The sequence below is a fragment of the Dama dama genome, chromosome 32 (assembly GCF_033118175.1).
Source record: "Dama dama isolate Ldn47 chromosome 32, ASM3311817v1, whole genome shotgun sequence".
Taxonomy (NCBI): Eukaryota; Metazoa; Chordata; class Mammalia; order Artiodactyla; family Cervidae; genus Dama; species Dama dama.
The window spans coordinates 30,631,327-30,775,505 of NC_083712.1; positions in this window are offsets into that span (position 1 = coordinate 30,631,327).

The window sequence follows — 144,179 nt, forward strand, 5'->3', positions numbered from 1 at the left end:
CCACAACCTTGCCACTTCCACCTCAAGACATCTCTAACTGTTTGAAATAGTGTCTTCTGCCCACTTCTAAGGAAGGAGTGGCTATTTCCATGGGAAGCAAAATTCCACAGCGGCAAGAGCACAAGGTCTAATCTGGTTCTAAAATTAGAACAGCACCAATAGAACAAAGATTTTTGTGTGTATGTTCTGGTCATCATCCGAAACACTCACACACAGTGCTCATATTGTTCAAAGCAAATTTCATTACCCACAGTCCCAGCCATGGGATGCTTTTTAAAAACCTTCTTTGTTTCAGATTTGCTGAGTTATTCAGACTGTTAAAAAGCTAAGTGCATGTAAGAGCTCTAAATCAAGTCATCTGTCTAGAATATTTCCTTTGAGGAAAGTTCCCTTTTTCATTCTATCTCTCACCCTGACTACCCACCCACCCAACCCCACCCCCCCATCCCCACTGCCTTTTTTTAGAATAAAAAGACTTCAAAGGGTAAATTGCTTTATTTTTCCTCTAATGGTATCCTGGAAAGAAGAGGCAGCCTTTTGAAATACATGTCTCTCTGTGAATGCCAGGAAAAAAAAAAAAAAAGTGTGTAGCTGTTATCAGCTCCTGCCATCAAAATTCTTTTAATTTAAAGAAGTATTCAGTTGTCTAAAATTAGGTTGCAGACTCTAGGGTTGCATATCTTGTGAATGGAATTTCTTGGTGATATAAAACAGCATTTAAGAACTGATATACAACTTGGGAAGAGAAAAGTATGGACGATGAAGAGTAGGAGACAAAATGAGTTGGGAGAGAAGGGAGGGTGTGTGCATGTATAGGTGACGTGGATTAGAAGGGGGAGGGAGTTGCCTACAGAGCAGAAATTCAGTGACTTCCATTTCAGACAGGTCAGAGAGTTGTTGCTGCTCCGTCCATAGGTTTTGCTAGCAGTGTCTGAAATGAACATGCCTTTAAGCTTTCTCAACCAAGAGATGAACTTCTGAAAAAATATTCACTCCTTCTACTCAGGCCATCATTCCAATTTTCTCTTGTCATCATTGTTTTATAAAAATCATGTCCTCCAACACAGGAGTCCTCCACCTTGGTGCTGCTGACATTTTGGACTGGGTAATTCTCTGCTGAGGGGGCTAGACTGTGCACCACAGAATATTTTTCTGTACCCCTAACCTCTCTCACGCAGATAGCACCTCCCCTCGCCCAGGGCAACCAGAAGTGTCTCCAGATCTACTGAGTATCTTTTTGGAGACAAAACTACCCCCAGCTGAGAATCCCAACTCTAACCCAATGAACTACAAACTGCTGAGAAAAACACAAATTGCTGAAAAAATCTAATCAGCAGAATAGAAACCATTGCCATTACTTTTTTAAAAACCTACCCTAGGAAGGAAAATGACCTCTAATTTTTAACTGGAAACAGATCATTCTTTCCACTTAAATACAAGGATGATAACAAGGCAGAGCTTAGCTCTGTACAAAGTGCTGTGAATTTTTTTTAATTAATTTATTTGGCTGGACCAGATCTTAGTGGCAGTATGTGGGATCTTCGATCTTGGGTGAACTCTTAGTTGTGGCATGTGGGATCTAGTTCCCACACCAGGATTTGAACCCTGGCCCCTGCACTGGGGGCATGGAGTCTTAACCACTGGACTACCAGGGAAGTCCCAGAAGTGCTGGGAATTTTATTTGTGATTTTTGATGTAGAATAAGTGAACACGAGTCAGTCACAACTGGTTATTTTTAGTTATTGTTCAGTTGCTCAGTGGTGTCCAACTTTTTGTGACCCCATGGATGGCAGCACACCAGGCCTCCCTGTCCTTCACTGTCTCCTGGAATTTGCACAAACTCATGTCCATTGAAGCAGTGATGCCATCCAACCATCTCATCCTCTGTCACCCTCTTCTCCTCCTGGCCTCAATCATTCCCAGCATCAGGGTCTTTTCCAATCAGTCGGCTCTTCACATGAGGTAGCCAAACTATTGGAGCTTCAGCTTCAGCATCAGTCCTTCCAATGAATAGTCAGGACTGATTTCCATTAGGATTGACTGGTCTGATCTCCTAGCTGTCCAAAGGACTCTCAAGAATCTTCTCCAGCATCACAGTTTGAAAGCTTCAATTCTTCAGTGCTCAGCCTTCTTTATGGTCCAACTCTCACATCCATACATGACTACTGGAAAAACCATAGCCTTGACTAGACGGACCTTTGTTGGCAAAGTAATGTCTCTGCTTTTTAATATACTGTCTGGGTTTGTCATAGCTTTTCTTCCAAGGAACAAGCATCTTTTAATTTCATGGCTGCAGACAACATCTGCTGCGATTTTGGAGCCCAAGAAAATAAAGTCTGTCACTGTTTCCTCTGTTTCCCCGTCTATTTGCCATGAAGTGATGGGACCGGATGCCATGATCTTAGTTTTCTGAATGTTGAGCTTTTAGTCAACTTTTTCACTCTTCTCTTTCACTTTCATCAAGAAGCTCTTTAGTTCTTCTTTGCTTTCTGCTATAAGGGTGGTATCATTTGCACGTCTGAGCTTATTGATATTTCTCCCAGTAGTCTTGATTCCAGCTTGTGCTTCATCCAGCCTGGTATTTTTCATGATGTGCTCTGCATAGAAGTTAAATAAGCAGGGTGACAACATACAGTCTTGACGTACTCCTTTCCCAGTTTGGACCCATTCTGTTGTTCCATGTCTGGTTCTAACTGTTGCTTCTTGATCTGCATGCAGGTTTCTCAAGAGGCAGGTCAGGTGGTCTGGTATTCCTATCTCTTTAAGAATTTTTCACAGTTTTTTGTGATCCACACAGTCAAAGGCTTTAGGGTAGTCAATGAAGCAGAAGTAGATATTTTCCAGGAATTTCCTTGCTTTTTCTATTATCCAACGGATGTTGTCAGTTTGATCTCTGGTTCTTCTGCCTTTCCTAAATCCATTTTGTATTTCTGGAATTTCTCAGTTCATGTATTGTTCAAGCCTAACTTGAAGGATTTTGAGCATTACCTTGCTAGCATGTGAAATGAGCACAATTATGCAGTAGTTTGAACATTCTTTGGCATTGCTCTTCTTTGAAATTGGAATGAAAACGACCTTTTCAAGTCCTGTGGTCACTGCTGACTTTTCCAAATTTGTTGGTATATTGAGTGCAGCACTTTAACAGTATCATTGTGTAGGATTTGAAATAGTCCAGCTGAAATTCCATCACCTCCACTTTGTTCTAAAGCCCACTTGACTTCACATTCCAGGATGTCTGGCTCTAGGTGAGTGATCACACCATTGTGGTTATATGGGTCATAAAGATCTTTTTTGTATGGTTCTTCTGTGTATTCTTGCCACCTCCTCTTAATATCTTCTGCTTCTGGTAGGTCCATACCATTTCTGTCCTTTATTGTGCCCATCTTTGCATGAAATATTCCCTCAGTATCTCTAATTTTCTTGAAAAGATCTCTAGTCTTTTCCATTCTACTGTTTTCCTCTATTTCTTTGCATTCTTTACTTAAGAAGGGTTTCTTATCTCTCCTTGCTATTTTTGGAACTCTGAATTCAGATGAGTGTATCTGAATTTGAGTGTATTTCCTTTTCTCCTTTGTCTTTCAGTTCTTTTCTTTTCTCAACTATTTGTAAGGCCTCCTCAGACAACCATTTTGCCTTGTTGCATTTCTTTTTCTTGGGGATAGTTTTTGTCACTGCCTCATTCATAGTGTCACAAACCTCCATCCACAGTTCTTCAGGCATTCTGTCTATCAGATATAATCCCTTGAATCTGTCACTTCTACTGTATAATCGTAAGGGATTTGATTTAGGTCATACCTGAATGGGAGAAGGAAATGGCAACCTACTCCAGTACTCTTGCCTGGAAAATCCCATGGACAGAGGAGCCTGGTAGGCTACAGTCCATGGGGTCGCGAAGAGTCGGAAATGACTTTCACTTTCACTTTTCACTTTCATGCATTGGAGAAGGAAATGGCAACCCACTCCAGTATTCTTGCCTGGAGAATCCCAGGGACAGAGGAGCCTGGTGGGCTGCCGTCTATGGGGTCACACAGAGTCGGACACGACTGAAGCGACTTAGCAGCAGCAGCATACCTGAATGGCCTAGTGGTTTTCCCTACTTCCTTCAACTTAAGTCATAATTTTGCAATAAGGAACTCATGATCTGAGCCACACTCAGCTCCAGGCCTTGTTTTTGTTGACTGTATAGAGCTTCTCCATCTTTGGCTGCAAAGAATATAATCAATCTGATTTCAGCATTGACCATCTGGTGATATCTATGTGTAGAGTAACTTTTAGGAAGAGACACAATGATGGGAAGAGAATCAGGGCAGCAGCTGGAACCCAGTTCACTCATTTAACTCCTAGCGTCACCATTCATTGTGTTACCCTTAAATTGTGGGTCATAATGTCACCTTGTGAGACCACACAAGAGATTCACCCATGGACACAGCATGAGAGAGAATCCCCCTTTTTCACATTCTTGTAGACTAAGCCACTGTCACCTCTGTGGCCCCACTGTGCATGGCCCTGGTGTCAATCTCTTGTCAGTAACTAAAGCAGGTTATTGCCACTACTCTGTCCTTTTGTAACACATACTGTTCATCTCCAAAAGCACAGTATCCTCAAAACCTAGAGATTGTGTCTTATTTCATTAGGACAATGCTGGGTAGGCTCTTAATAAATAATAGATTAAGCCTTTGCAAAATCAGTCTAGGTAAATTCAAAAGGCCGCAGAGTTTCATATTGTTTGATAAAATTACTTCCAACAGAAATTTAATACTCCAGAGCTGAAGTTCTCTAAAATTTGTTGGGACTTAAAGCACTGATAACATCTTTTCCTCTGTATATATTTTGTGAATAAACACAAAGCAAATAAAATGGCTTCCAAAATGTATCCATGTGCACACCTAAAATAATTACATAAATCACACATATATGTGTGATTTATGTGCCTACATATACACTGTGAATATATTTCATAGTTTGTGAGGGTAAGTTGTATTTGAGCATTATTCATTTGGGCTAATCAATATATATTGAAAGATATACTTATGAATAATGAGATGATAATTCACATATAACTATCTTTTTATGCAAGACATTGTTGAAGCATCAAATAAATGTTCTTTGTAAAAACACACATCTCCCCCTCATATCTTGCATTTACTGACATCTCAAATAAACCCAGAGAAATAAAGTACTAGACTCCTGGGAAATCCCTGTCACTTTTTTAGAAATTTCAGTAGAAAAAACTCTGGTAAACTGTAGATATGACAGCAAATTTCAACAGAGACTGTCAAGTACTACACATGTTTCATTAACACAAGAAGCTGAATTGGGAATCCGCAAGACTGTGACTGAATTAATAAGCCCAGCTTCCTTTTGTGTTGCTAGTTCCTTCAGGGCATGCTAATAATGGGCCTCCCTGTTCTACTCCAGATAGGGACTATCAGAGCAACAGTTATAATAAGACGTGAGATGGGAAGTGGGCTCTGCACTTTTAGGTTTTTCAGCACGCTGTTAAGGATTTCATGGGCTGCATGGTCGGAGTGACCCTTTCTACTAAGGCATGCTTTCTGCCCCTCCAGGGGAGCTATGTACCCCACCCAAGTGACTAGGTGGAAAAGTGATAAAATTACCTCCGAAAGTAAATCATGTTTGTAAAATATTTCTTTTGGAGAGTGGATTTAAAGCATGATGGCAGGAAATCTCGGTTTGGTACTGGACTGGTATCTCATGATCTGCACTCAACCGTGAGAGCTTCCATCATCCAGGTGGATATGGTGAGTCAAGCACAGGACAGGGGTCCTCCTGCCCCACAGTGTGAAGCTGAAACAAAAATGACTAGTTGTTATGTGATGTATCACATTTCTTGATTTGTGGATACTGAAAAATCCTTGCATCCTTGACATAATGATCATAGTGCATGGTCATCGTGTATGATCCTCTTAATGCACTGTTGGATTCAGTTTGCTAAAAAAAATAAATAAATAACAAAGCAAAACCCAACAACCAATCCCCCCACCACCACCTCTGTGCAAAAACCATACAGTTGCAGTTATGCCTAGAAAGAATACACTGACTCTAAATGTAACACACAGCAGTAGGGATAAGGCATAGCAAGGAAACTCTAGAAATGCTGACTGCATGGATGGATGAGGGTATATCAGGAAATACCCCTGAATCTTGTTTCAGAATAAATTTATTACAGGAAAAATCAAGCTGACAAATCAAGCATCCACATTACATGGAATTCATCTTTATGCTTTTTAAAACTTTTATGTTCCCCTAGGACATTAAAAATGCAGTTGATTAAACAGCACAAGAAATTTTCTTCCTTTCTCTGAATTTTTTATATTTTTCTGAAATAAGCACATATTTCTTGTTTAGCAGGAAAAACAATAAAAATTATTTTAGGAACCCAGTTTGATTTACAAAAGTGGCATTTCCATGTATACTCTTTGAAGTAAATTATTCTTAGAGTTTTAGAGCTAGTGCCAGCTCCACTTTTGGCACCAACTATGCTTTGCCTTGCCTGACTCTGCAACCTTTTTGCAGGACAAGAAAGCTGAGGTCCAGGGAAGGTAAGCAATGTACCCACAGGACAGATGTGACTAGAACAGGTGGACTCACAACCTCGGACTCCTTTACTGAGAAGGACACAGTTAAATGAAAGAGACAGTGGGTTTGAATAGACAGTTTATGCTAAACTGAGTTACTGGACTCTGGAGTGTGTCTATTGTTATCAAATAAAGTTATGTCCCTCTTTAATGTCTTTGGATGTCCAGACATATGTGTGACTTCAAGCGGTAAATAGCAGTACTGTCACCATCATATTCATTAGCGGGTACTTGACTTGAATGCCTAAAGAAGTTATAATTAAGCTTTTCCTTGGGAAAAATTTCAATACTGTGTTCAGCTTTCTGTATTGTGCTTGCCAAGCTGTGTCTGCAGCCATATTATGTGGTACAAATCAATTCACCAACACCTCCAGTCTGGAGTTTTCATGGGGAAGAAAGCAATTAAGATTTAGAGCAGGTGCTGCTTTGACTATTAATTATAAACCCTGTGGAACACATTGAAATGTGCAGTATAATTCTGAGAAATATCTCATTCTAAATTGGATTTTTTTTAATTTTTTAAGGAGATAGCCTTAGGCAAATTCAAGGTGTAAATATTTTATTGAATGCAATAAAAATTTGAGACTTTCCGAAACTTAGTTTATGGAAGGGCTCAATTCTATTAAATGACTCTGGGAATAGGTAGGAGGTTGTGATGGATTCTGATCCAGCAGAGTATTAAATATTAATATCAGCATTAAAAATTTTGTTAGTCATAATAAACTTGGGATAAAATAAATGTAGACCAAGGACACACAGAAGAGGTCTATTGTCCCTGGAGGGTGTAACTCTGGGGTGGTCACAGCCTTAGGGTTCAGGGAACAATAGAATGAGAGGTTGGGATACTACAGTGTGGCAGGTGGGACTGCTTCCTTTAATCCAATGTAGGAGTCATGAATTTGAGCACTCTGGCCCCAGGAAGCAGCTTATAGCTGGAGAAACATGAGAAGCCCAGGCCCAGAAGACCAGTTATTAATGAACACAGTACCTTGAGAATTTACTCTGCCTCTCCCCTACATCACTGGAAACAATTCTTGTTCAAAAGGCATAGTATTTACAAGGAAGTTAGGGAGTGTCTCAAACACAAATAAGAGTCCACACAAGAGTGATCCAACATGCTAGGTAAATAGACAAGCTGAGAGAGACAACCAAACTCATAAACAAAAGAACCAAAATAAGTGAAAACAAGAGTTGATGGAGGAAAGAGATGCAGGCATTAAAGGAAATGTTATTATGAATAGCATCTTCAGAGGGAATACAGAGATTGTGTGTATGCTAAGTTGCTTCAGCTGTGTCTGACTCTTTGTGACCCTATGAACTAAAAGCCCGCCAGGCTCCCCTGTCCATGGGGATTCTCCAGGCGAGAATGCTGGAGTAGGTTGCCATGTCCTCCTCCAGGGATCTTCCCGACACAGGGTTTGAACCCATGTCTCTTTACATCTCCTGCATTGGCAGATGGGTTCTTTACCACTAGCGCCACCTGGCAAGCCCCACAGAGATTACATGTCTGTAAAACAAAATCAGATTATATGAACAACCATCAGGAAAACTGAAAATAAAAATCACCATTAGTGAAAGAACCATTTCAGTAGATAGACTGAGAGTGAAAGACAAAGCTTAAAAGCAACACTGTGTGGAACTAAAAAAGTGAGAAGATCGTTCAAAGAACAAAAATATGAAAAATAGGAAAATGAATTAAAAGACTTAGAGAATATTTCTAAAATTATAGCCTCTATCTTTAGGAAGAGAATAGAAAGAAGAAAGGGAAGAAAATCATCTAAAAACTTTACAGGAATATTTCCCTGAGTAGAACTATAATACCACTTGGTTAGATTTTATTTCTACTCTATATATCTATATCAGTAATTACCATAAAATAATTCACTTGCTAAATACTCTCAGAATGGGTAAAAAACAAAACCAAGGTGATTCAACTATATGCTCTTACAAGAAATACAAACATGACATAGAAAGAAATCTTGGGGAAAAAAATCTTTGAAAAAGATTTATAAAGCAGATGGTAACAAAAAAACCTGCAGTGTGACAACATTATATTAGACAAAATGTAATTCAAAGCAAAAAAAAAGCTTCAAGAGAAACAAAGATGGTATATTTCATATTCTGAAGAGGTACAGTTGTCTAGGAAATTATAACATAGATCCTAATGGAGCCAACAAATTGCCTGAGTTACATAAAGCAAGAACTGGAACAAGTACAAAGAAAAATAAAATTCACAATGCTAAAGGGAGATTTTAAAATATTTCCCACTAAAATTGCATAAGAAACTTATGGGATTCAAATGACATAAGAAACTTAATTCAGTATGCATATATGACTGGTTTAAAAACATTTACAAAGACCCCCAAATTATACATGTCTATATATAAAATAGATAACATACTTTTAAAACATACGTAGAACATTCCTAAAACCGTCCATGTATTAACACAAAGAAACTCTTAACAAATTCTGAAATTCCTAATCTAGCAAACGTTATACAGACCACACTCATTGACTGTAATGCAATAAAATCAAAACATCAAAGAAACAGAAACAAAAAACAATCTAAAAGCAATCCAATAGGATTTTAAAATTTCTAAATCCTTTCAAGTGAAAGGAAAAATTTAAATAGAAATTGCTAGTTATCCAGAATGGAACCACAATAAGGAAAATATATCAAAACCTGCAGCATATTAACTTCTTATTGCTAAATTCAGACTTAAATTGAAGAAAGTAGGGAAAACCACTAGGCCATTCAAGTATGACCTAAGTCAAATCCCTTTTGATTATACAATGGAAGTGACAGATTCAAGGGATTAAGTCTGATAGAGTGCCTGAAGGACTATGGACGGAAGTTCAGAGGTTCGTAATATTATATAGGAGGCTGTGATCAAGACCATCCCTAAGAAAAAGAAATGCAACAAGGCAAAATGGTTGTCTGAGGAGGCTTTACAAATAGCTGAGAAAAGAAGAGAAGGGAAAGGCAAAGGAGAGAAGAAAAGATATATCCATCTGAATGCAGAGTTCCAAAGAATAGCAAGGAGAGATAAGAAGCCTTCCTCAGTGATCAATGCAAAGAAATAGAGGAGAACAATAGAATGGGAAAGACTAGAGATCTCTTCAAGAAAATTAGCAATACCAAGAGAACATTTCATACAAAGATGGGCATAGTAAAGGACAGAAACAGTATGGACCTAACAGAAACAGAAGATATTAAGAAGAGGTGGCAAGAATACATAGAAGAACTATACAAAAAAAGTCTTAATGATCCAGATAGCCATGATGGTGTGATCACTCACCTACAGCTAGAATCTTGGAGTGCAAAGGCAAGTGGGCTTTAGGAAGCCTCACTAGGAACAAGCTAGTGGAGGTGATGGAACTATAGATGAGCCATTTCAAATCCTAAAAGATGATGCCGTTAAATTACTGCACTCAATGTGCCAGCAAATTTGGAAAACTAAGCAGTGGCCACAGGCATGGAAAAGGTCAATTTTCATTCCAATCCCAAAGAAAGGCAGTGACAAATAATGTTCAGACTACCACACAGTTGCACTCATTTCACATGCTAGCAAGGTAATGCTCATAATTCTCCAAGCTAGGCTTCAATAGTACGTGAACTGAGAACTTCCAGATGTTCATGGATTTAGAAAAAGCAGAGGAACCAGAGATCAAATTGACAACATCCATTGAATCATAGAAAAAGCAAGAGAGTTCCAGAAAAACACCTACTTCTGCTTCATTGACCATGCTATAAAGCCGTTGACTGTGTGAATCACAGCAAACTGGAAAATTCTTAAAGAGTTAGGAATACCAGACCGCCTTACTTGCCTTCTGAGAAACCTGTATGCAAGTCAAGAAGCAACAGTTAGAACCAGACATGGAACAACAGACTGTCTCAAAATTGGGAAAGGAGTACATCACCCTGCTTATTAACTTCTATGCAGAGTACATCATGTGAAATGCCAGGCTGGATGAAGCACAAGCTGGAATCAAGATTGTGGGGAGAAATACCAATAACCTCAGATATGCAGATGATACCACCCTTATGGCAAAAAGCAAAGAGGAACTAAAGAGCCTCTTGATGAAGGTGAAAGAGGAGAGTGTAAAAGCTGGCTTTAAAACTCAGCATTCAAAAAATGAAGATCATGGCATCTGGTTCCATCACTTCGTGGCAAATAGATGGGGAAACAATGGAAACAGTGACAGACTTTATTTTCCTGGGCTCCCAAATCACTGCAGATGGTGGCTGCAGCCATGAAATTAAAAGACACTTGTTCCTTGGAAGAAAAAATGATCAACCTAGACAGGATATTAAAAAGCAGAGATATGGGACTTCCCTGGTGGTCCAGTGGCTAAGACTCCACACTCCCAATGCAGGGGGCCCAGGTTCGTTCCCTGGTCAGGGAACTAGATCCCACATGCCACAACCAAGACTCTTAGCAGCCAAATAAAATATATATATAAAAAAATAAATAAAATAAAAAGCAGAGATATTACTTTGCTGACAAAGGTCCTTCTAGTCAAAGCAAGCTATGGTTTTTCCAGTAGTCATGTATGAATGTGAGAGTTGGACCATAAAGAAAGCTGAGTACTGAAGAATTGATGCTTTTGAACTGTGGTGTTGGAGAGGACTCTTGAGAGTTTCTTGGACTGCAAGGAGATCAAACCAGTCAATCCTAAAGGAAATCAGTCCTGAATATTCACTGGAAGGACTGATGCTAGAGCTGAAGCTCCAATACTTTGGCCACCTGATGCAAAGAGCTGACTCATTAGAAAAGACCCTAATGCTGGGAAAGATTGAAGACAGGAGAAGAAGGGGACAACAGATGGTTGGATGGCATCACCAACTCACTGGACATGAGTCTGAGCAAGCTCCAGGAGATGGTGAAGGACAGGGAAGCCTGGTGTGCTGCAGTCCATGGGGTCACAAGGAGTTGGACATGACTGGGTGATTGAACAACAAAGGAAAATATACAGAATTCAGTACTCTTATTGAAAGATAGGGCAGGATTCCTTAATGTATAAAGGCCTGAAAGCCAACTAAACTGGCTTACGCAAATAGAAAAACCTAGTGGTTTATGTAATTAAAGAGTGCAGGGTAGGCTTCAGGTATGGTTAGATCCAGGTGCTCAAAAAAATATCATCATTTCACATTTCCTCAGGGTTGCTGTTTTATTCTCAGGTAAACTATCCCCATATGACTGCAAAATAATGGTCAACTGCAGGGCCTGGTACATATATTCTCAGTTCAGCAACCCCAAGAGGAAGAAAGCCTTTTGCCCAAGAGACAAGAGTCCTCAGACTCACTCCAATGTGTGATCACTTTGAATAAGGAGTGAATCTGCCCCACTCAAAACAGAAATACTAAGTAAGGATTGGTAAGAAAAAGAAACTAATTTTATAGGAAAGATTGAAAATAAACTAAGCTTGTACTCAGTTAAACAGATAAAGTAAATCCTGAGAAGTTAAAAAAAAGCAACTAAGCAAAATGTTATAAAAAGATGAAAAAGTAATGGAATTTATGAATAAAACAAAAACTTACTCCTTTAAAAAGTAGACAAATCTGACAAATCTGGTCAAGAACAAGGGTGGAAGCAAACACAAGCAAAATTAGGATCGAGAAGAATCAGAACTCAGGACATGGATTTCTAAAACTGTAAAAGAATACTTTTTATGACTTTGTTTTAAACATAATTTAAAAAAATAAGCGAAAAAATGATTTTCTATGAAAATAAAGTTAATCAAAATAAGATATACACCTGACATGAGAAAATACACTCTCCCCACCACACACCCACATCCTGAAAAGGGCAAAGGTATATTCCCAATAAGTGCCACTAGGTTTGAAGTTTTGAGAAGTATAGTCTACCAAACTTTGAAGAAAATATACCTCCAATATTGTATAAACTGTTTCAAAGTTTAGAAAAGTAGATAATACCTCCCAATTCATTTTATAATTTTAGCATAATTCTGATGGCAAAACTAGGCAAAGAAAGGATGAGGAAATGGTATGCAAATCTCACATATAAACAAAGGCACAAAAGCTCTAAATAAAATATCTACAAATAAGCTCCTATATTTAGTAAGAAAGTTCCTCAAGGTATATAGATTCAAGATTTCCATATAAATGTACATAACATTATATTCACTGATAATGACCATTGAATATTTCATTGAAAAATGCCTATTTCCAATAGAAACAAAAGATAAATTGTTTAGTAACATCCTAGTAAGAACTATGCAAGACCTCAATGGAAAATTCTATAACAGTTCCAGAAAGGCATGAATGGACAGCTGAATAAGCAGAGGTAGTCCAAGGTCCTGAAAGAGAAGAGGAAGTTCCATCATCTCCCATTAACCCTCTGAGCTTCTAAAATCAGATGAGGAAGTGGCCTTTGAACTTGAGGGGTGTCTTCTGCTGCCTCAGGCTCCTCTGGGTTCTTCTGGCAGGTTCTTGTTCAGCACATTGCCTCTTTTCTGTATCAAACTGCTTTTTTCTTCCCCAGAAAGTGAAGTCTGTCCTTTCTCCCCTCCTTTATTCAAGGCAGGTCTTATATAATAAAATTACCTTTCTCGGATTTTCTGCTTTCCAAAAGCTACATGCCCACTTAGGGGGAGGAGGGTATCCCAGAAGCTGCTTTCAGGGACAAAATGATTCTCCGTTCTTCACCCCGTCACTCGCTCACGCTTCTGAAGAGTAGGGGAGGGAAGAGGATGAGGCCTGCTTACCCCGCCAAGATCTGTGCGACACGGTTGAGGCCGCTTCTGGATCTCTCGGTCATCCTCTGTCAGCTCTGCCAGGCACTCTCTGTGGAAGGAAGCACTGACAAGCATCAGCCATCCCGTGGACCTTAAGTCCCGCCTGCCACCCTTTAGGTCTCAAACCCAATTCTAGCACTGACCCCACTGTAGATAGAAAGGATGTCATCAGGAGTGGAAGAAAAGGATCTGGGCTCTGTCTGTATTTAGGTAACAATTTCTCAGCAACTCCTCAACAACCTGGGAATGATACTTTGGAGAAACTCTATCCACTGGGGTAAAAGTTTGTATGTAATAGTCATTAATCGTCACCATAATAGTCACTCCTTGGCTGCCCTGACTAGCTGACCCTCGTTCCTCTAAGTTTTCATTCACTTTCTTACCTGCTTCTCCACTGCTTTCCTGAGCCTCTTTGACCCCAGCCACACACAATGCCCTTCCTGTTTTTTGTTTTCATTTTTGTTTGTGCTTAGGCTCCCACCCCCACCCTTTTATTCTGCATCACAGCCTAACTCAATTCACAATTTCTTGGCTTGGAGCCAGTAAAGATATTGGCATTGGAATCATCTATCCTCCTTTCCTCCTACCTAACTCTTTTCTCCAGTTCCTGCCCCACTTCAGACCCAGTATTTTCTGGGGTCAAAGAGCCAGCACAGGGAGAGAGTTCCAGGGGAGGCATAGGGGTGGCAACTCAGATCCCCCTAGGGTCCGGGCAGGTGATAGGAGCTTGTGGATGGGCCAGATGGCAAGCTGGCAAGCACATGTCCAGTGAAGGGGAGCAGCTGCTGCTCAGCTCCCCTGATTACTGCCAGGTGGGAGAGCGGGCCTAGAGCTGCCAGGGTTCTCATTTTTAAGAAGCAAGAAATGTCTTTGTTATCAGAAGCAAAGGCTGCCCAAATACTGTGTAATTCTTCAGTTAGACCTGGAAACCCTCTGTAGCACAAATGTATAGCTTACTGAAGATTGTTATCTTCTACCTGGGGAATGGTACCAAACAAAGCAGAGAGCAGATGGGTGTCCAACAGGAGGGCTGGCCCCGCCTCCCTTTTCTCTCTTGGGACAGACTAGTCCAACTGCTGATATCAACTATGCAGTTATGGTGCCTGTCAGGCCCTGTGTTAAACTTTTTACATGTGTCATCCCAGGGAATCTTTACAATAACCGTGGAAGCAGAGCTGCAGGATAGCAAATAAAACCACGGGACTCCATCACATTTGGAATTTTCATGGGACATACTTATACTGAACAGTTACTTGTTTTCCTGAAATTCAGATTGAACATCCTGCGTTTTATCTGGTGATCCTACAGGAGAGATGTGTGTTTGTGTGTGTGTGCTCAGTCATCTCCGACTCTTTTTTACCCCATGGACTGTAGCCCGTCAGGCTCATCTGTCCATGGAATTTTCCAGGCAAGAATACTGGAGCAGGTTGCTATTTTCTACTCCACAAGATCTTCCCGATCCAAGGATTGAACTGCATCTCTTGAGACTCCTACATTGGCAATCAGATTCTTTACCACTGGGCCACCTGGGGTTTGACTAAACTTTGTGCACCAAGTGTTTGTGAACACCAGTGTATCCTGCTGCATTTCTCAGACTTGTCAATTATATGTCAAAAATTATAACAGCAAATGCCCTTTTAAAAAGTATCCTACAAATAATTAGTATGAAGCCTATATACGAATAATTTATATACATACAAATACATATAGTAATAAGTATACATACAAAAACATTGTACTTAATATAAGTATATGTGTGTGTATACACACACAAAGTTGTTCATTATTGTTGTTGTTCAGTCACAAAGTTGTGTCCTACTCTTTTGAGATCCCATGGACTATAGCCCGCCAAACTCCTCTGTCCATGGGATTTCCCAGGCAAGAATACTGCAGTGGGTTGCCATTTCCTTCTCTAGGAGATCTTCCCAACCCAGGGACTGAACCCAAGTCTCATTACTGTGCGGTGCTTAGTCACTCAGTTGTGTCTGACTTTTTGTGACCCTGTGGACTGTAGCCGCTCAGGTTCCTCTGTCCATGGGATTCTCCAGGCAAGGATACTGGAGTGGGTTGCCTTGCCCTCCTCCAGGGGATCTTCCCAACCCAGGGATCAAACTCAGGTCTCCCACATTACAGGCATATTCTTTCTATCTGAGCCACCAGGGAAGCCTGAGTCTCATTAAGGTCTCTCTTAACATCATTTACAAAAGAGGCTGATCCCTTGTGAGTTGCTCAGGGTCACCCAGCTAGTAAAGAATGGAGTCAGAAATCAGGATTCAGACCCAGATTTGTTCATTTCCAAAGCCCACACTTACTCCCCATACTAGTATTTCAAACTTTGGTTCACCCATATAGTAAGCCCAGGGGTTATGGAGTAATTCCCAAATTAGTTAATTTAATTTCTTAAATTAATGACAATTTAAAATGCTAGTTATACAGATAAAAAGTTGGGTCCTGATTTGAATAACCAATTACAATAAAACATTTATGAGACATTCTGAAAAATTTAAACATGGACTAGATATTTAGTTATATTGAGAGGTTAAATGTAATAATAGAATTGTGATTTAGTTTTTATTAACAAGTAGTACTTCTTTTTAAGAAATACATGTTGATATATTTCCAACTGAAATGACATGGTGTCTGGGATTGGCTTTTAAATAATGTATGGAGAATAAATTAAAGGTAAAAACAAAACTGACCATAAATTGATGATTGTTGAAGCTGGGTGACAGGTGTATGTATGCACTACTTAACCACCTCTATCTCTGTCCTTTGGTATATGATTAAACATTTCCATTGTATAAAATAAAAATAAATTATAACCATTTTGTAACAATGATTGCAACCAAAAGCTGTGTTCATAAAATAGATTACTTTCTCAGGTCACCATTTGAAGGTCCAAATACTCTTTGGGATTCTTGGGAATTGTATTTTTTTTAAATAATTACATAGAGTTTTCAAATTTGAGAAATGCCAAATGTTATTTTATTGGTGTGTGCTGTGTTAAGTTGGAGAAGGAAATGGCACCCCACCCCAGTGCTCCTGCCTGGAGAATCCCAGGGACGGGGGAGCCTGGTGGGCTGCCGTCTGTGGGGTCGCACAGAGTCGGACACGACTGAGGTGACTCAGCAGCAGCAGCAGCAGTGTTAAGTTGCTTCGGTTGTGTCTGACTCTTTGCGACCCCATAGACCATAGCTTGCCAGGCTCCTCTGTCCACAGGATTCTCCATGTAAGAATACTGGAGTGGGTTGCCATGCCCTCCTCCAGGGGATCTTCCCAACCCAGGGATCAAACCCACATCTCTTATGTCTCCTGCATTGGCAGGAGGATTCTTTACCACTAGTGCCACCAATATATACAAATATAATAGATATACTCCCAGGATTTTAGGGGTTATGGAAATCTATTTTTTTGAAGTTAAAGAGAATTAAGTCTTTTTTTTTTTGGAATTTTCACTTCTGTGGGTGGGTGGTAACATCCACTCTGTGCAGTCATGTAGCTAGTTGTACACACCTCTCACATACGATGGAGCGAATTCCAAGACCACTCTCAGTTTTATAAACTATGTCCTGGAAGTATCCACTGAACCAGTGTGGCAGACTGGGACATCTCCTCATCACCCAAAAATGTTGGGCAAAGTGACAATGACTGTGATGGGCTCTGACTTGTGTGTAAGCTCCGAGGAGGTTACTTCTTTACCTCCTTTACCATGGATGGATTCTTTTCCATCTGAGCCACCAAGGAAGCCTGAGGGTAGGCTGTTATGTATGATTATAATAACAAAAGCAATGAAAAGCAAGTCAAAGAAACAGTTCCAATATGGAGTCAGAATTGGCTTTTCCCTGCAACAGAGAGACTGGGGAAATAGTTTTGTAGCTGAAGCATTTAAAAATATTCAGTGGGGGAAATATGTAGATTGGAGGTCTTAGTTTCTTTTTTTTTTTTTTTCCCCTTTAAAATTGTATGAACAATTTTTAAAAAGCCTAATCAGGTTGTTAAGAAGAAAAACATTTCAGTGCACAAACAGATAACCTGTAAATACCGTGAGGTGGGATGGCTGAAAGGAGAGGAAAAAATTATTTCAGTTGATCAGGGAAAGAAAGCTGGGCATGAGCCAGATAGCCTGAGATCCTATGTCTATAATATCGTGCTTCTTAGGGTTTATTTTTTGTTTTGTTTTTCTTTTGTTTGTTTTATTTTAAACACAGGGACTGTTGATGCTGAGTATAACAATAGCCTTCAGTAGCAAGAAGGAGGAGTTTGGAGGAGGGAGCTGGCCAGTGGCTGCTTGGCAAGGATTCAAGATCATGAGATTAGCAAATTTCCAAAAGGGATCTGTTGCAGTTAAACAAGTCTGCTTCACCACCACCAGTTTCGGTGCCATGATTGCATTTGGCAATGGGCTAAAGGCCCTAGGCATTCATTCTGCAACAATTCAGGGAGGTAGACAGTGAGTGGACTCCAAATGGAGCCAGGGAGTCCCCAGTAAGCAGGAAGAGAGGTGCATGGAAGACACAAGCTTCTGGGGACTTGAGGGGAGGGACAGACCAGAGTGTGACAAGGAGTCTGCCCCACAACAGCGCCAGCATCCTGACCTGAGCACGGAGGTGAGCTGCTTCTACCTCACTCCTTGCCTGGTATGGGGAACCTAGAGTTGGTAGGTGTGTGCTGACACTAAGAGAGGGACAGGGCTTATTGTGAAGACAGTGGGACAGAGCAGAGCTTGGGTCGCCAGGGAATAGAGGTGGTGTGTCTTTCAGCTGGAAGTTCCAAAGGACATATGGAGCCTTTCTTGCAAGATTCAGAGAGAAGCTTTCCTGTTAGAGCAGGACTAGATACCATCTACAGTGGTGCTTCTTAAATTTTAATATGTACATGAATCACTTGGGGATCTTGTTAAAATGTATTCTGGGGCAGGCCTGAGACTGCATTTCTAAAAAGTTCCCTGATGATGCTGGTGTTGCTGAAAAAAAAAACAAATGCTCTGACCAAATTGCCAAAATCTAGAATACGCCCAAGGAAGATTTTTGAACTGAGAAGAAGTCAAAGAAAATCAGTAAACTAGTTTTACTTGGGGCCTGAGTATGACCAGAATTGGGTTAAGCAACAATCTTTGATTAAGGTTGCAAAGGGTAACAAATTGGCCCTAGATGCTTATATTTCTTTAGCATTTGCTCTAATGGCAATCAATTTGTAAACATAATATATATATATATATTTTTTTCATTTATTTTTATTAGTTGGAGGCTAATTACTTCACAACATTGCAGTGGGTTTTGTCATACATTGACATGAATCAGCCATGGAGTTACATGTATTCCCCATCCCGATCCCCCTTCCCACCTCCCTCTCCATCCGATTCCTCTGGGTCTTCCCAGTGCATCAGGCCCGAGCACTTGTCTCCTGCATCCCACCTGATCTGGTGATCTGTTTCACTATAGATAATATACATGCTATTCTCTCGAAACATCCCACCCTTGCCTTCTCCCACAGAGTCCAAAAGTCTGTTCTGTACATCTGTGTCTCTTTTTCTGTTTTGCATATAGGGTTATCATTATCATCTTTCTAAATTCCATATAACATAATATATTTTTATGTCTGCATTTAGTTCATTTAGAAGAGTTAAGTTCTTTAAAAAAAACCCATGCATACACGCTATAAATATATATATTTACTGAAGAGACACAAACAAGTGAATAGGCATTGTACATTCTGACTTAGCCATTATAACGGGAAATACTTCATTTCAGGTTGAAATGCCATAACCTGTAGCTTCTCCTGGTTCCTCTCAGACTCTACATTCTATTGTGGAGCTACCCAACAATGAAGCAGTGAGAGGGTATCTAGCTCCTTTCTGGGTCAAGGCCTCTTGCCTACAGCCTCTTGCCAGGATTAGGGAGGGGCCTTTGCCTCTGGAGCTGCAGGCACAATGGTCATCCTCTGCGCCCCCTGCATCCTCAGCACCCCCTGCATCCTCAGCATCCTCTGCATCTCTGAACAGAGAAGCCAGGCTGAGCTCTTCATCCAGAGGGGCGGGTGCATCCTCACTCCCTTGAGGCCTTTTTCCCTTTCCCTCCTGCCAACTCCACTTTTCACCTTAACATTTACTCTCTCTGACTTTCTAAGAATTTACCTGATGATCTATTATCTACCTTCCCCTGTAGGTTGTGAGCACAGGGACTTCTCCCACTGCTGTATTGCCAGCTCTGAGAGGAACACCCAGCGTACAGTGGTGCTGGATAATTATTTGTCAAATGAATGATGAGTGAGAGAGAATGAAGGGGGCTCATTGTGAGGGTTTCACCTTCTCTTCCCTTCACATGGTTGTCTGAGATGACATCTCAGTACCCATTAAACACCCATTATCCACGCAGGCATCTCTCCCACCAGTACATTAGTCTTGCGCAGACTTTCTTCTGCTCCGGCTAGAACCTCCTCCTGGATCAAGCTGTTGTCTTCCACCCCCACCTTTTCACTCCACTTCTCACCTCTCCCACCCACCAAGCCTTCCCAGCTTTAGAGATGAGGATACCGTTTAGCTTAACCCTTTATCTGGCAAAAAAGAAATAAATAATAGTAACTTTGATTTCTAGTTTAATCTTTTGGAAAAAAATAAGGAAAAAGAATAAATGATCAGGGGAGAGCATTTTTCAAAATTTACTCTTCTCAGAGGAAACAGGATAGAAAAAAGTTGATGTGAAGGACACACAAGAAATGCAGTATTCATCTAAAGAAACCACTCTTTTATTTTCAAAGTAAATTATTATTTTATGACTTAAGTTTTAGAGCCTTCTCCTTAATTTTATTTCCTCAGCTGTGTTTGCTGAGTTGTTGTCTAGCTCAGTCTCCTCTTGGTCTCTGCAAGTGATGGTTTTCATGCCCCCATGCAGTGCATAAAGCCATCTGTGTCTTCCTACAGTTCCTAGCATGTATATCTCAAAAAATGGAAATGTTCCGTGTCTCTCTATAAAAGCCTCTGTCTTTATAAGTCAAAAGCTGGAAGTGGCTGATATATAATACAACCAGGAAGAGTGATTTGTTAAAAAAAAATTATAATTCCTGTAACATTTAATTACCCCTTTCATGCTGCTGTTTCCACCACATCCCTCTGTCCCAATAAATATTTAAATATGGAAATGTGCCTTCACAGATACCCTAGTTACATTTCCTCATAAATATGCATCTGTTAGCTTTGGGGATTTGGTTGGGGAAAGAGCATCTGTCTTGTGGAAGGAAAAAGTCTCCAAATGATTTCCCTAAATGAGCAAAAGTCATGATGAACTCTGTCACCTAGACCTCCTGCCCAACATCTCTACTTGCAGAGCTAACTTTTGCCTTGGTGTCTAAGAGCATGAGGAGATGCAGTGGGAGCAGGGGTTGGCCACTCTTGCAAAGAGGAAGCTCAAGTTCAAGGAGAGAACAGCTCTGCTCCCCCAGTGCCCGCATGAGGTGCTTCACATGTATTTATTTGCTGACTTCTTAGAGGTGCTCCGATCTGAGAGTTACTTTCTAGGGGAACCATCCCATCAGCAATATCTGTGTTTAAACATGATTTCTTACACATGTATCCCCCCCAGGAATTGCTGGAGCCTTAACAAAGACGGCCCACATCACCATGCTGCCATGGGTCCTCCATCAGCCACCACCTGCCTAATCCACAGATTTCAGTTAGACGAGTGAAAGCCTTCCACCACCAGCAGCCAAGCAGACCACCAAGTCAAAATTAGCAAGACTTGATGGAAATTCAACTAAGCCAAGGAGAAATTCCCTCTGTGATCCTCCACCATTACATTTTAATCAGTAATATAATCATGTTATTTTTAAAAAAGAAAGAAAAAGTCAAAACTTTGTAAAAGCTATCTTTGCTTTTGTAAGAGATGGTACTGTTTGCACCTTTCTCAGTGCTGAAAGCAGCCTAAGTGTTGACTATTCCTAAGGAATGGAAGCATTTGCATTAGAATCTTTTGGGAATAGAGTGCGAATACTCCAAAACGGTGGTCTAAGTGCACAGTCCTGGGTGTACGTCAAAGTCCCAGGTTCTACTGCAGCCTTACCATGGGATCTCAGGCTCAGACTGCCCTCCGCCAGTGGTCTCCAGAGGACAGGACAGGGGCTTCAGTAGATAATTCACTGCCGAGGAAATGAAAATGTTTAGAATTTCTATTTTTATTTGTTTCATCGCATCATCTAAAATAGTACTTATTATATTGTTGCTGTTCAGTTGCTCAGTTGTGTCCAACTCTTTGTGACCCCATGGACTGCAGCACGCCAGACTCCTCTCCTCCACTGTCTCCGAGTTTGCTCAAACTTGTGCCCATTGAGTCAATGATGCCATCCAATCATCTCATCCTCTGTTGCCCCCTTCTCCTCCTTCCCTCAGTCTTTCCCAACATCAGGGTCTTTTCCAATGAGTCGGCTCTTCGCATCAGGTGGCCTAAGTATTGGAGCTTTAGCATCAGTCCTTCCGATGAATATTCAAGACTGATTTCCTTTATGATGGACTGGTTTGATCTCCTTGTTAGTCCAAGGGACTCTCAAGAGTCTTCTCCAGCACCACAGTTTGAAAGCATCAACTCAGCCTTCTTTATGATCCAACTCTTACATCCGTATATGACTACTGGAAAAACTATAGGTTTGACTATGGTTTTTGACTATGGTCTCTGCTTTTTAATATGCTGTCTAGTTTTGTCATAGCTTTTCTTCCAAGGAGCAAGCGTCTTTTAATTTCATGGCTACAGTCACCATCTGCAACGATTTTGGAGCCCGAGAAAATAAAGTCTGTCACTGTTTCCGTTGTTTCCCCATCTATTCGCTTTGAAGTGATGGGGCCAGATGCCATGGTCTTAGTTTTTTGAATGTTGAGTTTTAAGCCAGCTTTTTCACTCTCCTCCTTCACCTTCATCAAGAAGCTGTTTAGTTTCTCTTCACTTTCTGTCATTAGGGTGGTGTCATCTGTTTATCTGAGGTTATTGATATTTCTCCCAGCAATCTTTATTCCAGCTTGTGATTTACTATATATGCTAAAAATATATGTAACATGTTTAAATATATATACATGTATTTGAAATATACATAAAATCCTTTATTTTATATGGTTAAAATATACACTTGACTCTATCATTTATAAATAAGTAAGTAGTCATGTTTTGGGGCCCATGCTCAAAAAATGTTAGACAGGGGTGTGTGATTAAAGTTTTGAAGGCCAGAGACCTAGCTCACAGGCAGAGCCTCTCAGTGGTCTGCTTCTGTCTGGCCTGTGTCAGTTAATTTCCTCTACTTGTCATCTGACTATATCACATGCTTCAGTGATTTCCCAGTTCCCTCGGGAAAACCACATGTCATGCACTCATCTTATATCTGCAAGATTTGTTTTTTTCTTCCAAGTTCCTTTCCCTCCAGCATCCTCACTCTACTCTACACCCCAGCCTCTCTTTCCCAAGGATTTATCAATTTCCCCAGGGATTCTCCAGGCCAGAATACTGGAATGGGTAGCCTTTCCTTTCTCCAGGGAATCTTCCCAACCCAGGGATCAAACCCAGGTCTCCCACATTGCAGGCGGATTCTTTACCAGCTGAGCCACCAGGGAAGCCCAAGAATACTGGGGTGGGCAGCCTATCCCTTCTCCAGCAGATCTTCCTAACCCAGGAACCAAACTGGGGTCTCCTGCATTGCGGGCAGATTCTTTAACCAACTGACCTATCAGGGAAGCCCCTCTTTCCCAAGGCTTTACACATGTTGCTTCTCCTGGGATGTCCTCTTCTCCCTCCTAATGTATAACCTGATCAGTCTCTATTCAATATGTAGGACTCAGTTTAGATGTCATGGCCTTGGACCCTAAAGGCTAGACTAGGTGTCCTACCCGGGTGCTGCCATAATGCATAACAACTCTTTTATCCAACTACACAGTAAACTCTTGGAGGACATGTTTATCTGGCTTATCATTGTAATGCTAATGACTAGCAGATGATAGATATGTCAAATATAAGTGGAAACCACTCCATTGTTATATTTCTAAACAATAAAAGTTAGTCCACTTTTAATGTTTAGTTCCCTTCTTCCCACCTTTTATGATTTCATAGGAAAAACAAAGGAATTCAGTTTCCATATTTTCAAATGCACAGTCCCAGCAAGGTAAATTGTATGATGGTGAGGGAATGTGTGAATGAATCTCTCATCCAGGCCACCACATCTCATCGAAGGACATTTTGACTATTGAAAGAAAAAGAAAAGGAGCAATGGAGGGACCACTTTCATCTACTTGGAAGTGAATCTTAGAACATGTTCTCTTCTCTCTTCAACCTCAAATACGAGACAGAAGTTATAATTGCTTGGTAACACTGAGTTGACCACTATTCACCGCATAGCCTTTAATAGAGAAAGGTCGTTTAAAAGGGGAACAATAGAGTCACTTCCCTGCCAACAACTTATAAGAACACAAGATAGACAGCCTCAGTGTCCACCCAGGGTGGAGACAGCTACTCTCATCCAAAGCATTGTCATGAGTTTCTAGTTTATATGGGAGAGTGGAGTAGAGGTTATCAAGTGCCACAAATAACATATCACGTATCAGTCCTAGTTAATTCTGAATGTTATTCCATCCATGGTTTCCTGACATTAGAAATATAAATCCAGATGGGTCAAAATTCTCCCAGATAAGTTCGCATGAGCTTAAAACCAGCCCACAATTTGAGACCAGCTCCAACCCAGGACTATTAGCTCTGCATTCCAACTCTATCACTGCCTGAGGGAGCAGAGGTTCTGGAATTTCCAAACCACTCTATGACATATTTGGAGTCACAACTAACATTGACTGTCCATCCATCTCCTCAAGGATATCATGCCTCACATTCCTCTTTAATTTAATCACTGCTGTAAATTTGAGTCTGGCTCCTTGCAGTCATTTTTAGTTCAGCCCTCATCCCCATACTGTCCCCTCATTCTGAACCAAAACTACATCCCTCCCTTCTCTCTAAACTTCCCCCATGTTCTCTGAAGTCCAGAAAGCTCCACAATATCTTCAGTCATATTGGTGAACTTGCCCTTCAGGTCATGGCCTTCGAAACCAGACTACCTTCATGGATTCTGCAAACACCACTTCCTCTGGTGGATCAGTCCATGTGGAGGTGATTCCGCCTCCCAGCCCCTTTTCTGCAGGTTAGGAGGGGGAGCTCACAATTTCCATCTTGAGCTGGCTGCTTCCAGACCACTGTTCACTGGTTTCTTAGCAGTTAACAGCAGGGGCAGGCGATGTCCACTCTGAATCCAGTGGAACCTCCCAGGAATCTCTCCTTCTGGGTATAGCTACCAAGCATAGGAAGGAAGTGTTTGCAGTGGGTCATTACATGTCCTAGTTGGGGGCATCATTTCTGCTCCTCAGCTCTGGTTCCCAGACTTATTCTGGCTCTGAGAGAAATAGCCCTGTATGTGTGAAGTGATCACATTTCCCAGGTTTTACGCCTGTCATACCGGAAAACTACTAATAGCACCCTTGTAACTCTGACACTGTTCTGTCCTTCAGCTGCTCAAACCTGAACTCTTGACACCCACCCTCTGCTCTCACCTCATATATGTTCTTTTCTCCATGTTGACCACCTCAACAACAGCCCTTCGTCCATCTGGTTACTCAAGCTTGAAACTGGGTATCATTCAGATCGTCTTCCTTGCTCCCATTCCCTATAATGTCAAAGTGTTAGCTGCTCAGTCATGTCCAACTCTCTGCAACCACATAGACTTAGGTCACCAGGCTCCTCTGTTCTTGGAATTCTCCAGGCAAGAATTCTGGAATGGGTTGCCATTCCCTTCTCCAGGGGATTTTCCTGACCCAAGGATTGAACCTGTGTCTGTCTCGTTGCAGGCAGATTTTTTTCCATCTGAGCCACCAGGAAGCCCAATATTCATCAATAACAAGTTATAACCCGCCCCCTCTCAAATCTCTCACAAAACCCCCTCTTCTTACCTCCCTGGCCACCTACCCAAGCTGTTTCTTTCACTGTATTACTGCAGTGACCCACTCTTAGCTCTCTCTAATCCCTACATACCATTCTTTTTAATTATCATCATCATTATCATTATTTCACATCCAAGTTATTTACTCTAGGCAACTGGAGAAATCTTCTTGAAAAGACCAATTGTATTGTTAGTCTAATGCCAAAAACTCTTCAAAGGCTCCTCACTGATTTTGAATAAAATCCATATTCCTACAAGAACCTGTAGATCTGGGCCCTGCCTGCCTCTCTGTCTCTCGCCAGTATCCTCGCATCAAACAAGCTCACTCCACACTGGTCTTCTTTCCATTCCTGAATCAGGGGATGTGAGTTCTCTCTAACCTCAGGGTCTCATCACAGATGGTTCCTTTTCTGCAAGTCTCTGGCTACTTGAGGCACCATAACACACTCCTTCAGGGCTTACTTAGAGAGAAGCCAGCATTCTCTTTGACTGTACAATTTTTTTTTTCCTTTTAGAGAAATAAGCACAATTTGTAATTTGTTTTTTTCAGAGTCTTACTATGATCTGTGTTCACATTTAAGGGCAAATTCCATGCCAGGGAATTTGTTTGTTGCACTCTCTAGTATTCCAATTATCTCCCCAGAGCCTGACACATAGTAAAGTTTTAATAAATGTCTTTTAAATTCATAAACACATTTAATAATTACATTAGTACTTGTTAAAAATATACTGTTCATTCAAAATCATCCCAGAAATGTCTACTGAAATCTGTTATGTGCGTAGTGCCATGTACTGTACTGGGTATTGGAGATGCAAGGAGACAAAAGCCTCAGAGGACTCTTGGTCAAAGAGGGCACTGGCCAGTGAGCTGGAAAGTCTCAGGAGAGGAAAAACTCAGGTTTTCAGCCAGCCCAGGGGAGCAGCCACCTCTCTCTTGGGGGCCCAGAAAAGGCTTCCCAGAAGAAAAAATATCTCAGGTTCATCCTCTCAGGCAGGAACAGGTACATGATTAGCAAGGTGCAGAGTTTCCCTGGTGGCTCAAATGGTAAAGAATCTGCCTGCAGTGCAGGAGATCTGAGGTTCAATCCCTGGGTTGGGAAGATCCCCTGGAGAAGGGAATGGCAACCCACCCCAGTATTCTTGCCTGGAGAATTCCGTGGACAGAGGAGCCTGGCGGGCCACAGTCCATGGGGTTGCAAAGAGTCAGACACGAATGAAGCGACTAACACTTTCACTTCAGTGTGAAATGAAGTGAGGCAACTTGTTGAAAAATTAAGAATTTCAAGATGGCGACTGAAGACTATTAAACTGACTGTGAGGGCTTTCTGAGCCCAGGCCCCATGTGACAGCACACATCAAATGCCCCTGAAGGTGGCCCGCTCAGCATCCTGAGGACAGGAGTGAGAATGCTTGTAAACAAGCTTCAAACAACAACACTGCCTAAGATTTTAGAGCAAGAAAGACCCTCATTGGTCCAACCTTTCATTTGAAAGAAGTAATACATTCCCTTCTCATTTTCAAGTTGTTTTCTGAAGCTCAGAGAAGGTAAAATTTCCACCGTCTCAAAAAAAGGCACTAACATCAGGGTATTAGAGGCAGGATTCCACCGGACAAAATATTTCTCAAGGGAAGGACAGATGGTACTCTCTCCATTTCTCGTTCAAAGCCAGCACCTCATGAACAGTCACCTCACCTGACTGCTTTCGGCTGGGGCCAGCCAGGTGAGCAAGCACCGGGGCGCTGCCTACCTGGTGGCTGCTAGGAGGCATTCCCGAGGGACCGGTGAGACTAGCAGAATTTGCCTCCAGCAAAAGCGTTGGCAGCTTTTGCCTTTGTTCACTTGATGTTCTCCCTCTATCTCGAGGACCCTCAGCAAGACCTTGGGTGGTAAGAGGCTCAGGGCCTTTGGTGAGGACCTTTGAGTGTTTTAAAGACCGAATGGAGCCTGTTATGGTGGACTGCAGGCATTTACAGGTTGGTGGAAAACACGTCTGGTTCCAGAAGTCTTCCAGCACCCGATCCCGCTGCAGAGGCAGCCTGCCACTGCCCACATCCCCAGGTGTACCTGCCTGCAGAGACCACACTGAGACCAACCCATCTCCTCAGAAGACTTGCCCTGAACTCTTTGGACACACCTGGACTCAGCTGAATAAGACCAACCAATGTGAACAAAACAAGCCAGTACACGTCCCTGGAAAGACAGAGCTGGAGCTTAACCGGATGCTGCCAGGCAACTCAGGCTACCTCTTCCTCTGTGGGAGCAACATATGACTCTCAGAGGAAAAGCAGCTGCGGCCTGATTGCTGAGACTCTGAGCAGATGCCTGTGTTTGTCAGGCAGCTTCAGGATTCTTTGGGGTGTCAAGCAGGATGAGAATACGCTGTGACTCTGGTTTAATTTAATGGAGACACAAGAGCTTTAAGCTTCAGGGATGTGTTAGGTATGTGTTTAAAGTTACTGTCACACCCAAAAGTTAGTGCCAGGAAGGAAGCTTCACATTTTCCATGCCCTGCAGCTTCTTTGCCTTACGATCATCCCTGACTCACTACTTCTTGCCAAGAAAAGCCAGCACCTTCTAAACTCATTTGTACAAGACAGAAGCTCACCTGTGACATGCTCAGTCATTCAGTTGTGTTTGACTCTTTGAGACCCCTTGGATTGTAGCCTGCCAGGCTCCTCTGTCCATGGGATTTTCCATGGACAAGAATATTCTTCCATGGCAAGAATACTGGAGCAAATTGCCATTTCCTCCTCCAGGGGCTCTTCCCGACCCAGGGATCAAACCCTGTCTCCTGTGTCTCCTACTTTAGCGGGCAGATTCTTTACCACTGCGCCACCTGGAAAGCCTTCATCTGTGACAGAAGTTTGGTGAATGCATGGGATAAATGAGTGAACTAACACATGAATTAATGAATTCACCACCACTGGGCTTGGCCACCACCAGATGGAAGCAGATTGAGGTATTGACTATCAAAAAGCATGTTAGATTGCTCCGGTGTGGTACCATTTTGAGTACAGGAAGGTTCAACTCTTTTACAAGTGCTAACTAGATTGCTCACATTTTTCATAGTAGTAGACTTCTGAAGTCTATAATGTAGTACATACATTTAGGAAGAGGAATGCTTTAATTAACATATTTATCTATTTTATTAACAATGATATAATGTGTAAAATGCCCTGGGATTCACTAAGATGAAAGCAAGCAATATAAACGTGAGATATTATTATGCTTCTTATAATTACAGCATGTGTATACACAGCTCATTATGAGTGCCTGTCAAACAAAGTACCCCGTCATGCTGCTGTCACAAAAGGCGATTGTTGGAAGGGTTCACCAAGGCCAGAGGGTACCTTTGTAAGGGATTTCGGTTGGCTCACTGTTTATAGGAACATTTTGATGTGAGTCACACGCTTCAAATTCCATTGGCCCAGCCTTGAACATGGATTAATTTTTAACAAGTTCAAAGAATAAAAACCAGCTCTTCCTCAACTTCCCCACAATATATTCATTGCATCTCCTGATGCAGTGAGCACTCATAGCATGAGAAAGTTCTCCATCTTTCTTGTGTGCAGCCTGAGTCATTTCAAAGCTGGGGAATGAGGGTGGAGGTGGGGGCAATGGGGAGGGCAATAGGCCCTTTTCATTTCTTATGATTCTATGGACCTAGTCTTGCGCTGACTCTTAACATGAATTTTCCATGAAGCCTATACATCCTCCAATAGAGCAAAAACTGATTTGTAGGGGAGCAAAGTAACTCTTAACCTTTTTATATATAAAGCACAGATATTCATATATTGCAATAAGAATAACTCTAATGTTTCTGCAATATGAAAATTTCATGGAGGAAATTAGGGAAAAGTGTCTAAAATTGTTCCTTCAGTTCAGTTCAGTCACTCAGTCATGTCTGACTCTTTGCAACCCCATGGACTGCAGCACACCAGGCTTCCCTGTCCATCGCCAACCCCTGGAGCTTGCTCTAACTCATGTCCATTGAGTCGGTGATGTCATCCAACCATCTGATCCTCTGTTGTCCCCTTCTCCTCCTGCCTTCAATCTTTCCCGGCATCAGGGTCTTTTCAAATGAGTCAGCTCTTCACATCAGGTAGCCAACGTATTGTAGCTTCAGCTTCAGCATCAGTAATATTCCAATAAATATTCAGGATTGATTTCCTTTAGGATTGACAGGTTTGATCTCCTTGTAGTCCAAGGGACTCTCAAGAATCTTCTCCAACACCACAGGTCAAAAGTATCAATTCTTCGGTGCTCAGCTTTCTTTATGGTCCAACTCTCACATCCAGACATGACTACTGGAAAAACCATAGCTTTGACTAGATGGACCTTTATTGGCAAAGTAATGTCTCTGCTTTTTCATATGCTGTCTAGGTTGGTCATAGCTTTTCTTCCAAGGAGCAAGCATCTTTTAATTTCATGGCTGCAGTCACCATCCGCAGTGATTTTGGAGCCAAAGAAAATAGTCTGTCACTGTTTCCATTGTTTCCCCATCTGTTTGCCATGAAGTGATGGGACCAGACGCCATGATCTTTGTTTTCTGATTGTTGAGTTTTAAGCCACTTTTTTCACTCCTCTTTTGCACTTTCATCCAAAGGCTCTTTAGTTCCTCTTCGTTTTCTACCATTAGGGTAGTGTCATCTGCATTTCTGAGGTTATTAATATTTCTCAATGGCTCCTTAGGGGACTAATAATGAAAAAAAAAAAAAAAAAGAAAGCTGAGAAACACTGCTTTTGCTCTCTGAGAAGAGTTTAACAGGTGGGCGGCAATCTTCATGGTCACCTTGGAACTCTGGGAAGAGATAGAGCCTCCTAGGAAACCATCTTCCCACCTTTTAATGGAAACACGGCATTGCACAGCTATGGACTTTCTCCTGTGACCTAAGTTTTGAATCCTTGCCAAAGTGCAGATATCTCTGGGTGAAGTAATACTTTAAATTTTATCATCTACTTATATCTTGGCGTAAGGATCTAGTAATTTCTCCTCTGACATCAAATTTTAATAGGAGAGGCTATGGTACTTGACGGAATAAAAGCAGTACAGTTGAAGGATGTGAGTACATATGAAAAAGGAAAAGATTAAAATATAATTGGGCCAGTTACAGAGCTCAGTCTACCATCTCAGTGTTCAAGAAATACGTTTATTTTATAGAATGCCATATAACTTTTTAAAGATTTTGTTCTGCTGAGGTATCAAGAAAAAAGTCACAATAAATTCAGTGTTACCTTTCCTTTAGCTCAGATGGTAAAGAATCTGCCTGCAATGCAGGAGACCTGAATTTGATCCCTGGGTCAGGAAGATCCCTGGAGAAGGAAATGGCAATCCACTCAAGTATTCTTGCCTGGAGAATTCCATGGACAGAGGAGCCTGGCGGGCTACAGTCCATGGGGTTGCAAAAAGTCAGACGTGACTAAGTGACTAACACACACAGACTCCATTTCCTGGAGCTGGACTTGAGTTCCATGGTAGCGGTGGAGGCCTGGGTGATGGTGGATCATGCTGAGAGAGGTTTTCAACATGATCCATCATCTCATCTGGGCTTGGTCATCAGTAACTGAGGGTCACCCCTGTCGGGTCCTTCATGTTGACCACCTACATGCTGGGAACTTGGTGAGGTGCTCTGGCTCCATTGGTCCAGGCGTATCACAGTCTCTTGGATTTGCTTCCTCTCTAGCGTTCTACCCAGGAAAGGGCATAGGTCTTTTCTAATTCCCAGTACCATCCTGCAGGAGACTCGGTTTGTCAGGGATGGAGCAGGAGAGGTTTAAAAGCACCTGAGCTCTCATCACATCTGCTGCAACTTCCCTCCTTCCTGCAGCCCAGAGAGTGCCTGTCATGTCTCCAGGCTGAGGCACTCCCTCAGCAAATATTCTTCCAGATCCATTGCTAGTGCACGGCTGTCCTTTCTGGCTGCAAGAAGGCCTGGGCTGTTGTGACTCAAAAGCCCTGAGGTGACTCCTCTTTCCTCTGTTCTCTCACACCTGCCTTGAGGCCTTGTGTGCAGAAATGCCAAGCTGACAGGACAGGGACCAGCCAAGGGGAAAAAGGAAGTGCCGGGGAAGCAAAAATCAGTTACTATTGCAAAACATTTTACCACCTTAAAAAAAGCACCATTTTCACAATTTGGAGGTTGATCTACCACTGAGCACTGTGGTAGATATTTCCATTCTAGGATATATTTAGAGAAATCGCTGTGCATTTCAGTCATACAAGTGTATCTTTCATGACACCAACCTAGTGAAAGCCATCTCACCTTTCTGCTCAAATGCACTCCTGAGATTTTCATAAGGTAGATTGTCCCATGTTTCAAGTAGGGTAAAATAATAAAATTCTGAGTTTTGCTCCCAAGGTGACATTGGCATAAAAAAAATCATACAGGTGACAACACATAACAGTTTTAAAAGTCATAATTGTTTGGGTGTGAAATAAATGCTGTTGAAATGAATTATTTCAGGTCTGATAAGAACAAACTAACCTGAGATGTTGCTTTAACATCAAAGCAGGTTGAAAGTGAAAGTGTTAGTTGTTCAGTCACGTCCAACTCTTTGCGACACTATAGACTGTAGCCTGCCAGTCTCCTCTGTCCATGGGATTTTCCAAGCAAGAATATCAGAGTGGGTTGCCATTTCCTTCTTCAGGGGATCTTCCTAACCCAGGGATCGAACCTGAGTCTACTGCATTGCACGCAGACTCTTTACTGTCTCACTTGCTTTGAAGTCAAAGCAGGTTAAAGAAATTACAAAGGCTTCCTAGTGGTCCAAGTATGAAGCATGTTGATTATTTTACCACAGAAGCTTCTGATGCTGCTTGTGCTGGGTCAAGAGACGAAGGGCAGAATCTGAAGAAGCAACAGCCATAAAACCAAAGTCTGAAACATATAAGCCGAGCTAGACTAAATTAGCATTATGCATGTGCAGGAGTGTTTGTTGTTGCTGCGTATATTGTCATCATGGGATAAATCTGACTTTCACATGGTACTCCCAGTTCACTTGGTGAATTTTTTTCCTCCTTGAAGTGATAACTCAGATGTGAACTTTATCCTTGTGCTTTCTATAGTTCGCTCTCTCACATTCACAATCCACATGTGCACCAGAGGAGTTCAAGGCAATTTCTGGCATGTCATCTCATTCCTCCTTTTGGAGACTTTGATGGGGAGATGGGAGGGGAACAGATAGAGTGATGAACATTGGATTTAAATAGAGGTACACATTAAGATGGGCTTCACAGACAGCTCAGTAGTAAAGAATCCACCTGCCAATGTAAGAGACACAAGAGACGTGGGTTCGATTCCTGGGTCGGGAAGATCCCCCGGAGGAGGAAATATGAACCCATTCCAGTGTTCTTGCCTAGGAAATCCCATGAAGAGAGGAGCCTGGCAGGCTACTGTCCACAGAGTGGCAGAAAGTCGGACATGACTGAGCATGCATGCAAACATTGAGGTACATTTTTTTCCATGGTTGCATTAGGAATCAGAGCACAACCTTTTTTGGTTAATCTTCCTTTCCCTCTCACTTGTCATTCCCACAGTCCTAAATGGAGAGATTTTCTGAGTCTTTGTTTCTATCTTAGAGCTTATCTGGTTCCAAACAGAGAAACATAACAACCAAACTGAAAAACAAATCCAGGAGACAAAAAGAAACCCACCCATTTACCAGACAAATGATTTTCAAAGTTTAGCTTTCAGAATGTGTTGTCAAGCTCACTGTTCTTCCCACTAAGATGGAATGACAATGCAATGCTTGGAAACGCTGGCTAAAACAAGCATGTCATCCCGAGTTTCAAAGAAAGCAAAGACACTAGAGAATCCTCACCAAGTTTTAACATGTGGAAACAGCAATGCCTTGAACCAGATCCTCAGAGGTTACAGGGAATAAAGCAACGGAACAGCTCATTTCCATGTGACAAACCAGCCCTGGGAACTCAGATAAGGCCTTAGTTTCATAAATGCTACAAATCCGCTTTCTGTTTTCCTGAAAGTCCTGGCAAAGATTCAAAGCCAACCCATGAAACAGACAGGAGGCCTGTTTCTGGCCAAAGTCTGTGACAGCAGAGCCTCTGACTCCAGGCAACATGAACAATAAGCATCTTCTTTCTGGGTGTTGACTGAGTTCTCCCAAGGAGCCATTGTATGTAAAATAATTTCTAGTAACTAGCTTCAAGCTGACTCCACTAGTGGGTATGATAATAGTAACATTTAGTAACATTAAATGTTAGTAATAGCTAACATTTATTATTTATTATATGCTAAGTATTGTTTTAGGCATTTTACATCATCATCTCCCCTAATATTTGCAATAACCCTATGAGATGATATCATTACTGGCCCTGTTTCTTGATACAGCAAATGAGGCCCAAAGAAGTTAAGTAATTTTTGTTCAGGATCCTATGGCTACTAAATAGTATAGCTGAATTGGACTCCAGATCCCACACTCTCATCCCTACAGCATATTGCATTGATGGTGATAGCAGATATTATTATCCTCCTCTTTGTGTGTTTCAAAGATAACATAACTAAATAGGTTTAAAAAAAGTACAATTACTGGTAGACTACCTAGGAATAATTATTCTTCCCTAGATGCTAGTCTGAATGTGACATGCTAATAGGTAAGAAACAAAATGTCAACTTGTGGCATATTTTGAGGATACCTTAAATATCTTTGAATCATTGTTGAAAATCAATGTTAAAATTTGAGGGGGGAAAAGCAAGGTAAAACAGTTGCCAAACTTTTCTCTAGAGAATACAAGTGAAGTGAAAGTGAAAGTTGCTCAGTATCCCACTGCAACTGCATGGACTGTAGCCCACTAGGCTTCTCTGTCCATGGAATTCTCTAGGCAAGAATACTGGAGTGAGTAGCCGTTCCCTTCCCCAGGGAAGCTCACAACCCAGGGATCAAATCCAGGTCTCCCACATTGCAGACTGATTTTTTACCATCTGAGCCACCAGGAAAGCCCAGAGAATAAAATCATTCAGTCAAAGTATAATTTTCAAAGGGTTGAAAAACGTGACTCTCATACAACTATAAAATGAAGATGTCAACTTAACTGACTAATGAATGAGGGAACCAGTAAGATATTAAAACTGATCCAAAGGGCATTCAGAAAGCTGTGTATACATAGATGATTTAATAAATTACAGGGTTAGATATAAAGCTGGTTAATGTTCAGTTTAAATGTAATGTTTGGGGATATCAAAAAAGCAAGAGAGTTCCAGAAAAACATCTATTTCTGCTTTATTGACTATGCCAAAGCCTTTGACTCTGTGGATCGCAACAAACTGTGGAAAATTCTGAAAGAGATGGGAATACCAGACCACCTGACCTGCCTCTTGAGAAACCTATATGCAGGTCAGGAAGCAACAGTTAGAACTGGACATGGAACAACAGACTGGTTCCAAATAGGAAAAGGAGTACGTCAAGGCTGTATATTGCACTCCGCTTATTTAACTTATATGCAGAGTACATCATGAGAAATGCTGGGCTGGAAGAAGCACAAGCTGGAATCAAGATTGCCAGGAGAAATATCAATAACCTCAGATATGCAGATGGCACCACTTATGGCAGAAAGTGAAGAGGAACTAAAAAGCCTCTTGATGAAAGTGAAAGAGGAGAGTGAAAACGTTTGCTTAAAGCTCAACATTCTGAAAACTAAGATCATGGCATCTGGTCCCATCACTTCATGGGAAATAGATGGGGAAACAGTGGAAACAGTGTCAAACTTTATTTTTTTGGACTCCAAAATCACTACAGATGATGATTGCAGCCATGAAATTAAAAGATGCTTACTCCTTGGAAGGAAAGTTATGACCAACCTAGACAGCATATTAAAAAGCAGAGACATTGCTTTGCCAACAAAGGTCCGTCTAGTCAAGGCTGTGGTTTTTCCAGTGGTCATAAATGGATGTGAGAGTTGGACTGTGAAGAAAGCTGAGCATTGAAGAATTGATGCTTCTGAACTGTGGTGTTGGAGAAGACTCTTGAGAGTCCCTTGGACTGCAAGGAGATCCAACCAGTCCATCCTAAAGGAGATCAGTCCTGGGTGTTCATTGGAAGGACTGATGCTGAAGCGGAAACTCCAATACTTTGGCCACCTGATGTGAAGAGTTGACTCATTGGAAAAGACCCTGATGCTGGGAGGGATTGGGGGCAGGAGGAGGAGGGGACGACAGAGGATGAGATGGCTGGATGGCATCACCGACTTGATGGGCATGAGTTTGAGTAAATTCCAAGAGTTTGTGATGGACAGGGAGACCTGGCGTGCTGTGATTCAAGGGGTTGCAAAGCGTTGGACACGAGTGAGCGACTGAACTAAACTGAACTGATTCCACTAGAGAGAAATTATTTACACCTTTACTCAGCCAAAATTTACAAGTTGATCTCTGTCCTTGTAAAGATATAAATTAAATCAGCCAATAGAAAGCCAATCTTAGAACTGCAATGGAAAAAAAGAGAAACCTACCTACTATTCTTTTTTATCTATTTTTAAGTTCAGATAATTTTTCTGAAAATCCTTAGTAAGTTAGGGGAACAAAACCTTGAGTCTAGCCAGCTCAAAATGCCCCCAAAAAGAAAAATCATGCAGAGTTGGTAGGAAATATGTTTTAAAATTTAATAATAAAAAAATACATTCTGTTCTCTAATGATCAAAAAAAAAAAAAAAAAAAAAAAGGAATTGCCCACTGGGACATGTGGAGGGGAGTAGGAAAACAGTAAAGAGAAAGGAAGAGCAAAAATCTTAGCTCTTACTTTTGCTTTCATACAAACTATAAAGGATAGTGAGCTCATTTTATAAGCAAAGTAGTCAGTAATCAAATTTTAAAATGCCATGGGGCAGATTATAAGAAGTCAGTATGCTGTCAGTATATGTCGTCTATCTTGTTTTTAAGTCTCTTAGTTACTCCTCAAATGCCATCCTATTCTTTGATCAAATTAACCCTGTGAGGGACTTCCCTGGTGGTCCAGTGGTTGAGAATCAGCCTTCCAATGCAGGGAATGAGGGTTCGAACCCTGGTCAGGAAAGATTCCACCTGCCTTGGGGCAATTAAGCCCTCATCCCAGGACTAGAAAGCCCTAGTACCACAACAAGAGAAGCCCACAGGTACCACAACTAAAAAGAGCCTGCACTGCAAAAACAACCCCCCCAAAATTGTTTAAAAACCCACAGAAACACAAAGTAAGTCTGAACATGAAATTAAATAGATTAGTTTATCTGGAGCAGTGTAATCTGATAATGATCCAAATCTGTTTAACTTGAACTAGTTCTCACTGTTTTTTGTGTTACAGGTTAAGAAGAAATGTCAGGCTCTTCAGGAAGTAATTAAATATTTGCTAATTCTAAGGGCTTAACGTAACAGACTCCTGCAGTTGATACTTAATTTGTGTTGACATTTTCTGAGCATTCCAGGAGATTTTTGAAGCAGGACTTTTAAGATAACAGTTGCTTATTCCTATCCTCGTAACTGTGACTTATGTACATTGGACTGTTTTTTATCCAAATTGATAAATACAGTAGTGTTCCTTTTTTTCCCCTCCTACATGAATGAAATGCCAACTCTTCCCTTCCAAGAAAATAAAAACCAAATATCCTACTTCAGAAAACTGCAACTGGATTAATTTCCCACTGAACAAGGTTAACTGTATAATTTTTAGCCTATTCTAAAATAACTTGGTGACTTCCATGGTGGCTCAGCTGGTGAAGAATCTGCCTGCAATGCGGGAGGCCTGGGTTCAATCCCTGGATTGGGAAGATCCCCTGGAGAAGGGAACGGCTACCCACTCCAGTATTCTGGCCTGGAGAATTCCATGGACTGTATAGTCATGGGGTCGCAAAGAGTCAGACACAACTGAGAGACTTTCACTTTCATAATAACCTGACACCAAACCCTTGTCTTCGTTGTCTGTTACAAGCATCTGTCCCTCTCCCAATTCTACGAGATCTGGAAGATAAGCTTGGAAAAGAAACATGGCTTATCAAGTCAGCAGCATTTGTGCCATTTCAATAGAAAAGCATGAGTTAATAGTGTTTATCTGTATAAGATTTTAAGGCAGTTTTTTGTTTTTTATACTGAAATATTTGAAAAAGTTTTATAATGGATATTTAGCATTCCTATAATGGGAAAATAAGTCCATACAGCCATTTTCACTTATTTATTCTTTATTAACTTGAATTATTTTTTTATAATTGACTTTTTTCAGAGCAGTTTAAGATTCATGGGAACACTAAAAGTATTGCTATTTCTCATATAGCCCCTGCACAGCCTTTCCCATTATGAACATCTTCACCAGGATGGTACATTTGTACAGTACAGTCACCCAAAGTCCATAGTTTACATTATGATTCACTGTTGATGTTGTACATTCTATAACTCTGCACAAAAGTGTGATGACATGTATCCATCATTATGATATCACAGAGAGTATTTTTACTGCCTTAAAATTCTCTGTGCTCTGTCTATTCTAATGTCACCACCCCGAATCCCTGGAAACCACTGATTTTTTTTACTGTCTCCATAGCTTTGCCTTTTCCAAAATATCTTATGGGTGGTATCATACAACATGCAACCTATTCAGGTTGGCATCGTTCACTTAGTAAAACGTATTTAAGTTTCCTCCATGTTTTTTCATGACCTGAGAGCTCATGCTCCTCTGTCCACGGGGTTCTCCAGGCAAGAATACTGAAGTGGGTTGCCTTTCCCCCTCCAAGGGGTCTTCCTGACCCAGGGGTGGAACCCACATCTCTTCTGTCTTCTAGTATTGACAGGCGGGTTCTTTACCACTAGTGCCACTTGGGAAACTCCATCTCTTTTTAGCATTGAATATACTTCATTGTCTGGATGTACCACAGTTTCTTTATACAGTCACCTACTGAAGTACACCATGATTACTTCCAAGTTCTGGAAGTTGCGAATAAAGTTGCTATAAAATCCATGTGCAAGTATTTGAATGGTCATACATGTTCAGTATGTTTGGGTAAAACCAAAGAGTGCCATTTCTGGGCCTTATTGTAAGAAAATGTAAGAAAATTCCTTAGTTTTCTAAGGAACCATCAAACTGTCTTCCAACTGTTTCTTCATACTGTTTTGCATTCCCACTGGCAATGAATGAGCGTTCCTCTTGCCTCTTGTCAACATTTGATATTGTCAGTGTTCCACTGACTGTGTTCCAGATTTTGGTCATTCTAACAGTCTCTCACTGTGGTTTTGATTTGTATTTATTTGATGGCATATGATATGCAACATCTTTTTATATGCTTATTTGCCATCTGTATATCTTCTTTGGTGAGCATCTTTGGCCCATTTCTTAATCAGGTTGTTTGTTTTCATATTGTTGAATTTTAAGTTTAAAAAAAATATGTTTTGGACAATAGTCCAAAATCAGATGGGTCTCTTGTAGATATTTTCTCCCAGTCAGTAGTTTGTATTCTCAATCTCTTGACATTCTCTTTTGCAGAGCAGATGTTTCATTTTTAATAAAGTTCAATTTATTGATTATTTCTTTCATGAATTGTAACTTTGATGTTATATTTGAAAATCCGTTGCCAAACCTAAGCTCATCTAGATTTTTTCCTATGTTATCTTGTAGGTGTTTTACAGTTTCATGTTTTCCATTTTGATCTGTGATCCATTTTGAACTAACTTTTGTAATGAGCAAGTGTAAGGTCTGTGTCTGGACTCATGTGGACATCCACCTGTTACAGCACCACCAGTGAACAGACTTCTTCGCTCCGCTGTGTTGCCCTTGCTCCTTTGTCAAAGATCACTTGACTATATTTATATGGATCAGTTTCTGGGCTATCTATTGTGTTATATTCATCTATTTGTCTATACTTTCACCAATACCACATTATCTTGATTATTGTAGCTTTATAGTAAATCTTGAAGTCAGATAGTGCAGTCCTCCATCTTTGTTCTTCTTCAATATTGTGCTGGCTATTCTGGACTTTTTGTCTTTCTATGTAAAGTTTAGAATCAGTTTGTCAATATCTGCAATTACTTGTTGGGATTTTGATTGGGATTGCATTGAAGCTATAGATAAAGTAGCTACATTTCCCCCGGAATTTGTACTGTGCTGCAGCATTAGTGGAGGCTCTCGATTTTAGTGTAGATTGCTAATGTCACACAATGACATTGGCTATTCAAGGTGTTGCTGCAGTTATTATTGTTGTTAATACTGATAATGATATTAATAATAGTAGGCATTACTGCCTCTTATGTGAGGAAGATATCCTTAATCCCATATGGAGAAACTGAGACACAGAGAAATTAAGCAATTTGCCCAAAGTCAGGCAGCAAGTATCTGAAGCAGATTTTTAATTCAAATTATTTGAAATCACCATCCTAGTTCTCCTTTTCTATTTCTACATCTCTCAGCTAGTAGGGAGGGATCAAAGTGCTGTTTAGGGAGCTCACCCTGTCGGGCATGAAAGGGCAATCTGACACATTTACTGGCATCTGAAACTAACAAGGGAGAAGCAGCAAGTGTGAGTTTTCAGAATTCCTGTGCTTTATCCACAGATTCTCAAAGGCACCTGACCGTGAACTTTACCAACTGAATACTTAAGTCAATTTCTTATACTAGACTGAAAAGTAGGAATATACAAGATGAATATACAAAGATGGAATCCACTGTGGTCCCTAATGGTAGCGTAAGCTGTTCAAAAGTACCATCCCCTTCCTCCAGGCAAGGTTCCTCCTGGCCTAGGATTCTCAGTGAAACATAAGTAAACCCTGATCAAAGAGTTGGAATCAGAATTTTCACCATAGAAGCCTTGAAGCATTTAATCAATGAGCAGATACTTTAAATGAGTGTCTCTCTTAAATAGGAAGTTAAGCATTTTTCTTAGGTGGAAGTTGAGGAAAAATTCGAGAAATTAGCAATACCCAAGAGCTAATGAGGAATTTAAAGAGCCTTATCCATGGGACACCATACTTTTGAGAATCAGATTTTTTTAAAAGCAGAAGAGTCTGTTTTCTGTGGATAAGGCATCTTTAGAGATTGCATGTGAACCTAGTACCAGTACTTAAGAGATACTTGGGTTTGAGAAAAGACCAACACACTCAGAGAAAAATGGTATTGGTTATAAAAATATAGTCAAGGGGAGAGGAAGATAGTAAAGTAAGGCAAAATCTTGAGGAAGATAGAATTTAAGGTGTGTGTCTGTGTGTGTACATATGTGTGTACGTGTGTGTGTGTGTGTGTGTGTATGGAGAGAGAGAAAAAGAGAGAGAACAGGTAAGCTTACTGTGTGCTGGATACTATGCTAGGTGCTGGGAGATGAGAGAGTTCTAAGAGTCCAGGATGACACCCAGGTTTCTGAAAAAAGGATTGGATTAAGATGCCATCAGTGAGAGACTTCCCTGGCAGTCCAGTGGTTAAGACTCAGGGATTCCACTGCAGAGGCACAGGTATCAACCCTGGTCAGGGAACTGAGATCCCACATGCAGCATGGCACAGTAAAAAAATAAAAAAATAAATAAAAAATAATAAAGATGTCATCATTGACGTGAAGCAGTCTTGGGAAGCAGTTTCCAGAGGCAGCTCTTATTAAGAAAAATGTGGGGGTGATTTTTCAGATGCAAAGAGTAAAGAATACATATTTTGTTATTTTATTATATTTTAATTTTTTTTTGCAATAGATCCTTGTTGGTTATATATTTTAAACATGGCAGTGAGTACACATAAATCCCAAACTCCCAAGAATATGTTTTTTTAAGAGAGGAAAATCTTAAGGATTTGACAGCTACTGAGCTAAGCTACCAGTCTATGCAGGAGACCTAGAGAGGAGCTCAAGAGGCAGAGATAAGATTTGGCATTGTGTTTAGGCCCTGACAATTTCTTGTGCTGAAATTGAACAAAACTCTTTTCTAAGCCATCACCCTGGATGTTTTTTACTTCAAAATGGCAGTCATTGATGTTTTTGATGACCACAACTAGCAGGGTTGACTGCAGAGGGTACCTACATTACTCCAATATCACAGATGAGACAACCAAGGCAGGAAAAGTCAAAGGATCATGAGGGCTGACAGCAGACCATGTAAGAGTCTATGGCTAGACAGTTAGAATCTCATCTCAGAGACATCCTTTCAGAAAACTTTGCACTAGAAATTGTCCAAGTTTGGTACGATGTGAAAAAGGCAAGCTACCCTGGTCATGTAAAGTTGCAGTACTAAGAGCTTCTATATAGTAGTGAATATGTGACAACCAAAAATTCACCAACAGAGTGATGTTTTAAAAGCCTGATAAACCTTGATTATGTTCCTTACTCTGGATTAATAGTCATCCCTTCCCTCTGGCCTTTTCTCTCCTTCCCTCTTCCACAATTTCTCACTCTCCTCCATTACTACTTTTATTCCTATGCTCATGCCCTCTCCATTTTGAAAGTTAAAGCTCATTTACTTCCATAGTGAATAAGCAGACATATTAAATATTCCCAGGGTAGCAATTCACTCCATTTGATCAGGTGTAAAATGTCTGGAATCCAGACTAGCCTTGCAGCTTTGGAAAAAAATTTCCAAGAAACCCTGACTCAATGTTTAAAAGCTAATGCATTTGAGCATTCCTCTGGATTATGAAAATGGAAATAATCCTGTACCCCAGGGAGTAAAGAGGAGCCAGAAGATCCTCACCAATTCATGAAGCTATCTGCAAGGTACACTCACAATTAGGCATGTGATCCTGTCGTTGATGGAATTTTGGGTGATTTTCTGAATGGAGGCTGAAGCCTTGCCTGGAAGCCTCTTGCTTTTATCCCTATGGATGAGCACCTGCAAATAAACAGCACAAGGCCTTCTTCCTCAGCACTAAAGCTCTAGTTTGAAACAAAGACTGGAAGATAGAGGTTTGTGCTCTCAGCCTGGGGGACTTCTAGGAGAGTGTTCTGTTTGGAGTGGTGCTAGCCTGGGGTCCAGCGGGGATGAAGTGCTCTATGAAGTGTATGTAGGTCAAGCATAGTGGGGACCTGTGGGCAAAGCTGCTGAAAGTCGGAGTGATCATATCAAGGGTCACGTCCAAAGGCAAGCTGGGGCTTGTTAAAGACTTGGGCAGTTTGAGACAGAAACTCAACAAGAAGCCATCCCAATCTGAAGGCAGGCTGAGACCGGGAAGACCAGGTCGGGGGAAAGTCACTTAGCTGATCTCAGAGACCATCTTCAGTGTTCTGCGCAGCATGTGTGCCCGTGGTTTGGGTGCCTCCATGAAGTTTTTGTTTTTGTTTTCTAATTTAATTGCCTTTGTCTCACTCTTAGTGGAGCCAGCTATTCTTAAAGATTCAGGTCTATTTATGTATGCAGAAAGGATTGCCTGAGTGACCTTGACATTGATACTTCTTTCTATTTGGGTCTAAAGAAGAAAAAGGAGAAAGGAGGTGAACCTTTAAATTGCTTACTACATTTCAGGTTTCTTCTCAAGCATTTCCTCATAAATTCTTATCTTTAGAAACTGGAAAGTAAGTATTCTTATCCCTGCTTCAACACATGATGAAGCTGAGGATTACAGAGTTTAAATAAGTAGGCAAAAGTCAACAGCTTGTAAGTGGAAATTCCAGAATCTAAAAACAGCAATGTGTTCCAAAGGTCATGCTTTGTGACATGTGTCTACATCTTCTGGAACAGTGGTTTCAAACAGTATGGTCTCAGGACCCTTTTTACATTCTTAAAACTTTTTGAGAAAACCTTTTGTTTATGTGAGTTGTATATATACACATAAATATTTGTCATATTAGAAATTAAAATAGGGAATTTTAAAAATATTTTATTTACTTGCTTAAAATAATAAAGCTATTACATGTTAACAAACATTTTTGTGAAAAATGATTATATTTTCTTAAGCAAAAAAAGGTATAGCATTATGCATTTTTGCAAGTCGTTTTCATGTCTGGTTTATGGGAAGATGGCTGAAATTTAATATCTGCTTCTGCATTTATTCTGCTGTGATATGTTGTTCAGGTTGAAGTATGTGCAGAAAATTCAGCTTCATGCAGATGTTTAGTTGTAAAGGAAAGAGTATTGAAATAGCCTTTTTAGAGAATTTGGGGTATTTTTCTTGATAAATATTGCAATGTACTCTCTGAAACCATATCAATGAAGGTTCCATACTCCATTTAAAATCTTTTTTTTTTTTTATTTTAAAATCTTTTTTAAAAGCCTCTTGTAGTGCTTTAGTCATTTGAAAGTACAGATTTAGTAATTCACCCTGATGGCAACATTCCTAATGGCAGCACACTGTGGTACCCACCACCAGAAAGTCACAATGATTAATACCAATTCTGGTCTCTAGAAAAAGTGTTAATAATTGGAATGCTGTGAAGCTCAAGATGCCAGATACGAGTTTTCCAAAATTCAGTTTTGACTTGAAAGGTCAAATTTTACCACTGGCAACAAACACTGTCAGTTTTCCTTGCAGTGAGAGTTTCACTTCTTTCATTTTTGAGAACAAGCCAGATCTCCAAGTCTGAATAACCATTGTTTGTCTGTCAGTTTTTCCAAGGAAAAAAATGATGTCCCTCCCCTTAAAAAAAGAAATCTAAGTCACCTCAGAGCTCAGTCATGCAGGTGCTTTTCCTTAAAACAGCCATCACCCTCAAGCAAGACTGCAGAAGGTGTACTCCTTTACCTGAACTTCGATCATGTCACAGAGAATATTAAAAAGCACATGCTGCCGAGTCAAGATCTTCAAAATGAATGATTTCTGTGGCTTTACGAAGGGCATTCTTGAGTGAAACTGGACTTTGATTTCCTTTTAATTTTATTATAAACAAAATAACCACTAGTTCAGTTTGTTGCACCACCCTTATTCATTGTAAAGCATGCTGTTGCTTTTGCCCTGTCAGTGCAAATGTTAATACAGTAAAAAGGCGTATAAAACCTCAGTATTATTATTATTACAATTGGTTAGATGTTGTGAACCCACTGAAATGGTCTTGGGGATCCCCAAGGGGTATGTGGACTATACTTGGAGAACCTTTATTCTAGAAGAACTGGATGAGGTCCTGGAGTATGTCAAGGTTCTTTCCTCCTTGGGGCCTGCAATCCGATGTGACCCAGAGGCAGGCTGGAAGCCTGAGTGAGACTCAGAATCTGAGCAGAATTCCCATCAGGCTTTGTCCCGAGAGACTTCCTCTTCTCAGGTTACATCCCTTTCTGCCCTTGTGAAATTTACATCTTAGTGAGGAAAGATAGCCAATGGGCAAAAATGAGTAAGTCAATTATATCATATAACTGAAGTGAAGAAAAATAAAATAGAGAAAGGGACTGAGGCGGGGAGAAGTTTTTGTACTTTAAATGGAGTCACCACAGACCTACTGCAGGGTCTAGTTTGACTCTAACCATGTGATAAGGCAACAATTATTCTCATTTTAGAAATGAGAAAATGTTACCCCAAACTAGGGTTCATATCTCATTGAGCATCAAGTTAATAGACATAAACAAGCCAAAGATCAGGAGAAGGAAGGATTTATTGTCACTTGCAACAAGTAAGGAGACTACCAGGGATCTTTCCCAAATAATGCCTCCCCAAACAGCAAAATTGGATACGTTTTAAGCTAAGGGTACCTGCATATTCATGAAAGGGCTTGAGCAGAGAATTCACCATAAAATTGGGGCCAAGGTTGACAGAGTCCAAGTCTTGATTGATTGAAGTCAGGAGAGTTAGTACCATCATTCAGTCCTCTACCTGGGGGTGGGGACATGGGGTGGGGCTTAGTTATTGCAGAACTCAAAGACGTATTATTATGTATAATATATCCCTTGAAGAGGAAATAGGACTCTGCTCTATCACTGCACTGTCTTTGTTCTTTTCTAGCTTTCCTTTGTTCCCTTAAGATCATTGCTTTCTGAGACCTGTTCAAGGGTGACCATTCTGAACAGGCTTAGATCCCAAAATGGCTTAGGCCAAAATAGCTTCTCGTATGTGAAGAAAACCATTCCTGGCTCGCTTCCTCTAGGGATCCCCTAACCTATCTGCTTATAGAAATGGAGGCACACCTGGATTAAGTGATTAGTTCAGGATCTCATAGCAAGTAAACAGCAGATCCAGGATTCCAACTCTAAAGCCTAACTCTCTCCACTGGCACATTATCCTCACAGGTGTGTAACAGATCTCAGACACCCAGCAACACTTGTAATTTATTGACCCAACCTGAGACTCCTAAACCTATTTAGGGAAAGGAGATGACAACTTTCCAAATGAAAAAAGAGAAGTGAAATCTTAGTAGCTAGTCGTGTCTGATTTTTTTGACCTTATAGACTGGATCCCAGCAGGCTTGTCTGTCCATGGAATTCTCCAGGTAAGATTACTGGAATGGGGTGCCATTCCCTTCTCCAGGGGATCTTCCAGACTCAAGTCTCCTGCACTGCAGGCAGATTCTTAACTGCCTGAGCCAACTGTCTGAAAAAATTTAGGGAAAGGAGATAACAACTTTCCAAATGAGAAAAAAAAAGGGGGCGGGGGAAAGCAAAATAATCTCAGAGGGCATTGAAATGCAAATCTTAGGTATAAAATGGGGTTCAGTTCAGTTCAGTTCAGTTCAGGGCTCAGTTGTGTCCAACTCTTTGCGACCCCGTGAATCACAGCATGCCAGGCCTCCCTGTCCCTCACCAACTCCCAGAGTTTACTCAAACTCATGTCCATCGAGTCGGTGATGCCATCCAGCCATCTCATCCTCTGTCATCCCCTTCTCTTCCTGTCCCCAATCTTTCCCCGCATCAAGGTCTTTTCCAATGAGTCAGCTCTTCACATGAAGTGGCCAAAGTGTTGGAGTTTCCGCTTCAGCATCAGTCCTTCCAATGAACACCCAGGACTGATCTCCTTTAGGATGGACTGGTTGGATCTCCTTGCAGTCCAAGGGACTCTCAAGAGTCTTCTCCAACACCACAGTTCAGAAGCATCAATTCTTCAATGCTCAGCTTTCTTCACAGTCCAACTCTCACATCCATACATGACAACTGAAAAAACCATAGCCTTGAGTAGACAGACCTTTGTTGGCACAGCAATGTCTCCGCTTTTTAATATGCTGTCTAGGTTGGTCAGAACTTTCCTTCCACTGAGTAAGAGTCTTTTAATTTCATGGCTGCAATCACCATCTGCAGTGATTTTGGAGCCCAGAAAAATAAAGTCTGACACTGTTTCCCCATCTATCTGCCATGAAGTGATGGGACCAGATGCCATGATCTTAGTTTTCTAAATGTTGAGCTTTAAGCAAACTTTTTCACTCTCCTCTTTCACTTTCATCAAGAAGCTCTTTAGTTCTTCTTCACTTTCTGCCATAAGGGTGGTATCATCTGCATATCTGAGGTTATTGCTATTTCTCCCGGCAATCTTGATTCCAGCTTGTGCTTCTCCCAGCCCAGCATTTCTCATGATGTACTCTGCATAGAAGTTAGATAAGCAGGGTGACAATATACAGCCTTGACGTACTCCTTTTCCTATTTGGAACCAGTGTAATGTTCCATGTCCAGTTCTAACTGTTGCTTCCTGACCTGCATATGGGTTTCTCAAGAGGCAGGTCAGGTGGTCTGGTATTCCCATCTCTTTCAGAATTTTCCACAGTTTATTATGATCCACACAGTCAAAGGCTTTGGCATAGTCAATCAAGCAGAAATAGATGTTTTCTGGAACTCTCTTGCTTTTTCGAAGATCCAGCAGATGTTGGCAATTTGATCTCTGGTTCCTCTGCCTTTTCTAAAACCAGCTTGAACATCTGGAAGTTCATGGTTCATGTATTGCTGAGGCCTGGCTTGGAGAATTTTAAGCATTACTTTACTAGTGTGTGAGATGAGTGCAATTGTGCGGTAGTTTGAGCATTCCTTGGGATTGCCTTTCTTTGGGATCGGCACTGGACCTTTTCCAGTCCTATGGCCACTGCTGAGTTTTCCAAATTTGCTGGCGTATTGACTGCAGCACTTTCACAGCATCATCTTTCAGGATTTGAAATAGCTCAACTGGAATTCCATCACATCCACTTGCTTTGTTCATAGTGATGATTTCTAAGGCCCACTTGACTTCACATTAGGAAAATCCTTTTCTTTCTTTTTTTTTTTTTTTTTACTGTTAGGCTTTTGAATGGGTTTGTTTCTGGACCCTGGATTTCTTCTCTTCATTTTTTCTGTAAGTGTTTAATAAGTGTTTCTTTTTGTCACACACTGTGTTACATGCTGGGGGAGAAGACAGTTTCTGTGCTGAAGCAGTTCACAGTTTTAGAGAAGAGAGAAAAATGGAAGAGAGGACATTCCAAAGGGAGGGAGAACTTCTCTCAGCCTTAACCAGGAGCATAAGAATATGCATTTAATCGGGCTAAAGTTAAAACACAAGTGGACACACACACACAGCTGATTCCTTTGTCTGAGATTGAGGAGTTTCTACACAGATATTGGGTGAAATTTTTAAAAGGGCAGAAATGGTTTCCACCCCTCCATGACCCATATCCTCCCATTTCATGGGAACCATAATGATGGGAACCTTGTAAAATGGAGAAGCTGAAAACAATAATCCTTTTTAATTCTAACAGCCAGATAAGGAAGACATTATTTGTATTTTACAAATGAGGAAATTGAGGCTTAAGGAGTCTCTTTGCTCAATTTGTCATGTTGCTCAGGCCTAAGCAACCACACAGATGTCACCAAGTCTCATAAGGAGAGGTATCTGGTATCTCAGTCTTGCCCATAGGACATCCTTGGGACAGTGCAGCCCATGCTCTCTTAACTCTTCCCTTTTTGCCTTCTTGTTTCAACATTGTTCTTACTCTCTGTGGCTGGGCCTTGAATTTCTCAAACACTTACTCACCTCTTCCAAGGGATGACAGATTTGGTTCCTCCACTTGAACCCTCTACCACGTCCCTCAAACTTCATTTTGTTTTGTTTTGTTGGTTTCTTCTCAGCCTTCAACTTTTGACTGATTCTCTCTGATTCTGGTGAGCTGGGTGAACCTCTGTTCATCCAGCCACCAGCTCTGACCCTGGAGTTGGGCTTTGTGTTCAGGTCCTGGATTCTCTGTCACTCTTAGGGTTGTGCAAACATAGGGTGCCTCTGAGAGCGAGGCCTCCTTGAATTCTGCACCCTATATATACCTCAGTCTTGTGTCAACCTGGCCTTGTGAAAATAGGATGCTTAACATCAAGAATTTCCAGGGCTTTTTTTTCCCCTTTGAGAACTGTTATCCTTGCAGTTATATACTCAGTAGAGGACTCATGGATATAAAATCAGTACAACCTTCTCTGAATCTGCCAGGATTCTCCAATATAGAGTTATTCTCTTCTCCTTTGTAATTAGTATTTGTGTGCACACATGCTAGGGCACTTCAGTCATGTCTGACTCTGTGACCCTGTGGACTGATGCCCACCAGGCCCTTCTGTCCAGGAGATTCTCCAGGCGAGAATACTGGAATGGGTTGCCATGCCCTTCTCCAGGGAATCTTCCAAATCCAGGGATTGAACCCTGTCTCTTTCATTTCCTGTATTGGCAGGCAGGTTCTTTACCACTAGCACCACCTGTTCAGTTCAGTTCAGTTCAGTCACTCAGTCGTGTCCGACTCTTTGCAACTGCATGAACCACAGCATGCCAGGCCTCCCTGTCCATCACCAACTCCCGGAGTCCAACAAAACCCATATCCATCGAGTTCGTGATGCCATCCAGCCATCTCATCCTCTGTCGTCCCCTTCTCCTCCTGCCCTCAATCTTTCCCAGCATCAGGGTGATGAACTGGAAAAACCATAGCCTTGACTGTCGTGTATGGATGTGAGAGTTGGACTGTGAAGAAAGCTGAGCATTGAAGAATTGATGCTTCTGAACTGTGGTGTTGGAGAAGACTCTTGAGAGTCCCTTGGACTGCAAAGAGATCCAACCAGTCCATCCTAAAGGAGATCAGTCCTGGGTGTTCATTGAAAGGACTGATGCTCGAGCTGAAACTCCAACACTTTGGCCACCTCGTGCGAAGAGTTGACTCATTGGAAAAGACCCTGATGCTGGGAGAGATTGGGGGCAGGAGGGGAAGGGGATGACAGAGGATGAGATGGCTGGATGGCATCACCGACTCGATGGACATGAGTTTGAGTAAACTCTGGGAGTTGGTGACGGACAGGGAGGCCTGGCGTGCTGCGATTCATGGGGTCGCAAAGAGTCAGACATGACTGAGCGACTGAACTGAACTGAGCTGAACTGACTAGACGGACCTTTGTTGGCAAAGCAATGTCTCTGCTTTTTAATATGCTGTCTAGGTTGGTCATAACTTTCCTTCCAAGGAGTAAGAGTCTTTTAATTTCATGGCTGCAGTCACCATCTGCAGTGATTTTGGAGCCCAGAGAAATAAAGTCTGACACTGTTTCCACTGTCTCCCCATCTATTTGCCATGAAGTGATGGGACCAGATGCCATGATCTTAGTTTTCTGACTGTTGAGCTTTAAGCAAACTTTTTCACTCTCCTCTTTCATTTTCATCAAGAGGCTTTTTAGCTCTTCTTCACTTTCTACCATAAGGGTGGTGTCATCTGCATATCTGAGGGTATTGATATTTCTCCTGGCAATCTTGATTCCAGCTTGTGCTTCCTCTAGCCTATCATTTCTCATGATGTACTCTGTGTGTAAGTTAAATAAGCAGGTTAGGGGTAAGGATTTTGAAACCATGTGAATATTCTGCTCTTTCTCCAACTTTCAGTGTATTTATACATTTACTTCATATGAACTCATTTCTTATTTTATTCAATCTGTTATAACCTATTATATAATTGATAATTTTGATGCTCAAATTGTCTCTCATGTGGCCAGTGGGAGCCTATTCAAGCTGGCCTCTGTGTTACTTTCATGACCTGTCATTGTCTCAATGTTTCCTTGATACCTGGCACAACAAATTATTTCAATCTCAATTTGTACTTGGTTTGACAGGAATCAGCTCTTACTTGTTTTAAAATAGTGTCTTGAAGCCAAGATTTGGGCACTAGGTGTTGCGCATTGCCATAGATGTATCATGTTCTTAGATCTTCCCAGTGGACAGAGCTAGAGAACATACATATGCACATGTAATTATCACTATGGTAATTTCTATGCCTATCTCATACATTGAAAACTATAAATTCATTCTGATGCCTCTAATTCCAATCCAGTACCACTGGGTTCATTTTTCCTCTTTCTTTCCACATCTGTAATGTCTTTCTCCAATGGTGAGAAACCAAGTTCCCATTATTCTTAACAATAATGTTGAGCTCTCCTTGCATGTACACAATTTCCATCATTGCTGTTGTATCATCACTGAAGACAGTTTCCTCTCTCTGCCTGGGCTCTGACACCCTACACCAGGTTCCCCTTGCCCTTTGAAATGCCCTTCTCTCTGTATTTATGCTCTGACATCTGGTGCTGGATCACCATCTCCCTGCCTCCTCACCTTCTTGGTCTCCACTACCTTACTGGCTTGCCCCTGTCTCTATTTGGTTAGACACCCGACTCTAGGATATTGTGGCCTCTCTATTTCCTCTGCATATGGACTCCTGCCTGATAGCTTTAGGACTAAATTGTTCAAAAACAAGTGGAAAGGAGAAGGGGCCAAGAAAGATTTCTGACTGTATTTTATATTAACAAAAATCTCCTATTCTTTATGACCCAAATTGGAAATGTACTATCCAAATCAAGATATAAAGAAGCAACCCTTCTTAATCGATAGATAATATGAGAATCCTTAAGGCTATCCTTCAATACTCACTGCTTCTCATTTATTCCTCTTACTCTTGATTCACAATGTAATTTGTTAAATGAGGATCAGGGAGAAAGTTTAAATCCCCATGTGCCAATAACAGTAAAGGAGAGGAAATGTTCAAACCAAATGACATTAAAGAAAGGATAACAATAATACCCCAGCCTTGGGATATTCTGGTGTATTCATTTGATTGTCAAGAAGTCAGGCACTGCCTTCTTTGCTCTAAGGCTGTACCAACTGGAGTGTGCTTCCTGGGCTCTCCTTGACATCAGTAGATGATTCTGTTATCTCACAGGCATGGGCAGGGGAAGACATTTTTGGATGTGTCAGAGTATTCAGAGATCCCTCTAGGCACTACCAATGCAGATATGTCACCCTCATCGAGACCTTCAATAAAACCACCCTTCGCCCATCTGAGGCATTCCATCTCAAAGCTGAATTCAGAGGAGCTGGCCTGGAGCAGACAGTCAAACGGCTTCCCATTCCTGTGAGGTCAAAGTCTACACTGTGGAGCCCTTTAACATTGAGTTTGGTCAAATTCAGGCATCAATGGATACCAATCTGGGAACCTAAAAATAAACCCAACAGAAGAAGCATCAAAGACTTCCTGGAAGGTGGAAACATCTAGAGGTGACAGAGGGCAGCGGGATGACTTCTAACGGCCACATGGAAGCCATGAGGAGTTCTCAAATTGCCAGGAATGTCATCAAGTACTGTACCACATGGTCGTGAATGGGGACAGAATGGAGCTTAGTGAGTATGACAGCTCTTCAGTGTTCAGGAAAGAAGTGTGTGTGTGTCTGGGTGTGTGTGTGTGTGTGTAGAGGAGAGTGCCTCGTGATGTCTGCCCTCCATTGAAAGTCTGATGTTCTCTGAGGCCAATGCCAGCAAGAAATGACTTATCAGTACTTCATATCAGTAAATAGTTGATGCCAGATTTTATGTGCAATTCTACCTGTCTATAAGGGTGTTCCTTTTATCCCATTATGTGAAATTCTGTATAGCTAAACCACGGTCATAGATTTTCGTCACAAAAACCATGTAAACCCTGGGCTTTTCTTTTGCCAATGACAGTCACACAGATTTTTAAAACTTGGTGTGTGTGTTTTAGTCACTCAGTCATGTCTGACTCTTTGCAACCCCATGGACTGTAGCCTGCCAGGCTCCTCTGTCCATGGAATTTTCCAGGCAAGGATACTGGAGTGGGTTTCCATTTCCTTCTCCAGGGGATCTTCCTAACCCAAGGATCGAACCTAGGTCTCCTGCATTGCAGGCAGATGCTTTACCATCTGAGCTACTAGGGAAGCCCCTGGGGCTCATGTTACAGCCTTCCTTCCCTCTTATTTCTCCTTCTCTGCCAAGATGTCTCAGTCACCAAGTCTAGGAGATTCTTTTACAACATCTCTACCATCAACCCTTTAATTTTCTACCACTTAGTTCCTAGTTCAGGCACTAATTGTCTCACACTGACTCCTTTAATTTAGCTTCACTTTTTAGTAAAATATCTTTTACTTAATGCCTAAACCTTTACATCTATTTATTAGAAAAGTTCTATAAATTGATAATATAACCAATGGGTCATTATGGGTTAATTCTTTAAAGAGTTAGAGCCAATAATTAACATAAAATACCCTCTCCATTATATTGTGAAGTGTCGTGTGCAGTCATATTCTATTGATGGAACCACAACTTATACAAATTAGAAGGAAATTATAAGACATACATGTATGCCAAGTATTCCTGTTCAGCAGTTTTATTCATCATCTCAGCCAGTCTGCCTGGGTGAACTGAGCCTTAAGAGGAGGTGGGAGGTGAGGAAGATTTCCAGTGATCACTGCTTTTTTTCACATGACCTTGACTCATATCTTCATACATGTATTTACAGTTAAAGGCTAGTGTTGTCTATTATAACCAAATGACCATAGTCTTGCTTGAAATTTTTGGCAATACTTATCATATGCAATTTTAAGATAATAAGTTTTCATTGTGAAATAACACCTTATCTTGTAAAATCTGTGCTAACTTTATAAGCTAAGCAGCAGGTTTGGAAGAACATGCCAAGAGTGGATTCTTGGAGCCAAATGAGGCTATTTCTTCCTCCTTTTCACATAGTGCTGAGCATATCTACACTTAAGAAATATTTAACAGGCAGAATAAAGTTTGCTGATGGATGACACAAAATAGAAGTAAGGGTTTTGCTTTGTTTGTATTATTTTTATTATGAAAATAATGCTGAATCATCATTACAACAGAAACAAAATTGACTGGAAATAAATCAACCCATCAGGCACTTAAACTATGTAATGAAAAGTCTTACTCCTAGTTCTGCCATTCCCAGTACCTTTGGAAAAATAACTAATTTACCTTTCCATTTGAACACCAGACTTGATCCTATTTGCCACCAAATATAGTTGCAAAATTCTTTATGACCTCTTTGAAAAGTTCTAGTTAGACACAAGAAATAAAACATCCCAGAGTACCTGAATAGGATGCTCAAATTACTAAAAAAAAAAGAAAGAAAGAAAGAAAAAGGGATCGTTTGATGCCTTTTAAATGTTGTCATCAATGCATTTATAAACAAATCATAATAAATATTTTATATGTCACAGTGGTATTTTGCCACTAGGTACCTAATATTAAAGAAATGTACCGTTTTAGCTTCATTTAAAGTTAAAGACAATACAAAGTATATTGGAAATTTTACATAATCACTTTCATTCTTTTTGAAAAAGCTGTCTTTATAGGTTAGCTAAATGTTTTTGAAGCTTAATTAGTTATTTTAAACATCCAAAATAGAATTGCTTTGGCCTCTATGGTGTCTTTTGAGTTTAGTTATCACAGTGAGCATGGAGTATAATTTTGTTTTCTATTTTCAAATACCTCTTTCTTTCAGCCTCAGAATAGAAAGTCACAACCCTTAGCTCCAATACCAAATAGAATAAATATAAGTTCACACAAAGGATGAGTGGCAAGCTCAGATCTTATAAGCCATATGGAGATTTGATTGGTACCAATGAAACTGTGTGTGTATTATATTTAATTAAATAAAGTTAAATTATGTATGTAGTGTGTGCATAGCAATGGGTACTTCAGAGAAGCTGCTCTTGGTAGGAATCAGCTGTGATTGACTATGTTTGCAGAGTACAGCAAGTTTATTAAGTAAATAACATAGTAACACGTTCCATTTAACACAGATTATATGTGAAATCAGTTGGAGGTTGTGAATGAGATGTGGAAGGCACAAACTGCAATTCTCTTTTCAAAAGTGTGGGAATAAAGAAAAGAGATATGTAATCCTTACTAATAAGCTTGCACTTTTTAGTTATGCTACAGTAAGAGAGAGGAGAAACTGTGTCATTCATTGCTCAAAGCACCCAAATTACAAGGTGTGCCTCTAAGCTTCCCTGCTGGTTATGGTTATAAAAGAGACAAGTTACCTTCCAGAGCTCTCCTTCCAGCAGGCAGCAGGGTCCATGCAGAGAGAATTATCACAGAGCAGAACAGACCACAGCACCCCTCATTAATGCATTCCTGTCTGGGACCATGTAAATGCTTTGGCAGACCAGTTCTACACTTCTGCACAACTCATTTACAGAATTTACACTGCAAGGGGATGGTTAAGGAGATGGGCCCTCTTTGCATGGGGGAATCTGATTATACCAAAGGGCGAAAGCATCTTAAAATTCTTTAGTTATCTGCTCACTTGGGAGGAGTTTGTCAAGATGGGCTCTAATGAAATCAGATTCTTTTGTTTGTGGAAAATAAAATGGAAGATCTTATTAAGTGACCCCTTAACTTTCCTGAAGCCTGGAAGCCTCAGTGATGGGGTAGGGGGACATCAGTGGAGGACAGAGGGATAGAGGAACTTCACAATCAGTTTTCTGATTGGTGTGCCTTTCTCTTTAATGAGGGAGTAAATAAACCTTATTAATCTTATTAAATAACACATTGGTGCAAACCTAGGTTTTAGAGAAAAGCAGACTCTGTCAGGACCATATCACAGGTATATCTAACATGAAGATCCAGGAGCAGAAGGTCAAGATTTATTCACAACCAGGCATGCTCATGGCTGGCTTCAATTCTGATTGGACAGTATCCTGGCAAAAATCTGTTCTGATTGGTTGAGGCTCATGTACCAACTGTAATTATTTTGAACATCACTTCTATGGCATTCTTGCCCGTCCATGGCCCTTAAAGAGGCTGGGAAGTTCACAAAACTCTTAGCTGTAATTATTCTGATTTGAAGAGAGAAAGAGAGAGAAGAGAGAGACAGACAGAAATAGAGACAGAGAGCAAGTTGACCATACATTGTGGACCCAAATGCACAAACAATTTATCCATCACTCTTCTGAATAGAATATTAATCATTTTCCTTTAGCCGGAGCCAAAGGCAAGAGGGGAAAGACCTGGGAGAACCATTGTCTACGGATAGGTCCTTCTGAAACACACTTTAAAGAGAAGTGATTCTTGAGTGCTTACTTCTCCTCTCATCTGGAAAGCACCTTCCCTCAGTTTAGTTCTCGTTCTAATCCTTTGCCCTTTATCATAAGCTAATTTTTGCCTTTGGTCACGGTTTTACAATTGTGTATGATCTTTGAAGGCAGGGAGGAGCTGTTAGGTAAGCAGAATAGGAAAAAGAAGTACAAAATAGCAGTGGTTAGAAGACAAAGAAAGGGAAAAGCCTGAGAAAATAGAAACAAGGAAGGTCTGAGGACAGTAGTGAGAAGCTCAGGTGAAGCAAACAGCCCTCCTGGCTAGCCCAGTTTACATAGGGCAGGCTCAGGGGGAGGAGAGAAAAGCAAATAAAAAGAGGAGCCAAAATTGAGCCTCGCTCTTCTCTTCACTTCTTTTGGGTTGGCCCACCCTCACACCTCAAGGATGCATTTTCCTTTGCTTGGCAAATAAAACTGAGCTGTAACAAAACTGTAACACTGGTCCACAGTTTAAACTGAGCTGTAACACGGGTCCGTCCAGCGCTTCAAATTTTTGCTGCGACGACACAGAGCCAAGGAAATCACACACTCCCCTGACAGAACCATGTCATATTATTTGTTGCCTTTATATACCGTGGCTTGTATGTTGCATAGTATATTGTTGACTGATCAATTGATACAAATAAGCATGGTCTTGCTCCATGGATTTTCTTTTAAGCTAAGTAAGACTCCAAGAGGAAAAAACTATCTCCTGTGTGCCACTCTTTTTTCCCCTACTGTTTCCTGAAAGATGAAGACTCTGCCAGTGGCTCTGGCAGGCTCCAGGTGCAGACCCATTGTGTGGTTGTGTGGTTCAGTGGTGGTCAACCACAGCACCTACTGTGGGGAGGGCAATGGGGATGACAACATAGTTGCTACATAGATTCCAGCAGAATGACTTGCTTTCAGGCAGAGGAGTGGGTGGGTGATTATTCTTCACTGAAACATCTCCAGAGAAAGAACAAGGACTGACAATCTTCAGTGAGCTATTTCAGTTTCTAATTAATCATTTGGACAGGAAATTCTTGTCATGTATAACCAAAATCATTCTACCACAAATTAAGTCAAAGTTTCCTGGTTTTCTTCTTTCTAGAGGTGGATCAGAGTTAGGCACTATCCTGCATTTGATAACCTATTATGGGTAAAAATACATAGGATATCAAGATTGTCTATTTAATAACATTTTATTAAAATGCCTTTGTGACTAGGAATCCCATTTGAAGCCTACTGGACCTAGAGGGAGAATGAGAGCTCACATCTTTTTTTTTTTTTTTAGGTTTAGTCTCTCTTTTTTTAATTGAGATAGAATTGCTTTATAATGTTGTGTTAGTTTCTGTTGTACAGTGAAGTGAATCAGCTGTATGTATACATATATCCCCTCCCTCTTTTGCTTCCTTCCCACCCACCCCCTCATCCTACCCTTCTACATCATCAGAGTGCACTACCAAAGTTCAGCTAGATTTAGTCTTAACATTAAATATCTAGGCTGAGGAAACAGTAGTATTGTAGCACAGAGGATTAGCTGAGTTCAGTCCAGGAGATGGTGGCAAGGAGAACTGGCCAGGCCAGATGGCCCGTGTTGCCTAAAAGTGGGTGACAAGTTAGGCAAAAAGAGTCTTGGAGCAAATCTAGCATCTTCTCCCAAGTGTTGTTACAAGGGCTCCATCAGCCCTCCTGCATTGTCATGAAGGTCTGCAGGAACCCATCCAGGTGAATGCCATGAGCTCATAACAAGAGCCACGCTACAACAACTGAGGCTCCTCAGCTCAGCCCAGTGAGAGCTCACATCTTGCTGTGAAAGTGTGTTGAATTTACAAAGTGGGGAAGGAGAGGTGTCATGGGATGATCTTTTCTTTGACATGGCCTTGGGTGTTCTGTTTTATGTTGTTTGGGTAGGTTGTGTGGGAGGTGGGATGGCTTTGTTCAGCTGGCTTGGATGTTTGAGGTGGGGATGTGAAAGCGGTTATGAAGCTTCTATGTGATAAAGGACAAAGACTCTTACAGCTCTCTCTTCCTTACCTGCCTGTATTAGAAAAAGCATTCAATCAAACTCTGTCATCAAGGCAGTGACTGTTACAGAGACAGGAACTGTATGAGATATTTATATAAGATTGTCTGTTGTGTGGAATCTGTGGAAACCAGACCACCCTTCCTATGGGTCAGCTGCCAAAGTCTTGAAATAGCTTTTAGGGCCAGGACCTTTCCGTTATGGTATTTCTCTTTGTACATAAAACTGGGGTGGGGGGGGGATGATTTTACTCCCGTCATGCCTCTCCCACCCCCAATTTATTACCATCCTTTTATATCCTCTTACTTTCTTTCACCTGTTTAAACTTGGGAGAAAAACAGGATAAGAGGAGAGAGGAAGGGGGACCAGGACAAGCCTTCAACTGAGAAGGCAGCTGCTTGCATTGTGTGCTGTTGGCAGCTCCCAGCCTTTCTGGAGCATCTCCAAATACCTCTTCCAAATGCTGACTGATACAGAAAATTCCATTTTGTTCTCCTTCCAAATTCAATCTCCATCATGGACTTTGTCATTTTGCTTTATCTTTTCCCAGTTTTATCCCTCCGCCCCAAGCCCCCTTAAAGTAGTTTACCTGTAATTTAGAATTATAATAAAAACATACAACAATTAACAAATACTTGAGATTTTGACTACTAGACCAGAATTTAGAAATAATCATCTAAGTCAGCTCTCTTACTTTTCCATTGAGAAGCTCAGAGGGGTAGAATGATCTACCCCAAATCAGGCAAATAATAAATGGGAGAACCAATAGACATTAGCACAAATGCTTTGTGTAAGACTGTCTGTAGGCTCCTGCAGCAGATCAAGAACCAATAAAAATAACAGTGATGTGACCTTGAAACAAGATATTAAAACTCTTAGTGATTAAGAATGATGGGGACAAAGATGAGGAAGAGAAGAGTTGCCCCAGGCTCAGGTATACTCTGAAACGTTAAATCTGTTAAAACCCAAAGGAATATTAATGAAGGAAGCTTTATTCTGGGAAGAAGGCACCGAGATGGCTATGGAAATAGTCAAGACAAACTTATGACCTTTCTGTCTGTCAAGTTTTATTTCCATGATTTAAATATTATGGAGCTTGTGTGAGGCATTATCTGTATCTCTCTTTGTTATAAATTACACTGAGAATGTTCTGTAGCATTACAGGAAGAAAAAAGATCCACTATCAGTAGGACATACAGAGTCTTGTTGGTGCCAAAGAGTTATTTAAAAATGGATAAAAATTCACTCCCTCCAACCACAGATATCCCCACTAGGATGCCCCATTAACTCCTGCCACCATGGGTTCAGTGGATGACCCACCAGTGACAATGATTAGTCAAATTCAAATATGACATGTTGCAAACCAGGGCACAAACTATCAGGAGTTTTAGAAAATTACATGTGATTTTGAAGATATGCAGGATGTTGGAGGAGAATCCTGTTAGTGGTGTTTCTTTCTATGGAACCCTCTTGAGAATATGTGTAGCTAACAATTTTTTAAAATTAAAGTTTTCCACTAATTAAAAAAAAAAGCAGCAATGGAAGTCAATGGTTTCTTCTGATACTGCATTATATTGAAATACAGTAAGATAAATTATGTTGGGCTTCTTTCATTTTTTAAAGAGTTCAGAAATCCTTGAACTTCAAATCAGTATATAAAAATGTCCCATTACCTTAATTATCAGTGGTCATGCATTTTCCTGGACTGCCTTTCATTTCAGAGATGCTGCCTGCTTATTCAGCACCAGCAAATGTTAAGGGGCACATTTGAGCTAAATGACTATTAGCTAGTCTTCATGGACAATTAAAATATGCATTTTTTTCCCAACTTTTATCTTGAGGTAATCAGGAGGTGTCATTGTTGTTGTTTAGTTGCTAGGTTGTGTCCAACTCCTTTGCAACCCCATGGCCTATAGCCTGCCAGGCTCCTCTGTCCATGGATCTCCAAGCAAGAATATTAGACTTGGTTGCCATTTCTTTCTCGAGGGGATCTTCCTGACCCAGGGATCAAATCCAAATCTCCTGCATTGCAGGCGGATTCTTTACTACTGAGCCACCAGGAAAGCCCCAATCAGGAGGTACTATCAATGAATTAATTTATCCCCTGACCAATCACATATTTTCCTATTGCTTCAATCAGTAAGTCTGACTGATGCAATTTTCATCTTCTTAACTCTTCTACCCACTTTTGGCAGGGGCATGATGTCATAAAGAAGACATCAGGTCAGAAGCCAGGGCATGTAAGTCCAAGTCTTATCCCTGAAATGTACTCTGGATCTCTGACAATGAATCTTGTTTTCTTCATCCGTAAAATGAAAGCATTGAATTAGACAAACTGTACATCATCTTCTAGTTTTAGCATTCATTGTGTCTGAAGTGGCAAAGAAGAAGGAGGATTGGGGAGAGAGCAGAGAAGGGGAGAAAGAAGGGGAGGGAGGGAAGAGAATGAAAAGTTCTGGGTAGGGTCACGTTACAGATATTTAATGCCTACATAGTTGACAGTCAACAGGACCAGAGAAATCAAACCCTGCCTGCTGGAATCATTTTAACCCAGAGTGCGGGCACTTACTTCCTTACTTAGACAAGATCATATTTCATATCAAATATGACAGTTCCTTTAAAAACTAAATTTAAATTAGTCTTATGCAAGCATCCCAAAGTATACTTTAATTGGATCACAAGTCTGTGACAAAAGGAACGACTGTGTCTAACTTCTTCCAGTATCACCTTCTATATTAATTCATGAATTCTCATCTCTTTTTTTGTCCTTTTCTAGACCATCATTTTGTGGTTTCCCTGGTAGCTCAGCTGGTAAAGAATCGCTCTGCAATGCAGGAAGCCTGGGTTCAATCCCTGGGTCAGGAAGAAGGGATAGTCTACCCACTCCACTATTCTTGGACTTCCCTGGTGGCTCAGATGGTAAAGAATCCACCTGCAATAAGGGAGACCTGGGTTCAATCCCTGGTTGGGAAGATCCCCTGGAGAAGGGAACAGCTACCCACTCCACTATTCTGGTCTGGAGAATCCCCATGTACAGAGGAGCTGGCAGGCTACAGTCCATAGGGTCACAAAGAGTCAGATATGACTGAGTGACTAAGCACAGACCATCATTTAACCTGCTTTTACGATAAAAATGAACTAACATCCTGTCATTGTACACTATAGTACAAGGTACTGTTTAGCTAAGGGCCAACTTTCTAATCACTTAGCACTATAGTAAATTAGACTCATGCATATTTATATGGAAATGCTCAGTTGTTCTACACCAAGAGGTCCACACCTAGACATGTCCCTGGTGAATGGTTCGTGAAAGCAATTTTTCAAATTAACTGTATTTCTGGCAATCCAACCCAAAATAGGTTTCTTTGCAGGATATTAAGACAGAGCTTAGGGCAGGTGGCATCCAATAGGATCTCAGAATCAGAATTGTTTTGGAAAAACCTGAAAGAGAACTGGCGTTCATGAAGAGGGAGCATGGCACATTTCTGTTACTGGCCCTGAGGCCTTTCTATCATGGAGCCCATGAGGTTCTTATTGAGGGGCTGTGACAATTAAAACAAAAAGAATTGTGGCTTCTTGACTCAACTCCCTCGGATGAGATCTGAGACAGACCTAGCAGTTCATTTTGCTTGACAGCAAGTTTATTCGATCTTGAAGCCCCAGTGCATTTGCCATTAAGCTTCTCAGCAAACCAATTCTACACCATTGGCCATTATGTGTGTGCTCCTGATGGCAGCACAATGGAACCATGGATGTCTAGTGCACAAATCCAGCCCACTTATTAAATACCTGCTTTGTATCAGACAGCGTGTTAATGTCCTGAAAGCATTAATCGTATGCAATCCTCATCCCTCATGGATGTTTAGTTCAATCTGGGGTCCACAGGAACCTCTTTGGAGCAAGTGATGCCTGCACTAAGCCTTATGGGAGAAGGAAGAGTTAGCCATGTGGACAAACCTAAGGAAACCTCTCCTAGGGAAACCTAGGCAGGAGATGAGCCTCATCTCTTCAACAAAAGGTAGGCAGGTTGATGTGAGCAGAGTGTGAGTCATGGGTGGGAATATTATCTCTGTAAAGGGCCAGATAGTGAATATTTCAGGCTTTGTGACCCTACAATACTCAGCTCTGTTGCTGTAGGATGAAAGCACCGTATATGATTGGACACAGCTGAGTTCTCATAAAATTTTACTTCCAACCGAGGTGTCTGGAGAAGTCTGGCCAAGGGGCCCTAGTTTGCTGGGCAGGGCAGAGTGAGTGCAGTGACAGGGATGGTCAAGGGCCTGCTTTGGTGGGACTCCTTTACCTGGTCAGGCCACTGGGATTTGGAGAAATGAGAAATAGTTATGGCCTGAACTGCCCACAGGAAGCCAAAGGACAGATGGTCTTAGTACCTCTTGCTGAAACTTAGAAAGGAAAATCTATGCCAAGCAAAGGCGCTGGCAATTTTCTCTCTCCTCACAGAATGCCCACACTTCCTCCAAAGTCTTGCCTGCTAGATTGACACAGCAAGAGCTTCCAACCTGGGCCAGGCTCTTTCCTGTGTGACTGTAGGCCCCAGGGTCTCTTTCCAGCCTCCCCTACACTCCTCAGGGCTCTGGAGATACCATCCTGATGAGGTGTTTGATGAGGTTTGTTCAAAAGCAGGGGAAAGAAAATAGGGATTCCTGATAGCACCAAAGATCCCAACAGAATACAAGTTGTTTTTTTTTTTTTTTTCACTCCCCTAGAGATCTGGGAAATTATAAGCATTTATAAAATATATTTTCCATTACATTACCATTTCCTGTCTCCATTTGCAGACTCCCACTCTAACCAGATTTGCTATGAACCCAACCGAGAATAATACAGTTTATTCCTTCCATCACGTGACAGTTTGTCTGGCTACCTGTCACACATTCAAAATGTACCCTGAGTGAAATAATATCCATGTTTTACTTGTGGTTCCAAGTAAGAAAGGAAGTATATGGTTGCCAAGACTCAGAGAAGCACCATTTGATTAGACCCAACTAAGCAAAGAAGAAGTAAGGGAGTTCTTTGGGGGATTAAGTTCTCTTTCTAAAACAAAGACACCTACAGTCAGAGCAAGGGGAAAGGGGAAACCAACACTATCCTCTAAGTCTTACCTGATTTTGTCTCATTCCCTGTAACTGTGGGCTAGGCTTCAAAATAGGCACAATGAACTTTTCTTACATTTTTGCTTTTACAGATTAAAAGTTATTAAATTTGTGAGTCAGCATCATGAAAATTGGGATAATATGAAAAGGTTATTGGCATGCAGTTTCCACAGTATTATTAGAAGTCAACACTGAGTCATAGCCTCCCAGATATGAAGAAAGGGAAAGGCTTATTCTAGGTTTGATGAAAAGGTAACTAGGATGAGGTTTTATTGTAGGTAGGGAGTGGATGGGGTTGGGACAAAGTACTGAGTTAGAGGCTTCATTATTTGAGATTCCTGGCTGCCAGCAGAGGGTTACAACACCCATGGGTCTTCTTTTTTATTTAGTATTTTTTAATTTATTTTTGACTGTGCTTGTGTCTAGTCAAGGCTATGGTTTTTCCGGTAGTCTTGTATGGACTGGGCACTGAAGAATTGATGCTTTTGAACTGTGGTATTGGAAAAGATTCTTGAGAGTCCCTTGGACTGCAAGGAGATCCAACCAGTCCATCCTAAAGCAAATCAGTCCTGATTGTTCATTGGAAGGACTGATGCTGAAGCTGAAACTCCAATACTTTGGCCACCTGATGCAAAGAGCTGACTCATTGGAAAAGACCCTGATGCTGGGAAAGATTGAAGGTGAAAGGAGAAAGGGATGACAGAGGATGAGATGGTTGGATGGCATCACCGACTTGATGGACATGAATTTGAGTAAACTCTGGGAGTTGGTGATGGACAGGGAGGCCTGGTGTGCTGCAGTCCATGGGGCTGCAAAGAGTCGGACACGACTGAGCAAATGAACTGAACTGAACTGAACTGTACAGTGTCTTCATTACTGCATGGGATTTCCTCTAGTTGTGAGCAGGGGCTACTCTTTAGTTGCAATGAATGGGCTTCACATTTTGGTGGCTTCTCTTGTGGAGGACAGACTCTAGGGCATGTGAGTTGAGCAGTTGCAGCTCCTAGACCCTAGATCACAGGCTCAAGTTGTGGTGCATGGGCTTAGTTGCCCCACAGAATGTGGGATCTTCCTGGATCAGAGATTGAACCTGTGTCTCCTGCATTGTGAGGCAGATTCTTTACCACTGACACACTAGGAAAATTACCCATGAGCCCTCTTAACTTGGTTGCCCAGAGGTAGAGCCAGCAGGGAAGAAGGGTGGGAATCTGTAATGGTCAAACATCAAAAACAGACCGGCCTCTTCATTGTATGCCCTTTTTATCCTCCTGGTTCTCAGTTCACAGAGATGATTTGTTGTTGTTGTTCAGTCACCAAGGCATGTCTGATTCTTTGTGACCCCATGGACTGCAGCATGCCAAGGTCCCCCTGTCCCCCACCATCTCCCAGAATTTGCCCAAGTTCATGTCCATTGCTTCAACAGAGATGAATATGAGATATCAAAGAATCTTCCAATGGATTCCTTTTTATATTAAGTTAACCAGACTTGATTTCTGCTGCTTGCAATCAAGAATCTTGACTGATAACTCTAGAGCTGAAAACTTTATCATTTCAGGTTAAACAGACAAACAAGCTTTAAACTTTAAGCAGAGAACAACTGTAAGCACTAATTCAAAGCAACAAGAATATTGGTGTTCAGTTCAGTTCAGTTCAGTCACTCAGTTGTGTCTGACTCTTTGCGACCCCAAGAACTGCAGCATGCCAGGCCTCCCTGTCCATCACCACCTCCCGGAGTCCACCCAAACCCATGTCCATCGAGTCGATGATGCCATTCAGCCACCTCATCTGCCATCGTCCCCTTCTCCTCCTGCCCCCAATCTTTCCCAGCATCAGGGTCTTTTCAGCTGAGTCAGCTCTTCGCATCAGGTGGCCAAAGTATTGGAGTTTCAGCTTCAACATCAGTCCTTCCAATGAACACCCAGGACTGATCTCCTTTAGAATGGACTGGTTGATCTCCTTGCAGTCCAAGGGACTCTCAAGAATCTTCTCCAACACCACAGTTCAAAAGCATCAATTCTTCGGCACTCAGCTTTCTTCACAGTCCAACTCTCACATCCATACATGACCACTGGAAAAATCATAGCCTTGACTAGATGGACCTTTGTTGGCAAAGTAATGTCTCTGCTTTTTAATATGCTGCCTAGGTTGGTCATAACTTTCCTTCCAAGGAGTAAGCGTCTTTTAATTTCATGGCTGCAATCACCATCTGCAGTGATTTGGAGCCCAAAATAATAAAGTCTGACACTGTTTCCACTGTCTCCCCATCTATCTGCCATGAAGTGATGGGACCAGATGCCATGATCTTAGTTTTCTGAATGTTGAGCTTTAAGCAAACTTTTTCACTCTCCTCTTTTACTTTCATCAAGAGGCTTTTTAGTTCCTCTTCATTTTCTGCCATAAGGGTGGTATCATCTGCATATCTGAGGTTATTGCTATTTCTCCTGGCAATCTTGATTCCAGCTTGTGCTTCTTCCAGCCCAGTGTTTCTCATGATGTACTCTGCATATAAGTTAAATAAGCAGGGTGACAATATACAGCCTTGATGTACTCCTTTTCCTGTTTGGAACCAGTCTGGTGTTCCATGTCCAGTTGTAACTGTTGCTTCCTGACCTGCATACAGGTTTCTCAAGAGGCAGATCAGGTGGTCTGGTATTCCCATCTCTTTCAGAGTTTTCCACAGTTTATTGTGATCCACACAGTCAAAGGCTTTGGCATAGTCAATAAAGCAGAAATAGATGTTTTTCTGGAACTCTCTTGCTTTTTCGAAGATCCAGCAGATGTTGGCAATTTGATCTCTGGTTCCTCTGCCTTTTCTAAAACCAGCTTCAACATCTGGAAGTTCATGGTTCACATATTGCTGAAGCCTGGCCTCGAGAATTTTAAGCATTACTTTACTAGCGTGTGAGATGAGTGCAATTGTGCGGTAGTGTGAACATTCTTTGGCATTGCCTTTCTTCGGGATTGGAATGAAAACTGACCTTTTCCAGTCCTGTGGCCAATGCTGAGTTTTCCATATTTGCTGGCATATTGAGTGCAGCACTTTCACAGCATCATCTTTCAGGATTTGAACTAGCTCAACTGGAATTCCTTCACCTCCACTAGCTTTGTTCGTAGTGATGCTTTCTAAGGCCCACTTGACTTCACATTCCAGGATGTCTGGCTCTAGGTCAGTGATCACACCATCGTGATTATATGGGTCGTGAAGATCTTTTTTGTATAGTTCTTCTGTGTATTCTTGCCACCTCTTCTTAATATCTTCTGCTTCTGTTAGGTCCCTACCATTTCTGTCCTTTATTGAACCCATCTTTGCATGAAATGTTCTCTCTAATTTTCTTGAAGAGATCTCTAGTCTTTCCCATTCTATTGTTTTCCTCTATTTCTTTGCATTAATCCCTGAGGAAGGCTTTCATATCTCTCCTTGCTATTCTTTGGAACTCTGCATTCAAATGGGAATATTTTTCCTTTTCTCCTTTGCTTTTCACTTCCCATCTTTTCACACCTATTTGTAAGGCCTCCTCAGACAGCCATTTTGCTTTTTTGCATTTCTTTTTCTTGGAGATGGTCTTGATTCCTGTCTCCTGTACGATGTCATGAACCTCCATCCATAGTTCATCAGGCACTCTGTCTATCAGATCTAGTCCCTTAAATCTATTTCTCACTTCCCCTGTATAGTCATAAGGGATTTGATTTAGGTCATACCTGAATGGTCTAGTGGTTTTCTCTACTTTCTTCAATTTCAGTCTGAATTTGGCAATAAGGAGTTCATGATCCGAACCACAGTCAGCTCCCGGTCTTGTTTTTGCTGACTGTATAAGGCTTCTCCATCTTTGGGGGCAAAGAATATAATCAATCTGATTTCGGTGTCGACCATCTGGTGATGTCCATGTGTAGAGTCTTCTCTTGTGTTGTTGGAAGAGGGTGTTTGCTATGACCAGTGTGTTCTCTTGGCAAAACTGTATGAGCCTTTGCCCTGCTTCATTCTGTACTCCAAGGCCAAATTTCCCTGGTACCCCAGGTGTTTCTTGACTTCCTACTTTTGCATTCCAGTCCCCTATAATGAAAAGAACATCTTTTTTGGGTTTTAGTTCTAAAATGTCTTGAAGGTCTTCATAGAACTGTGTAGATTTCCACAAATGCATGTTCTTCTCTCTGCAGTAGCCATTGCAGCAAGTCTCAGGGGTCATGATATTGGAAGGTCATTTGGTTCAGTCTTGGGCACCAAAATGATTCATATTTATGGAATTCTAGAGCTTAAAAATGCCCAAGAGATTATTAAAAAAAACAAAAGAAACCCTTTAGTTACTGATGAGGAAACCACCACTAACAACAAAGCACTTTCCCCAGTCATATGAAGAATTAATAGAGGATCAGAGAGCAAGCATTGAAATTTGTAGTCAAGGGCCCCTTTTATCTTAGCTGGCAGATTCTTGGAATTCAACTCAAGAGGCTTTCTCATGCCTTAGTATTAAGAAGAACAGACTCTCTCTTCATAATATAGGAAGGCATTATCTTATATCAATGCCACAGTCCTCTGTGGCTGCCTGGCTCATTCATGCAGGCTAGTGTATTGATGAAGCCAAGGTCATAGGCTTGAGTCAGGAATGAGCAGTCAGTCTGGCTCACGTCCCACAGCACAGTGTCCAGATGCTGGCTGGCTGTGCCATAATAACGGGACCCTGCTGCGGAGGACACCTGGGTAAGAGAGGAAGAATGGCTCCATGAGGCCCATGACCACACTGCTCAGAATGTGGGGCAGAAGCAGCTCCCAGAGGGGCTCAGAGGAAGGTTAATGGCATAAGCTTTATATACAGAGGAGGTACTATTAGGCCCTTTACTTTAGAAAAGAAAGCATATGTGACAGGAAACAGTGAAGGATTCCATTTACTATATAAAGACTTGCCAATTAGGAACGTTCTTCTGTCTTAGGATAAACGCCAGGTATCTCTCCCCTTGAGAAGTCTTCTATTCCTCCTCCACTCCCTACTCCAGACCATGCCTGCCCTATTAAAAGGAGAAGGGGAACAGCCCCCAGAGCATTCCAATGCCATGACCCTACAGTTGCCAGTGCCCACTCACCAATTTTTTATTGATGGGATAAGTTTGGAAAGAACCAGGACCACCAAAAGAATGCATATAAGAGACTTAGTGAAGTCAAAACAATGAAAGATGTTGCTGTGGTCTGAATTAATTAAGAATTAGTTAGAGAAAGAACTAGTTCTTAAAGAATGGGGAGGATTTTTATTCAGCAAGAGGAAAGTGTGGGAGGTGTCCCAGTATGGGAAGAGTCATTTATGAGCAAAAACACAGGGGAAAGGGTGTATGAGGCATGTGCTGGGCATCCTACAGAGAATTGAAGGGGAAGGAAGTTTCCTTCAGGAAAGACATAGGGAGATGGGTTTGAAGAAAGCAGGCTAAGGCCACATTGTGGGGGCTGAAGTGACAGGCTGAGCTGTGTTGTCTTTGCTCAGCAGGCAGGGGGACCCCTGGAAGCTTTTAGAGCAGGGGAGGAGTGCTGGTCACAGCCGTGGTTAACGAAGAGGAGTCTGACAGTGGTTGGAGGCAGCTGGTTGGAGGTGGTTGGCAGGCAGGCTGGAAATTGCATTCATGATGAAGAGTGACCTTAAATCAAATAAAAGGTTGATGATTCAAGGTCTGTGTTCCTGATGAGTCATGGACAGGGAGGGAGGAAGACTTATTCTTTCTTGTTAGGAAGTAGCTCTGGTGTCACCACTGAGTTCCAGAAAATGTACGTTTGCTTCAGACCAGAATACCAAAGACTAGATCTCTTCAATGAACCTGGCCCTGTAGATGCCTGGGCACGCAGTAGAGTGCGCCTGATCCGGGAGTGGATGGGCCACTCTGGACCACACAGAGCTTGGCAACAGCATGTGCTTAATGAGTCTTTACTAGGCGAGCAGTTCTGATTAAAAACAAAGTGTGTTTGACAGAAGACAGTGAAGAATCCCACAGGGGCCTTCATCTGCCTTGTCCAGAACCTAATCAACCAGATAGGATCCATGAAAACTGAATCTCTGTCAAAGCAGGATGATGGACTGAAGGCCCCTGCGCCTGGCCCCACAGAGTCTGGCCTTCCAACCTACTGCTTCTCTACAGATAAGAAGCTGATTGGATTACACTGGTCACCAGGCCACTGGGCTGCAGGACACACACACAGCTGGATAGGGTAGGGATAGAAGAGGAATGAGACATTCACATCTTACTGTAAAATCTTGTAACTAGAGTACACGTAGTTAAGAACTTGGGTCCCTTCCCGTCTGTGTTCATTTGGTCTACTAGCTAGACTGTTTTGCCTGAATTAAACAGTCTTCTGAGTCAAACAAATGGCCTAATAGATATTTTACAGAACTGACCAAATAGCTGACTGTTCCATCTCTTCAGTCCATGTTATTAAAAAGCATGAGCACTGTAACTTCCTCAAAGCCTGTAGGGAGATTTACAGCTCCTGGCATCCCAGTCCCACATTTTGAATAATAATCTTTTTAAAACATGTTACCACCACTATCCAACACATTTATGTGGAGCAAGTAAATTTTCCCTGTTACAGAGCTTTATAACCTCTGATACACTGGCCCATAGCCTAAAAAGGGAATATAGGTATCAGTCTTGAAAAAATCAAGAAAGGAAAATACATGAGATAAAGGGAATGAAAAGATGTTTGTGATGTGGGTATATAATTACAGTCAGTGAACCCTCTGTGCTCAGGGGATGGAGTATAGAGGTTGGGTCATTGGATCCCAGACCCCAGAGCAAAAGCCAAGAGACCAGGTGAGACAGGAGAGCTGTGGTCTGCTCTGCAAAGCCTGTGCTCTTGAACCAAAGGTGGGCCAAGAGCAGCAGCCACCTCTGTCTGTTTCTCAGCCTCCCCACACCCCCACCGCCTCTCCGCTGAAAAGGGTCTGTCAACAGAGCAAGTTTTCCTCCTCAGCACTCTCTCCCCATCCCCCTACTCCTACCCGCCCCCCAGCCCCCGTTGCTGAAAGATCCTGGGGCTCAGGTGGCAGGAGCATTCCTGGCTTGTGTGTGGAGTCAGGGGAAATCACCGGCTGCTTGAGCTTTGCTGGAGTGTTCAAGAGGCTGGTTTCACTTGATTAAAAGCTCCATCCTCCAGGAAAGAAGCCAGGTCAGTGGGGAGCCTGACTGCCAGCAGAATTCCACAGGGAAGCAGGAAGACAAGAGAAGGGTTTGGCTCGGCTGCTACCAAATATACAGCTGCACTTAACCACAGGGCACTCAGCCTTCCCACCCCAGCCAGTCCTGATTCTCCAGCTGTGCTGCGGGCACAGTCCTGTGATCCTCGTGAAACGCCGTGTACGGGGAGATGCTGCGTGCGCTGTGCTCAGCCTTTCCATGTGTCTGATTCTTGACGACCCCACGGACTGGAGCCCGCCAGGCTCCTGTCCGTGGGATTTCCCAGGCGAGAATAGTGGAGTGGGTTGCCATTTCCTCTTCCAGGAGATCTTCCTGACCCAGGGATCAAACCTACATCTCCTTCATTGGCAGACAAATTCTTTACCACTCTGCCACCTGGGATGCCCCAAGAATAGATGGGTTAAAGCTAAACCCACAGTCAGGGAATGTAGCAGGTACACGCCCAAGAAAGAGCTGTGCCTGTTAGTCTATCATATTTCAGTCAGGTCCGTGCTTTGCTTCCTCTGTTCTGGAGTTGAGGGGTGCTGAGTCAGGGAAGGGCGTTTGGACAGGCTGCTATACCCTGCCTCGCCTCACGGAACGGCTCCATTTGTGTCCCAGGTGTCCTCAGGGTGCTCTCAGCCTTCAAGAGCCAGGGCAAAGGAGTTTTCAATTCCAAAGCCTCTGACTCTGCAAAGTCCTCCCCAGGATGCTCCCTGGAGGAGTGACAGCCTCCCGGTTCTCTTGGCAGGGTGAGATCCTGCCTGCTTACGAAACTCTTCATCTCTTTGCTGAACCCAGGACACTAAGCCACATCTCTGATTTCCATCAGGAACAAAAATAAACAAAAACAAACCCCAAAAGCCTTAGCCATGAGAAGTACATGTGAGAATGACAGACTTTGAGAGAGGACTGGAAGCCACAAGGAGAGAGTGGAAGTGTACCCAAACTGGCAGGATGTAGTGTACCCAAAATGGCAGGAAACCCTAAAAGTCGCTATTAGACATTCCTGTTCTCTAACACCATTGCAGCCTGCCAGGGGCTGGGGTCTGCTCTCTTGCCCTTTACTGAACCAGAGTTAAATTAGTGGCACTTCTGACCAGTGGCTCCTCCTCTCTCCTTCCTCTCCTTTCCCTTTATTCCATCCCTATAGGAACCAGCTAATTTCTGCCCAGGCCCCTGGAGTTTCATCATATAACTTAAGCCATTATTCAGACATTTTCCCAAATATGTATTTGATTTTTGTTATTCCTGGTAGTTGTGAACTATCAAATCACAGCAAACACTGAAGTAGGGAATACTGAACCCCTGCTCCCATGAGAAATACAGGCTTAGGCTCCAGTGAAGCTCGGCTCACAACTCCTTTGTCAATCAGTCAATACATAACTTTGTTTCATGTGTTTTTCTATTTAAAGAAGCCTTATTTAAGAGATATTGTTGACTCATTAATGATTCATTAGTGACTAAACTCGTGGTCAACAGCACTGTAACTCATGCCGGGATGAAGATTATCAATTTTCTCTGTAAGGCACTTAGGAACAATAGACAGAACTTCAGTACTATGCTTTGGGGCTATTTTAAACAGCAAAATTACCAATGAAAGGCACACAAATGCAAAAAAATAAAAAGTGGCACTAAATAGAGCTCCAAAAGGACACTTGATGGCAATAGAAGGGCCAAGGAAAAAGAGCATCACCTTGTTCAGTCCCAGCTGGAAACATATACATTAAATGAATAATTTTTTGCCGCTCTGCAGATGTCTGTGAATAACTGCAAAAGTACTGCAAGTATTGATTGGGGGGGGTGCGGAGGGTGACAAAGAGGTTTTAGCAAGTACATAAATTAAGAAATATGGAATTGGCAGATAGGATCAACTGTATGCCCTTTCCTAAGAAGCATGATGGTGCCAACTGTTCAGATAACTGTTTTCCATTTTATCACTTTAATATTAGCATATAATTCATTTGAAAAATTGGTTCTCCTGTTTAAAGGAGATTTGGAAACCAGTGTTTTGGAAAACCTGATCTGTGGTTCATTCCAATTGCAATTATCAGTCTTGTCTAGTAACAGGGAACTGATGAAGTTTGTCAGCCTCATGATGAGAACAGAGAGAAGAGTCTAAAAGTGGAGATATTACGCAGAGTGGGGAGGTTGCATGTTCCTGTGAGATATCTGTTTGGTAGAGAAGATAACCTCAGGGTCATGATTTTATTGTCCTGTAGGACATTAGCCAGTTTTTATATCCAATCTACAAAATGTTTTTCTAGAATTCCTTTTTCCAATTTGCCTAGAAGGTGAACCCTAAGAATCTAACCTTCTTCCCCTTTCATAAGTCTGAGAAGCATTCTTCAGAACTTTCAGGGTCTCTGGGTATATCCTGCAGCTTGTTGCAAACCTTGGGAATGTTTTTAGGAATGTTAATTGTTTCAATTAAAAGACAAGCACTGCTGTAACGAACTCAGATGTTTGTATCGAAAGTCAGCACCAGTTTCTTCTTCTTGTGCAAAGTTTACCCCTAGGCTCTGGGATCAGAGCTGGGTGAAATGCAGTAAACTCAGACTGATGATAGGTTTACTGCAAGAGATTTTATGTTTTTGGAGCTTCACCAAGGTTCCCAGGTCTTTGCCATTAACTGCTTTCACAGTTCCCCTCTGTTTGCTTTTAGCCATTGAGCATAATCAAAGGATGGATGGGTGTGTGTGTAAGCATGGGTGTTATTTTTGTTTTACTTATTTGAAAAGCACTTAGAAGCTTCAGGCTTTGTGGTCCACAGAGCTTGGTTCTTAGCTGTGGAAACCTGACACTGGCTGGCCCTCCAGCAGCCAGTGGGCGTGTGCAGCCATCCTACACCTTTCACAGATGGCATTTCAGTCACTTACCTTACACCTTCCTCCACACAGAAATGAGTTACATGTGCTCCATTTTGCAGAAGGCTGAAAGGTGGGAGTGACTCGCCAAGTTTACAAAAGTCAGTGACAGTAGTATCCAGTTCAGCATCAGACAAAGAAACAATGCAGATGTGAATCAAAATAAAGCTTTGTTCATTTGAGAACTGTTTTATACTACCTTTTAGTTGTTAAGAAAATTATCCCAAACTTAAAAATAAAACATAGTCAAGAGCACATCCTCTCAATGCCCTATTGGGCCACTGCTTAACAAGGTTGGCCCAAGATCCTTTTGTTATTTAGAGCAGTCGGTTTTAAACTTAGCTTCATGTTGGAAGTAGCTAGGGACCTTCAAATACAGATGCCTGACTCCTATGCCTAGACTTTTTAATGTAATGGTATGGGGTGATGTAATGGGCTGAATAATGTTCCCCCCCAAAGATATCCTCAATCCAGTCCTCAGAATCTGTGAATATGTTACCTTATGTGATACTGCTGCTGCTGCTGCTGCTAAGTCACTTCAGTCATGTCCGACTCTGTGTGACCCTATCCCTGGGATTCTCCAGGCATGTGATAAAAAAGATCTAAAAAGATGTGATTAAGTTAAGGACCTTGAGACGGAGAGATTAACCTATACTATCTCAAGGTGTGAGAGTGAATGAAAGCTGCTCAGTTGCGTCCTACTCTTTGCGACCCCATGGACTATACAGTCCATGGAATTCTCTAGGTCGGAATACTGGAGTGGGTAGCCTTTCTCTTCTCCAGCGGATCTTCCCAACCCTGGGATCGAACCCAGGTCTCCTGCATTGCAGGCAGATCCTTTACCAGCTGAGCCACAAGGGAAGCCCAAGAATACTGGACTGGATAGCCTATCCCTTCTCCATCGGATCTTCCCAGCCCAGGAATTGAACCAGGGACTCTTGCATTGCAGGGGGATTCTTTACCGACTGAGCTTTCAGGGAAGCCAGTTGGGAGGGGAGCAATATAATTACAATGAGCCTCATAAAAGGGTGGCAGGAGGACCAGCATCAGAGAGAGAAGGTGGAAGCAGAGGTCAGAGGACAGAGAGAAGATAGGTGCTGCTGGCTTTGAAAATGGAGGAAGGGGCCACATGGCAAGGAATGCAGGTTCCTCTAGAAGCTGGAAAAGGCAAGGAATGGATTCTCCCCTAGAGCCTCCAGAAGATGCACAGTCCTGTGAACACATTTTAGACCTCTGACCTCCAGAACTGTAGGAGAAAAGAGTTGTTTTGCTTTCAGCCTCTATGTCTGGGGTAATTTGTTATAATAAGAAGCTAACACAGGTGGGTGGAACATTGGGTGTCAGGATTTTTAAAATCCCCCTATGTGATTCTAACATGTGGTGAAGTTTGGGAACCCACTGATCTAACAAAATATACCTGTGTTTGGCTTTGATGTTAACTATTTGATCAGAGCCAAACACTGCGGTGAGGTTACAAGGTACTTTATAATTTCTAGTTAGTAGAGAAGACAACCTCAAGGTCATAAATTGATTGTCCTATAGACTTTAACTACTCTTGTATCTAATCTAGGCATTTTATTCTCGAACTCCTGTTTACTGAAGTGCCTGTAAATATCCAGTTCTTCAAAATGCTTTTGGAACCAAATTTACTATCATGTTCGTTCCCTCAATAATTAAAATACATTTTTGACACATGTCTTTTTTTCTTTTTTAATTATTTATTATTTATTTAGTTATATGGCTGTGCTGGGTCTTGGTTGCAGCACAAAGAATCTTTAGCTGCGGTATGTGAACCTTAGTTGCAGTATATGGGATCTGGTTCCCTGACCAGGGATTGAACCTGGGCTCCCTGCATCAGGAACGCAGAGTCTTAGCCACTGGACCACTAGTAAACTCCTTTGACATTTGTTTATTCTGTTTATGTGAATGTCTTGCTTTGAACTCTTGAAAATATACTTCTGTGTGTCCAATTATAAGTACTTGTGAGAAGGGAAAAGAAAAAATATGTGAGAATACCAGTTTTTGTCCTTTGGAAGAGCTGAAAGTAAGATTGGAGAGCTGCTTCTGAAGTTACAGATGGGAGGCCAGAGTAGTCACTGATGCTGGGGCCACAGAGGTCTGAGCTGGGAGAAGCCATTTCCTGTCATCACCTTTCTGGTGCTCAGTTGCTGCTGGTAGATTGGGCTGGCTTTAAATCCTCACTCTGTTGCTTCATAGCTCTATGATCTTGAGAATATTGGCTTAAAGTCTCAATTTCTTCACCTGAAAAAATTGTAATCATTTACATCATAGCATCATATTCGATAAGAGATTACACGGAAAGCCTGTAGCCCAGTGCCTGACACCTGGGACATACTCAGTTTTAACATCACCCAGGCAGCTGAGCTATGCTAGCTATGACACCTACTTGCTTTACTCTTTCTTTACACCTACTTTCTTTACTTCATGCCAATGACAGTAACGATGCCACTGATGGTCACAGGGTTGAGTAGATTACATAAATGGCCAAAAGATTTAATTTTCTTCCCAGAATATCTTACTGTAGGCATGGCAGAAATCTCAAGCCAAGGAAAAGCCTGAGTCTATTTTTTGTGTGCTCAGGTTACCTGTAGGACGTTTTAAACTGATGGGAAGGCGTCCCCTTATTGGTCAGCTTTCCCTTTGATATTTCTGCCTTTCAGGTATTTGCCTCTCACTGACATGCTGAACCTGGCTTCAAATTACATGTCATGGGGCGAGGAAACAGAAATTAATTGGCATTGCATTTCTTCCCCTAATTACCTGTCAATATGGCTGAAAGCGTGGGACTTTGTGCAGATGAAAAGATTCCATGGAAATACACCAGAAACGCATACAGGACCTCATCAGGGCTGAAGACGCAGGCATCTCTCCATCCACGAAACTCTCCCCTGAGTGGCAGAGGCCCAAGTCCACATTATGAAGGCTTGTAAGGTGGAGCTGAAAGGAGTTCAGAACCATCAAAAGCAAATAGTTAGAATCTGGAGAGACTGAGTTCAGGGATTAAATATCTACCCTGTCAGTTGATCCAACTGAGAGTTGAGAGAGATAGGAATGATAACCATGCAAAGAATTTTGACCAGATAAAGTGCCAGAGAGGTCAGGTCTCATTTAGGGTCACCCTGAGGTTATGGGGAAAATAAGTGAAGAAAAGCCACATCCATCACTAGATGGGAGAAAACAAAAATGAACACTTAGCATTACAGAACGTAAATGAGAACAGCAGCCCCTCACGTGGGTAAATTATGTATATGGTCAGATAGGTTCATTTATAAGTCTGAACAGTAAATAATTCAGTTGGTCAGTTATTCAACAAGCAATTACTGACACTACAAATACCAGGCAACCTGCTGAGTAAAGATAAGTAAGAAGTAATGGCCGATCTCAAAGAGCCTGTGGTCTCAGCAATCAACATAGTAAATGCTACTGGGGAGGATATATCTGGTGTAATGGTGTCATAGGAAAGAGTGGTAGCATATGAAAGGTTTTTTCTGATTAGTTTATATAACTCAACATCTGCTTTTGCAGACTTAGGGGGCCCTACTTTCAGACATCTAGAAATAAACTCTTTTCTTTATTCCTTAGTAGACTCTGACAAATGACCGATTCATTGAGTTATTTCACCTGTGTAAGGGAGTATTTTCCACAGGTAAAATAGCACATCGGCTTCCCTGGTGGCTCAGCATTAAAAACCCACATGCCAATGCAGGAGACGCGGTTTGATCCTTGGGTCAGGAATATCCCCTAGAAAAGGAAATGGCAACCTACTCCAATATTCTTTCCTGGAGAATTCCATGGACAAAGGAGCCTGGCGGGCTACAGTCCATGAGGTGACAAAGAGTTGGACATGACTTAGTGATTGAGCACGCATGCACAAAATATCATATAGAGGAATTTTTCTCTGCTTCCCTTGAAAAATCCCTCACTCCTGTCTGAACCTTGATCAGGACTAGCTCAGGCCCTGGGAGTAGCCAGCCAGTCCCACAGTTACCATGAGCTGTGGGAAGTTGGGACATGAACGGGCTTCCCACCTGTGGGCTTGTCCCCTCTGGGTAGCGAGATCCACAGGTGAGGCTCCTAGAGCTATCACAGGTTAACAGGGGTGACGATGAGGCCTCAGCCACTTGGGAATGCAATACTTGCATCCAGTCATGGGGGAACCCACAGGAGTTGGACCTCGGAGGGGGAAAGGAAAAAGTTCTGAGCTTGCTATTCCCTTGTCAGGAACCAGCAGCTGGTTGACTGCAGCCAGGAGATACTTTCCAGTGAAGAAAGTAGGGCCACTGTGTGTAACAGTCTTGTTATGTCTCCAGATAGAAGGTGTGTTTATTGTATTATTTGAGGATATTCAATTTTACGATAGACAATAAGCATATGTACAAGATGGATAAAACTCATAGGATGTGTTAGGTGTTGTCCTAGATTGAATAATGCCCACCCTGAAACTCATGTTCACCTGGTATGATAATGTGGTCTTATTTGGAAATAGGGTATTTGCAGATGCAGTTAGTCAAGATGTAATCCTACTATATTAGGGTGTGCCCTAAATACTACGGCTGGTATCCTTATGAGATGGCCATGTGAAATACAAGACAGAGAAGAAGGCCATGTGCAGACTGAAGGAGAGATTAATGTATCTATAAGTTCCTGAGAAATCTGTATGCAGGTCAAGAAGTAACAGAACCAGACATGGAACAACAGACTGATTCCAAATTGGGAAAGGGTTAGATCAAGGCTGTATATTGTCACCCTGCTTATTTTACTCCTTTGCAGAGTATATCATGCGAAATGTAGGGCTGGATAAAGAACAAGCTGGAATCAAGATTGCTGGGAGAAATACCAATAACCTCACATATGCAGATGATACCACCCTTATGTCAGAAAGCAAAGAAGAACTAAAGAGCCTCTTGCTGAAAGTGAAAAAAGAGAGTGAAAAACCTGGCTTAAAACTCAGTATTCAGAAAATGAAGATCATGGCATCTGGTTCCCATCACTTCATGGCAAATATTGGGGAAACAATGGAAACAGTGACAGACTTTATTTTGGGGGGCTCCAAAATCATTGCAGATGGTGACTGCAGCCATGAAATTAAAAGATGCTTGCTCCTTGGAAGAAGAACTATGAGCAACCTAGACAGCATATTAAAAAGCAGAGACATTACTTTGCTGACAAAGGTCTGTCTAGTCAAAGCTATGATTTTTCCAATAGTCATCTATGCATGTGAGAGTTGGAACATAAAGAAAGCTGAGCACCAAACAATTGATGCTTTTGAACTGTGGTGTTGGAGAAGACTCTTCAGAGTCCCTTGGACTGCAAAGAGATTCAAGCAGTCAATCCTAAAGGAAATCAGTCCCGAATCCATTGGAAAGACTGATGCTGAAGCTGAAATTCTAATACTTTGGCCACCTGATGTGAAGAACTGACTCATTGGGAAAGACCCTGGTGCTGGGAAAGATTGAAGGCAGGAGAGTAATGGGATGATGTAGAATGAGATGGTTGGATGGCATCACTGACTCGATGGACATGAGTTTAAGCAAGCTCCAGGAGCTGGTGATGGACAAGGAAGACTGGCGTGCTGCAATCTGTGGTGTTGCAAAGTCAGACACAACTGAGCGACTGAACTGAACTGAGCAATTTATAAGCCAAGCAACAGCCAGGGTCACCAGAAACCATGAGAACCTAGGAGAGGGGCATGAAACTGATTCTCCCTCAGAGCCCAAAAGGAACCAGCCCTGCTAAAACCTTGATTCCAGACTTCTGGCCTCCAGACATATGGAAGAATAAATTTCTATGGGACAATTTAGACACAGATAAAGTCAAGCATTTCATGCCAAACGTAGATGGAAACAGATGAGAGGGCCAAGAGGCACTGATATTAATGAACCTGTAAATATACATGGCACACATTAGACAATCAGTACTCATGAAGTCAGTGGCTGGTCACTGGTGACACTCATTCTGGCTCCATATATCCAGTGTTTAACACGGGGAGACAAAAACCTGGGCTGGTTGGCGGGTCATCAGCGAGTTCCAGCTGTGACCAGGTGTAGCTGTGCTGCATCTTCCTGAGATAATGTGTGAGGTTGGTCCCAGGTGTCTCCATCTGTTGGTCCCTTTTCCTCATACCTTTTCCTGGTCAGCAAGAAAAGGGTGAGGGTGGAAAAGGGGAAGGGGAGAGAGAGAGAGAGAAAAAAAGTCTTCAAATATTGTGTGCAAGTATTCAGGTGGAGTGGTCCATCCTTCTTACACTCTATCCTAAGGCTGTTAACCAACTCATCTCTTTTCTCTTGTTTTGCTCTGTTTGTTTTAAATTGATTCCATAAACCAGGTGATTTTAGCATTGTAATTTGGCTGTGAGTCTTTCAGTTCCATGACTTCTAGTATACCTTCCCTAGTAGTATGGAGACAGCAAGATGATTTCTCATCCACACCAAGGGGAACAGTTTACCTAGTGGTATTTCCTGGTATCTAGGTAGTTTTGTTTTTTTTTTTTTTTGAGCAAATGTTTATTTAAAACCTACTCTGTGCTAGCCGCTGTTCTATGTCCCTGCTATATAATAATGGGCAATGCAGACTTGGCTCCTGACCTGGTGACCTCAGTCCTGCAAGAAGAGAGTGAATCAGTATGTAATGCAGTTTGAGCATTTTCTGTGACCATGGAAGTGTCCAGTACAAAAGAGCACACATGAGGGATATATAACCCAGTCTAGAGCAGTCAGGGAACACTTCCTGGAGGAAAGATGGTCATACTGAGACCAGATGAGCAGATAAGAGGCAGAAGTCATGGAAAAATGTTCTAGGCAGAAGGAATGGAATGAACAGGAGCCCAGAGGTCAGAGAGACAGCACGGCAAATTTGGGAAACTGAAAGAAATACAGTATGGCCTTGAGCACAGAGAATACACAGGAAAAGATGAATGATGAAACTGGACAAGTGAGTGGAGACTTTTAAAATCACATACATAGATTAAACTTTATCCTAAGTTATCTAATGTCATGTGAGACTTTCCACAAAACACCTAGTTTGTGCCTCTTTTCTGAAGATGAAACAGTGTATTCAAATTCAGCCCCCACCCCCACACTTTATTTTTTAGGATTGATATTTCCAGCGCTTTAGTATTGATTAAAAATGTTTATAATTATAGAGAGTTAATGACATTATCAAGCTTTCAGTGTTTGAGTTCAGATTAAAACCCACCCATTGTTGACTTGTTGGATGATGTCTAGTTGACTGTCTTTCTTCCTTCCCACCTTTCTTATCCCATATCTGGAAAGCCTCTTTCTCTACTTTCTGCTTTGGCGCTCTAGATGTTAAACAGTTGTTCACTTATTCTTGGGAGGACATAATGAAAGCTAAGAGTGAAGAACATTTTGAATATGATAAAATTTAGTTACCTATTAAGGACTTTCCAACTGCAAGGATGGCAAAATGCTGCTTCTTTTCCCCAAAGCTTCTCACCCTAGACCCATTTCCTTTTCTAGAGACTATTAAACAAGAAATAGCTGTGATATGTGTGGAAGTGTAGGGTGCAGAGCTGCCCAAAATAAACATAACTCAGATGACATTTTGAGTCCTGACTGAAACTTGAAACTATGATTTTATAGATGTGTCTTTTTTATGCCAAAGAATGTTCAAACTATCACACAACTGCACTCATTTCACAGGCTGGCAAGGTAATACTCAAAATTCTCCAAGCTAGACTTCAGCAGTATGTGAACTGAGAACTTTCAGATGTACAAGCTGGGTTTAGAGAAGGTGGAGGAACCAGAGATTAAAATGCCAACATTGATAGAGAAAACAAGGGAATTCCAGAAAAACATCTACTTCTGCTTCATTAACTATGCTAAAGCCTTTGACTGTGTGAATCACAACAAACTGGAAATTCTTAAAGAGATGGGAATACCAGACCACCTCACCTGTCTCCTGAGAAACCTGTGTGCAGATCAAGAAGCAACAGTTAGAACTGGACATGGAACAAAGAACTGGTTCCAAACTGGCAAAGGGGTATGTCAAGACTGTATATTGTCACCCTGCTTATTTAACTCCTTTGCAGAGTATATCATGCCAAATGCTGGCTGGATGAAGTACAAGCTGGAATCAAGATTGCCAGGAAAAATATCAATAATCTCAGATATGTAGATGACACCACCTAATGGCAGAAAGTGAAGAGGAACTAAAGAACCTCCTGATTAAGATGAAAGAGGAGCGTGAAAAAGCTGGCTTAAAACACAACATTCAAAAAATGAAGTTCATGGCATCCAATCCCATCACTTCATGGCAAATAGAAGGGGACAAAGTGGAAACAGTGACAGATTAAAATATTTTCTTGGGCTCCAAAGTCACTAAAGAAGGTGACTGCAGCCATGAAATTAAGAGATGCTTCCTCCTTGGAAGGAAAGCTATGACATACCTAGATAGCACATTAAAAAGCAGACACATCACTTTGCCAACAAAGGTCCTTATATGCAAAGCTATGGTTTTTCCAGTAATAATGTACAGATGTGTGAGTTGGACCATGAAGAAGGCTGAGCATCAAAGAATTGACGCTTTCAAATTGTGGTATTGGAGAAGACCCTTGAGAGTCCCTTGGACTGCACAGAGATCAAACCGTTCAATCCTAAAGGAAATCAACCCTAAGTATTCATTGGAAGGACTAATTCTGAAGCTGAAGCTCCAATACTTTGGCCACCTGATGCATAAGAGCTGACTCATTGGAAAAGACTCTTATACTGGGAAAGATTGAGGGCAGGAGGAGAAGGGGACAAAAGAGGTAGAGATGGTTGGATGGCATCACTGACTCGATGGACATGAGTTTGAGCAAACTCCGGGAGATAGTGATGGACAGAGGAGCCTGGTGTGCTACAGTTCATGGAGTCACAAAGAGTCGGACAAGACTATGAGACTGAACAACAACAATAATCTTGTTTATATAATACAAATCTTTCTAAAAAATTGTCTGGAAGTTGATTTTATAGATTGTCATGTTTCAGTTATACCTAATTAGCTTGCTTTTAAAAAATTCCTGTAAAAAAAAATTCCTGTAATAAATATTTTGACAAAAATGAAGCATTCTCTAATTAATTTGCATTTTATTTATTTTATTTAGGGGCTTAGTTATGTTGTTAAATATAATAATCAGTGTGAAAGTATTTTGTAAATATAAAAAAACTGTTAATGCAATTGCTGAGGCAATATAGTAGTTATTTATTACTGCATAACAAATGAACCCAAAACCTACCAACTTTAAACAACAAACATTATATCTCATAATTTCTGAGGGTCCGGATTCTTAACTGGGTGGTTCTAGTTCAGCTCTCCCACTGAACTGCAGTCAAGATGTCAGCTGGGGTTGTAGTTCTTGAAAACTTCATTGTATGTGTGTTGTGGGGGTAGTGCTGGAGAATCTATTTCCAAGCTCACTTCCACAGCAGTTGGCAAGAGGCTTCCTTTCTCTGTGAGGCTCTTTATGGAGCCGCTTACAATAAGGCTTTCCCCAGAGGGAATATCAACACAAGTATCTCCATGAGAATCAGAGCAAGCAAGACAGTAGCCCAAGTGCTTGACAACCTCATCTTGGAAATAACATTCCATCCCTTCTCTGCATTCTGTCAGTTACACAGACCAACCCTAATGCAGTGGTACCACACAAGGTGTGCATACCTGGAGTCAGAGAGCCATTCTGGAGGCTGGCTACCCTACCACTGAAAGCAAACCAATGAAACTTTCCAAAATCCTCATCCTGTGGCTTTTTATGCTTTCATATTCAGATTAATAATCCAGTTTCCCCATGGATCTCCAGCTAGCTATAGAATCAGAGCCATCAACATGGACCAAAAACTGTCAATCAACCAGTATAAAAATAAATTAAATTGAAATATTTGACCAAGGCATGCAGAAAAGTATTCAGTACTAAAATGAGTTGTGAGACAAGCAAGCATCAGTTTTGCAAAGGAAATAACTGAAAACTGGTTACCCAAGTTTTGGGCTTCTCACTCAAGGGCTATTCCCACAGATGGGGTAAATAGAAAGGTCATGAGAAGTGGAGGGACTGGAAAGAATACATGAAGAGAGTTTGTTGGGGAGAATGATTTATTGCTGTTAATCCCAGCTAAGGGAGACAAGTGAGAGTCGCTTCAATGGGATTGTTTTGAGACATTGAAATGCGTTCTCTGAGGCTGAAGGGCAAAATGGGTAGATGTTTTCCAGGAAATCTGGAAGTTAGGAAGCTGTGCAGATGAGCTGTCAGACACTTTGTAAGGAGTTTTGGGCTTGGGATTGCCCTGAACTTCCAGAGCCTGGACAGAGAATGCATACATGCCTCTCCTGTAGAACATGAAGAAGAGATTCAGGGGGGAAAAGGACTTATTCTGGATCCATTTAACATCCGGGCAGAGGTCTGTCTGAAGGAGGAAGAGACCAACAGAGATTCTGCATAGCCTGAACTAAGAATGAAACAAGAACTGAGCAAGGAGGAGTCAGGAAATGAAGCATCCTTGCCCAAACTGTAGGAACTTGAGGCAGAGACACAAAGCAAGGGAATCTCCAAAATAACCCATCAAATAATACAGGTCCAGAGAGGGTGACCATCTTAGACTAGCACCAGAGGAGCAAGAACTTGCCGGCACCCCTTTCCTCTGGTCTTCTCCCTCCTGCGACCTGGTTGGCAAACTGGGGCAGGGGGTTAGGGGGTTGGGGAGTGGAGGGGGAAGGCCATCACCTGACAAGAAAAAAGAGGAAGAGAGCCTTTTCTTGCCACACTCCAGCAGCCAAGCAGCTCACAATAGGTCCCTGCTTAGGGGTGGGGTGGGGTGAGACGGGGGACAAGGTTTAGCAATAACTCCAATTTATTACTGGGAAAACAATCAGACATGACGAAGAAACTAAACACACACGCATATGCACACACACACACACATCTAGAACTAGACACCTTAATTGTTGAAATTATACTATGGATCTTATGTGATTGAAAGACTTTCTTTTCTCTAAGAATGACCGAAATAATTCAGAAAAGTAGTCAAGTCCCCTTACCCCCCCAAGGGCAGTGTTGTAATGGGATGTTGCTGTTTGTTGTTGTTTAGTCAATAAATCATATCTGACTGTTTGCAAGCCCATGGACTGTAGCCTGCCAGGCTCCTCTATCCATGTGATTTCCCAGGCAAGAATACTGGAGTGGGTTGCCATTTCCTTCTCCAGGGGATCTTCCTGACCCAGGGATTGAACCTGCATCTCCTGCATTGACAGGCTGAGCCAATTCTTTACCACTGAGCCACCTGAGAGGCCCATAATGGGGTACATGGAGACAAAATTAAGTTGTTTATATGATTACATCCCATGATTTCTTCTTTTTCAATTTATAAGTTTCATTAACAAGTGCCTTTTGAAATCAGGGTCATTTTCAATATGAAGCTTTAGTGACTCTTCCCTGTGAGTTTTAGGTAGCACAGACTACACTGTCGCAGGTAAGAGCTAGATAGAAAATTAAGTGAACCAGACAGTTCAGAAGCAAAATGTCCATCTTGTCACATGCCATGTGGGACTGAGGCTGTAATGGCAAGTTTTTCTTGAGGCTTTCTCATAGGTCCGTATTCATCCTCTTAGACCAAAAGCTTAATAAGCCCTTCAACTCTTGACCCTTCATTCATTTGTTCATCCAGCTGCTATTCACTCAGAGCTCCTACCACATTCCTGTAATCTTTCCACCCCTCAGAAAACCTGTCTCACCATCTTAATATCTAGTTCTTTTGTCTACCTCCAAGACTGTCTCAAGTTCATCAGCTGCACTGAGTTAGATAGTAGCTTTCCCGTAAAAAATAGTTTGCTAGAAAATGGATATTATATGTAAATATGATAAGACACAGAAACTCTGGTGGTCTCTGACACTTTTCTGTCATATGTTTAATGAAACACACACACACATATATATGTTTTATATATCTAAGGCTACATACATACAGACATCACATATTTATGTGCTAACTAGTAGCACAGTTAGAAAAAGACTTGCAATCTGGAAAGTTTAAATAAAAGTAATATTTTATATACTTATAATACTTTATAGGAGGTTACATATATTTTTCTCCTAATGAAGTTATCCTCTGTTTTTATAACCCAACCCACTCACAAGCCAAAATCCATTTTCTGTCCTGGTGAGTACCAAGGAGGCTGGATCATTTAATGCTTACATAAACTAATGTTTTCTGTTGTACAGAGCATTTGAAATAACACCTTTGGTCTTATTTTTTTAATAAGAAGATTTGTCCCATAATTAAAATTGTCTTTTTTAATATATATGATATTTATGTAATATAATATTTTTATTTCTATAAAATTTATATGTTTAATATATCTGCAATTAATTTGGATATATAATAGCTAAGAATGCATTGAATCATCCTTTCAGACAAATGGATAGCCAATTCTTCTAAATATGAATAGTCCAGATTGCCTCATATACATAAGAGGAAATTTTAACATATACTTAATTTCCATGACTCTGTGTCTCCATTCTATATTTGGCTGTATATCCGTGTTCATATGAAACTTTTATTTACTGTAGCATCGAAGTCTATTTTTATGTCTGGTAGCCACTCAGTGTTCCCTGGATGCCCAGATGACCCAAGCTTCTCCCCTCCTCTCCAAAGCATCCATTCTTGACTTTCAGCTCAAGCAGGGAAAACCTGGCTTGGCAGCAAGCTTCAGTGGAAAAGACGGGATTTTTTGTTGGATCACAAGTTTGTTACTAACCCGCAGTGCAGTGTGGTGGCTGAAATCTAGGGCAACCTTAAGCTGTCTTAAGAGATGAATCATGTTCAGAGGATGATAAATTACAGTCACGAGATCTCTGACCCCAGCACATCTGGAGTGCTGGCTTCTGCGCTGGGCATTACCTCTGGCAGGAGCCTTCCCTAGATAGAAGATGCGGCCAGAGGGTGGCTGGATCCTGAGTCATGGGGGAAGGGGGGAGAATGGTTGGTCTGGAGAGGAAAGGACAGTGGCGCTGCTGCAGGTTGCCGTCAAGTCTGAGGAGGAGTTGGATGGAACTGTCTTTTATCTGTGAGGATAAAAAGGAAAGCTAGATCTGAGCTCTGTGTTGAAGAGAATTTTCTAGAAAAAAAAAATAATCCTCAAAAAAAAAAAAAAAAAGAAATATCCTCAAGCAAAATGGGCTGATTAATGAGGTTAATGGATGCCTGTTATCAAAAACACCTTAAAAGAAATTGCATGCTATGAAAAGATTTTCTGTCTGGGTCGGAAGATTAAACTAGTGCTTCTGTGGGCCTTTTCTATCTCCCTAACTTCCCTTTCCCTTCCCTGAAACTTTTCTGCACTTGTGCCCTCATCCCAACACACAGAATTCTAGCCTGTGCCACATGACTGTCTTGCAACATTTCTTGAGCTGACTTTTCTCGAAAATTGCAATTTAAATTTTTACTCTTCTTTTGAGCGCAATGACTTCCGGAAAAGCCTTTTTTTCCTTTTCACAGCCTCTAGCCTAGTCTCTTGCATTTAAAAGTAGCTTTAAGACATATATATATATTGTTCAGCAATGTGCTGACGGATGGGCTGATTATCTTGACTCCAATCACCAAGAAATTAATAATGCACTTTGTCAGGATTGATCCTGTTTCAGAAATAGCCACCTTTTTATGTAACCTCCTCTGCAGATTTCAGTCCTCATTCATTCCGCCCTCTCCATTCCTCTTCCCGTTTGTTTTTAAAGGAAGAATCATCTTTTGCTGAAATGAAACTCTTTTTTGTTGTGTGTGGTCAGAATTACAGACAGGAGGGGAACAGATGGCTCAGTTTTGAGGAGACAATTCCTGACTGTGGAGGCTTAACAAAGCTAATAAAAGGTAATTTACCAAAGACTTAGAGAGTCACGAGGCATCTGAGATTTTTTTTTAAAGCCACAACCCCCCTGCCCTTGCCAACACCTCCCCACTGCTCTCCCTGCAACCCTTCCATCCTCCTGGGGAACGTGAGGTTGCCAAGCTGTCACCGATGTAGCCACTCGGAGGCTCCCTCTCCCAGGCACTTCTGCTGGGCTGTCCGGGTAACGGGCTGGGGCACCATTGTCTTCCAGCAAATGGCCTTGGCACCGTTCAGCGGCCCAGGCCGCGGCCCCGTGCACCTGGCTGGGATCCCGGCCCCCCGGAGTTACAGCTGCACAGACAGTGTCAGGCAGCGCTGGCGTCTTTATTCCGCTGTGGGGGGGCTGCCTCGTTTGGGTTCTATTTCATTTCTTCGTCTCCCGAAAGACCCAGCTTGATGCTTCCTACATCTGCTCTGTTCCATTTAGCATTTGTGTCCAAAACCTCTTTTTTATTCTGCTCCTGATTTTCTTTGAATACAAAGCTTACAAAATGGCCCCATCTGCTTCTCTGAGACTTTGTCCACAAAGGCAACCTGGGTCTCTGTCAGCCACCACGCGCTGTCCCTTTGCTGCTCCCCTTGGGCTGTGGGCTTGACAGCCGTCTGCTAACCCTGCCCGGGGCAGTCACTGGCAGCACCCAGAGAAAATGCTGTTGGTGCCTTTGTTTTCTTCAGCTCAGGAGACATACTCTAAAAGGGGTATGACTCATCACAGAACATTCAGGGTGCGGGTGGTACTGCTCGGAGCCCAGGTTGGCTGAGGTGATGCAGAGAGAAAAAGGGAGAAAGTCATTAGCTACGTGACGCACTCACTTCATGTGACCTCTTTGGTTTTCAGTGATGAAAGCTAATGTTGTGTCCTGAGATATGGCCAGGAGACCTGTGGACTGGGGTGGAATCTGGTTTATGCAAAGCCAGCCTTTGAGCTTTTGAATCAGATCAGCAAACACATAAGGAACTCTTATTGCTTTGGTGTCTGGTAATGTGCTAAGTACTTGCAGAGGAGGAGAGAGGAGCTTATGTGCTGTGCTGTGCTTAGTCGTTCAGTCGTGTCCAACTCTTTGTGACCCCCTGGACTGTAGCCTGCCAGGCTCATCTGTCCATGGGGATTCTCCAGGCAAGAATACTGGAGTGGGTAGCCATGCCCTCCTCCAGGGGATCTTCCCAACCCAGGGATCGAACCCAGGTCTCCCGCATTGCAGGCAGATTCTTTTACTATCTGAGCCACGAGGGAAGCCATTTCAGCAAGAGGTGATGACCCTCACAAGAGGATGTGCACAGGAATCCATGGGTACACATGCGAGGGCACTCAGCTCACCTTCTAGAGGGATCATGTCTGAGTTTGGGCTATCGAGTTCCCACCAATCAGGCAAAGCAGTGGAGAAGGGAGTTTCAGAAGCAGAGTCCGAAGATATGAAACAGTGTCATCTAAGACCCAGCATGGTGAGTGCAGGTGCTCGAAGGTAGTTAGGAATAGTTGTCAGGTAGAGCAGCTTGAAATTATGACAGAAAATAAAGGCAGCACCATATCACAAAAGGACTCCTGTAGTAAATGAAGAGGATGTAGGTACAGGGGGAGCTGCTGGAGGTTTTCAATGAGGAGTGGCAGGATCGGGTTTGCAGTTTAGAAAGGTTTCTCTAGCAAGAGGGTGGATTTTGAGGCTGGGGTCCTGGCCAGGGAGCAGCTAGCAGCAGGCAAACCACTCATCTCCTTACTCCCTGTGCCTGACTCCTGTACTTCTCTCACCATTACCCAGCAGTCCGTCCAGAAATTTCATTGCCTTTACTTTCAAAATATTTCCAGAATCATCCTTTTCTCACCATGTCTACTACTGCCACCCTGTTCCAGCCACCCTCATCTCTCACCGGCATTATTGCTACAGCCCCCTACTTGGTCTCCATTTCGATCCTGGTTTCCCTCAGTCACTTCTCATGGTGACAGCCCAAATGATTCTTTTAAAACATAAAGCGAATACTGAAGTGGTTTGCCATTCCCTTCTCCAGTAGACCACGTTTTGTCAGAACTCTCCACCATGACCCATCTGTCTTGGGTGGCCCTACAAACTCTGGAAAATTCTTTAAGAGATGGGAGTATCAGACCACCTGACCTGCCTCTTGAGAAATCTGTATGCAGGTCAAGAAGCAACAGATAGAACTGGACATGGAACAACAGACTGGTTCCAAATAGGGAAAGGAGTATGTCAAGGCTGTATATTGTCACCCTGCTTACTTAATTCATATGCAGAGTACATCATGAGAAATGCTGGACTGGATAAAGCACAAGCTTTTGAATCAAGATTGCCGGGAGAAATATCAATAACCTCAGATATGCAGATGACACCACCCTTATGGCAGAAAGTGAAGAAGAACTAAAAAGCCTCTTGATGAAACTGAAAGAGGAGAATGAAAATGTTGGCTTGAGGCTCAACATTCAGAAAACTAAGATCATGGTATCTGGTCCCATCACTTCATGGCAAATAGATGGGGAAACAGTGGAAACAGTGTCAGACTTTATTTTGGGGGGCTCCAAAATCACTGTGGATGGTGACTGCAGCCATGAAATTAAAAGACACTTGCTCCTTGGAAGAAAAGTTATGACCAACCTAGACAGCAATACTAAAAATCAGAGACATTACTTTACCAACAAAAGTCTGTCTAGTCAAAACTATGGTTTTTCCAGTAGTCATGTACGGATGTGAGAGTTGGACTATAAAGAAAATTGAGCACCGAAGAATTGATGCTTTTGAACTGTGGTGTTGGAGAAGACTCTTGAGAGTCTCTTGGACTGCAAGGAGATCCAACCAGTCCATCCTAAAGGAAATCAGTCCTGAATATTCATTGGAAGGGCTGATGCTGAAGCTGAAACTCCAATACTTTAGCCACCTCATGCAAAGAACTGACTCCTTGGAAAAGACCCTGATGCTGGGAAAGATTGAAGGCGGGAGAAAGGGATGACAGAGGATGAGATGGCTGGATGGCATCACCGACTCAATGGACATGAGTTTGAGTAAACTCCGGGAGTTGGTGATGGACAGGGAGGACTGGCGTGCTGCAGTCCATGGGGTCGCAAAGAGTTGGACACGACTGAGCGACTGAACTGAACTGAACTGACTGATAAAAACATACAGCAGAGCTGTGACTACTGGTCCTACTCAGAAAAGGCTGAACTTCATCTAATGAGCTCTGACCTTTCTCCTCGCCACCTCCCCTTGCTTCCCCCACTCCAGCTGGGCTGATCCTCTTGCTGCTTCTTGAACATACCAGCCATGCTCCTACACTAGGGGCTTTTCCCTCTGCCTGCAATGCTTCCCCCAGGTGACTACGCACATGGCTTCCTCTTTCACATCTTTGTGCAGATGTTATCTTCTCAAAGAGACTCACCCCAATCGCTCTACTTAAAATGGCACTGTGGCCTTCTTGCCAAAAATTCTTCCTGACACTCCCTGCTCCAATTTTTATAGTAATTATTATTTTTTTAAATTTTCTATGTAATTATCCATATATTATGATCTTATTACTCATCTTCTCTCCTCTACCACCACTGTGCATGCATGCTAAGTCGTTTCAGTCATGTCTGACTCTTTGCAACCCTGTGAACCATAGCCCACCAGCCTCCTCTGTCCATGGAGGATTCTTCAGGCAAGAATACTGGAGTGGGTTGCCATGACCTCCTCCAGTGGATCTTCTAGACCCAGGGATCAAATCCTGCACTCTTTTGTCTCCTGCTTTGGCAGGCAGGTTCTTTACCACTAGCACCACTTAGGAAGCCTGCCATCCCCCCTCCCCACTAGAATATAAACTCTTTAAGGGCAAGAATTCTTTTTCTATTTTGTTTGCTATTTGTATCCCAAGTCCCTGGACTAGTGCCTGGCCTACAATATAGCCTTTAAAAAAAAAAACAGTGTTTGTTTGGCTGCATCAGGTCTTCATTTTGGTACTTGGGATCTTTGTTGCATCATGTGGGATCCTTTGCCGTGGCACACAGACTCTCTACTTGTGGCTTCAGAGCACACAGGCTCAGAAGTTGTGACATGCAGGCTTAATTGCCCCATGGCGTGTGGGATCGAACCTGCGTCCCTTGCACTGCAAGGCAGATTCCTAACCACTGGACCACCAGGGAAGTTTCTATAACATATCCTTAACAAATATTTGTTGGATCAATAATCAGCAATAGTACAAATGAGAGCTGATTAAGGCCTTAACTAGGACAGGGATGTAGGGAAGAAGAGACAGGCTTTAGCGATATTGATAAAAGCTCTTGGTTAATTGAAAATGCTGGGCAAGAAAGATGGAATGATCTGGAATGAATGTCAGGCTTGGATGGACGACTGGGACAGAGGGTATAGGGGAGAGAGGATGGTAATAATGAGCCCCATCCAGAACATATTGAGATGGAGTTGGCTGCAGAATACTGAAATGAAAACCCAGCAGGCAGTTAGAACTCAGGCAAAAAAAAAAAAAAAAAACTCAGAGAGATCAGAACCGAGGTGTGGAATTTGGAGGTACTGGTATTTGCATATTGATTTGTAAATAAGCTAGTGATACCCTGAGTCACTTGTAGGACTAGGTATCAGTAGCCAGAAGACCTGTTCATTCCATGACATACACCAGAGGCAAGAGGGGGTCCATGCACACTTCAGAACTGTTGCAAAGGAAATGGTTAAATTATTATTATGACTATGTCGTTATTAGTATTTCAAATTTCCTTCTCCAAGGGCAGTTTTTCCTGTGAGGCATGATCTTTAATGTTCCAGGATAAAACAAAGTTAAAGGTAAAAGAATTCTTGGGGCAGTTACATGTTGTTTGACTGAAAAGTACTGAACACACACACACAAAATAAACTTAATTGAATCATTTATCTCAGATAATTATCTAAACATTGCTGCAGGAGCAGGGTATCATTTTTCCCTCTAGACAAAAAAGCCAGCTTTCCTCTGGGAATCTCAGATTTTTTTTTTTAATGCATTGTATTAAGGCCAAGTAATATTATCGCCATTTACAGAGAAGATCAGATCACAAAAAGGTTAAGGTAATTCCCAAGTATTGCTTAGAAAGTCAGAGGGCAACTCCTGGAACAAATCTTCAGAATCTCGGATCCCAGGCCAGAGCCCCCCAAATTGGGGTCATCTTTCTGGTCACAAAAGCTTAGGCAGATTGATGAGGTAATCAGCAGAAAAGTTACATCAAGAATATTGGACTTCTTGGTTTGAACGCTAATACTCTACTCTTTTCTCTCGTATTTAAGGACTAGAAAATAAAAATCACATTTTATTTTTGCTTGTTTTTTAAAGCCTCTTTCTTCCATGTACATCTTCTAGTCCTGGATCTTTCTGACCCAGAAAGATTGGGGCAGGAAAGAGGGGGCTTCCTGCTCTCTCTGCAGTGGGAAAAGGCCCCCCAATTTTTTTTTTTTTCTATTCCTAACAAAGTGAAGCAGTAGGATCAGCAGTCAGAAACCTGGAATTCTAGGCAAGGGTCTGGAACTAAGGTGCTGAATATTGGCCCTGGAGACCCATTTTCTCACACTGCAAAGCAAGGGAGCTGAACATCATCCTTGGAAGCTGTTTCTTACTCTAGAAGTCTATAAGTCTTTCTTAAGTGAAAAAGTCTATATAAATGGTATATCGAAATATAACCAGCTCCATTCAAATCAACCAAAATGAGTCAGGATACTTACACATCTGTGCTATTTGATCCCCCAGAATGCTGACTCTACTACTGGGCAGCCTGACCACGTGGCATTGCTCCCCATCTGGAGGAAGGGTGGGAATTGAGGGCAGGTGTCAGCAGTTAAGGCAAGGTCAACACAAGCAGGACTTGGGGTTCATCGGGCAAATGGGCCTCAGGAAGTGCTGGCAGAGCAGGGAGACTGTGTGGTCCGTGATGGGTTTCTCAGCGACACTTCAACTCTTCGTTTAAACAAAGAGGGAAATTGTAGTGCTTGTGAGAAAGAGAGAAAAGGATCTATGTTTAGTTTTACATCCAGATTTGACCCAAAGTGACTCCAGGAAGAATTTGTGGGCTCAGAAATGGAAACAGAGGAAAGCAAAGGGAAGAGGTAGCAGCTGTGGGGAGGACCATGGACTCCTCCAGCCCGAGAAGGAAAGTGAGAGTCCAGCTAGACCTAAATCCATGAGCAGCAAGGTGGTCCAAAGGGTGTGGAATGATATCTGAGTTACATTAAGAAATATTTCAGGCCAGAAGTCAGAACTCTTTGTCCAAAATATTAATATAAATATTGCACCCAAGGCACCTTCAGTTCTAATTTCAGCCTAAAATAAGGCAAAAAAATTAATACTAATGATGGCAACTTTGTTCACATCCAGTACTGAAACCATGACATGTACATAATATAAAACACCCCTAAAATCAAATCCATGAAGTCATTACAAATGTTTATGTGTATCTCTATTGACAGGCAAGAACTACACTAGCTAGTGTTGAGAAAAGAAAACCAAACCAAAACAAAACCCAGATGGCAGAGCAATTAGTGTGAATCTATTTTAAAAATACATGTGTGTGTATATATTTGCTTGGGGAGAATATATATATAAAACATCCTTCTCAATATTTCCCCCAAGCAAATATAAACATGGCATCTATCTCTGCATGATGGGATTGCAAATTTTATCTTTAAAGTGTTTATCAATACATTCTAGCCTTTTTACTATGTTTGTATTTAGTTTCAAAAAGTTTGTTACAATCTGAAATCAGAGAAGAGAAGCCCAGCTGAGGGTGATTCCTCATCATTAGCTTCTTCTCAAGGAGGCATGAAAAATCTTATCATAAAAACAATTTGCCCCAGCACCACTGTCCTCATCAGAACCCAGACTTGATTCTTGAGGCCAAAACACTAGGACCTGCAGCCCTGTCTCTGGCCTGGCTCCTCCTGCTGCTCTCTCCCCTAAGACCACCGTGCCTCCTGAGGACTCAGTAGAATCTGCTGCCCCTCAGAGTCTCCAGTGAGCATCTTGGTTTGAGCACACTCCTACCTCAGAATCTGTTCTTCACAATGGAAGGAAGGGAAGCCAAGCAAAGCGGGAAAATTGGAAGACAATTGTGGATAAAGGAAGGATGCATCTTTGGAGGTCTGTGGAAACATGAAAATTGGCATCAGGTTTAGAGTCCCCTCACATTTAAATGAAGTGTTTAATGTGCAGTCCAGGAAGCCAAGATTCGGGCTTCAAAGATGTTGGAAGCCCATGGTTCATCAAAGCAAAAAAAAGAACAACTGTGATTTAGGATTGTTTCGGGCTGACAGGAGGGCCAGTAGTCATCTTGGATGGAAGTTCCATGTGGCTTTCACTTCAAGCAGAGTCATCCATTTGGAATAGTCAAGGGCGTTTATCGGCAATCAATCAGTGAGTATTTATTGAACATCTTGGACAGGAACCAGGTTTCTTGTTTGAAACAGTCACGAAACACTCCATAGCTTCATCAGAGAAGAATTCCAAAAGGATATCTCCACATAAACAGAGGGAGACATACCCGACTCTCTCTTCCTCTCCGCCTACAGAAGCTAATTTTTTCCCTTAAAAATTTTAATTCCTCCCACTATCATAAAACCCAGTTCTTCTTCCGTTCACCCTCCAGTTCCAACTTAAACAAAAATGCCCTTTCCTGGTTCTCTCCATAAAGCCTAGACAGACGGACATTGGACAAGAACAGCTACCAGATATTAACACACAGCTAAAACAATATTTTATGGAAAGTGCACCAGAGAAAAAGTGATCATGACTCCAAAGTGGGTTAGTGAGGCCTTGATAACTTCTCCAGCTGCAGACCAGCTCTGGAGTCACCTTGCAGAAGCCTTCTCCCACCCTCTACCCCCCAGCCCCACCCTACCCCACCACCGCTCCAGTTGGCGGCTTCCTGTTGCTAAAGTCCCCAGTTCTCTTAGTTTCTGTATTCTAGTCCCTAGGGAAGTACGTGACAAGTGTCTAATAGTCTGAAGAGTATTAAAGAACATCCGTCTTGCCTCCTGGCCTTTCTCCTCACTTTTCATGTGTTACACAAGCTGAAGATAGAGCCCAATTATCTGAAAGAGGTCAGTTGATACTTTTCAAAATCTCAGTCCAGACTAAATTATAGTAACCAACCCTAACCTCAAATAGTACAGTTTTTAAATCACTGGAATTGAATTTACGTCAACAAATACTTATTTAATAACCACTTGGCACCAGTAAAGAATCCTCCTGCCAATGCAGAAGACATAAGAGACGTGGGTTTGATCCCTGGGTTGGGAAGATCCCCTGGAGGAGGAAATGGCAACCCACTCCAGTATTCTTGCCTGGAGAATCCCATGGACAGAGGAGCCTGGTGGGTTGTAGTCTATATGGTCAAAAAAAGTCAGACATGACTGAGGCAACTTAGCATGCCCACTTGGGCTAAATAATACATAAAATATAGGAAGGCTTACAAAGATAAGTAAAGCTTGGTTTTGTCCTTCAAGAAGCTTACAGTCTCATAGTGGGAATAAGATATGTATAGGCTCCACTATAATATCAAACAGTAAAAAAGGACCATAAAAAACTTGTTTCTTGTGTTGAGGGTGGCTTACTGGAGAAGGAAATGGCAGCCCACTCCAATATTCTTGCCTGGAGAATCCCATGGACAGAGGAGCCTGGCGGGCTTCGGTCCACGGGGTCACAAAGAGTCGGACATGACTGTGTGAAGAACACACAACACACTGGAGGGAGAGAACATACTTACCTGGGAATGGAGGAAGGGCTTCTTCAGAGTTAGCATTGGAATGGGCATTGAAAGGTGAAGTAAACAGAATGAATGGTTCTCGAAAAGTGTGTGGGAGGGGATGGGGGAAGGGATATTATTAACTAAGGCCCAGAGTTCTACAAGCATGGCAGTTAATCAGGCCGTGGAACATGTATGGGAGATTAACCAAAGAAGAAGCTGGAAAGCAGATCCAGAGAAAAGTTTGTGCTTAATTCCATGAGAGACAGTAAACTTCTGAAGATTTTTGAGCATAAGGATGCAGTGATTTGAGCTGTACATTAGGTGAAATAATTGGACATAAATATACAGGATAGATGAGATGAGCAAAGGGAAATCAATTAAGGTCAACTATAACATTCTAGGTGAGAAGAAATAAAGGTCTAAACAAGGGAGGTGTTACTGGGCATGAAAGAGGATGGTGTGAGAACCCAGGAGTGGCAGCATCATCATATGTGGAAGGCAAGGAAGAGTGAGCAACAACATGACTCCCAGGTGATCAGTCCAAGAGGCTGGGAGGGTGGTATAAACATCAACCTTGACTTTAGAGTATCAAAACTATAAAAAAACAACCAAATGAAGCAAGTTGAGGAAGACTTCGTAAAAGGAACAAGAGTTCTCAGACAGTTGACTGGTTGCTTTTCTCTTTTTCGTTCTATTCAGTGTTCACACACCCCAAGAAGTCTCTTCTTTGTAGAGAGGGAAGATAGAATGAGTACTTGATGTTGGTAGTTCCCAAGCATCTTTTCCATCTATGAACCAGGTTTGAGGCTCTTGGGAGATATGATTCTCTCCGTTCAGCCCCAAGGATCCACCAATTGATGAAAAAAGTGAAATGTAACCTAGAGATTAGATAAATGAAGTATATTAAAGAAGTCATTGTTTCAGAATCTCTTATAAAAACAAATCTGCTGGGCAGAAATCTAACTTTGCAAATAGAATCCTTAAGATAAGCATCCCAGCAGAGAAGGGGGTGGCATGCAGGATGCTTCAGCTTATAGACAAGCTCTCTTCAAAATCTCTGATCTGGAAAATCAGCCCCAGTGCCAATATTACAGAGAAAAACTGTCCTCCCAGCCCTCCTTCCTGCTTCCAATGACAAGCAGGATAGCAGATGGTCAGACATTTGGGGACCTCTTATTTTTGCAATTACAGTGGAGAAAATAGAAAATTGCACTGACTGGGCAGACCCAAGTCATTGCAGGTCTGTGTCATGAACATTTTCTGCTTCAGAATTGCCCTCTGATTACAACTGCTCTTCCTTGGACCTTGGGGATCTGTGAAGAGGCTAAAAGAAAAAGTAGTGATAATACCAAATGCTGGTGAGAATGAGAAGAAATTGGATTTCTCATATATTGTTAATGGGAATGTAAAATGGTACACTTCGGAAATCAGTTTGGCTGTTTCCTTAAAAACTAAATACACTGCTTATCATTTAACCCAGCAATCACACCCTGGGCATTTATTCAAGAGACATGAATATGTATGTCCATGTACATGTATGTTGATAGCAGTTTTATGTTTATGGCTAAAACCTGGAATGAACCAAAATGTCCTTTAAAAAGTTAAACTGTGGCACAACTACACTATGAAATATTACCAAGGATGAAATATTGATGCATGTAACAACTTAAATAGATTTCAAGGACATTGTGCTGAGTAAAAAAAAATCCAGTTTCAAAAGGTCACGTACTGTATGATTTGATTTATATAGCATTTTCAACATGAAAAATGTATAAAGATGGAGAACAAATTAGTGGTTGCTAAGTATTAGGGATGGAGTAGGGGAGGCGAAGGATGTGCCCAAAGGGGATCTTTGTGGTGATGCAATAATTCTGTATCTTGATTGTCAAGGTGATTACAGGAATGTACACTTGGGATAAAAAGTGGTATAGAACTCACTCAGCACAGTGTAGCAATGTCAGTTTCCTATTTTATGGCACTGTGATGGAAACATGTCACAAAGTATCTCATTGAACCTTGACAACATCCCTATGAAATTGGTTCTATGACCCCAGGAAAGTAATACTCAGACAGGTTACCTTGCCCAAGGCAGATGGGCTGAGATTCAGATCTAGGCAATCTGACCCTCAGACGTTTGTTTTTAATCTTGATGCTCAGCAACCCATGTCCTGGCTTGGAAAGTAGATAGGCAGAAAAAAATGTAAGCTTTTCATAGAATCACAATCACAGGGATGCAGGTAGAGGACCTGTCTAAAATTCATTACTTTAACCACTCAGCTCACAGCTACCATTTGAGTGCTTGCAGTCTAAGAATTTCCCTGAAATGCTTTATATGTGTTTCTGTTTTTACTCCTAAAACCGGCTTTTCCTATTGTCTAGTTCTACCTTACTAGCTCTGAAACATTGCCTCTGACCTTGGAGTGGATGCTGGGTCCACTGATGCTCAGTTACTTAGGATTCAGCACATTACAAAGTTTGCCTGCTTGGATCACTCCTGGGTTTCTGCAAACCCATTCCCTTTACTGAGGACAATCCACTCCAGTCTTTGGTCCCAGGAATTCTGACCACTTTACTGGTCAACACCCAGCCCTCATTGGTGGTGGGTGAGGAATATGATTAGAGAGCCTGCACTGGCATATGCAGGAGTGCACAATAGTGTATTTTTAACCCTGCACTAAGCATTCTGAACTATGTGCAAAGAATTTGTGCTTCCTCTCGAGTCAGCTATAGAGTGGAATCCAGTGAAAACCTGCCTAGGTCACTACCAGGTGTAGCAGCAGCCAAACATCAAAGCCAGCCTGAGAACAGAGACACAGAAATGATATTGTGTGCCAGGGTCAGGACAACTAGTCAGGTGCCAAGTGGAATGATAGAGCCTGAGGTGAGAACCAGAATTCGGGTCTTGAGTTCAAGTCATGGCAGATTAAATTTTATCTTGGCAGACAGTGTCATTATGTGAAAGCTCAGAGCCAGAAGTTTAGTGACGTAGGAGCCCAGGCAACAGCTCTGGCCAGGGAATATAATAACCATAGTTTTTTTTTTAATTGAAGTATAGTTGACATGTAATATTATATTAGTTTCAGATATTGAACTATTGTACAACATAGTAGTTCAATATTTTTAGATTATGCTCCATACAAAGTTGTTATAAAATATTGACTATATTCCCTGTGCTGTACATTACATCTTTGTAGCCTATTTATTTGATACCTACTAGTTTAGGCCTCTTAAACCCCTTCACTTATTTCCCCCCCTCCACTCCTTTCCCTACAGTAACCATTGGTTTGCTCTATCTGTGAGTCTGTTTCTGTTTAATTGAAAGAAAGAACATGAAATCACTCTGTGCACTTGAGATGTAAATCTGGACTGGGAATTTGGCACCATTTTGTCCCTGATGTGTGGACTTCCCTTGTGGCTTAGACGGTAAAGCGTCTGCCTACAATGCAGGAGACCTGGGTTCAATCCCTGGGTCAGTAAGATCTCCTGGAGAAGAAAATGGCAACCTGCTCCAGTATTCTTGCCTGGAAAATCCCATCGACAGAGGAGCCTGGTATAGGCTACAGTCCATGGGGTCGCAAAGAGTCGGACATGACTGAGTAACTTCACTTTCACTTGTTCCTGATGTGAATGTTAGGATCATGCCACAACGTGTAATTATGGATTCTTGAAGGTCTCCAATAATGATCAGCAAACACTTTGTAAGCTAAAGCCATGGGTGGAATACTGCCTCAGAAGCGGCCAATATTACGATTTCTACAGGGTATTTTGGGATTCTTCAGACTCTGGTTTCTTGAAGCAGCATGCCTGAGTCTCATTTCCACAGGAAATTCTCTCCACACTGTTCATGTACTCCTTGGAAACTGAGAGCACAGAGATGGTGTGACAAACCAGTCCAATCGCTCGGGAATCTTCAGATCCGGAGTTCGTGGAAATGTCTCACTTCCTGGGACTAGGAGGGGCCATGTGGGGAACAGCAGATCTGCCCCAATCCTCTGGACAGAATCCGGTTATTTCCCACAGCCTCCTGGCCCAGACACAAGGCCTTTAGAACAGAGCCAGGAATGTTTCCTGGAGTTTAATGCAGCCCGGAGGTCATGCGTGCGACATTGCACAATGATTAATGACAGGGAATGCTTGGTCAGGATTGTATTTAATTTATACTTAGGTGTTGGCAATTTCTTGTAGACAATCATTTCTCCAGGACATCTCCTCGTTGGCCCGAACCATGTGACTGTTACTGTTAGGTGTGTCCTTGGGACCGCAGACCTTCATGAATACTTGATGGAAGGCACATAGCCCTGCCTGGGTCCCCATCTGGCACCTGTCTCCTATTGTTCCTATGTTCATTTCTATTGTATTTCCTAAAACGCTGCCACTTTCCTCTATTTATAGAACAGTTCAGCTAATTGAATAGTGTCAAAAAAGAGAACAAGGCAGGAAATGAGTATTCTCCTGTTCTGCCTTAATTGTGATACCAAGTCCATGAATGAAATGTGTTCAATGATTCTGTTACTTTATCTTTCATAGTCATATTTAATCTCATTCCTTGACAATTTTAGACTCAGCTCCGAATGATAGATAATAATGCCAATTCCTAAGGTTTAAAAAAAATTTTGATATGAAATCTGAATCTCTGGACTTGCTTTCTAGAAGAAATAAGGTTTCTAGTAATTAGCTAAGGAAACTGAAAATTTCCTAAAGTTACTTACTAAGGTTGATTTATTTACTTAAGTAAGTAAGCAGCAAGCAAACAAAAAATGATCATGGGGGAAAGTCACTCGAACGTGATCATATTGCTTTCAAGGTAGAAATCCTGGGATCGCTATGAAAATATCTGGTTAGTACATGAAAGTGTTTCATCAGCCTTCATCACCACAGTGCTGTTATTCCCATGTGGGGAGTCAAGTTTAGCACCTACTCAGTGTCTTGGTCCTGGTTTATCACGTCCCCAAGAAGACCAGACTTCTTTCTGTATCTGTGTGGGTTGATCAGATACGTGATCTAGTCCTTCCTCTCAACACTGTGTCTGGACAATGTCCTCAAGAATTTAGTCCCAATACATCCTCTCTTTTATCTACAAAGCTGATGCCATCACTTTATTCTCTTAACATAATGAGGATAATTTAGTGCTAAACTCTGATTGACTTAACTGTTTTCTTGTCAACTGAAATTTGAGTTGAGGGAAGAAGCCAATCTCAAGAAATATAACTCTATTGTAACTTCTCAAAAGTTAGGCTTGATCCAAAGCCCTCTGACATGTGTACCATATCTGCAGAAAGCAAGACCAACTGTGTAGAAATCAAGTGTTTTTAAATAGCTGCTATTTTATACTTGAGAAGAATTAATAGTCCAAATATTTGCAGCCTAAGTTTAATTAAGAAATAAGATCCATTATCATTATTTTCTTTTTAATTTTATATATTTATTTATTTTTGGCTGTGCTGGGTCTTCACTGCTGTAAGAGCTTCCTTTAGTTGTGGTGCACGGCAGTGACTTCTCTTGTTATGAAGCGTGGGCTTCAGTAATCATGGTACTTGGGCTCAGTAGTTGCAGCTTCCAGGCTCTAGAGCACAAGCTCAATAGTTGTGGTACATGGGCTTAGTTGCTCTGCAACGTGTGGGATCTTCTTGGACCAGGAATTGAACCTGTGTCTCCTGCATTGGCAGGCAGATTCTTCACCACTGAGCCACTAGGGAAGCCCTCATTTTCGTTATTGAAGCTGAACTTCTGGTTTAATTTCAATGAACATTACTTTAGAGTACCTAGTGCTATGAAAAGATAGACTTTGCCTAATTTAGGAAAGTGGAATGAATCTTGCTTGCATTCAGAAACTATCAGAACTGGGCAGGAAATTCACAGACACATGAATGTGAGCAAGAATGACAGAATAGTTGGAGAACAAAGGACTGTTTTTGTTCGTGATTGTTTTTATTTGTGGCCTTGTAAAACATATTTGGGTAATTTAATTAACCTCTCTGAACCTCATTTATTCAGCTGTAAGGTGAAAAAAAATAATAGAAACTAACATTGATTTATTTTGAGATTTACATAGGAAGATGCTTGTGCTAGACACATGATAAGGACTCAAAAATATCAGCCATTAATTTTTTAAAAATTAAGACAGAATGATTACAGCCTCTGAATAGAGTCCCTCCCTCCATTCCAAAGTGTCATGTACCACTTGACTCAAGTTGTACCATTTCACCTGAAGTTGAGGGTAACAGGCTTTTATTCTAGAACTGCTCTAAAGCCCCATAATACTGAAGTCCAAGTTGATATAAATAAAGTAATAGTTGGAAAAAAATTTCCAAAAGATTTTGACCCTACTGAAATGATTCAGAGTGAGCTTTCTAGTGGGTCCTGGTAAAGAAAAACAAATACAAGTTAAGCAGTGATCCCTTGCATTTTAAAGCTGACTTGGTACTTCATTCTAAAGTATACTTTTTAAAAGTTAGCATTTTATAAGTCCATTTGCCTTAGTCAGTATTGCCTTTAATCAATCTGGCCTTTAATCAATTTCTACATGTAATCTAGTTTTCATGTTCTGCTCAACTCCACTTTTGAACTGATGGTCTGTCTTAGAATTAATATAGATGTAAAATTAAGTACAGGATGGGCATATGACTTCTAAGCTTCTTTATAATTTTTATAATCTCTTTACAAGTACCAATTTCTTTTATAACAATTCATGGATTATTAGTGTTTTCCAGGATATCTGTAGTGATACAGAGTTGATTCTTCTGGAAATACTTGATTGATTATACTTTGGGTCCATCTCTGGTCTTGTTCTTAGTTATCCATGGAAGTCTCACATGGATGAGCCACATCAGTGCTTCTCTGAATCAAAGGAGTTATATTGGAGGAAACTTCTGGAATGAAGCCTGGCATGGTCCTCAGTCAACTCAGGTGATGACCTGTTGTGACCCCGCTGTGTACTCATGCCAACACCTGCCAGGAAACAGCCCACAGCTATTCATCTCTCTGGACTCTGCTTCTGCTCCCCCCATAATGCTGGAGCCCAAGAGGAGTGGGGATGATTGTCTATAAACAGCAGCATGCAAGGACAGAACAAGACTCCTCTGACTTAGAATATTTACCATTCCCTTTTTTGGCATTAGGAACTTTTGGGTTTAGATGATGATGGTAATAAGTATAAATAAGAAATGTGTTATCAATATAAAGTGTTGGTCACTCAGTTGTGTCCTACTCTTTGCGACCCTGTGGATTGTAGGCCGCCAGGCTCCTCTGTCTATGGAATTCTCCAGGCAAGAATACTGGAGTGGGTAGTCATTCCCTTCTCCAGGGTATCTTCCTGACCCAGGGATTGAACCCGGGTCTCCTACATTGGAGGCAAATTTTTTACCTTCTGAGCTACCAGGGAAAACCATTATCAATATAAACATATCAATAAATGTTAAATATATAGATTCTATAAAATATCTCTATATATCTAACAATAATAGACTTCTGCTATTATATTATAAGTTTATTCAGTATTATAGTAATCACATATATTTATTTTTGTAATACCACCATCAGCAAATTCTACACCAGAATCCAGATTGTACATTGACAAATGCCATGTTAGAATTATAGAATGTTGGATTGACTCCTGTTGATCTATATACATCTTCTATAATTTATCAATTAAATGAGAGTCTGGCTTAGATTTTTATTAATTTGAATTCATTCAATTTTGAAAGTTGAAGAAGGCTCAGAAAATTGCACATTTTATCCCTTTTTCATGTTAGCCATTTCCTCTGGAGATGTGATTCACGAACACCTCCCATCACTTTTGGAATTCATTTCTATTTCCTATGTGTCTTCATTCTTTAGAAAAATGCATTGCTTATGATGAGTCTACCCTACTTATTCTAAAATTGCCTAGTTCCAGTGTCAAGGGGTAGAGATTGGTTGTATAAGTATATATAACAAATAGTTAGAAATAAGGTATGATAAGGGCAAGCACAACTGGACCAACCACCACCAGCAGCAAACCTGTTTACAACCCTCTTTCTAAAGAAAAGTAAGAAGGGAGGCAGGAAAAACAGCATTCATGAAAGAAACCCTGGAGAAGGTTTTAGGAGAGTACTGGGAATCAAGAGTCATTGTGAAGATCTGCCAGCTAGACAAGACCCTCACATGGCCTTCCTTATGAAGCCAAAAGGAAGTTTTTCCCCAGGCATCAATATCCTGTTCCACCCCATGGCTCTCTAGTTCAGGCTTCTCAGACTTTAAAGTGAGATGAATCACTTGGAGGATCTCGATGAAGTGCAGAATCTACTTCAGTAGATCTGCGATGGGGTTGAGATTTTGCATTTCCAGCAAGCTTCCAGGTGATTCTGATGTGGCTGATCCAGACCAAACTCTAAGCAGTGGGATCTAGATGACCAGCATGGGGTGGGTTGGTACAGAGACTCCACTTGATTCTCATTTCATAGTTGCTTTCCTATAGTTAAGTCTGTGACAACTGTCACCCCTCTCTTTCTTCATTAGAAATCGTTCTATGTTATCTCCCATATAGGGACTCTCTGTCTTGGCTCTACATTATCATTTCTTGGAAAGCTTTGAAAAATTTTGATTCCCATATTATATACATCATTAAAACCAAATCAGAATCTCTGGGAGATGTAATCAGAATGTTTAAAGATACCCGAGTGATTCAGATGCAGCTGAGAACCACTCACTAAGAGGATGTGAAAGTCAGGAAGAACCTCATAAATTTGGTTCCAAGCTCTGCTGCCAACATGTTTAAGTCTGGGCATTTTCTTTGCCATAAATATTAACCTGAAAGTTGGCTGGAAGTAATTCTCTCAGAAGCCTGTTTGCAAATAGAAGCTGTCTTCTTGGGAAACTGAGAGGTTGAACACCAGTGGAGGAAAGCTGTAGGGGAGCTAGAAGATTACGCTTTCCCCTTATTTCTCTGAGTTGGAATTATATTATAAGTTTATTCAGGACTTTACTTTTCACTTCTGTATCTTACAGACCTATTCTTTGAACCATTTTGGAAGAAATAAATAGTTTTTTTCTTCAAGAAGATGCAAGCACCTTAAGAGAAAACGCCAACTAATTATCCAAGTAATTAAATAATCACAGCCCTCAACAGGTACCCAGGGAGTTGACAGCACCGTGAGACAGGGATTTCAAATAAAAGAACCATTAAAAAGAGAAAACCCTTTTTTCTCTGAGGTTTAAACAAACTAAAACAACTGATACCATATAATTTTAAAACCAAAATTGAGATGAGAAAGAGTTTAAAGAAATATATAACATGATCTTCATCATAGTTTTATAGTTTTCCATCTATCTTCTCAAGTATCTAATGATTCCCCAATTATTATGACTGCTTGCAAAAGAAAGAAGAAAGAAAACTCCTTTTCTACAAGTCAGTCCTTATGTAATACATGTTTTAAATGCCTACAGTTTGTTTAAAACTTTTTATTCCTAGGATCCCCCGATTTTTCCTTTCACAATGTCCTCCTGGTACAGGTGGCCTAGTGCATCTGGAAGGAAACTTAACAGGAAGGAAAACAAGACATTGGTTGGGAAACAACCACACCCAGGCTGATGAAAACAGCCTCATCTCTCAGGAAACTAGAGGAGAGTTCACAGTTCTGAGTCAATGTATTCTTCAGCCCATTGGACATCTTAAGCAGTGATATTCACTAGATACCTGAAAACTATGTTTTCAGAAAAGCCCCAGAGCAAACTCATTCATTCATCCATCCATTTAGTAGGTAAGTGTTTATTGAGGCCCCTTATGTTCTAGGCACTAGTCTTAGGTGCAAGATACAGAAGTCATGACACTCATCCTCAGGAATCTAGAAGCCCCTGGGGGAAGCCAACTTATGGGCAAAAAAGAGACATATAAAGATGACAAGGACATAGAGAAATGAAGAACTTAGGCACAGAAGTCAGACAGGTAGATATTTGTGTGTGAGGGGTGGGGTGGGGGTGGGTTCCAGTTTTATTGAGAAATAATTGACGTTCATCACTGTATACATTTAAGGCATTCAGCATGATTTACACATATTGTGAAATGATGACCACAATAGGTTCAACTAACATCCATCTTTTCAAGTATACACAATGAAAAGGAAAAAGAAAAGAAAAGAAAAATGACGAAAACATTTCTCCTGATAAGAATTCTTAGGATTTACTCTCTTAACTTTCCTGTTTGTTCTTGTTGTTCACTTGCTAAGTCCTGTCCAACTCTTTTGTGACCCCATGAACTGTAGCCCACCAGGCTCCTCTGTCCATGTAATTTCCCAGGCAAGAATACTGGAGTGGGTTGCCATTTTCTTCGCCAGGGGATCTTCCTGACCCAGAGATTGAACTCAGATCTCTTGCATTACAGGCGAATTCTTTACCACTGAGCCGCCAGGGAAGCCCAAATTTCCTGTTTGAAATAGAAGGTGAAAGTCTCTCAGTCGTGTCCAATTCTTTGCTGTGACCCCATGGACTGTATAATCCATGGAATTCTCCAGGCCAGAATACTAGAGTGGGTAGCCTTTCCCTTCTCCAGGGAATCTTCCCAACCCAGGGATCAAACCCAAGTTTCCCACACTGCAGGTGGATTCTTTACCAGCTGATCCACAAGGGAAGCCCACTTTATTGCTTAGAGATGGATATTTGAATTCCAGCCCTACCCCTTTCTTAGCTGTATGATCTTAAATTATTTTCATCCTCAATTTCCACATCTGTAAAATCTAGATGAGAGTGGTACTTATGTTACAGAGTTATACAGTTATAGAAGTTATGAAATCTTCCATGTAAACCTTTTAGCCAGTACTAGGCATACACTAAGCAAGTCAGCCTTGCTGACTTCATAGTTCAGAAGTAACACACAGAAAGGGCAGAGACTGATGTGACTGAGGGGATAGAGGCTTTTTTTTTTTTAATGAATACAAATAAACTGGCTTGAGGCCAGCTAGCCAAGAACTGTGGGGAGGTGGGTGGAGTGGCGGGGAGAATGTCTGGAGTATCTCTGCAGTCATAGAACATGCAATTTAGGAAAGATGGAGATACCTAATTCACTGTGGGGCTGAAATCATCAGAGAAGATCTTGATTAGGCACAGGCTGTGCAAAAAGATTGGGTTTTTCCTCTCTCCTTTTAAGTATTTAAATTCTGAGAGCATATACTTCTTACATATACATATCCTGTTAGAAAATAGATATCATAATAAGGGTCTTATCACAGTGTTACTGTTATGTAAGAGAATGTATGTGAAATTCTAAACATACAGCTAAGATAGTGTCAGGACTGGAATTCAAAGCATTCCATGAAATAAATGATTGCATTAATTATGCAAGAAATACACCAGGCAAACCCCATGATTTCCATGAGAACTTTTCCAGAGCCACCCAGCTGACCTCTGCTCTTCCCTGCCCCCAATTCCTCATCCCACCCCAATGTGAGTTTAAAAAGTCAAAGTCTTCCCACCTTGGGAACCTGGGTAAGGCTGATGAAGGAAAGCCCTGAGAATAATAAGAAAGTTGAGTAAAAATGAATCAGTCAAGAAAATTCCACAGAGTGGTCAGAAGTTAGAAAGGGTTTATGATTCCAGAACCCATTCACCTGGAGGGAAAGAGAAAGCATGAAAAGAATGAGTGGCATCTCTAGTTGCCCCAGGAGTCTAAGTCAAAGATCAGAAGATTAAAAAAAATACACTTGCCTTATGGACAAACACTAGCCAGAACGACAATGAGCTAGGACGGAGGGGAACCCAAATCAAAGAGCATGCAACATTAAACATGAAGCTTCAAAGCTAGTGCTGTCCTGGGGCTCAAGCAGAACTTGAAATCACAGCATTGACAGTTCCCCACATGTGGGCACTGTCATTTCTGCCTGCCTGCCAGAACATCTGTGGGGAATCTACTGATGAATGAGTCTTGGGAGGACCAGAGAGCCTAGGATACTTAGGTTGGAGCGAATAAAACAAAGCAACAGGAATTTGCTTCCTGCCCCAGCTTTGGGGCATCCAGTGACCAGTGGCAATAATGGCATATCTTAACCAGTCTATTTCTGTAGTTTGGCTTAAGGCTACAGCTGTCCTCTTATCTGATCTGGGGATCTAGCCTGTGTATAGACACATAGAGTCTGAGAGTTGCCTGCTTCCTTCTTAGAAACTTTTTACCTCCCAACCCCCAACTGTGTCTCTATGGGGCCTTTTCAGACTTGTGTTTCCTGACCATCTCCCTGCCCCAGTCCCCACTCCCACCACTTGGGCCATAAAGTTTTACTATGGTAGAGAGTATTCAGTATATCTGTTTAAATACAATGGCCCTTTGGAGAGCTATAGACCATTGTATTATCTAAGTTATTATTAGCTCTGCCCAAAACAATGTTCACCTATTTTCTGGGTGAGATTACTCCCACATGAATGAATGCATATAATCAGTTCCCCCTTCTGCTTCTGTGGACCAGAGTTGGTTTCTCTGATTTACAACTATGAACCTAGAGAAGTAAACCCATTCTGTGTCTTAGCACATTAAGGCAGAGGAATGGGGAAGTTTTATAAAGGTAAAAAGAGAAGGCAATTGGAGGCTGCCTGCATGAGGAAGCTATAAGGCGGACTGACTAGTAGCATATCCAGGATGATTGACTAACCATGGATGTTTGGCTTTCTCTGGCTGGTCCCAGGTTAGAAGACAGATAGGGAAGCTGTCAGTTATCACTCAAGTTCTGGCCATTTGGGGTTGATTATTGTGGAAGTTACTGTTTGGTTTCCTGGACTGTTGCTAGAGATAGCAGTCTGACCTTCTGTGCCTCCCACATCCTGGGCCCATTATGGTAGCTAAGGAGGCGGCTTCCTGGGCAGTTGCTGCAGGTGATGGGTCAGAGCCTAGTTTTACATACATCCTAGCCATTGTCCCTTTGTTCAGTCTCTCAACCTCAACCCAGGAGGTCACACAGGACCAGAAATACCTCAGTGGCCATGAGTTTGGATGAGGATCAGTCTAGCCTCCCCACATCAGAGATCAGTGAGGTTGCAGTGGATCTGCATGAATCTGAGAACACGCCTCCTCAGCCGATACGCTGACTATACCTGGAAAGATGACCTTTCAGAAAGGGAAGCGCCAGGGGCTGGCAGAGTCATTGCAAAGATGCTGCAGTCTTTCCTTGTCCTCCTTGTAGGCACCTGGAGTCTGCTGCTCAGTGGCCTCTTTATCTCAAAGCAAAGACTCTGATGTTGCTCATTTGTACTTTATTTCAAGTTATGATATGCATTGTTCTCATTGATCTATATACTGTTTACTGTTTATTATTTTATAATTATTAAGTTATTTACTCATGAAACAGGAAGTTTTATCTAATTTTAAGATTATAGGTCCTTTGTACAAGTCTTGAAATCACAGCACATAAGCAGTCATCAGGCTCTTAAGTGACTTTTAGGTTAACACTTAGGAAATTGTCAATATTCAGTAGTTTTTGCTCCACAATTTGGTGATTTCAAAGAGTCCAACCAAAAAACAACCTAGCCTCATGAGCTTTATTCTTGGAACCAACTGCACAACCAAAAAGCACTTGTAAAAACTTGTAAGGCCAATTTAAAATTCTTGTTTTTATTTAAGAATCCGACCCGCCGCCCCCCCCCCCCCAACACGCACACACACACAGAGCTAAATCCTGCTATTAATTTTTTTAGAGTATATTGGAAGAAATTTTAAAAGCATGTGCATGCCTGCTCAGTTGCTACAGTCGTGTCTGACTGTCTGCGACCCTTTGGACTACAGCTGGCCAAGCTCGTCTGTTCATGGGATTCTCCAGGCAGGGATACTGGAGTGGGTTGCTGTGCTCTTCTCTTTAAAAGCACATTTCTCTCTAGCAGAGGGACTTAACTAAAACTGGGGAGCAAATTTGTGAACCATACTTTACATCTTCTTTCATTTTTCTACTCTTGAGTTGAGACTTTTTTTTAGACCTCAAAGTGATGCATTTTGAATTCCCCGTCAAGATACAGTGATAATTAAGAAAATTAAATTTAATCTCCTCTGCAGAGACTTGGCCTAGGAAAGGCAGAGGGAGATTGGAAACAATGTTGTTAGACTCTGTAAAGAGATATAGAAGCCAATATTAGGTAAACCGCAACTAGTTACAGGTTTCTCCCTGGCTGTCAAATTTAGGGGCAGCCATCACAACCGCCTGATGTTGAAGAGTGTTTGCCATTGATTTTCTAATGTGTGAGTGGAAATCTTGTCAGCCACTGTCAATTTAAAGCCCCCTGTAATTACACTTTTAACGAGAGAGATTCTAATCGTATTTTCTATGCCAAAGCCTTGTCCCCAAATACTGTTTCCTGGTAAATCCGAAGGGAGGCTGCAGCAATTGCTCTCACAAGGAGTGTGTAAGGCTCCCTGAAGAATTCTCCTTTAATTAATGAATTACATGCTACATCCCTCTGATGGAGGTCATCTCCATCATTTTCCTTTCCTACTGAAGTGAAAACCTTTCAAGTGCAAGACAAGTTCAAGGTTTGAGAATGTTATCAGTGGAGTTACTAAATTCCAAACTGTGCTGTCTATCAGATGACATCACATTTTTGAGGTTATAGAGGTAAGGATACTCTACAGACATAACCATGAAAGATTTTGGTTTTTTTTTTTTTTAATATTTACTTATTTATTGTCTGTGCTGAGTCTTAGTTGTGGCACATGGCATCTAGTTCCCTGACCAGGGATGGAACCCGGGTCCCCTGCATTGGGAGCCCAAAGCCTTAGCCACTGGACCACCAGGGAAGTCCCAACCATGAAGTTCTGATTCCCCTTGATTCAGATTTTCTTAGACATCTCACTGAGCATCTATCACTACTTCTTCCACTCTCTTGGCACTTAGTCAGAAGCAGTCTCGTGATACCTGTTACACCTGTGATATCTGTTAATGTTTCTTATTTCTTTCACATTGTTAATCCAGTGAGAGAAAAAACCATGTGTTCTACCCTAGAGCAGCTATTTCAGTGCTGGCTGTAAATACATGTCTGTTGGGTAGTAAGTGAGCCTTCATCTACACTCCTAGGACTACATACTGTCAATTGGAAAAAAAGAAGAACAACCTAAAAGTTGAGAATTATGGGGTTCTTTGGAGGACAAAACTGAGGACTTAAGCCTGTGACATGGCATCTCAGATAGTTCTGAGGGACTGTTCTAAAGAGGTAGGGAGGAATCAGGATACATAGTGGTTTTTGCGACAAAGACCAGGTAGTTGGAACATCAAAAGATTACTATTCATTAAAGAAAAACAGACATCTCAAGTTAAAGAATTTAGCCAGTTTCTATGTATGGGAAGATGCAAGAGTCTGGGCTCACTGAAATCATTCCTTTCATAGGCACCTCAGCTATCTGGGGCCAGTTTCCTGTGTTTTCTCATCCTGAGTCTCCTCAAGGTGCACCTTTGGGGGGTTGGTTGATGGCTTGATGGTGGGCATCCTGTTTCCATCCTGAGTTCCCTCAGGGCTCACCATCAGGGTGGTTGTATTGTGATGGCTGCAGCATCCTTTGTTTACTGATATGGCAGGCAATATTTTTCATTCACAATATGATGCCAAGAACACAGCATTGATCTCAAGTTGACATTACTGCTAAGAGGTATTGACTTGAATCCTGGATTCAAAGTCCAGGTGTTAAGTTTGATATTTTTCTCAAAATAATGAGGGATTTTTGAGAAGCAAGTGGAAAGAAAACTGTTTTATGCACAAACATTTAGAAAAGCACATGGGCCCTTAACCAAGGATAGATGATTGTCAGATGGAAGAGTGAAGGGAAAGCAGAGGGCGAACACAGGCAACGTCCTGTGTCCTCCCTTGGAAGGAAGCCCCGGGGTCCTGGCCTTTTGGCATCCCTCCTGCTCACAATGCCTGCTGTGTGCCACAAAGCAGATTTTGCTCTGGCCCCTTGGCACAATCTCTTCCTGTGAATTCTCTTATAATGTCTCTATAATGTTCCTGTACACCAAAGAAATATAAAACCCAAGATATCCCAGGACAAGTCAGAAAGAAACCTCACCCTCTGCTTCACCCCTGAGGGCCAAACATTCAATTTCAGAGTTTGGCGCTGAAAAAAGGAAAAGGTCATGTAAAGAAAAACAAACCAAACAAAACAGCCCACTGGTTCTTTGTCCCTTTTTGTTCCTTCTTTGTTCAAAATGAAAATTTTGCTTTGGAAATAAAAAACAAATAAAATCTCCAGAAAACATATAAAACCCTTCTCAGTTTGCTTCCAGCCCTGAGCCTCCCTTCTCTGCCCATTATAGGAGTAAAAACCTCCAAACCCTGACAAATAAATCATTCTGAAAGCTGGGGCTTCCCAAGGGTACCATCAGAGATTATCAGTCAGGCAGAAATGTTAACATCCATTTTCCCAACATTGTGAGGCCTTTTGTTAGTCCCTTTTTTTCTTTCTTTCTTTGCAGAAAAGGCACAGTGCCCTGCATTATTGGGACATTTTATGCAAATAGCAGTTAACCGTGTGAAAGTGCTCCATCAGTCTCTGTGACCCAGGCAAAGGCCCCTTGGAAGGCTTTTCAGCCCACTGCTGAGCCAAAAGCATGGATGCACGATATGTCCACTCCCAGGTGAAAATGGCAGGCTTTGAACAGGCTGAGCTCTCAGTGGTGGCCCAGGTAAGGGAAGACTCTACCAACAGCAGAAGAGGGACTCTTCCCTCCCTTCTCCATTCCTGAGGCTGAAAATCATGTCAGATCCCGGGTCAGTCTACCCCTGGGATCCTGGGATTTCAGAGCTTGAAGCACCTCTCCTTTTAGCTACTTATATCAGTAGGGAAACTGAAGCCTGGAAACGGATGGGACTTGCCCAAAGTCAGAGGGTCCATTCATAGTGAATCAAGACCAGAATCTATGTTTGCTGGGCCATATATGGCCTGTATTCATTCATTTCTTTAATAAGTAAACATATCAAGGTTGGAACACTGTGCAGGGTTCTGGAGAGAGAACCATGAATGAGGCAGTCCACACCTCTGGAAGGTGCTTGCAGTTCACAAGTGGAAGCCAGAGTAAAAACTAGATGTAATGACAACACACTGAAACTCACTGCCTCTCACTGGGGGCCTGGTTAAATAATTTGTGGTGCATCTAAATTGCAGAATAGCAAGCAGGGGTTCAAACATTCCTGGGCAGACCTATCGGACTGATGTGTAAAGATTTTCAAGTTATATCCATGGGTTAAAAAAAGCAAAGTATTTCTCAAATGTAAAATGAGGGATTAAATTTGATCAGTGGCTTTCCAGCTTTTTTAACACAAAGTACTGTTGTTGTGGTTGTTCAGTCACTCAGCCATGTCTGACTTTTTGTGACCCCATCGACTGTAGCCCACCAGGCCCCTCTGTCCATGGGATTTCCCAGCACGAGTGGGTTGCCATTTCCTTCTCCAGGGGATCTTCCTGACCCAGGAATTGAACCTGTGTCTCTTGCATCTCTTGCATTGGCAAGTGGATTCTTTACCACTGAGCAAGTGTAAAACAAATTGTAATATAATATATATAACATAAAATTTACCATTTTAACCATTTCAAGTGTACAATTCAATGGTACCAAGTATATTCACATTGTTGAGCAACCATCACCACTATCTGTCTCCAGAACTTTTTCATCTCTCCAAACTGAAACTCTGTACCCATTAAACATTAACCTTCCATTCTTCCTCCACCCCTTGCAGCCCCTGGCAACCACTATTCTAAGTTCCATGTCTATGAAGTCAACTGCTCTAGGTGCTTCCTGTAAGTAGGATCATGCAGTATTTGTCCATTTGTGACTGGCTTATTTCACTCAGCATGATGTCTTCAGGTTTATCTATGTTGTAGCATTCACAGAATTGCATTCCTTTTTCAGGCTGCATAATATTCTCTTATATAACTGGACCATATTTTGCTTCTCTAGTCATCTCTCAACAGACAGTTTGGGTTGCTTCCACGTTTTGGTTGTTGTGAATGATGCTGTTATAAGCCTGGGTATGCAAATATTTCTTCTTCTTCCTTTTAATTATTTTGGTTATATTTCAGAAGTGGAATTGCTGAATCATATAGTAATTCTATTTTTAACTTTTTAAGAATCCTCCATACTGTTTTTCATAGTGGCTATACCATTTTACATTCTCACCAACAATACACAAGAGTTCTAATTTCAGAAATTAGAAATTAGTATTGTTGTCAATACTTATTATTTTCTGCTTTTCTTTTTTACACAGCCATCCTAACGACTGTGAAATGATATCTCATTGTGGTTTTGATCTGCATTTCCCTAATGATTAGTGATGTTGAACATCTTTTCGTGTGCATATTGGCCATTTGTATATCTTCTTTGGAGAAATGTCTATTCAAATTCTTTGCCCATATTTTAATTAGGTTATCAGGATTTTTGTTGTTGAAAAAGCTTTGGAAACTGCTACCTTTAATGAAATTGTATGTCAAAGCCCAATGTATGAAATAAGAAGATTCATGTGGAGGGCCTAGGGCTCTGACCCAGACCCATTCAAGGGCTTCACTACTCTGTCCCCTCTGTTTGTACTGCGCATTCCCCCAATAGGAGGCACCTATGGAACACCTCCATGAAAGCCTCAGGGCCCATGGAACTAAGCAGGTTTGAAAACCATTAGATAAGATAACTTCTAGACTACCTCCCTGGTAATATGCTGCACTGATGTGAAAAACCACAGAAGTTTAATCTGCAAAAAGGTGAATCTACTTAGAGAAAAAGAACTTTCATCAATACTTATTTTCAAAAGGCTCATTGTCATCTTCACTTCCTTCCAAAGAGACTCTTTGGTTTAACGTGTGAGTCAGATTCAGGCAATATTCTGAAACACTGTGAAGATTTTGTCTTGGTTATGTTACCAGATTCTTGTAGTTACCACATTCTTTTTCTCCTTTATCTCAGCATAGTCTTTGACATAGGTGCTTGGTTAAGTCTGTTTGCAAAGTTTTTAAAAATAATAATCTATAAGAAATATCCCTGTAATACATGTATTGCAAACTTTTTCTTAATTCTCCTTCCTTCCGTGTATCTACCTCAACTCCTTTGGCACTGTGACTTAGTGGCTCCTCCCATCAAGAAGTGGAAGCTCTTGTTCCATCCTTGAGTCTGGCCTTTGATTATTGGCTTTGATCAATAGGATATGGTAAAGATGGTGTTGGGCCAGTTCTGAGCCTAATTTCTGCTCTCATTCTTGAAATCCTATCCAGCCACAGTGAAAACAAGCCTGACCTAGCTTGCTGATCATGGAAATCAAGTGATTCCATCACCTTGTTGCCCTGGCTCACAAGCAACCAACAGCCAAATGGGTCACTGAAGCTATCCTAGCTCATCCAGCCCCTGCCTCCCTATCCACAGATTATGGAGGAGCTCAGTGAAGATCCACAGAATTGCCCAACTGGCCCATAAATTCAGGAGCAAGGATGAATACTTCTTGTCAATGAAATTTTGTGTGGTTTGTACTAGTGATAAATAACTGGTGTCAAAAACCATGGAAGGGCCTAGAAAGAATGTTTCATTTAATAAAACTCAGAAATGGATAGAAACAAGTATTGGGAGTCCACCATGGAAACATACCTTAGTGGAGTTTGGTCCCCTAACCTCATGTGCTTGCATTTGATAACTCACATTTCTATATGGCATCTTCAAGTTTCACCAGCAATATTTCACATAAAATATCATCTGAAGTCATTTCAGAGAGTTTATGCTTTTTTCCTATTTGACTATAAACTGTAGTTAAAAACAAAAGCAGTCAGAAGCAACATTATATATGATGCCCTTTCCAAATCAGAGAGCGGAGGTCTATAGTTGATTAAGCTTTCAGCATCCCCAAATATGTGCTGTTCCTGCAAAGATCTCAATATATGTTCTTTCTGTGGAACAAGCAAGGGTCTGGCCTCGTTGGTGTCAATAGTTCAATTTATCCCCCCCGCAGTCATTACCATGGTTAATTATAGGCCAGCACTCCCCAGTGTCAGATGGTCACCGTGGCTCAGCCTTCTGGCTCCCATCTTCCCAAAGGCTGGGAGGTCTTTCTTTAGAGAGAGTTAAGCAGGAAAAAGAAAAGTGAGACTAATTTATGCAAATGTGTGTGACATCAATCAGATTGTGTCTGCCAGATAGCACAAATAGCTGGACTGATTTAGTGCTTTCCCACTCCTCAGAAAGAGTAACAGACACCAGCTCTTTAGTTTGGTGGCCGTGTACCTGAGTCATCAAGTAGATTTCATCACAGTAGTTTGTTTCTTCACCCTTAAAAATAAACATGCATGATTCAATCTAATAAATTGAACAAGTAAACCCATGATGGGAGCTTCAGTGCTTGGAATAAATTAACCAACCACGAAGAAAGTTAGAATCAGGAAAATTTTAACTTAAGATAGAGTAGAATTAAAAATAATTTTATAATGAAAAAAAGAAAGTAAGAGCTTGGTTAACATTGATACATATCACAGAAAGATGGGAGAATGGGGTGGGCAGGGGTTTACCTGAAAGGAAGCAATCAATTTTTGTGAACTTTATAAGCTCAATGGCAGTAGAATAATGGTGATTGAAACCAAATAAGAGTGGCTTTAAGAAATGAATGGAAGTTGATTAAAGACAGTAAGAATGTTTATAGGAAACTTAGGTAGGAAAGATAAGAAATGCAGATGTAGCTGAAAGGGCATGGCAGGTCAAGAAAAGGATTTTTTAGTTGTTGAGCAGAGTAATGAATCACAGAAGCATGACTAACTCGGATTAGTGTGTAGAGACTGAAGATTTCAGAGAGAAAGGGAGCAAAGGATAGTTCTAAAACAGGCAGTGGGGGAAAGGGGATTCAGAACGTGTATATACAAAAGGTTAAAACTTATGCCCCAGGTGTTTAAATGTGTAACTTTAACTCCTTTTCTGTAATAGAACCTAGATTAGTTTATAAGCCCCATTTCAACTCAGAACCTGTGTCACTTTTGGATTAGAGTCAATTCAAGATTTAAACTCAGGCAGGTGAATGTTAAAGACTGTCCTCTTCGCTCCTCTCCCCTCTTCCCCTGGAGGGACCAGAGTTTCCCACAGGCCTGTCTGCTGTCCAGGCACCTGGTCTCCACTGCAGCACAGGTGGATGCACCTGGCCAGGGGCATCATCATGCCACACCAGATGCTACTGACGTCTGTGGTTCCACCACAGTTTCTGGTCTCACGTTCCATCTGCTCTGCACTCTCCCCAACTAGACCTTGCTGCTCAATCACATTCTGGAAATCAGAGGACCCTCACTTGCCCTACATCATACCCTCAGGCCCACTCATCTACTCACCACAATACTGGCATTGCCTATCCATTGTACGCAAATGGATGGGTAACTTACCTATGAGGCTTCTAGAGTCCCCCGCTAAATCCTGTAAACCAACAATAGTCCCCTTTGTCTTGAATCCCTTGAACTTTTCTGGGGGTTTATGATGCTTCCCCATGAGCCAGCTGGGAGACCCTCCTCCCAAGGAGCTTCCAGCTATTAGACTCCAGCTGCTTGCCTCCATCCTCCCCATTGGACCAGCTGCAGGAATATTCATAGTCATCATTCCCAGTGGGCAGATGCTGCTCATTGCATTTGGAGGAAGAAGTAATCTAGTCTTAATTCTTTAATTATTTAAAAATTATTGAAAGTGGCTAAGTCTGAAATCCACTCAAGAATCTAGAATAGAACCATCTAAATAGACTAAAAGTTGGAAATAGGCATAGGTTTTTGTTTTTTTTTTTTAAGCAGTCAATATGATCACTACGATCCCAATGGACTTTCCTCAAATTCCATTCATTAGCCCTGGATGCCCTTGTCCTTCCTGTTATAGAAAGCCATGTCTCAGTTGGCATCTTACCCATGTCAACAAAACTATCAAGAATCAAGAGAGGTCTGAGATTTTACTCTACCTGCAAACTAACAAGTTCTCTTATGATCATGGATGTTGACATAAGACACGAGACTCCTGGGCCAGAGACGAACTTTATTACAGCAACGGCAGTAGCTAGAGCATTAGCATTGTCTTGCACTGATTCTCTAAGTCTCAAATCCCGCTGAGTGGCATGAGGAGGGTCGGCTTTCTCCTTCAGATGAAGTGGATTGGGTTACAAGAGAGGAACAAGTGTTTATTACTATAGATGTAGGGAGGGGTTGAAAGAGGGCTGCTCTTGAACAGAACTGTAGCATGGATGAGTTTGAGTAAACTCCGGGAGTTGGTGATGGACAAGAAGGCCTGGTGTGCTGCAGTCCCTGGGGTCACAAAGAGTCGGACGTGACTGAGCGACTGAACTGAACTGTCTCAGTCATGCCATGGCACTTAATGCATCTGACGTCCATATCTGAACCAAAGTCCTATAGGAGGAGAAAAGTCTCCCTAAGGCAGTAGACAAAGCACTTGTTTCCAGAGACAGAGACCAGGGAAAGTTGAATCTCTGATCCGGCTAAACTAGTTCTTAGAAACAGTTTGATTTAAAGAGAAAAAGTGGTCCCTCTTTCATCATCGTTCTAAATCACCCTTAATGGTTTTTCCTCCAAAGTCCCTGGAATATTAGTTTCTCTACATTCCCATACCCAGCCCTCTTTCCTTTTCACTTTGTCTGATTTTAGTTGGCCTTATCTATTCCAAGGAAGTCAGTTACCTTATGTAGATTGCTACTATATCAATGCAGTTTATTGGCATACCGAATTCACAGTCACTCCTAGGTCAGGTTGGTTTTATGATTTGCTAAAGGCTGTGTCATATGACATATCCTCTCTAGAAAAGAAGAATTAACCTTCCAACTATGAACTTTGGCACATGATGAGCCGTTCATAAATATTTATTGAATGAATGAGTGAATAAGCTAGATAAGAAACTAAGGGACCTATGCTGATAGTGGTTAATGATAATGTGTCTTTATTTGTAAATAGGGCTTTTATAGACTAGAGTTTGAGATGAACTATCCTTCATACCATAAATGCGCTGATGCTCTACTGTCAACGCTGTTTCCTCCCATGCTGGTGATGAATTTGTAGTGAGTGATCTACCATTACTCTTTCAGCTGGGCTTCCTTGTGAAATGAACGGCATACGTTAGTGGGTAAACAGATGCTTCTGCCTCCAGGCTTCCTCCTTCCCAGGGTCTACCTACTCCCACTCTCCTTAAACACCACACATCAATCCAGTGGAATCTGGGGTAGTCTGATTATGAAACAGTATACAATTCACAGTGTCATGGGGACTGAAATTGTGACTTCATTTGTATAATGCTTGTAACCAGTGAAGGGATGACAAATTTTTGCATTGATAGGGATTGAAAAAACATACAGCCTTTACATGACTGCCTCAGGAAAGGGCTTCAAGAGTAAAGTAAATACTCTATCTTCTTACTCACAACTAAATTTCTGAGATTTATACTCACTAGTAGTAAGGGAAATCTTGAAATATCATTGAAGTCACCTACATTTCCTACTTGTATGTATATCATACATCAGACAGAAGAGACAGGGTGGGAGAAAGAAAGGAAAGAAAATATAACTGAATTGAAAATGCCTGAAATGTCTACATCTTCTGCCTCAAAAGTCTGTGTCTTTTTTGGCTAAAATTACTTTCAGAAAGTATTAGTTTCCTGTGCTTAAAGGTTCTTGGAATGTCATGGCTAAAAATGAATCAAACTCCTGGCTAATATCCTTCAAGACAAGACAATACAAGATGATATTACATTGCTCGCTTAGGCCCAGAGCTTCTCCCATCTAAAAATAAAGAAGTATATTTAACATGAAAGAAATGTTAAGCCTTTAAAGAAATCTTGGTTTTACTTGTTACGTGAAACTCTTGGGTGCATAGAGTCAGCTATATTTGTCCCGGCTTTGTCATAGTTTTAGGCACTTGTAGACATACCAATGAGACATCTTGTTTAAATTAACAAGGCTCTGTGCTTTTCAGAGACCCTGGACTAGGAACAAGGCGCCTCAACCCGGCACAACCTCCCAACAAGCTGGCAACTCCAAATGAATGTCAAGTATTTGCGAAGCAAGGTTGGTTGAATGCCACTGCCTCACTGTTTTATCACTTAAACCTTAAAACTGAGGTATACTTTTTAAACTGCATTTTTATACTCTATGTGAAGAAAATGTGTTTTCTATATGTTTTATTTATTTTTTCTATATTTCTATATATCAGTGGACCTCCATTCAGTTCATTTGTACATCATTTTGGAAAGCAAGTTGGTAAATGTATCAAAAGTCTCCAATGTTCATAGCTTTCCTCTGAGTAAATCCAGACCTTGGAATCTTTCCTAAACAAAGCATCCTAAACGTCCAAAATGTTACTGCAGCATTATAATCCTAAAAAGACCTAAGTGTCTGACAAGAAGGTGTAGTTAAACACAGTATAATTGTATTTACAAAGGGTTTTTAGTAATATAGGCAAATGTTTGTTTTCTCTATTAACTGAAAAATTGGGAGCAAAATTATTTATATAATCACAGTATACATAGTGTGAGCACAATTCTGGCAGATAGTAAGCGTTTTATAAATATTTGTTAAATGAATCAAGGAATGAATTACAACTATGCTAAAAAGAAGACTCTTGCATAGAAAAAAGATGCTGAAAGTTTCTTATATATGGATATGGTTGTCTCCAGATAATAAAACTAGGCATAATTTTTTTCTGTATTTTATGAATTATTATAATTAACACCTAACATTATCATAACAAGAAAAATAAAATTTATTTTGAAAAAGAATTATGTTCAGGAGCATATTCTAGAGACTAACATATAAGAGAAATTCAGTTGAATATTTAAGCCTTCATTGTTTGATAACTTTTTAAAAATATGGCCTATAAGACTAAACTACATTTTTTGAGAAATGTCATGTGTGGCAATAAAATATTATTTATTATTATAATCATACCTACTCTTTATTGAGTAGTTAATTTATGTTGGGTTACAAAATAACATTTTATTTCATTGCTGTGTGAATCTCAACCTGTTAATAGTGGGGTTATTGGTTAGGAATAGCCTAAGACACTTGCCTGGACCTTACAACTTATAATAGCCCCCACAGATGTTTCCCCAACCTGTACCAATGTTGTGGTTTTTATCGTGGTTTGTGGGTTTTATCGTGATTGCAGCACACATCTCAGCAATAAACATCAGGGAACTTTGAAGAACAAGGTCCTAGGGGGTACACGGCATGCCCAAGGGCCATTACCCATGTTACACTGAGGTCACAGTGGAAGGAAATGCAGACCAGGAGCTCTGTCTTTATTAGGGTCCAAGGGTTGGGTGTCTAGCGTTTTGAGAGTTCACTCTTTATTGGTGAATTTAAAGTTCAGAGCTGGAATGAGGGTGTGGGTAGGGAGAAGTGGAGTCACTCAAGTGATGCGTTTTCTAGGTTACTCAGGGCTTTCTGAAAGGAGACTTTCATGACTGGGGGCAGCCTAGTTTCTTATCTAGATGTTTTGATGGTATCTGTGTCATGCATCTTGCAATACGTTTATTCGAGATGAATGTCTTCAAAATGATTGCCTTGGCAACCAAAAGTATAAGGTCAGGCACTTACACTACAGTCACTTCATTTAAATTTTATTTCATTCATTCACTTAATATATATTTTGAGCACTAAAAAAATGCAAGGCAATGTTTTAAACATAGAAGTATAAAGATAGATAACAAAGAGTCTTTACCATGAAGGAAATTGTAAGGAGATTGGACATTGTAAAAATTAATCAACAGAAATCTCAATTCAAATAGAATGAGGAAACCAGAAGGGGGAGTACTCCTGAGCTCATGAAGGGAAAAAAAAGACTGTCTGCCTGGCAAGAGCTTAGCCACTGAGAGACTGCAGATCTCAGCCAATGAGAAACCGCTATGCTTAGAACTTTGAATTCCTCCAATGTTTACTGTAGCCCTCCTAACTTTCTCCCCCGCCCCCACCCCGCCTTTTTTTTGGTGTTCAGCCACTAAGTCATGTCCAACTCTTTTTCATCCCATGGACTGCAGCACACCAGGCTTCCCTGTCCTTCACTATCTCCAGGAATTTGCTCAAATCCAGATCCATTGAATCAGTGATGGTATCTAACCATCTCATCCTCTGCCACCCTCTTCTCCTTTTGCCTTCAATCTTTCCCAGCGTTAGGGTCTTTTCCAATGAGCGGACTCTTCACTTCAGGTGGCCAAAGTATTGGAGCTTCAGTTTCAGTATCAGTCCTTGCAATGAATATTCAGGATTGATTTCCTTTAGGATTGACTGGTTTGATTTCCTTGCTATCCAAGGGACTCTCAAGAGTCTTTTCCAGGTTCTTTCCTTATTTGGGGTCTTGCACATGGCTTGCCATGGTTATAAACCCTGAATTGCATTTGTTTGTTGATACCAATTAAGCCCACTTTTGCTGGAGAAATAGCTGGCAGTCTCTTTGTTTCAGGTCAACAGCCTTAATCGGGCTTCTCTGATAGATCAGCTGGTAAAGAATCCGCCTGCAATGAGGGAGACCTGGGTTCACTCCCTGAGGTGGGAAGATACCCTGGAGAAGGGAACGGCTACCCACTCCAGTATTCTGGCCTGGAGAATTCCATGAATTTTATAGTCCGTGGGGTTACAAAGAGCTGGACATGACTGAGTGACTTTCATTTTCAATAGTGTTTTGGGTGCTGACAGACATTTGTGGGTGCACGAAAGAGGGATGAGAAATATGTAGGCACAGGAAGGGCTAAAGATTGAGCTAAAACTATAGAATTCAAGTACCCTGTTGCCTGATCCACTGGGTTGGAGTGAGGGAGGAAAGGCCAGCCGGGGACTCAGGTCAAGGTTACAAGACCTTGGCCTGGCTCCTTCTTCAGAAACCTCAGGTCAGGAAATGGGCTTCCTCCAGCTTCCTGAAGCCTCCCAAGGCAGACATTTGAGACGTTTCTCATTTATATATGTTTTGTAGGTTCACATACCATTTTACCAACAGCACGCTTTTTTACAATCCTTTCTCTTCTATCAGTCCTCTAAGTTTCAATGCAGATTTTTTAATGCTTATAAAGCACATGGCTTTTTTGTTTGTTTAGGTTTGGTTTTTTGTTTTGCTTATTTTGAGGAAAATGGCCAGAGAAACCTGTTTCCATAATGATAGAAAACTTTGACTTTATATCTTGCTGCCAGACTCCTGTCAGATATTTAAACCAAATGGTTTCCTTAAATTAAGGGCTAAAAGAGAAAAAAATGGAAGGTAGTATTTCTTCAGATATAAAACATTAGAGTATAGTGGACAGTGGTAATTTTTTGAGATCTAAGTTCATATTGACTACTAAATATATCTAGACTGATCATAGATTCAAAACAAAAGTGAAAAGGAATGTTGATCAGTTGTGTCCTACTCTTTGCAACCGCATGGACTATAGTCTGCCAGACTCCTCTGTCCATGGAATTCTCCAGGCAAAAATACTGGGGTGAGTAGCCATTCCCTTCTCCAGGGGATCTTCATGACCTAGGGATCAGACCCAGGTCTCCTGTATTGTAGGCAGATTCTTTACCTTCTGAGCCACCAGAGAAGCTATTTATCGATGATGACAATAATGCTACCTAAGATTTTTTGAGAACCAGCTATACACCAGGCACTCTTGAAAATTCTTTACACAGATTTACCTCCATTAACCATTATGCCAATGCTCTGAGGCAGAAAAATCCTCTAATCTTCATTTTACCAATGGCTAATTGTGAAAACTTTGTGTTAACTATTTTCAGAAGCCATTTGATATCTCCAGAAAACAAAATCAGACATACTCTTAAGGGTGAAGCAGTTTCTAAAGAAGTGATTTAGTTGCAAGTTGGCCCAAATATTCTGTTTAAACGTTATGGATTTTTCTCAAATTAACAGAATCCAGTAACTTTTAGTTAAGCGCTTATACACCATGCCCCGGGCTAGGGGCAAATTAATTGTACCTTTATATATCTGTGAAACAATCTGCCCTCAAACATGCTGTAATAAAAATATCCTTACAGTGATCCATCTTAAATGGACATGGCCCTAAGGAAGTGACTTGAATGTAGATAATTAAGTGAAGGAGGAGGGGTAAGCATTCCAGAGGCATCCTCACCTCCTGTTTGCACAGATTTTACCAGGGGCCATCCACTTACTAACCCTGGGCTGTTTTCAGGAACTGCCAAGTACACTAAGTTCAGGGACCTCCCTCTTCCTATTCACTTTATTATAATGGTTTCCAGGGTTTAATAAACAAACACAGGGCTTAGCAAAGGAATCAGCTATCACATTATAATAGCCACAAAACTTTACCATCTAAATTAATGGTATTCAAGTCAAGTATTTCAATGAGATGGATTTTAATAGTCTTTGCAGAATTTTTTAAAAATAGAATCCATTTGCCCAAATCCTGAATACCTCCTCCAGTTTTTTCTGCTGGTAAATAAAAAAAAAAAATAGTACAACTCTTTAGGGTGCTTAAGCCTCTTCCACTGAAGTGCAAGGTCTTCAATAGACAGATGGGAAATTGAAACCAAGGATTGTAGGGGTCAGGCTGCTATGGAATGAATAGCTGACCAGCTTTGCTTCCTCTTTGATTCTCTTCACAAAATACTAAGTGACAGAGGGAGAATTAGAATTTGTTACTTCCACAGTAGTGTCCTTCTGTGATACAACAATAACTCGTGAGAGACAGATGATGGAAGGAGTGTGAAGGCTTCAGACCTGGGTGTGGGAAGAACTTGGACACAGTTATCCAAAATACAGTCTGGACTCAGTAGTTGTGGCACACGGGCTGCAGCATATGGGATCTTCCTGGACCAGGTTGAACCTGTGTTTTCTGCATTGGCAGGTGTATTCTTAACCACTGGACCACCAGGGAAGTCCCTAACTACTTATTTTAAATAATATTTAATAAAAGCACGTCCCAATATAATTAGAAAAGTCATATACTCATATACTCTTTGGGGCTTCCGAGGTGACACTAGTAAAGAACCCACTTGCCAAAGCAGGAGACTTAAGAGACACGGGTTCCATCCCTGGGTCAGGAAGATCCCCTGGAGGAGGGCATGGCAACCCACTCTAGTATTCTTGCCTGGAGAATCCCATGGACAGAGAGACCTGGCAGGAAACAGTCCATGGTTTGCACAGAGTCAGACACAACTGAATCGACTTAGCACACACACATATATATACTCTTTGGACGTTCCTAATAATGGAATTTGAATTATGGTCCAACTACTAATATTGATAATATGTTAAAGAACTAAGTGTGATTTACTTGCTCCCTGGACAACCAAGGTAATCTGACAAAGTAAAACCCTCCAAACTACAAGTCAAGATGTTTGACAGCCTTTTCCTGGTTCCTCTAAAATGAAATTTTGGCAGCAAATTTTGACAGGACCTCATTTCAAATATGCAAATAGAAGGACATGGATTATCACAAAAAGGACAATCCTGAGCTCAAGTATTTCCTATGTACATCTAAAATAACTTCTAAAAAGTTGTTATTACCCTGAAAATGTGTGCACCTTAGGCTCTTAGTTTCTTTTCTTTTCTTTTTTTTTTTTGATGCTTTTTTTAATGGCATAATAAGATAATATTTACAGCATAATAAGATAATACAGAATAGTGATCCCCCAAATATTCTTTTTTTTTCCCATTTATTTTTATTAGTTGGAGGCTAATCTTAATTTCTTTTTGGAGCTCCTTCCATAAGATAACAAATAGCAAGGGACCTAACCTAGAGCAGGAATTTGGAAACCCGTCTCCAGGAAGCAACATTCAAATTTCTCAACTTGAAGGACTAAAAGTGGGAAAGGAGGGAGGAGGGAGGAGTATTTCTAGAAGGAAGAGCAGTGGACACAAAGGGTTGAGAGCAGAAAAATGTCTGTGAGGCTAGAAGTTTAGTGTAACTGGAGGTCAGTGCTTGAGAAAGAATTCAGAGGGTAGAATCAGAGACTGCTGTAGAAGAATTTATCCCTTGAGAGAGAGGAAGCTATTGAGAGATTTTAGAAAGTGTTAAGCATATCTACTATTTCCCAGGCTTGGTTTAAGGATTTATGAAATGATGATTATTAAGTACATTTGCAGCCTTTAAAAATGAGTATGAAGGAAGTACGAAGGTGTTTCTATCTTTCCCCCCAGATGGCAAATGCAAAACATCATCCATAAAGTCTTCAGGAAAGGAACTCATGGATCTCCTTTTAATCATAAGGAGGTTCCCAGACATTTTTTCATGGCTCACCTGTGTAGTCCAAGTCATAGATCGAGAATCTACAGGATTTAAGTGGCAAATGTCAGCATATTTAAAAATGGCTTTGGTAGAATCATGTTTTCAAACATGCTTTTGCTCATAATTCTCTGTTAAGTGACAAGACCATCACCTTCCTGTAAATTAGTTCTTCCAGAACATCTCAGTTTAGCCAGGTAACAACCACTGAATGTTCACAAAACATCCTTTGTGATTGACTTCTGAAGTATACACCAAACAAGGAAGAGCATCCATGATCCATGGAGCCCCTGTAACCAGGCAAATCTGTGCCAGCTACTAAGCACTTGAGAGAAACGTGGGAAAATCTACTGTTGGGAAAGACAGAAGAAGAAAACCCAGTTCCAGGATCCACTGGTTCATGCTTCAACATGTCTAGGTAATCACCAGTTCTCCAAAAAGTACAGACAATGGGCACAAATGAATCTTCATCTCCCTTTATCCTTTTCTAGCCTGAGGACAATGGATGATTATGACCACTTCTGTCTGGAACTTATAATCACTATGACTTTTCATCCATTCAACAAATTTTATTGAGCTTCTGCTCTGTTCTGGGTACTATGTGGGGCACCAGAAAAGAGCATTTAAATAAGACCTAGTCCCTGACTTTGGATTTCTCACAGTGAGATGAAAGAGGTAGGCAGGTTATATTTAAAGTCAGGGCTAACAGAGCATTGGGCCTTCTTTGAAACTATGGGATATATGTTGTCCCCAGAACCAGGGTCAGAATGAAAAATAAACAGGAATTCCCAGCTGCGAGGTCTTACCAAACAATCCTCTTTACCCAGGACAAGAGTTAATCTTTAATAGGAAAAACAGGAAGCATCCTATTCAGATTCCTGGATGAAGGATGCAGGCTGAATATTCATTAGGGTGGAGGGGGAGGGGAGCCCAAGGGAGAAAAGAGCAGGAAGCCAGAAACACCCATGGCATGAGAATTTCTCCAGTGGTTGAGATGCGTTTCCTAGACAGCTTCCATGGAGGAGGGATGTCAGGGTGTTCCTATTGTGAGACTAAATACGACAGTGATAATTAGTTTAGAGAGTAAAATATTCTTTAGTTCCTAATAATTGTCAGCTCACAAATTCTGTATACATTTTAACATTAAGCAAATGAAAGTAAAAGCATCATTTGCTTTAAGATTGTCACCTAAAGTCAGATTAAAGGAATATAGAGACAATACAAAATTATAATTATAATATAGTGCCACCATGGGAGCCAGCAAAAAAGAATACACTCTCTTCTTGCTTTTTTTGTGGCTGTTATTAAGCTGCTGCTTTTCCACTCCTGATAAATACCATGCTTGGGCTTGGCGGAGTGGTTGGTGGACAGGTAAGCCCAGAGGCAGACTGCCAGAGATGGGATCATATGTATACAGCAGTTCTATAAACACATCACAATAAAATAACTGTGTGGAGTGAATGTCTGCCTTTTTTCTCTCTACTCTTTGAGAAAGGAAGGAACAAGTGCGTATTGGCCGCATAATTAACAGTCAGATGTCTTGCCTGATTGAGACATCATCGCTGAATGCGGCTCCTCAAAGGGACAGCTAGGAAATTTTAAAGGTGACCTAAAAACGGAATTTGAATATAAGAGCGGAAACATTCTCGCTAACAATATTTAAAAGTAGAAGTTAAATGTACTTGGCTGTGCTGCACAAAGGAAATCAATGTTCTCTATTAGCTAAATTTGAGGTCATTTGCGTTTGCTTTCCCAGCCCCTGAGAAACCACAATTCTTTTGGAGTGAGTCACAGCCCTCTCACCTTCCTTCCCTCCTCCTTCCCCTGCTCACTCCACCTCCAGCCTACATCCTCCTGACAAACACCCAAAGCTTGGCAGGAGCCACTCTTTGTTCTCAGATGTCTTCCTGGGGGAATGGGATGGGGCAGCGGCAGTCTGACTCCCTCACAGCGCCCTCTGACACCACAGCCTCTTACGGGTATCAGAGGACACCCAGCTCTAGTCTAAAGCGAAGGGGACTTAGACACAATGACACTCCATTAAACACCTGACCCCACTGTCACCTCCCCTTCCTCCCAGAAAGACACAGGCTAAGCCTTCAGGGGGTAAAAAAGAGTCACAGAAAGGTGGCCTGCTGGAGAGAAGGCTAAGTATGGTAGGGTGTTAGGTAAGGTGGAGAAGGCTAGAAGAGGAGATTATTGATCATTTGATTTGATGGATACAGGTCTCCAGACTTTTTTCTGTACTTCTTTCAAGGTGCCCCAGCTCCTTTCCTCCCTACTGTTCTATCTGCGTGCCCCATCCTACCCGGCACACCCTTTCCAAAGAAACCTTCGGGAGGAAAGATGAAGGTGGTCACATACTCTTATACCCCTGAGTTCTCTCCCCAGAAAGTGAACGTGCACACATTTGCAAAACATTTCGGTTTTTAATCTCCCCGAATCCTTCCCATAGTTCACGTCTCCAAGTCAGAGATCAGTGTGCACTCAGTGGTCTGTGCCAGGATACTCCCAGGTGCAGGGCTGCCTTGGAATTCTGAACTGTCCTCCTTGCACATCTAGGACCCAACTGCTTGTGCTGCTTAGTGACTTTGCCCTTTATAAATCACTTCCACCTGCATCACTCCTTTCAGATCCTCTGGAACTTGGTGGTGTTGGTTGGCCTGTTTATAGACGAGACTCAAAAATGTTAAGGCATCATGCCTAATGTCGGTCCTCTAGTGAGAACGGAGCTCAAACTCCAGCTGCATGCCTTGACCCCAGAGCCTGCTTGGTCCTCCTTATCTTGCAGCCTTCTTTTAGAATCTTTTATGTTTAATCCCTCATGACTGGGCACTTAAAACATGGTTCTGATCCAGATGCTTGCTGAAGAATTTGGGAACCTGGGAAGTTCCACCTTCAGGGTAAAAAATACTTAAAAAAAAATTCAAGGCATTCTTTGGCATTTTGTGGCATGAACATATATACTTTAGGTGTATACACCCTTTTATATTGGCAGGTTTTAGTGACCCAAATGGGTCCTTCTCTGTTCTAGCAAGACTTGGCTTGGTGTAACTCTTCGACACCCCTGACCTGCTACTCATTTGTGGCCATTCCACCTCTGAGCACAGGCCTCCCCGAGGCCAGCCTTAAGGTGGGTCAGGAGCCTTGCATGTGAGGTAAGCAGCTGGCAGACATTAGCATGTTGGCAGAGTTAACTTTTCTTGGCTTTGTTCTTTTAAAGAATTTTATAAGAAAGCAATTTCAAATGAATCATTTCATCTCTCTTGAGACACAGTCTCCCTGTCTCTACATCAGGCCTGACTCTGGTTGCTCTTTCTGGACAAAGCAGAGCTGTGAAGAGGCCAGGAGTCCTTCCAAGGTTAGCAGGCTTCTGAGCTCCCGGGGGGAAGGTGAGTGCATTAGCATCCTGTGTGCTTCAGACACACTTCAGTTGTGTCTGACTCTTTGCAACCCCATGGACTGTAGCCCACCAGGTTCCTCGGTCCATGGGATTCTCCAGGCAAGAATACTGGAGTGAGTTGCCATGCCCTCCTCCAGGGGATCTTCCTGACCCAGGGATCAAACCTGTGTCTTTTGTGTTTCCTGCATTGGCAGGTGGGTTCTATACCACTAACGGAGTCCTGGGGCTGCCTTAACAGAGGATCACAGACGGAGTGGCTTAAACAGCAGAAGTGTATCCTCTCACACTTCTGGAGCCTAGAAATTCAAGATCAGGGTGTCAGCAGGGCCTGCTCCCTCTCGCAGTGCTAGGGAAAGGGCTGTTCCAGGCCCCTCCCCTGGCTTCTGGTAGTTTCTTGGCTTGTGGCAACACAACACCCGTTCATAGGGAGTTCTGTGTGTGTTTGTGTATATGTATGTGCGTGTTAATCTCTTCACATGGTATTTGTAAAAACACAGTCATATTGAATTAGGAGTCCAACTGAAACAGCTCAGGTGCACACTCTCCCCTCCTAGAATTCTCACACATGCGTGTGTGCACTCATTAACATGTGCATGTATGCATGTGCACATTCACACAGACACACACACACACACACACACACTTGCACTCAAGTGAGCCAGGGAAGACCTTTGGTATATGAGCTGCCATCTGTTGCAACCCTGAGATGTTGGAGCCCCCTATGTGTAACGGTGAGACTGTTCTTCACAGAATTTCCACAGCTAGGGAATTTAATTTGATGATTCTACTCTTAGGAACATACTTCTAGAAAATAATTCTATTTTATTCTATTCGTACATTCATACATTCTGTGATATTCTACTATATGTGTGTGTGTTTACTGGAGCTTTTCTATCATAACAGAAAAAAGAAAAACCTAAGTGCTAACATTATGAAATGCTTTTTTAAAAACTTATATTTTATCCATATAAAGAATTATGAATCCACTAATTTAAAAACAATTTTTGGAGATTTTGCGATGTCTTTGGGAAATGCCCATAAAATGATTTAAAAGAAAACAGTAGGCCATTAAATATTTAATGATTATTAAAAGAAAAATGTATACTAAAATGATTAAGTTCTCCAAAAGGTTAATGGTATTTACCCTTGAGTTTTAGTATTGTTAATGTTTTAATTTCCCTTTTTAGACTCCTTTGTGTATTTTCTAAGCTTTGTATACTGAATGTGTGTTATATTTACAAACAGAAAAAAACAGCAATAATGGAAGCATAAAAAAGAATTCTTGTCTGTTCTTTCCTGTGTACCTTCCCATCCCTCCCTTGTCCATCCCTGGGGAAATTCAGGCTTCTTTCTTTTGTGTTCATTTAAGAAGTAAACAATGTGGGATCCCAGGTCAGACTTGCTTTGATACAATGAGAAGACCCTCTGGCTAAATTCCTCTTCTTTTTCCTCCCACCGCCCTTCACGCTCCTAACTGCAAAACAGGGCATCTTGACAAACGCTGCAAACAGCAACCTGGTCTTTGCACTGTGGCCTCTAAGGTTCAGATTGCTTAGCCAGAGTTAAACCCCACCAAAGAGAAGGGGAGAAGAGCAGGGCAGAGGGGAGTTGAGGGGAGAGGAATAGGTGGATCTGAGATTGAGGCTGACTCCGGCTTCCTGGATGGAATCTGTCAGATTCTGGCAGAGATGAATGAGAAACTCAGGCCCCTTCCCGCATGTTTGGAACCCTGGCCCTGAGCCCTGAGCTGTGCATTTTCTTTATCTTCTTTGTGGGCTGAAAAGATGAAATTGCTTTCGCTGAAAGAAGTGGCACAGATTTACTTATGTATTAGATTAACAGGATGCACCCATCAGACTGACCTCTGGACCACCCGACTCAGGAGACAAGCCCGCCCTGGTGCTCACAGACAGGGCCAGGCGCCCAGGTGTCCATCTGCAGTGCGTCTGGCTGGTGGGCTGCTGGGCTAGGGGCTGAGCCGGCTCCCCTTCGCAAGGGAGGTACAGCTGATTGTTCAGTGATGTGCAGGAGATCACACAACTGGAGAGAGGAAAGGCTGGTTATTAGACTCAAATTTCCATCTCCCCACCGCTGTGAGACTATGACGCGAGGCTCTGCCAAGAGCTCTAGCATCTTCACATCTCCAGCCAAGTGTACCGTGCAAGATCCACTCAAATAAACCTTTCTGATGGCGGTAGTTCTTCATCTTTCTCTTTCCCTTACACTCCTCCCCAGCCCCGCCTCCCTCCCTTCCCTGCCTCCCACAGACCATCGACCACGGAACAGAAAACACGCTTTGTTTCATCTCTCACCTGTTCTAATATATCTTAGGCTGAAACACCACGGGGCCCATCTCTGATGAATATTAAGATTAAACTTCCCCACCTCCCAGCTTCGGTCTCTCCCCCAGTGCTCAGGAGTCGCCACCCCTCCCCTGCCACAAGGCTCTCCCCAGTTCCTCTTTCTCACACCCCCACGATGGTTTCGTTCCTCTTTGGCCTACATCCTTTCCCAGACAGAGGCAATGTGTTAACGTGTCCCCACCTGAGACACAAAGAAAGGGGCCTTTGTTATACCTGCAGGATCCTAAATATTATCATCATTTAATTACTGCCATTCTCCCAGGCTGACTTCTTGGCAGCAGGCTCTCCTTTCGTTAAATAGGCTTTTAAGTTTTCCCAGGGAGGCAGCATCAGAGATACTTTGTGAATGGAGACTAATTTGGGGGTGTTACTGCCGGTAAAAAGAGGTGACTGCAAGGTAATCGATCCCTAAAAGACAAACTGGGAGAAAGGTTATGCATTTCCTCCAGGCACAGATCATCTTTTGGAAATGACTGCAACTCTCAGAATCAGCATCTTGGGCACAAACCAGTGGACTGCATTATTACCTGGCCCAGATTCAATTCTTTTTTTCTTTTTCTTTTCCTCCAAGGAGAAAAGGAGAACTAGGTCGCACGTTGGTTGCCTGGAATTGTTCTCCTGGTTGTGCTCAGGGAAAAGGACAACTTGACTTCAGTCTTCTGGAATGCGCATCAGCTGGGAGTGTCTGCTTGACCCTAAAAGATTATGTCAGAAACTTTCAAGTTGTGGAATGTTGCTTGCTCTGTAGAAACACCAGAGGATTTCACACCTGAAAGGACAACATTGCAGACAAAAATGTTCCAGATCCTGGCCTTTAGAAACGGGAACATTAATTTGCCGCATGTGTTAAGATGACTGTAGGAACACAGATAGTTCTCATGCTGCCGGACACTTCTGATTTTATTTGGTCAAAGTTATAACCTTTGTGTTTCCTTATGGTATTCTCTTGGGAAAGCTCTGGTGATGGGTTCCTTTAGTGCTCTAGCTGGAGTGATCCTTCAACTGCACTCATTTGTAGCCACCTAGACTGCAAAAAAAAAAAAAAAAAAAGCAAAAATCAGATTTCATTGACTATTCCTGATATTGGAGAACTGCAGAGAGTTATTATTAGCATGCCCAGATTGTCTCAGGTTTCTCTGGTAACTCAGATGGTAAAGAATCCGCTTGCAATGCAAGTGACCTTGATTTGATTCCTGGGTTGGAAAGATCCCCTGGAGAAGGGATAGGCTACCAACTCCAGTATTCTTGGGCTTCCCTGGTAGCTCAGCTGATAAAGAATCTGCCTGCAATGCAGGTGACCTGGATTTGATCTCTGGGTTGGGAAGATCCCCTGGAGAAGGAAAAGGCTACCCACTTCAGCATTCTGGCCTGGAGAATTCAGGTCTGAAGGACAGAATATAGGCCTGGAGGACTATACAACCCATGGGGTTACAAAGAGTTGCTCACGACTGAGCAACTTTCACTTTCAGATTGTCTCTGTCTGTCCTAATCTTTTTTTCTTAGTGTTATTACAGAGATATAATTGATATAACATTGTGTCGCCATAAACTGTACAACACGTGGACTTCATACATTTACAAATATTGTAGAGCGTTAACCATCATATTATTAGCTAAATCTCTGCCACGTCACATAATTAACATTCTTCTTTTGTGGTGGGAATGATTAAGATCCAGTCTCTTAGCAACTTTGAAGGTTATAATACAGTACTATCGATTTTAATCTCTGTGCTGTGTGTTAGATCTCTAACATTTATTTATTGACTGGCTGCAAGTTTGTTGCCTTAAATGGCATCTCTCTAAATCACCCTCTTCCCAGCACCTGGTAACCTCCACTCTATTCTCTGTTTTTAAAAGTTCAGCTCCTTTTAGATGCCGCTTATAAGTGATATCATATAGTATTTGTCTTTCTCTCTGACTTATCTCACTCATCATAATGCCCTTGAATTCCATCCATGTTGTCATAAATGACTAATATAGTGAGTGGATTTGGAGGAGCATCAAAAACATGCTTTTCCTACATTTCTTCCTGCAGTAATAGATTCCTAAGGAATCTAGAAGATAATTCAGCAAATGGTACCGTATCTTGAAAATATTTTAAAAACCCAGGATGCTAATCCACCCTATAAGCACAGGAGACAAAATTTATCAGGCCAACCTAGAAGAAAGGGTGAATAAGCACATAAATATTAACAAAAGTAAATAGTTATAAATGTTGGCACAAGTATCACTTCCTCTTTGGGTCCTGGAGCCTTTTTTCAAAATCAGAATGCTGGAGAGTTGAGTTCAAAAAATTATCAGACCAGAATTTTGGGTGAATATCAAGCACTGAGCACACCTTCTTGATTCCACTTCTTCCTAAAGCCCTGCAAAATAATGGTACAAAGATTTTCAAAGACATAAATGCAAAGGACAATGAGAGAGGAGACAAGAACAAAAACTTTTGGAAGCCAGAGAGCAAGTGAAAATTCACAGCCATGAAAATCCTGTCTTACTTTGTAGAAGCCTCCCCAAATCAGAAGCTGGTAGCACCAGATACTTCTGAAAATGGAGGTGGAGACAGAGCTAAAGCAGAAAATCAGTTGTTAGTTTGGCCCCAGGTGGCCTCCCCAAATCCAAGCAGCAGGCAAAATCTCTTACCCTCACCAGGAGAACACTCAAGGTGTATTCTCCAAACAGGGACAAACAAAAAAACAGTCTTGGATGGGAGATGAAGGTGGGAGGGTGGGAGGCATACTGAAAATGGGGTCATATACCAATGAAGAGGTTCCCCCAAATTCTCCCTTGAGCTGGCTCCCAAAGTGCTGGGAGTCAGGATTAGATTTTGGCTGAAAATGATGAATGATAAAAAGGAACATGAGCAGCTCAAGAGAAGGAGAGAAAAACTAAAGGTACTACATTAGGAATCACCCCCAAGAAAACAGTGTAGCAAATTAACCCTACAGTGAAGACCACCCATGGGCACAGTGTCCTAAAGCCATCAGTCTTTTAGCATCTCATGCATAAATGAGCAAGATGCCAAGGATTATCAGACTATGTGAGGAAATCATATAAAATAAATAAAAGACTATATGGGAGTGAGGAAAAAGTATTTCATTAATATTAATATGGAGATAAGGCAATATATTGCATCCATAAAGCAAAAATAGATGATATACAAAATGAACACTTGGGATGCATAAGTGGTATTTTATTGGCACAGCAGAACTTCATACATTAATGTGACTGAATAATTACTGCTATGTATTGTGATGGATCTCACAAACATGATGTTGAGTAAAAGAAGCCAGATACAAAAAAGCACATATCCTGTGACTCTATCTACAATATGTTCACAATAAAAGCTACCGTGTTAGAGCTCAGCACGTTGGTTACTTTTTAAAGGGAATGTTTGGAGAAAATCTTGCAAATTTCCAATATGACAATAAAAATAAAATGGGTTTTACACAAAGGATCACGAATCAGAATGGCATCAAATTTCTCAGTAGCAACTGGAAACTACAAGATGATGAAGCAATGCCTTCAAATTTCTGAGGAAGAATGATTTGTATATCCAGCAAAATTATCAATTAATTGTGAAGGTACACTCAAGGTATTTTCAGACATACAAGGCCTTTAGAGAGGTACCTTTCTACCTCTCCTCAGCAAGCTACTGGAAGCTCTAGGAAGCTAGATACACCAGAAATAGATACAGAAAAAGGAGACAAGAGATCCAACTAACAGAGGAACCAGTAAAGAGAGAAGCAATAGTAAGTCCCAAGATGATGGCCAAGGGAAAGCCTAAGATGAATTCACAGAATATACTGATTAGAAAGGAAATTCACACAATTAGGGAAAGGTTAGGACTATATATATGTACTGTACTACATATATCCTGTGACATGTGTATACATTTTAGTTGCATATGTGTACATTATACTTAGTACATTATGCACATTATATAAAAAGTGAGTCACTCAGTTGTGTCTGACTCTGTGACCCCATGGACTGTATGTGGCCCATCAAACTTCGCTGTTCCTGGAATTCTCCAGGCAAGAATACTAGAGTTGATAGCAATTCCTTTCTCCAATGGATCTTCCAGACCCAGAGATCAAACCCAGGTCTCCTGCATTGCAGGTGGGTTCTTAACCATCTGGAACAAAATATAAATAACAAAAAGATGAAGTAATAATAAATATATATAAGAATTATATTGTTTTTCCCTCATCCAGTGAATATCGGATGCACCTCCTGCTTGCACTCTACCGAACACCTCTAATACAAGGGATAACTTCCTGGTGTTAGTTGATCCGATCAACCGGGGGAAATCATGCCTTAAGGAAACAGGCCAGAGAAAAGGTAAATGTTGACCCTAGGAGAGAAGCTGGAACACTGGCTGGAGCCAGTCTCCTCTGTGATGGGTTTTGCAAGGCACCACCTGGTAGGTTCTGGGAACCCAGGCCAGCATGAAGTCCTGAGCCTTAGAAGGCTGAGCTTGGGGACCAGAGGGTCATAAACTCTCAGGAAAAGCAAGTACCTTCAAGACCCTGTCAGTTACAGCTCTCATTTTACCAAGGAGAATAAGTTACACTTCAGAATCTTGCCTAAAGCTAGTTCTAAATCCACTGAACATATCTGCATTTTATGGGTATCCAAATAAACATATGAAAAGTAAATATAAAGGATCTCATGTATGTTTAATTTCCTGCCCTAATTGTCTTCCTAGCTACCTGTGCCACCAACTGTCCAGAATATAAGATTTCTCTCACTCAAGGCCTCCACAGTTCCTTTACTGCTCTGAGCTGGAGCTGGGCATGTTTCTTCAGAAAACATTCTTTGAAATATTTTTGAAGAGCTTCACAGAGTCCTTGTTATCTAATAGATAGGCCAAAAATCTGACTCCAGGCATGTTTTCCTTTTCTGTTCTATCAAAGGAAAATAAGGATGAAAAGCCTTTTTGTATCTTATTAGGATATTTTTAAAGTAAATAGTTTTAGTCAAAAATGTTAGAGGCAGTCTCCTAAAACAGAGTAGTATTTAAGTTGCTAGATTTAATAAATTCCAGCTTACAAACTGAGCTCATTGACCATAATTGCTTGCAACAGTAGAACTAGACACAGAGGTTAGCATAATTGTGATTTGACTCCTATTAGCATTTATAAATATAACGAGAGCCAAGTATTGGGCTGTATTCGAAAGATTTCACTAAAATTTCTCTTGTGAGGACAGGAGGCGGCCTCGTGATTAGGGCGTGGACTGGCTTTGTGACCTTTAACCTCTCAGTGTCTCACTTTCCTCATCAGTAAAACATTGATTACTCAGTGAAAGTGAAAGTCGCTCAGTCATGCCCGACTCTTTGCGACCACATGGACTATACAGTCCATGGAATTCTCCAGGCCAGAATACTGGAGTGGGTAGCCTTTCCCTTCTGCAGGGGATCTTCCCAACCCAGGGATGGAACCCGTCTTATTCATGTTAAAGAGGCACCGGTTGAGGGATTTTGCTTCCGCTTAAAGTGGAGAAACGATGTCAGATTTGGCTACTGCCTGAAACAAACACACACGCAAACAAAATCAGCAAAATGTATGACAGAACAGTTTTTGAGACACTGGTCTTCAGACAATGGAAGACAGTGATCTCTGAAGAATAAGGAAAAATTATGAGCCGTACCCTTGCTCCAGCTTGCTGCCTTGGGAGACCTTCTGCTCTGTAGTATAGCAAGAGAGAGACCCGGGCAGAGCCTGGAGGACTCTCCAGGGTAGGCAGATGGGGATGAGAGTCATAAATTACCACTAACAGGAAGACGGTGATAAGTTAGAGCTACATACTATATACTATGTGCTATGTTTTAGTCACTTCTGTGTTTGGGATAATTTGTTACATTGCAAAAAATCTAACATACTTAATCCTTCCTGGAGCAGTGTTGAAAGCAAAGTCTATGTCTGAGCAAATGTGATCTTCAACATGTTGATTTTTTCTCTCAGCATGTTTTCTAACAAAGCTTTGTTGGTTTTGTCTTCTTCCTGCATCCCCAATACAGCATTAGAGAAATATCTCAAAGTTACCAATCTGCTCAACATCAACTCTCCAGCAGTGCTAAATGCATCTACGCAACTCTGTACAATTATAAGCTGCTTCCTTACTTTTATTTTCCTTGCCCTCTTGGTCAATCAAACTTACTGAGTTTTAGGGAAGTTAATCTCATTGTATACTGCTTTAATTATTGCTACATGAATCATTCAAGAGGGGGAAAAAAGCAAGTCTGGTATAATAAGAAACTGTAAGAAGTGACCATGTATATAGCCTTCCATCTGCTAGCCAAGCTAAAGTCACCGTGAATTGACAGGTTGTTTGCCCCAAAAATATAACAGTTGTCTTAAAAAGTATGATTTCAAGGTAAGCTATGTGTGGTGTCTTATCCATCTAATGCACATGAGGGAATACATGGAAATAGGCAGCACATCTCTTGGGATATTCCTTGAGGAAAAAAAAATCATAATCAAATTGTTTGCAAAACACTAAGTACAAATGGGCCCCTTTTAGAGTTTCATAAAGATGACCCAGGTTTCAAGATATATAGACATCATGACTATTATCCTAACCTAGTGCATCATTTGTCAGTGTGAAGGCATCCCCTTTTTACCTCAAATATCTATTTGATTCTAGTTTGCCAAATATTAAGGTAAAAAAAGATGATCCAGGTTTGTGTGGTAAAGAAACCTATTTAATTAACTTGGTTTATCCCCGAATTTCCCAAACATATTTGATTTGTACTCTGTCCAAGTTTTATAGCTGAGGTCAGTGGGAGGTAAGTGGAGGTGTGTGTTTACTTCACATGGTCGGGGAAGTCATTTTTTTGGCACACCTATTCATCTCTGGAAACGCAACTGTTTTTGCATGGAAAATATTTGAGGGAAATGTGGATCTAGAGATTAAATTCATCACATGTTTACTTACCCTGTCCCTTCTTTCTGATGCTATTCCATTCTAGGTCAGGGGTGGATAACATGTGAATTTGTGAGAAAAATTCCTAGCATAACTGCTCACAAATGGAAATTGCCACCCCTACCTCACCTCAAGCTGACTAACGCAGTCCATAATCTCCTGTAATAAAACGAATCCTCCGTAACTCAAGATGTTCAAGCATCACAGATCAGGCAGGGCTTATCACTCTAAAGCGTTCACAGACATTTCCAAGCATCTATCTTGTGTGAAGCTCAGTGCATTCCTAGCCTGTCAGCAGGACACTGGTCTTTGAAGCTCAGAGAAGGTAGGGCCATGCCAAGAAGGTATCCAGGAGGGATGATGACTCATGGACCCCCAGAGGCTTCCAAGGAAGAGAATGAGTGGCCAGGCTGGAAGGTGACAGAGACCCTCAAACAAGGTCATGGGGTGGCACTGCCCTGACCACATGTGTAGAACCTTAGCTGGGTCTGGATGGGGTAGAGAACTCACCCCCCAAAAGCAAAACCAACTGAGCGCAGAGACTCTGTGAAATCAATCACTGATGGAAAGTTCAAGCTAAGAGCAAAGAAGGAGTAGAAAAGAAACAAACAAAAAGAATAGTTTCCATTTGGCATTGATTCTAAGATGCACATTTTTTCACATTTTGACATCTCTGAACTCTCTGAAATTGGCATATATCCTATATGATCTTATAATCGCTGGCCTGCAGGCAACAACGTGACCTAGTTGTCACTGCCCGCATGTGCAAACTTGCTCACAGCCATTGCAGTTGTCATCACTTCAGCAGGATTATGTGCGTTGTTGGTATTACATGTGCCAGGTTTAATTGCCGTGTAAAATGTCTTCAGAAAGATTATACCATGATTCAGTATTGAAAAGAAAACTTACAGTGTCTTCAGAAAGGCAGGAAGACAAAGCAGCGGGGCATAAATTTGATATTTGTGAACTGAATATTCATTAGAAGAGAAATGATTGTAATCCATTTTCTCTTGTGAAAAAAAACAAAAGCCCAAGTGCTTTACACCTGCTGCTCAAAGTGTGGTCCATGGACCAACAGCATCACCTGGGAGATTGTTGCTGCTGCTGCTAAGTCACTTCAGTCGTGTCTGACTCTGTGCGACCCCATAGACGGCAGCCCACCAGGCTCCGCCGTCCCTGGGATTCTCCAGGCAAGAACACTGGAGTGGGTTGCCACTTCCTTCTCCATGGGAGATTGTTAGAAATGCATAATTTCTCAGGCTCTACCACAAACCCCCCAAGTCAGGAAGAAGCAAGGAATGAATTCTCCCTGAATTTCCGAATGGAAACTATTTCAGACCTCTAGTTTTCAAACTGTGTGAGTAAATTTCCTTGCTCATTTGTTACGGCAGCTACAAGAAACTATTAACCGCCCCCGCCCCCGCCTTGACTCAGACTCCCATAGAACTGGATACCATCACAAGAACTCGCTGGCCCCAGGCAGAACGCAAATTTGAATCAAGTTTCTCACCAAAAATGTTTTCCTAATGCCCTGCTTCTAGAGGGTGCCACAGGTGCGTGTTAAGGAGCTTCAGTCATGTCCGATTCTTTACTACCCCATGGACTGTAGCCCACCAGGCTCTTCTGTCCATGGGATTTTCTAAACAAGAATACTTATCTTCCTGACTTAGGGATCGAAACTGCGTCTCTTGTGTCTCCTGCTGGCAGGCAGGTTCTTTACCACTAGCGCCACCTGGGAAGCCCAGAAGGTACCATAGTTAACTTTATTTGTGTGTTTGATTTGGCCGCTCTGTGAGGCTTGTGGAATCTTAGTTTCCCAACCTGGGACTGAACCCAGGCCTCTGCGGTGAAAGCTCAGAGTCCTAACCACTGGACAGCCAGAGAATTCCCTACAGTTGACTTTAAAAAGAAGCTCACACATTCTGTGGTACTTCATCCTGAAAGGCAGGTCAAGGCTTTGCTCTCATTTTCACAGCTGAGTAAGCCATGGCCTGGAAAGTGTACACAACTTAAGAACCAAAAGTGACAGAGTCCCCGAAAGACATAGCTGGTATTTTGAACCCAAAGGGATTTCTGAAGAATGACACTCCGCCTGTTTCAAGGAAGCCTTAGCAAACTCTGATATAGGCACCCTGATTTATCGTTTATAAATCACTATCTGTTGTCTTCATCCCTCTCCCTCATCCCCAGTTTAGTGACAAAAGGCCACATCTAGGAACCGTGTATTTTACTTCCTGAGATTTGCTGACACCTGCTGACAAATGGAAGGATAACACCGAATAAAGAAGTTTTGTAAAAAAGGCTGTCGAGCCGCTGTGCAAAGTGAAGCCGAGGTAAGCATCACACAGGAGAAGACGGAGGTAAAAGATGCAACAGCCTCCAGGTCTCTGACCAGGTGGGTGGAGCCAGAGGACCCCCCAGCCATGCCACATAAACACCCTAACGCCCCGTCGGTGGTCTGACAGGACCCATTGCAAGTCCTGCCCTGTGTTCTGGATGATGTGTCATTAATCCCTATTGGGATTAATTTCTAACAATGCAAGCAGTAAAACTCACTGGTGTAGCCTGAGGAAATTATTGCAAGTCAATTCCTCACTTTCCTATAGCACTCAGGTGGGACACATTTTAGAGTTAACCTAACTAAACTCTTATTAATACAAGGTGTGTTTACATTAATAACGACAGACGAAAACGCCACCCAGTAACAGTTGGGTCTAAAGACAACGGTGATAGCTGAACTTTTAAAAGCATGAAGTACCACTTTATTCCAGTAGGTGGAACCAGAGATCAGCTGATATACATTGCAGGTCTGTCATCCTGGGCCTTGACAGGTGTTTTCCAGGGGTTTTGTTCCAGCTCTTGCCAAGCTTTACACTTACGGGAATCAGTGAATAAGGTAGTTGGGAGCTCCTATCTCTGCCTGAGAAGGCCACCTGGGCTGAAGCGGGCAGATGGCAGCGGTCCTGACCTGCAAGGGAGTCAGGTGGGTAGCGGTCAGAGGGGCCAAGATTGGAATGAGAGCTGGCTGTGCCCAGTGGGGTCTTCAAGATCCCCGCAAAAAGGCTCCTGGGGATAAGCAGCCAGTGTTTGGCCATCTGCCACACTTGAGGGGGCAGATTATAATTGTCTGAGTCAGATCCAACCCGTATGGCCCCTCAGCTCTTCTCGTTCTTCCCTTGAATCCCGAACGGGCACGGTGAGTAGGGGGCACGGAGCGGAGAGGAGGGAACAGAGCCGTGCTCACCCTCTCCTGGCCACACTGCCCGCTTCCCAGCCTGAGCCGGGACAGGCCTGGGGAGGGGAATGGCTGTGAGCTAAGTGTTTGGCTGACATTTTGCTATCGGTCTGTTTAATATCTGAAAGGGACAAGGAGTGCTGTGACTCAGAAATCCATCCGGAGGCAGGAAGAACAGCGCTATAGAAAAGTGTCACAACCCAGTGTTGAGAAAGAATGGAGCTGGCCTCTGCTCTGTTCGTGGAGTCCAGTGTGGATGTGGGGCTTTGGGAGGTGGGCGCGCCACTCTCTCTGAAGGATTACTCTCTCCTAGAAAGTCTTAGTGGGTTTTTTCCATTGTGTAGCTTGGAGGTGGTCGATGGGTTATGGGGGCAGAACTTGTTCTGCAGAGATAGTCTGGCTTTTATTGTTCTCTAGCTTTGAAGCACCTGCCAAGCACATGGAGAACACTGGAAAAGTCACATTTCACATCCTGTCACAAAAGGATAAAATGAGTTGACGTGAACTAAGTATTTTGCACCTTGCCTTGTACACTGTAGGCACCCAAGAAACGGCAGCGGCCATTGTCTCTTTATTGTTTGGTGGTGGTGCTCTGTTGCTGACTCCTGTCTGACTGTTTGTGAGCTCATGGACTGCAGCACACCAAGCTCTTCAGTCCCCCACTATCTCCGGCATTGGCTCAAATTCATGTCCATTGAGCCAGTGATGCTATCTAACCATCTCATCCTCTGCTGCCCTCTTCTCCTTTTGCCTTCAATCTTTCCCATCATCAGGATCTTTTCCAATGATTTGGCTCTTCGCATTAGGTGGCCAAAGTATTGGAGCTTAAGCTTCAGCATCAGTCCTTCAAATGAAATTCAGGGTTGATTTCTTTTAGGATTGACTGGTTTGATCTCCTTGCAGTCCAAGGGACTTTCAAGAGGCATCTCCAGCACTACAATTCTTTATGGAAGATACCATAAAGATACATAATCTCAATTTTATATTAGGCAGAATAGTTCCTAAAATTCACTAACATCTTTAACTTTACCTGTAATTTGAAATTCCTCTCTCTGTACAATAACATTTTTTTAGAAAGTGGTTTTTCACTATGGGGATAAAAGTGCCAAATAATTGCCTCTAAATTTAAAATGTGCCACCTTAAGCATTACAATAAATAGCCTCTTATCTCACCCCACTTCTCCCAGTTCTCTATTCTACTCCAGAGTGATGGCTCAAAAACAGACCAGAACATGACATTGCCTTGCTTTAAAAACTGCTGATACCTCTGTTTCCTGAAGAATGAAGACCACACACCTCAGCAGGCATGCGGTCTCATTCAGAACTGCCTTAACAGTGTTGTAGCGCTGGTGATGATGTGATCACAAACACACACACTTACACACGGAAAGAATCACTCCTCTGTGCTTTTCCTCCTATGGCTTCCCTTGCCTGCATGCTTTATCTGCCTGGGAAAGTCTCATCTTTCAAGCACCAGCTCATCTGTATCCCTCCAGCTGCTTTCTGCAAGTCGTCCCCTGTCCCTGTGTTCCGGGAAGAGGGTTCGTCACACCCTGTGATAGTTATATGTTCTTCTTCCTAAGAACCCAGCACAATACCTGACAGAATAACAGTGTGTGTCTAGAATGGCAGGCACTGAGAGTGATTGCACTACTCAAGAAAATTTACAAAAAAATAAAAAACATATTTTTAAATGAAAAACATGAAAGCAAACTAAATGAATTTTAAAAGTCGTTGAAATGAGAAGAATGAAGCATGTTTGACAGTGTGTACATATTTTAAACTCACAAAATAAGGAGACAAGATGATATGTCCTTCTTTATTGACAAGTAGTTTGATGTGCTATTCTATCCAATTTAACTTAAACACTGGAATAGTATAATCCAGCCTTAAAATAAGAGCTATTTATTTCCATATTCACCAGGAACAAGTAATTTATCAAGTGTTTAGGGAAGAACCTGATTTCCTTATTATTGTCAACAGCACAACCTCTGAATAAGGATGAGGGCTAGTGAAAATAAAAACAATGTTTGATACATTTTTTCCCTATTTATCTACAGGGATAGAAAGATTAACTAGACTATAGACTGGAATTTTAAAACTCCCAGAAAACACATTTCCCTAGTTACAAAGAGGACAATGTAGACAATGAGGAACACTGGGTCAAATTCCAGTAAATGGTACTCAGATTCACAGCATGGAAGTTAAAGGTCATGTTTTGATGACAAAAATGGGACATGGTGAAGCAGAGTATTTGTGAATTAGTGGGGTTCTCCTCTTCCATCTTCTGCCCAGGAGGAAATAAATCAGTTCATTTTATGAGTGCAGATTATCCTCAAAAGTCACACTGGGAATTATGTTCACCTATCTATTAGGATAAAATTAATCAGCAGTGAAACGTATGTCACATTAAAAGCAGAACAGCAGAGAGGAGGCAAAGTATAAATTCTGAACCCTCTATCAAAATATTGCAAGACGTGACCTTTTAAATTTACAGATGCTTTTTAAAATTTTACAGGAACTTTTTGCAAAAAGGTTGGTGATGAGTTAGCTGCAATTAGGATTCTCTGGGGGAAGGCTAGAATGGGAAAGACTAGAGATCTCTTCAAGAAAATTAAAGATATCAAGGGAACATTTCAGGCAAAGATGGGTTCTATAAAGGACAGAAATGGTATGGACCTAACAGAAGCAGAAGATATTAAGAAGAGGTGGCAAGAATACATAGAAGCACTGTACAAAAAAGATCTTCATGACCCAGATAATCACAATGGTGTGATCACTGACCTAGAGCCAGACATCCTGGAATGTGAAGTCAAGTGGGCCTTAGAAAGCATCACTATGAACAAAGCTAGTGGATGTGATGGAATTCCAGTTGAGCTATTTCAAATCCTGAAAGATGATGCTGTGAAAGTGCTGCACT